General features: G+C 37.3%; 3 protein-coding genes across 3 annotated transcripts; 1 reads left to right on the top strand and 2 right to left on the bottom strand.

Annotated features, from left to right (window-relative positions):
* Positions 1 to 3,666: 3,666 nt before the first annotated feature.
* Positions 3,667 to 11,339, bottom strand: LOC125225916 (UDP-glucosyltransferase 2-like). Its single transcript, XM_048129767.1, has 8 exons — positions 11,139 to 11,339; positions 9,639 to 9,732; positions 9,122 to 9,320; positions 6,659 to 6,856; positions 5,276 to 5,498; positions 4,749 to 4,968; positions 4,338 to 4,557; positions 3,667 to 3,964 (listed from the first exon to the last, which is right to left on the bottom strand). Exons 1-8 carry the CDS (start codon positions 11,277 to 11,279, stop codon positions 3,715 to 3,717), a joined length of 1,545 nt encoding a protein of 514 aa, XP_047985724.1. The 5' UTR covers positions 11,280 to 11,339; the 3' UTR covers positions 3,667 to 3,714.
* Positions 11,340 to 11,517: 178 nt separating this feature from the next.
* Positions 11,518 to 46,620, bottom strand: LOC125233488. Its single transcript, XM_048139527.1, is given in 19 exon segments — positions 11,518 to 11,877; positions 12,181 to 12,301; positions 12,304 to 12,399; positions 12,733 to 12,952; positions 13,293 to 13,515; positions 13,819 to 14,013; positions 14,490 to 14,694; positions 15,057 to 15,141; positions 15,647 to 15,790; positions 19,329 to 19,338; positions 20,436 to 20,696; positions 22,990 to 23,209; positions 23,865 to 24,084; positions 28,686 to 28,908; positions 29,427 to 29,621; positions 30,397 to 30,586; positions 37,206 to 37,311; positions 45,629 to 45,784; positions 46,521 to 46,620. Coding segments are annotated over 18 exon segments (3,150 nt in total). The 5' UTR covers positions 46,521 to 46,620; the 3' UTR covers positions 11,518 to 11,597.
* A 2,886-nt stretch (positions 46,621 to 49,506) lies between these two features.
* Positions 49,507 to 77,277, top strand: LOC125227612 (UDP-glucosyltransferase 2-like). The gene is made up of 9 exons (XM_048131964.1): positions 49,507 to 49,571; positions 66,780 to 66,949; positions 67,175 to 67,262; positions 67,555 to 67,732; positions 70,892 to 71,086; positions 74,970 to 75,192; positions 75,600 to 75,819; positions 75,968 to 76,187; positions 76,728 to 77,277. The coding sequence occupies exons 2-9, from the start codon at positions 66,785 to 66,787 to the stop codon at positions 76,999 to 77,001; spliced, it is 1,563 nt and encodes a 520-aa protein (XP_047987921.1). The 5' UTR covers positions 49,507 to 49,571; positions 66,780 to 66,784; the 3' UTR covers positions 77,002 to 77,277.
* Positions 77,278 to 119,349: the final 42,072 nt, after the last annotated feature.

The following is a 119,349-nucleotide window of genomic DNA, read 5'->3' as shown; positions in this document are numbered from 1 at the left end:
ATTTCCGTGTGTCAGAGAATGATATTACACCATTTTTATAGTTGGAAAGATACACTAAAATCACATTTTATCTCATAGCAACCTATTCGTTCTCAATTTGAATAAACATTATGTGTACAATTACAAAGACTGACTTAAATTAATCTATTTTAGCCCAAAACACCATTTAAAACGTCAAATTTGGAAGAAAAATGAAAATACCCGCGTATTTACCCGCGGGTAGGTAAATATCGGGTATTTACCCGGTAAATACCCACCGTCGGGTATTTACCTGGGTAGTTACCCATCTCTACTCACAGGCCATGCCAAACAGATACCATTCAAATTAACCTGCGAGTCAGAAAAAATACTGTTTGATAGATTCATAATATTTAATAACATGATAGACAGGATTCATAAAAACGAAGGTATATAAAAAGAAGTCTGTGTGAAAATATACCTCTGCTTCCTAGTTTATTTAAATTTCCTCGATAGCTATGGTCACTGCGTGCAAAGGAATGCCATCGATTGTTATTCCCCACCTCGAAATTGCCAAACTCTGAAAACATGTTTTAACATAACTGTTTAGAAACATAGTCCTTATTGTAATTTTAACTAAGTCTTCGACGGTTTTTAGAAAATGATTATTACGCATTACAAATTCAATAATTATAATCCTGTTCTTTAAAGGTTCAAGTTTAAACTCCTCCTGAAACTAAAATTATGACACCAGTGGCCCATTTCTCGAAGCTGAGTTACAAGTTACAAGCGGAAGTCTCTTTCCTACCTGTCATATTAGATATTGACTACCACTTGTAAATTGTAACTTGTAGCTTCGAGAAATGGGCCCCAGTACAAGCGCTTTACTATTGGTCACTAGGCAGTTGGAAATATGAAAGTTTTTCAAAGACAAACCTGATGATGGTTTTGGCCTCTGTGGTGGGAATTCTCCGTGCAGACGATCAAAGGAACGGGTGTCTACGCCGCAATGGGAGACCTGTAGACATTACAATGATATGTACAATATCCGTGGGACATCATATACTTATATATCCAGACGCCCACAATCTTTTTGCTTTGACAAGTAGATAATGACCTTTGGCATAAAGATCACCTTTTGTGTGCTAAACTTTCTTTTGTCCAAAAACTTAAAATAAAGGAATACCTGATAGGTGCTGGCAAATGGTTCTGGAGATAATCGCCGACGTCTATAATTGTGCTCGGATACGGTTTGTGATGCTACTGCATTTGAGGAGTTGCGAGACGGTCGCGGTGCTGCAAATTATAATAAAATAACAGATTGAACTACTCTGCAGTTGCCAATAAGTGTACAAGTAAATCACGTGAATTTGTTTTTATGAGAGCTCTATGGGGCAATCATGGCTATCTTCGAGGAGTTCAGTAGTATTTATTTTTTCCAGGTTTAACCCTTCAAGCGCCTTGTTCCAGATCTGTCCCAGGCAATTTAAACTGTAATGAACAGATTGAAAGTTATTAATTCAGTAGCAAATTTTTGACAACGGCGTTCCAGGGGTTAATACGCTGGGTAGGGACAGGGACAAAGTAACAACTCCATATAATCTACCTAATCTCTAGTCTCTTTGGTATACTGGCGTGACTATATAAGAAAGAACTCACTGGTTAGCTTTTCCGGTAGTCTCCATTGTCGGGAGCTGAGAACATTAAAAGCTAGTCCCTCGTCGGTAAGCCAGCTCACCACCGCAACCAAGCCCTCGCCACCACCTTCCATTATTGCTGAGGCGGCAGAGGAATATGCTGAAAAAAGTAGGTACGTCTATTAATTAACATGAGATTATTTGTAAACTGAAATAGATACCATACACTAAAGAAAAAGCGATCAAGCCCACTGGTGGCGAAGCCGGGAATCGGGAATTTGATTTGTTCCCTACATCGATGAGATTATTTGCACTGATTGAACGTAAAACTAAAAAAACGAGGAGCATTTTCATTAAACTCGCGCGATGCCGATGGTATGGAAACTATTACCTTCATTTTCGACACAATTGTCATTTGTTGGGTTGCACACTATACTACACTCACTAGGTATCAGTGGCGGCTGGTGAAAATTTCTGCTGCAACACTGAGCAAAAATAAACCCATTTTAAGGTATTAGGTACTTTACTAGTACTCAATTTTAGGCAAGCCGGTGGGAATCGGTTTGTATGGACCAGCCGCGTCATTCGCTAAGGGCTCATATGCACACTGGGCGTAGTCCTCGTTACGGAGCGAAACATGTCGAGCGTTTTCCGACTATTTTCACGTGAGTGACCGGGTTTATACGTTTAATAAAACTTGAAAATTGAGCTAATTATGTGTCTGTTTGGGATACTTTACGGTCATCTTCATAAGCCGCAACGAGGAAGCGCACACTTCGGGCTTAGTACAGCCCTGCCACGCGTCGTGATGAAGAACGGGCCTGAAATTCATTATTAATTGAAACCAATTTTTTTATAGGGACTGTCTGACTTATAGACACGGACCTATCATTTCGCTAACGTTTAAAGACATCTGGAGTCTGCGTAAGAGAAGCAGAGAAGCTAACCCTCGAGTGCAAAAGAGGCTGAGTACAAATGAGAACACATTCTATAGGATATTCTTCCACAGATTGACTGAGTCTCGGCCAGTGTGTCCCAAGGTAAGCTCAAGAAGGCTTGTTTTGTGGGTACTATGAAAAGATGACTATTTTTGACATTCTATTTCTATGTTCTTGCTAAAATTAAGCAGTGTTGTGGATACTCAGAAAACGACAGATGTAATATTTGACATAGGTGCGTAGAAACATCCATAAGTTTAGGAACAAAATATTTGTGCTCGTCACGTTCGTTTGATAATTTATTTATTTCCGTATTATGTTCCGGGTGTCTCCAAGTTAATAGGCTAATGTTCTAAATATTACTTACATGTTACTTAAAAACTGTAAATAAATAAAACAATAACAATTTAGACTTTCAATCAATAAAATCTAGCCTTTCATGACAGTTTTCAATTATGAAATTTCTTTAGATTGTTTCTTCTTCGTGGCTATTGGAATAAAAAAGTTCTAGGTTTTAATACTGTATATTTGATGCAGAATCAAAAAATATAATACTCACTAGCATTGATTTATGTTGGATTGATGTCTTGGATTCAGTGCCATACTGATTTATGGTACCTATCTAAGTTTCTGTATCTATAAATTCTAGAGCACAAAATATATGCAGCAACAGCAAGGTACTTTGATAATAAAGAGCTGAACGTCGACGTTTCTCTCCGTCTGGTAACGTCCCTAATGTAATTTTAAGGTAAGTTTAGTATTAACCATGAATATCGATAATACCTACCTTTTTTTTTAATACTACGTCGGTGGCAAACAAGCGTACGGCCCGCCTGATGGAAAGCGGTCACCGTAACCTATAGACGCCTGCAACTCAAAGAGTGTCACATGCGCGTTGCCACCCCATTAGAAACTTGTACATTCCCTTTTGCTGTATTAAATACACAGTAAAAAGGTGTGTACAAGTTCCAAGGAGGGTTCGGGTTGCCGACGACTCAAAGGACAATAGACGGAATAAGTTAGTTCCGTAAGTCCTCCCGTCATCTGCACACCGCACCCTAGTTGAGTGTGTGTTGTTCTATGTTTATATGGTATTAAGTATTTCAGTGAAAATTAGAAAAAATAATACTTGGTCCAAATTAAACAGAATTTAATTATTCTTTTTCTTGTTTACAATTTGTTTAGCCCCAAAAATGTAGGTACTTGATTGCTTTTTTGGCACTGTACACAATAACTATGCTGATTAATATAATACAAGCTATAACGTCGAGGAACATTTTCTCCCAGGCGGGCATGAGCGAGGCGGGGGAGCGTAGATGCGGCGCGCCGCGCGTGCGCACCACGTGCTCCACCCAGTGCACCAGCTCCGCGCCCGGCGACACCGGCCGGTCGTGGTAGATCTTGGATATTTCCTCTGCACGTTTCTGGAATCTGAAGAAAACAAAAACACTACGTTCAGTTCTTATCCCAGCTTCTCCAGCTAGATTTATCGCGTCTACTTCACACTTTTACGAATGTGACAGAGCTGCAGAAACGGAACTGGTTATTTCCGACACGTAAACTGTATATTGCCATTTCCAGCAGTAAAAAAAGGAAAATAAAAAATTGTATGCGCGAAGGAAATGAAGAAAATTGTGCATTTTTCTACTGAAAAGTTGCTTTGTTTGACATGCAGCCGGCTATAGATTGGATAGATTGTGAATATGGGTAATTGGGTAATAATTCCCAGATCATAATTATGGACTCAAAGTCACGCTTGGACTCGCGAAAACGCAAATTGTGCTGAACCGTCAGGTTAACTTACGTATTATCCTTAACCATAGTATCAATTGCAACTTTCAGGTCCTTTGGCAAATTCATTGACAAGTTTACTCTGAGGGCGCTTCCTCTTTGTACCCCTCTGTTGATGTTGATAAATTGGTCGAAGTAAATGGGCACACCAATAACTGGAACGCCGAAATGCACGGACTCAATGGAAGATAGTAGACCACCGTGTGTGATGAAGAACAGAATGTTCGGGTGAGCTGAAAATAAAAATAGCCATATTTACAATTTATTAAAATTCCTCCTTAAGAGACATACAACTTTAAGCTGGCATGGCCATAGGTAGCACATTTGAGAGTAGCCAAATTTCATCCGTTCAAAAAAGTTTACGCCAAAGGTTAGTTCGCATCTATTCTATAGGTATGTCCTATCATTTCTTCTACTGTCTTACCTAGTATACTAGTTTGTGGTGCCCACTTTAAAATATGGACGTTCTTTGGAACATTTTGCAGATCTTCCTCATATTTCCATATGACCGTTTCTTTTAAAGTTCCAAACATGTCTAAAAGACCTTTCGTGACCTCCTTTGGTATGTCCTTGCTTTTCCATGTTGAACCCATGCTGAAGTAAATAAAGCCGTGTTTGGCGTTATCCAAAATTGTACGTATTTCCTGCAAAGTTCTTGATTGAGCACATCACACAATTAAAATATATTAAATAGATTTTTTTATCCCATAGCCCGGTTAATTTTTGAATCTATATCAACTTTCAAATAAAGGATTAAGTATTTGATAGGTAGTCCTTTATCCTTTATTGAGTTGTGTGTCTATAGACGACGGCTTTAATATGGCAGATACTGCCTCAGTATATTTTCCCATGTCATGGGAAATAACAAGAACAGCATCTATTCCATGTAATACAACTAAAATTAGCTAGTACCTACATTTCTTAAGCCATTATATTATTGATCTTACTTACTTGTGGAAGTGGTTTTGGCGGTGTTTCGATATGGTAACCCCCTATAAACTTAAAGTTTTGTGGTACACTTGGCATCAGACCATTTCCAGGGAACTCATTCGACAGCACCATGGATGCGTTATAAATTACGTCTTCGTATGTAGGGAGGAGCTTATTTCTTTTAGCAAAGAGTGGCTCAAAATACTGTTCGTAAAAAGTCCTTTCTTTGTGTGCTATGTTGGTCCTGAAATTATTAGAAAAATAGGTATAGACTGTTATACTATTTTATGCAACCGGCGTTTAAAAGAGGTCAAACATTGTGTGTAACTCAGGAGGTAACTATATTAAATATTCGTGTTTAATGTCCCCCTTTCCTTCCTTGTTGCACAATGTACTATTATGTAGGGTTTGCAAGATCTATGCATGACCCTGTAAATGACAAATAACAGTTCGGGAGTAGAAAAAAACATAATATAACCACAAAATTAAAATTTTGAAAAATCCCCCGACCGCGACATAGTGGACCGATTTTCATGAAACATGGCTAAGAACACTCCCGACTAACTCAGCTTTCAAACAAAAAAAATTAAATCGGAATCGGTTCATTCGTTCGGGAGCTACGATGCCACAGACAGACACACACACAGACAGACAAACAGACAGACAGACAGACAGACAGACAGACAGACACGTCAAACTTATAACACCCCTTCGTTTTTGCGTCGGGGGTTAAAAACACATCACACGACCTCCTTCGCAGCTAGGCCGCAATTGTCATGCTCATGTCAGTGTCAGGGTTAAAGTGCATGTCACAACATTTCATATAGTTTTGTAGCTTTAAGAAATTTAGGAATTGTGTTGTGATAATGGCAATTTGGACGTGTATTGTGTCGCTTTGTACTCCTCTGTGAATGTTAACATACCTAATGGTGGAAGTACTTAAATGGGTAGGCAATAACTTGTACTCCGAAGTGTTGTGTTATGTGAATGAGTGACTGTGGATGCTCCATTAAATCCATGTCCAACGCTGCGTGCTAGTACGCGTGAGTTTTTCGAAAATTATTCTCTAGGTACTTAAGTAATAAGGTGATGACGATGAACAGATGCGTGTATTTTGCTAAATATATCTTACATTTGCCCGTGTGGTGACGGGTTAACAATTTCACCACCCTTTTTCTTCCCGGGGGTGTCGTAGAAGGCGACTATGGGATATGGGTTAAATGTTAAATTGTGGCGTAGGCGAGAGGCTGGCAATTTGGTACTGCAGTGTCACAGTTTCATTTTCTTTCAACCCCTAATTTGCCAAGAGTGGCACTGAAATTTGAGTAGTTTTATGTGCTCTACCTACCCCTTCCTGGGATACTGGCGTGATTGTATGTATGTGTGTATGTATGTATATCTTACATTTTTATAAACATCCATTTGATCTGGGTCCAGAACTTAAGTAGCCGTGTTCCCCACGTGGGGAATGGTGGGATGTCAGGGGTCAAGTAGTCCATCGCGTAAGCAGGGTTGGTGGTCTCATCGACCAGCCGTAGGGCCGGCCAGTGTGGACCCATGGAGTAGGCCCAGATTACCGGACAACCGTACAGAGGGCCCAATCTGGAATTTCAAGATAATACTCGTATCATTAACATTAATCAATAAACTTTCCTTATATGAGTTATATCAGTGAGAGTGAGAACAGTGCCGCGTCGCATGGCACTTTCATGCAAGAATCCACGAGTGATAGGCCCTACCTATTACGAACGCCTACCCGCCGAATTAAGAACTGAAATCTCTGACGAAGCATTTGAACTTCAACTGAGGAACTTTTTATTGAAAAATCCATTATATTCGGTAGGAATTAAAATTGTAATAATTTACTTGACATTTTGAACTATTATTATTACCAATTGCTCATAATTTCATTTTAATATGACGATCATTATGAGATACCTAACTATTAGACTTTTAATTTGACTTGTGCTATATTATTTATTTAGTTTTTAATGACGGTGGTTTTGAAAACCACATTTACAAATTGTTAATTTAATAATTTCTATTGTTTTTGAGTATTATTGACGTTATATTATTGTATCTTTGCATGCCAAATTATTATAATTGACGATCATAATGTAAATTCATATAGGTTAACGTAGAATAATTTATACTGTAATTTACCATTATGAAATAAATAAACTAAACTAAACTAAACTATCACATTAACAGTTTAATTTTGTCATAGTGTTATTTTGGCGTAAAGTGGCGCAGGATAGGGCAGAGTGGCGATCTCTTGTGTCGGAGGCCAAAATCCTTTTTGGGTTGCTGAGCCAGTGAAGTAAGTAAGTTATTTTGATATACTAACTATAGCTAATATTAGCTCTAATACTAATTATATCAACTCCTAAGTTTTATAGCTGTAGAACTTTAAAATAAAAATATTGATTACAATGCAACTGGTTGATTCAATTGAATTTAAGCTAAACTGTCGCAACTGCAGGCGTAGGCGTTCAATGATCATGAATAATATAAAATATAATAAATAAATAAATAAATATTGTAGGACATTCTTACACAGATTGACTGAGCCTCACGGTAAGCTCAAGAAGGCTTGTGTTGTGGGTACTCAGACAACGATATATATAATATATATAAATACTTATATACATAGAAAACATCCATGACTCAGGAACAAATATCTGTGCTCATCACACAAATAAATGCCCTTACCGGGATTCGAACCCGGGACCGCGGCGCAGCAGGCAGGGTCACTACCGACTGCGCCAGACCGGTCGTCAAAATATGATAAGATAATATGGATCTTAGTCAAAACGTGTGGCTCTCACTCATCAACACTTTCTTCAACAGTTCAACAATCGCTTTTGTAGTACCGCAAGAAGAAAGAAAAATAGAGTTTTTAGAGTTAGGACTTGAAAAGTAAGAAACATGGCTCAACATGAGATCTTTTTAGGGTTCCGTAGTCAACTAGGAACCCTTATAGTTTCGCCATGTCTGTCTGTCCGTCCGTCCGTCCGTCCGTCCGTCCGCGGATAATCTCAGTAACCGTTAGCACTAGAAAGCTGAAATTTGGTACCAATATGTACATCAATCACGCCAACAAAGTGCAAAAATAAAAAATGGAAAAAAATGTTTTATTAGGGTACCCCCTACATGTAAAGTGGGGGCTGATATTTTTTTAAATTCCAACCCCAACGTGTGATATATTGTTGGATAGGTATTGAAAAATGAATAAGGGTTTACTAAGATCGTTTTTTGATGATATTAATATTTTCGGAAATAATCGCTCCTAAAGGAAAAAAAAGTGCGTCCCCCCCCTCTAACTTTTGAACCATATGTTTAAAAAATATGAAAAAAATCACAAAAGTAGAACTTTATAAAGACTTTCTAGGAAAATTGTTTTGAACTTGATGGGTTTAGTAGTTTTTGAGAAAAATACGAAAAACTACGGAACCCTACACTGAGCGTGGCCCGACACGCTCTTGGCCGGTTTTTTTTTCTGACCATCCTTTATGGTCTTGTCTTCACGACATTTTACATGAGAATGTTTTTAATACATTCCGTATTATAATGGTAAGGTAACACAGAGTTTTTAACCCCCGACGAAAATCGACGGGGTGTTATAAGTTTGACGTATCTGTCTGTCTGTTTGTGTGTGTGTCTGTCTGTGGCATCGTAGCTCCCGAACGGATGAACCGATTTAGGTTTAGTTTTTTTGTCTGAAAGCTGAGTTAGTCGGGAGTGTTCTTAGCCATGTTTCATGACAATCGGTCTACTATGTCGCGGTCGGGGGTTTTTTCAAAATTTTAATTTTGTGGTTAGGTTTTACTTCTAATGACAAAGTTCGTCGTATAATTAGGTACTTACGCTGCGTACAAGTCGGATTCAAAAAGTTCGATGATTACCGCATCAAAGTGCTCACTTGTGTCGTCTAAAAATTTCTTCACTTTCTCATTTTCGAATGTAGTATATGCGGTTATGAGACCCATTTTCTGTATGTATTCTATGTCAGCATGCTCAGCTGGTGGGTGGCGTATTAGGTGTCCTATGTTTAGTATATCGTCCTCTGAAATTATAAGACATAGGTTAGCTACTTCCGCGTGGTAATCGAAGAATTATTAATATTTTTATTTGCAGAGAAGCACACAGGTTGCCTTTACAATTATGTAATATGACCCGCAAAGTTTCAGATTATTTCTGATAAGTTGTTTATTATTAAGTAGTAAGAATAAAATTATCAGCAACATGTAAGTGAATGAATTGGCATTATTTTTTCTCGTCGTACTTTTACGTAATCAGTTACTGGATTTTGTAAACGACAGAAGCAAAGTTTACAAAAGATGACTAAGTATAGAAAACTTTTAAATACATATTATGGACTTACGGCTTATGAGATTCATATGCGTACTGCTGAGGTCTATGTGGCGAAAATTCTTTTCTGGGACATTTTTTGGTGGATAAACTGATATATAAGTTACCTACAAGCAAGAATTCATTCTTAATTCGATTTAAATTCTTTTCTATACAATATATTGTAGGGCCATTACAAAGAAAATGGATCCCATAACACCTGATGTTCATAAAACACACATATTTATTAAATTACCTAGTGACGGACCCAATCATGGACAGTTTAAGAAAAAAATTCGCCTGTTTTTGATATTTCACTGATAAATGTAAAAATTCTACGGCTAAGCGTGTTAAATCTTGAATGTCCTATCCTTCTTTTACATTTCAAGCGTATTGCAGAATAGATACTCCTAATATTGGTTTCTTCATAGTTAACAAATTAAAACTAGGTGTTTTTTTTCCAATTATGGACGGCAGTTCTCCAGTAATGGATCCCCCATTATGGACAGTGAAATAAGTTTAAAATTTTACTTTTAAAGCCAACTGATACGCAATGAGTCAATTTTATACACCATAAATACAATTAGTTTGAGTTATTTTAACATAGGATTGTTTCTTGTAAATTTTGGTTTTGTAAATTGTTCCTTGTCCATTATAGGAGGTACGCAGTTTTTCGGGTCTAGTAATGGACACTCGCAAAATAACGTCATTTCTTTATATCTTTGGAGGAACAAACTAGTATGTTTTATACCTTATCTCATGCTTAATGCAGTAAGTAAAACGCATTCAAGATTACACCGTCCGTTATTATTTTATTATTTTATACATGAACTCAACTCTCTTAGCAACATTACTAAGAATTCGTCTTGATATTTTTTTCAATAAACTGGTGAATTTTATCTTGTCGCCAAATCCTTCAGAAAAAACCGAATTAATTGAAACTTCAAAATGAAACAGCTCTACAACTCTAGTTTATGGTACATAGCCGTCAGTTTTTAGAAACTTATTTTAGATACTTATTTTTAAGGATTTGTGTTTTTTTGTCCATAATGGCATCACCGTCCATTATGGGGTATTTTCTTATTATGTTTGTTATTTTTATTAAATGTAATTTTGTAACCAGAATTTTAGATACAAAATTCATGCTAATTATTATGCCAGTTTTTTTACTGTTAACTGTATACAAGCATTAGTTATTATTATGCTTTTGGTCGCTCTAGTTACCAGCTGTCATGTCACCTTTATTTTTCTTGACAATAGAGTCCATTGAAAATTTTAGAGCAATTGAGTGGCTAGACGACAAGAGACGTTAGTAGTTTATAAGGAAGGTCAAATTATTTTGAGATGCACTTAAAAAGTCAGCAGTGATGTCACTCAACTAGGGACTTACAAGTTACAATGAAGATACAAATCATAAAAGCCAAATGTTTATTTAGCATATCTCGTAAAATCGTAAAAAGAGTAGGTAGTGTTCTTCAAATTTAGCAACAACACTATCTTTAACTGATTTAAAACTATTTTGGTAAACACTGACCTCATGTCCGGCGTTCGTCAGATGCCGAAGGTATCCTTCTCCTAAAATGTTGAGACTCCTCACCGGCATTTGCGCCAGCAACAATATTTTGTATGCATCTATACATGATAGTGTACACAATAATAATATTAATTTAAACATCACGATAAGGTTATTTTGTCAAACGCCGTCGTCGGCGGGCGAGACCGGAATGAAGAGATTGGGTACTAGATTGTCAATACTATGGTGGAAAATTCCCACCTGATATTGGCGCGACTATGTTTTAACACTTTGCAAATTAAAATATTTATAAAATAACTATAAGAACGTATATTTTAGTTTCACGCCAACGAACACCATCTTTTCTTTAAATTACGGAATGTGTCAAAAAAAAACCCGGTTTCTTAATAAAACAGTTTATAATATTTTGTAACAAAAGTTGAATACCTGAACATTTAAAATCATTCTGTATAAAACAAATTAATTACGCTTCTTTTTCATGTCAGTTTTGCGAAAAGTACGACTAAACACTCTTATAAATAAAATAAAAGCAGTGGCTGCACCGGCTACAACACTGATGACTATAGTAAAGAGATCTATGTAGGCCTTCTGGTACCAGGGCAGCATGAGCGCGGGGGAGCGCAGATGCGGCGCGCCGCGCGTGCGCACCACGTGCTCCACCCAGTGCACCAGCTCCGCGCCCGGCGACAGCGGCCGGTCGTGATAGATCTGGGATAACTCCTTGGCTTTTTCTTTGAACCTGGTGAGTAGACAAATTCATCATTAACTTATATGCCAGTAGGTTTTAGGTGAACACAAACATCGCATCGACAGGAAGCCGAAATAATCCAATAGGGCCAAGTTTGCCCTCTGGATTGCAAGGCCAGATGGCACTCGCTTTCGCGAAGCTAGACCAAATCCTGGAGTCAGTTGCAAAATTGAACCTTGGCTCTCAGAAGCCGTGTCATGACGCAAGTAGCAAGAATTCGATGTGGTCATCAGTGAGGTTCGCAAATATCGTTAAGTAGCTTAATTCATTCCTATTTTCTACATTTATACTTACGTCGAATTTGACAGCATTTTGTTTATAGCTATCTTCAGGTCATTGTGGAGATTGTAAGTGAGGTCTACTTTGATGGCGTATCCGTTGGCAATGGCTTTGTTTATATTGATGAACTGGTCAAAAAGACCGGGATCCCTATTGTGGGTACTCCAAAGTGGACGGTCTCGATGGAAGACAGGTGGCCTCCGTGCGTGATGAAGAACTGGCATTTGGGGTGAGCTGGAAATTAATTAACAGATAGTTATCTTTATTATACACGCGGTTAAGTTACATTTCCAAATTTTCCGTAAATTGCTGGAAAATTGAGAATATTCTGCTTATGATTAGGATGTTTTACGCAATATTCTCATTTCTCAACGGTCGATGTTTGACAGGCGTGTATAGGGTAAGAAATGTGCGAAGATCAATACCGAAAAATTTTAAAAGAGTCTGTGCAATTTTGAAAACTTCTTTTCGGTGCGGTTTCTATCCATAATTATAACTATGTTACCAACCTATGTCTAGCAACCGCCCGCAATTTTACTTTATAAAGCTGTAGCTTTACCTACTTACCCAAAATGCTAGGCTGTGGTGCCCATTTTAAAATATGAACATTTCTCGGCAAATTAAGAAGCTGGTCTTCATATTTCCAAATAACAGTTTCTTTCAGATCACCGAATACCTTTAGCAGGCCATTTACAATGTTGACTGGTATGTCTTTGCTTTGCCAGATGGAACCCATGCTGAAGTATATGAAACCGTGTTTTGCGTTGTCCAATATTTCTTGAATATTCTATAACACACAGATATTTTATTTTGGGATGTTTGGATCGATATTTCTCCTCATCTGCCTCAGGTGAATAGGTGTGCAATAACTTGCAGAAAATCTTGAAGAAAATCAACCCATCTACGATTAGTTCATCTTCAAACCTAACCAGAGCGTTGATAAAGAGCTCTGTTTCAGCTGCGACAACAATACTGTGAAGAATATTAATATTCGCAAATATCAATTGATTATCATGAAATTTTGTGCCAGGTCTATGATTGGTTCTGTTTTAAACACTACTATAGTAGGTACAGCTCTTTAACTCACTACTGCAACTAGACTGATTGCAATATAAATGATAACTTACTTCTGGTAGTGGTTTTGGAGGTGTCTCTACGTGGTATCCTCCAATAAACTGGAAGTTTTGAGGCGTGCTCGGCATCAGACCGTTTCCCCTGTAGTCGTTAGCTAATATCAGAGAAGCGTTGTATATTAGGTCATCATAGTTTGGAAGAGATAGCCCTCGGTTTTCGAATATTGGCTTCAATAATCTTTCGTAAGCAGCTTTTTCCTTTGGCATGGTCTCTGCCCTGAAAATTTTAAATTAGTTTCGAAATCTGTATTAAACAACGTTTAAGTTGCTAGTTACACTTTAGTTCTGGTGGTTGCTAGTGATCGAGATGTAAATAAGTGGGATCTGGAAGATGAGTAGAAGTGAAAACTATTAAAAAGCCATAAACTTCATTGGATAATGAAGTATGAAAGTGCATCTTTAGCACATTTGTGCTTTTCAAAACTTTTTGATTCAATGGTGATTAAAAAAGAAACAGTAGAGGTAGTAAAGGTTTAATGATTTTAGCAGAAAAAGAATGATTACCTATAACACAACTTACCATTTGATATAAATCCACTGTATTTGCAGCCAAAGCTTGTTGAGTCTCCCATAAAAGTCGAATGGAGGTACCTCCGGTGAGAGATAGTCCATGGCAAACGCTGGGTTCGTGGCCTCTGCGACCAGCTTTAGAGCCATCCAATGGGCACCCATTGAGTAACTCCAAATTAAAGGGCATTTGTATAACGCAGCCAATCTAAAAATGTTAATACCACTTATGCCGTTCTCATCCGACATAATTTTCGCAAGTTTCACAAACTATTTATTTACAAACCACTTTTTTTAATACTAACTAGCACTCCACCAGTGCGTGAGGCGCATTACCTATTGTAACCTATTGTTATTTACCGGTTATACGGGGTTAGGCAGAGTGTGGATACCAATGGAAATACTAGTTTACGTGGCGAGCAATATATTTTGAGTGACATATTTACAAACACAACGTACAAAACATAAATATTCAAACTGCTGTCACATAAGTAATGGTTTACTTTATGCCAGCATAATGCATACATATGCAACCTCCAATAATGAGTAGGACTATTAGGGTCTTCATGGATGTATTTCTCTTATACTCCAATGAAAAAGTATTTAGAGTGATAGAAAAAGATGCCGCATTTTGTGATTTAGATTTTTGCGGTTATAGCTCTGCCTGTATCCTGTGTAACTTACGCAGCATATAACTCAGTTTCGTATAGTTCACTGATGACCACATCGAAGTCTTCTTTAGGATCTAGTAAAAGTTTGAGAAAATGTTTGTTTTGGAATGTTTCATTTGCAATAATAAATGCTACGTCTTGTAAGTAGCGAATGTCGTTCATAAGCTGGGGGTTTTCCATTACCCAGGCTAATGTGAATGAAGCACCATCATCATTACCTGAAATATCCATACTAAATTAGTATGGATACTTTCCATCCATACTAAATTAGTATGGACACTTTCCCATTTATAATATTAGTATTACTAATATTATAAATGGGAAAGGGTGTGTGTCTGTTTGTTAGTCCGTCTTTCACGGCAAAACGGAGCGACAAATTGACGTGATATTTTAAGTGTAGATATTTGAAGTGATGGAGAGTGGCATAGGCTACTTTTTGTCTCTTTCTAACGCGAGCGACGCCACGGGCAAGAGCTAGTAGAATATAAGATACTTTTGTGAAAACTTTCATTTAGTGGTATAAATGGGATCAACTACTAACTAAAAGGGTTCTTTATTCTAAAATTTGGATTCATCTTACCACCAAGTGCTAGCGCGTTGTCGCTAACATCAATTTGACGATAGTTTTTCGTAGTTTCCTTTGGAAATGCAGTGACAAATGTGACCTGAAATGGGGACAGTTAATTTTACTGACATTTACATGAAGATTTGATACTGATTTATTCTACTGATTTCTGAATGTCTATATAGGTATAAATTAGGTACCTACCTAACTTATGTGTGAAAAGGTAAAAGATCCAATAGTAAAAAAACAAACAACGCCTGATTTTTTTTATACGATAGGTTTCATACTGCGATAATATTGCAGTGGTAATGTATCAGATATTACATGTATAAAAATATGACCCATATTAATTGACATAAACTTAAAAATCAGGCGGGAAATATGATTTCTATGTCTTACAAATATTTTTTAAACAATTTGCTCTGAAAAATAATGTGTATTTCTTCTGGCAAGCGGCAATGATACTTACTTTTAAAATTTAATAATTCAATGATTTAATGATTCAAGTAATTACCTAAACACTTTAAGCCAAATCTTTTTTTTATTATTAGTCAATCCATATTTCAAGATTTGTAAACCAAATAATCCATAATATACCTACTTACCTCATGTTTCGCCTCAACCAGATGCTTCACAATGGCCTCACCCAGCACACCCAAACTCCTAAACGGAGTCGGCGCTAACACCAATACTTTATACGCATCTGCGCTTAAAACTAAACTCACAAATATCAAAACTTTAAAAAACATCTTTTAATTTTTTTACGTGTTATGATATGAATTTAGGTAATTAGTATAGTTATTATAGATAAGGGCAACTTTTTTATAGTTATCAGCGTATATGGAACGGCAAGGCGTCTCTGCCATACGGCGGTTGCCTTGGTTACTGATTGTTGTTGCATCGTATTTGGATACAGATCGGAATTCGTAAAAAAATATGTGTACAAAATGTACGAGTAATAGGCAAACTATCTTTTGGGTACATATTTCATACTTTCAATACTGAAATATTGTCTACCTACTTGTATAAAGTGTCTGATTAGATAATAATATTGTACGTGGACCTTGTCGATTCTAATAATAGACTCGAGCGTGCATCCAAGGTCACAGCCAATTTTAATTCAAGTAAGCAAAAGATGATGCTTACATTTCGAACTTTTTTTTCTTAGTTGTCAATCATGGTTTTGGACATAAGGCGTTATATTTCATAAAATTACTGGAGAAAATAGATGTGCCTTAATCTCTGACTTAAACAGTTATTAAAATAATTTTTAAGAAAAAAAACCGCCTTCCTTTGGGGTTCTGGTGATAAATACTTTCAAATGTTGGATTATGTTATCATTGTTATCAATTCGTCTGTATATTTTTTAATGTTTGTTATTCGATATCTCCGTCATTTCTAAACCAATTTTGAAATTTGGATGATTCTGAAGTACTTACAGTTGAGCATGATTATCAGAACTCTAACTAGGGGCGGCTCACTCTTCATCAGCAGTTCCACTGCACCAAATGTCACTGTTCTGGACGTAAGTGCATGTAGTTCTTATAAAAATACCAAAGTCACTATTAGTGTGCCGTTCAGATTTGAGGAGTTCCGTTCTGACCATCATCTGCAGTTCCACTACACCAAATGTCACTGTTCTGGACGTAAGTGCATGCTGTTCTTATAAAAATACCAAAGTCACTATAAGTGTGCCGTTCAGATTTGAGGAGTTCCATTCTGACCATCATCAGGAGTTCCACTGCACCAAATGTCACTGTTCCGTACGTAAATGCATGCTGTTCCTTTAAAAACATAAAAATCACCATATGTATGCCTTTCAGATTTGAGGAGTTCCCTCGATGTCTCCAGGATCCCATCATCAGAACTGGGTTCTGAGAAAAATGGGACCAATCTGTATGCATATACATGCAATCAAAAAAAAATTCAAAATCGGTCCAGTAACGACGGAGATATTGAGGAACAAACATTAAAAAAAAAAACAGACGAATTGAGAACCCCTTCCCTTGAGATTTGGAAGGCGGTTAAAAAACAGGCCAAGTGCGAGTCGGACTTTCCCACCGAGGGTTCAGTATCCGTACAAACTTTCAATAATATTGTTTTCGGTTACTATGGAAACGTATTATATCGCGTATAAACAATTCATCCCGACATTTCGATCACTAACTGCACTAAAACTTTCAATAGTTAAAATAATCTCATGTTTCTCATATTATACCTAACCCTAAAGACTTAACTAGAAGTATAGGTATAGTGCCATCTCTCGGTGAAATCGCTAACTAATGTGCGCGACCTCTACAGTATGTTTTTTTTTTAATTTTCCTTCATAATTCTTATTTTTCCACTACAAAAAATTATAAAAATAGTTTTGACATGTACAATTTCAGACATGTACTCTTTCTAACGATACCCCCTACTTGACTTAGTATCTTGAAGTTTACAGAATTTCAATACATTATTTATAAAAAAACTAGTAACAATAGACTAGACTAGAAACTAGTAACAATAATATTGGGTTGGTAAGAAAGTAATGAGCGAATCATAACCAATATTGTAATTTTTATTTAATTTATTATTTTAATCATTTATCAAAAAAATAACGGCCTTCGTTATCTACTACTTGTCTCCATCGTTCTGGTAAAGAATGAATAGCATCGGCAAAGAAGTTCTTAGGTTTAGATTCAAAAAACTCAGCTATGTACTGTCGTAGATGGGCTTGATCATCGAACTTTTTTTCATTCAATGCATTGCTTAGCGATCTGAACAAGGCGTAATCCGTAGGTGCCAAGTCTGGAGAGTACGGTGGATGAGGTATCACTTTCCAACCTAGCTCCAATAGCTTTAGCCGAGTCACTTTTGCAATGTGTGGGCGAGCATTGTCGCGTAAGAAAAAAACTTTAGCATGCTGTGGACGATTCTGACAGATTTTTTGGTTTAAATTTTCAAGCTGATTACAGTATACTGATGCGGTAACAGTCATTCCACTTGGTAGGAGTTCCCAGTGAATAATACCAAGAATATCCCACCAAACGGACAGCATAACTTTTTTCGGGTGAGGCTCTGTTTTTGGTGCCTCAATTCCTTTTTCGTTTGGAGCTAGCCACTGACGTTTGCGTGTGTGATTTATATATAAGACCCATTTTCATCTCCAGTGATAAGATGGTCCAACCAGTTGAATATGCGGCGAAAAGACAGAAGTTGTATGCAGATATCGGCACGGCGGTTTAGTTGATCTCTATCAAGTTCGTGCGGTATCCAAACACTGTATTTGTAGTTTTTTCCCAACTCGTGTAAATGTGTTTCTATGGTGACATGAGAGCAGCCTAACTCGGTAGCAAGAGTACGACTCGTTAGCCTCAGATCTCCTTCAATTAAGGTTTTTAATTTGGCTACATCAATCTTCACCGGTCGACCAGACTTAGGTTGATCTGATAATGAAAAGTCGCCACTACGAAACCGCTGGAACCATCGTTTCGCCGTGGCCTCAGACACAACTTCAGGAGGAACACGCTGACATATATTACGCACTGCTTCGGCGGCTGAATGGCCAGACTGAAATTCATATAGTAAGCAATGCCTTACATGCACTTTTAATTCGTCCATTTTCTTCCTTATATTAGCTTGGCGACAGCTAGTGAATGACTGACGAGAAACTGTGCGACTCGCCCTTTATATACTTTCGACCATAGAAGATTCTAGAACTCTCTCAAAAATTTTATGTGGAATTCAATCGATCGCTCATTACTTTCTTACCAACCCAATACAAACAAAACAAATAATTCACATCTTCGCAATCTTGGTTTAGCTGAAGTTGGGAATGGCGGCTCCGTCATCTTTCGCTGCAGGTTTGAATTTGTGACGTGTTCCTCTTGAAGTTTACAGTTTGCCCTCCTTTCATTTTGTTCATTTTCTACAATTAATATTAATAAATGTATAAAAATAATATCTTCAATGTGTAGAGGTTAACAATGTTCATAACTATGCCAAATTTAAAATCGATAGCATAAGTAGTTCTCGAGATATTTATGAATGTACAGACAGACTGACAGACTCGGGCCATAAGGATTTCTTTTGTACCTTTTTGGTACGGAACTCTAAAAAAGCGGTAACCATTTATAAAGGCTAAATTTTCCATCATGACCACAAAACACAGACCGTGCCACAGAACTAGTAATTAATGTATTTCGTGGTCATGACTCATTGGTTTGAATTTGAATTCATTCAGTAATCCAATTTTGCTTCGCTCCAGTGATTGAGGTGATTGTTGAGGTAATCGCAACCACATACATTATATGAGCTACACACAGAGAACCTCCTATAGAGTAGCAGTCTTGTATATTTTGTTCGCGATACGAGTCACCAGTGTTTGGGATGCGAGGAGCGGGCGGTGAATGTGTTAAGCGCGCTGTGATTGGCCGTTTCAAGGACGGCGGGCAGTCGCGCCAGATGAAAAGGGACAGAAGTATGACTGTCCCTCTACTGACGCGTAAGTGGCCAATGTAAGTTGACCTATGCCGGCTCTGAATAAATTATAAATATGACTTATTTGTGGAATGTAATGCCGTCTGTTTTTAAATTTGAGCTTCTTGTTACCTTTCCACACTACAGGTGGACATCTTTAAGGCATCAAAATACCCTTTTCCAATTTTTTAGTGCGAAAAACACGCGCTGCTTTCGGGTCTGTTACTTGGTCGATACTGATCGGGCACGGCGAGCGCCCGCGCTTATATCAGTGCAAATACTAGGAAGGCTGGCGACCGCGAGTCGTCTTGTAATGGATGTCTATAGGGGTTGGTCTGTGGTGCAAATACTAGGAAGGCTGGCGACCGCGAGTCGTCTTGTAATGGATGTCTAGTGGAGCTACATTTATCCCGTATATTAGCTAAATCGTATTCAGTTTATTCAATTTCAATCAGAATTAGATGCATTTTATACTTGCAATTAATTACGTAAAATATTGCCAAGACGTACTTTTCTACAATTAGCATTCTTAGGACGAGAGGTAATTTTTGGAAAAAACCAAAAACTCGCATAACTCGAAAACTAGATTTTTTGCCCTGGTTGACTGGATTAAAAACATTACAGATAAGTCAAATAACCTATAGAACAATTCCTTTCTAGGACCAGGTCGAATAATGAGTCATTCTGTTCTTAGTTTATTAACACTAAATACTAATAAAATTAGTGGTTTGCCCATTGGTTGCCCATTGCCTGAAGGGCCAATCAATACACACTGAGATATATGTATATTGTATATCAATATGACATGAAAGCCTAGGTGGCAATGTTAATTTTAAATGAGAACACAGTAATTTGTTGAGCATTATATACCCTGCATTTATTTAACCAAAGTAATAACTATATTATACAAAATTGAGTGCAAAGTCATGGGACTATTTCTTCTTTTCCTTCTTTTTCAATGTCTGTTTTGATTTCATTGAAATACAAGAACGCAATATCATAACAGCTAATAAAATTAATACAGCGAGATCTAAGTACATCTTCTGGTACCAGGGCAGCATGAGCGCGGGGGAGCGCAGATGCGGCGCGCCGCGCGTGCGCACCACGTGCTCCACCCAGTGCACCAGCTCCGCGCCCGGCGACACCGGCCGATCGTGGTACATCTGCGATATTTCTTTTGCCTTTTGCTTGTACCTGAGACAGATGAAAAATTGTTTTAGAACAAGTCAAACATAAATACTAAGATGACTTTTATTTGGTATTTTGAAACAACAATCGATCAGTTTGTTAGTAACAATGAAGTGATGGTCTGTCTGGATTTTTTTTAACCCCCGACGCAAAAACGAAGGGGTGTTATAAGTTTGACGTGTCTGTCTGTCTGTCTGTCTGTTTGTCTGTCTGTCTGTCTGTGTGTGTGTCTGTCTGTGGCATCGTAGCTCTGAACGGATGAACCGATTTTGATTTAGTCATTTTACACAATTTAGATTTGTCTCAAAGCTGAGTTAGTTGGGAGTGTTCTTAACCATGTTTCATGAAAATCGGTCCACTAGGTCGCGGTCGGGGGTTTTTTCAAAATTTTAATTTTGTGGTTAGGTTATTACATCAAAATAATAGGTAAATATCACAGAACTTAATTTAGATAGAAGAAACAAATTCATATATTTGTATAGGGGCCGAGCGTGTCAAATTTTGTACTGAAGTTGATTCTTGCCTGTAATTTTAAATATGTCTCAGGCTCTTGATTGTTCATAACTTTTGTGTTGTTGCAATTGAATATCACGTAACGAGGCATTTTTTATGTTTTGGTTGACTTCAACTTACAAAAATTGACGCCCGAAAGCTGCAAGCTGCGAGTAAAGACGGACAACTCAGTGGATTTCACTGAGTTCATTTGACACGCTAAGTAGATACGTTTGCTTGATCTATGGTATATATGACATCTGTGGTAAATATGATTTGACGGAATATACGTCTAACTAAACAGTTGGTGGTATTTTGGCATCAAATGTTGCTTTCTTTTTTAACCCCCGACGCAAAAACGAAGTGGTGTTATAAGTTTGACGTGTCTGTCTGTGTGTTTGTCTGTCTGTCTGTCTCTGTTTGTGTGTGTGTCTGTCTGTGGTATCGTAGCTCCCGAACGGATGAACCGATTTAGATTAGTTTTTCAACATGACAAAACACGTGTTTCCGAGCTAGTGAGGGGAAAAATAAAATACTGAAAAAAGTGGTTCAACTGCCTACACAGCTGACCTTATTCGTTTTAACACTTACATATTATTATTGCACCCATCTAGCACATGTAAACCTTGACTATCTGCAAAGTTCCAGCTAAATCTCTGGGCAAATTTTTAAACAATCGTCTAATAAATAGTATCACATTTTGAGTATAGGTAAATTTGGATTGTCCTACCCAGTATCTGTTATAAATATGCATAGTCTGTCTTTCATCACACATCACACATAAACATCATAAACAGGAAAAACACTGCTATATTGTTACAGTTGACTGAAGGTATTAATGACATGTAATGTATTTGTACGATTTTTAACCCCCGACGCAAAAACGAAGGGGTGTTATAAGTTTGACGTGTCTGTCTGTCTGTCTGTGTGTGTCTGTCTGTGGCATCGTAGCTCCCGAACGGATGAACCGATTTTGATTTAGTTTTTTTTGTCTGAAAGCTGAGTTAGTCGGGAGTGTTCTTAGCCATGTTTCATGAAAATCGGTCTACTATGTCGCGGTCGGGGGTTTTTTTCAAACTTTTAATTTTGTGGTTAGGTTATTATCCAAATATTTCAAATTTCTAATAGCTAAGCCAGTGTCAATGTTAAATCAAACAGCTTACGACAGATTAGTTAGTTAGTTAGTTTTATTGGGCATTTTCCGCAAGTCGACATCCATTGTGCCTATTTTGCGTGAAATAGACGGGGTAGCACTACTCCAACCACCCTAGCTCCTCTACGAATCCTAGCAGTGTTTTCAGGTTGCTAAATACCTCTTTCAGTGTGTTTACGACAGATTCTCCAACATCTTCTGGATCGCCACATAGACATCATTAGCTTACCTCGGCCAATTGGATTTTGATGCCGAATCCCTTCCTTGAAACAGCCTGCATGTTGACGTATTGCTCTCCGAGTAATAGGATGCCACTTACAGACACTCTGTAGTGTATTGCCTCGGTGGTGGACAGTTGACTGCCGTGGGTTGTAAAGAACTTAAGTTTGGAAGGATACATAATTATTTTTCATGGAATCATTAAACAAGAAGGATTCGCCAACATTTCCTGGATAGCCACATAGATATCTTTAGCCATATCCTCAGCCAGTTGGATCTTGATGCCGAACCTCTTCTTTGAAACAGCCTGCATGTTGACGTATTGTTCTCCGAGTAATAGGATGCCACTTACAGACACTCTGTAGTGTATTGCCTCGGTGGTGGACAGTTGACTGCCGTGGGTTGTAAAGAACTTAAGTTTGGAAGGATACTTACGAAGGATTCGCCAACATTTCCTGGATAGCCACATAGATATCTTTAGCCATATCCTCGGCCAATTGGATTTTGATGCCGAATCCCTTCCTTGAAACAGCCTGCATGTTGACGTACTGGTCTCCAAGAACTGGGATACCGATCACTGGCACACCATAGTGTATGGCTTCAGTGGTAGACAGTTGACCGCCGTGGGTTATAAAGAATTTTAGGTTGGGGTGAGCTGAAACGAAAGTACATACTTATTGTGTACTGTAGGCACAGTAATGAACATTAACAACACTAAACCGTCTCTACAGTAAAATACATTCCTTGTTAATAATGTTTGCTACTGATCTTATTTTGAATGACCTTTATTTTCATTATCTAAAAAATGGTAAAAATGTTTATTGCCGTTTGTGTGGAAGTAAAAGATGAAAACGGTATATTTTAGTTTTGTTATACTTTTCCGACAAAGAATGTCAATCAGCGCCATCTAGTTTGTGATACAATTCCGTCAAGGTAACCCAGCAGCAGTGTAGTTGGAGAGAACTCAAGCTAAGGTGTTCCAACAAAAATGTGTAGATGGCACCGTGTTCGCAATAATAAACACTACAGTACAGTAGGAAGTTACATTAGACATCTTAGTTTGAGTACCTATATGTAGATAAATCTTCGTGGTTAAAATACAAGGAAAATACTACTGTCACAGTAATACCGTACACATCATCATAATCATAATACTTCACTTGGAATAAACCTACTAAGTATAACAGTATATAAACAGTTCAATTGTTTGGTCGTTTTTTGTTTGAAACTCAAAATCGCAAAATAATTATGAATTTAGTCGTAAGAATCGTATAGTTCACAATGTCCTTTATTCAATACAAAGTACTTACAAAAAATGCTCTGTTGTGGTGCCCACTTGACGAGATGAATGTTTGGCGGGACATTATCGAGGTCCTCCTCGAATTTCCATATGACCGTTTGTTTGAGTTTGGCAAACATTTGTAATAGGGAGTCCCTCATGGCTGTTGACATGTCCACGCTCTTCAGATTCGAGCCCATACTGAAGTATATGACACCGTGTTTGGCGTTGTCCATCAACTCTTGGAGATCCTGAAAAAATATTTTTTATTTTTGCGTGTCGAATTTTCTTCAATATTCGTTTGGGCTTTGTTATCATTTTCTAATATCTTGCGTACATTTAAATCAGTTGAAATATAATTTGTTTTTATATGTATAATTGGACAGTGTTATGGAATAAGCGATCAAGCGACAGTTAGTTGAAATCGAGAAAATGAGCTAGAAAGATTTGAAATTTGAATCAGTTGTTGTAAGTTCCTTTATAAAGTAAAAAAGTTAATTTTGACATTGAACCTATAAAAGTGTTCATAATTTAAATAGATAAAAAAAATAACACCATACCTATTCAAGTTTCGAAGTTATTAACGTTTTTCCGCTTGATTCTTTATTGAACTAATACTGGGATGAGGTTAATTTATTTCGCCGTAGCGTACTATGAGACATATTTTGTCGCTTGATTCTTTAATGCAAATTGTTAGAGGTAAAGTGAATACTGGAATAAAATAAAATTCCATATATTTGAGTAAATAGTGCTATTGTAAATAAATCAACAACAATGTTTTCCTCCACAATGATTAGGATCCGTCTAACAATTTAGTTTTGTTCTCCAATCAACTTTTTTTAATAAATGTCAAAAAAATCAGCATATATGGCAAAATTGGCATTGTAACTAATAATAATTCATTAGTACTAGCCAGGATTACACATATAAGATATTATGATATAACAAAACCTCTTGTTACTTAGTTCTCATTAAGCGAAATATCCTGCAATTTCAAATATGTAACAACGAATTAAACGACACTATTAGGGCGGTTAAATCGATATTGCGTTTATAAATCATCAAAACTTTAAACCAAAACGAATTAATAACATTTTTATGGCGTTTAACTCGATTTTGCGATTTAGAATATACGCTTATTATAATTTGTAAAAGTAAATTTGGCGTTCAATTCGTTTTTACGTAACGACTTAGTACACAGGGCCATACAAATTTTAACGTGTCGCTTGATTCTACCCCTTAAAATAAGGCTGTGAGCATGATTTTTCAACAAAGAAATAGTCAATACTATAGATTATCACATTTATATCCGAACTGCATTCATAACTTTTTTTTCGGATTTTGGCGCTTAGTTCGCTATTCCATAACACCGTCCAATTGATCGTCCGCATTATTTTTGTAATCAACATCTGGGTAAGGGATAAAACTCGAAAATATGTAGCTAAGGACCAATATATACATGTGTTTGTGTATGCTAATTGGATACGAACAAATCTTAAATAAAATATACTAATACAAGTATAAGGTTACTGTAGAAAACAAATATTAAAACGTCAAGGAATCCTTTTCTGACTAAAACTCCTATGGTTTACGTTAGGTGGTTTTATAAATGGTGCAAAATTGTTTAGACCTGGATTTGGCAAGACTCCACCTTAAATTGCAATTCTTAGGTAAAAGAATACTACTTTGTCCCACAGGATTGCAGCAGTAGCATCTCACTAGCTTCCATGGCAGCTTCCCATGCCGAGCTGAATTTTAAAGACAATCTACTGCATCACCATTCTACCTCTTTGTTCGAATCCCGGGGGACTGTAGGGGCATATTAATGTTTACTTGAATACAAACATATCCTTTTCCTTCAGCAACGTTCAATAGACACCTCAGGGAGCAGCAGACTTATCCTTGCCAAATTAAATAGCCTAAGTGCGATGATCTGCACGACTCCTCTGGGAACTGTGCTCGGAACATACAGGAAATAACCTGAATGCGATGGCATCCTTTCTACTTAATAATAAATAAATGAAACATGAAGTTGAACGATTTGATAATATGGAATTAATTTGAAATAATGTCGATTGACATCACAGTCAACTTGTAGTAAACAAGTCATTTTTCTTTTCTATCAGATTTATTAAATAGAAATTTAAAAAGTCGAAGAATAATTACTAAACAAAGAGTTTTTAGTAATGAAATACAATTAGCCTACCTAATTGGTTTGCGTTCCGTACTATACAATGAATAAATATGCAAACACATTCGCATACTCAATGGCTAATAAATAATGTAAAATTAATGTTAATTAAGAACAGGTACTTAGTCAAGTACTGAAGCGTAGTCAAATGGTCAGTTTAAGCCAAAGACATAAATGTAACTCCGTATAGACAGCTACAGTCTAAGAAAAAAACGTACCTCAGAACCATATGGAAATAGGTACGGTGGCCTAGATGGCGGTACGCCTTTGGGGAACGCTCGGCTAGATGGCGCTAATATGAATATTTGACATTTTAACACATATTATCAAGCTAAGAATATGGGCTAAATTGTCAAAACTGAGGTTTAAAAGTTTTAAGCTTGTGTCGAGAGATGGATTTACAAGCAAAGAAGGAACTTGTTTTTACTGAAGGCATTTTTAATATTGGCAAATAATTACATCACTTTTCAAATAATACATCAAAAAGTATGCTTTTCGAGGCACGTCTATTCCATGAAGACTCGCGAATACACATCTTGTACTGAACAAAAAATCTTAGCATTTCAATGCAGCGAAGCGATACGAGTGTTCGTTAACAGAATACGTATTCGCGTTCCAAATGCAATGTTTTCCAGTGTAACTAGCCAACATTACAATCGCTTATGCTTCGTAAGCGTTTCGTATCCTCTCCGCTAGCGCTCTTTTGGGTACATAGACAATTTTATTGCAAAAACGCTTACGAAAACATCGTAATCGTCGCTAGTTATCTTTATCGCTCTTCCGTCAAGCCAGGCTTTACGTCCACTTAGGCGGCATCGAGCCGCGTCGAATCGAGTCCTCATATATACATTTTAATGAGATTCGACGCGTTACTAGAACACAGTTTCATAAGAAATGCAGAAGGCGAAATAATGAGACTCTGCGAGCCTAGTGGACGCCAGGATTAATGGCGCGACAGAGACAGACTGCGTTTCGATCGTAGCGTCAACGATTGTCACTTTGGCTAGGCCACAGGAAGCATTCGGCGTAATGCAATTTCTTTCAAAAATATGTTGATTCGTCGCACGGAACTTTGCAGAGATATTTTTCACGTTATTAAATCAGGATATACACTCACATTGATTACAAGTTTTCAGATATTTCGGAAATTTATTAAACTGATGTGTACTGATTGGGAACTTTCGTGCTTTATAAGTACACCTAGCTTTTTGTTATCTCATCAGTAAGTACAATTTACTTGTGACTCGTGCTATATCCACACTTATGCAAACCTAAAGTGGTATTAAGTGTGTGTAGTTTCTAAGCAAACGTTCTACATTGTCACTTGCCATAAGAATACTTTGAAAAGTTATGCGTAAATATTAAGATACAAGCACATTTTGTCCTTATCCAGCCATTTTGTTAATCGTAGCGATTTTAGCACAAGACATACAAGGGCACAATACCAAAACCTTTTACATCAACCTTCCTGCCAAACAGCCATTTACAAAAAAAACTGCTACAACATGTGTATAGTCATTTATAATAGCCTGCCCGATCACTTAAAATTAGAAGATAATAATTTATTCAAAACTAGATTATCGAAATGGTTACTGGACAATTTTTGAAGCGTTAAGGAATATTTGACTCGTGAAGCTTAATTATAATTGTTAATAATTCCGATTTACTACTTTTAATTTATTTTGTTGTAAACCTTTGACATTTAAAATCATTTTAGTTTATTTAGAAATTTAGAACTTGCAGGACACCTAATTAATTTGTAATTTGTTTATTCAGTGTGCATGAGATAAATAATTTAATATTAAAATGTTAAAAAATTGCACGCCTGCATGCAGGTTGAATATGCATGGAAAACTTAGCCATAAGACGTACCTTGTTACCATATTCAAGCAAATAAAGATATTTCATTTCATTATGACAAGTGACAAAGCCTTTAACAAAGTGACAAAGTATGGAAATGAAGAGTATGATGGAAATGGAGAGTATGGAAGTGACAAAGTGACAAAGAGACTAAGTATGAGAATGACGGCTGATAGAGAGGAATGGAGGAAGATGATCTGCTGCTGCGCCGACCCCAAATAATGGGGAAAGGTCAAGGGAATGATGATAAGATTGATAAGTGACAAAGCCTTTGACTAGACTTCGACGCACATATCTACCTACCAGTGGCGGCTGGTGAAAATTTCTGCTAGGCAACACTGAGCAAAAAGAAACCTACCTTTACATTACGTACTTTACTAGTAATCAATTTTAGGCAAGGCGGTGGGAATCGGCTTGTATGGACCAGCCGCTGCTGCTACCTACCTACATTCTGCACAAAACCAAAAACAAATAGAAATAACTCTAAACAGTTAGGGCCAGTTGCACATTTGACAGACACATCATCGTCACGCAGCAGACGTCTATGGAACTTCCCATTCTATAAAATTTAACGAACGACAGACGGTTTGATGCAACCGACCTTTAATAATATAAGTACTAAAGGCACATCCACACGCTGCAAGAACTCGGATGCAAGCATTGAGGTATTGGATTGCACGCTGAATTGTATATGTAACCTCATAAGTCCGTAGTCGCATACGAGGTCCCTGATCTGAATATGAAGGGACGGGCTTACAAATGGGCCCTAATTTTATATTTTAAAATAGCAGCAGTTCTTACCTTTGGTAAAGGTGGCGCTTTGCCATCAATATGGTAACCTCCCACATACTTGGCACTCTCAGGCAAATTAAACGGAGTCCCGACAGACGGATGCGAGTTCAGCAGGAGAAAAGATCCATTATATACAGCTTCCTCGTACGAAGGCATATGTACTCCTCGTCGTGCTGCCATGTTTGGGAAGACGGAGTCGTATAAGGTTTTTTCTTTGGGGGTTATAAATATGCTGTAAACAAGGTAAAATGATATGAGTTACTCTTAAATATAGGAAAACGTCTTATGAATACTGCTTGTTTGCCTCCATATTTACATTTTGTATTTGCATTCATTTGTTAAATTTTTGTGTGTGTGAAGGAAACATACTTGGTACATAAAATATTCACATTTTCGCATTTTGACTATCATTAGACATTAAGTATTTTATGTTATTATTTTCCATAATATTTTAAGACGCACAGGAGCGAAAATGCTAAAAGGGAAAGGCTAATAAACTAGTGTTACCTATTAGCTAGATTTATCGAAAAAAAATTGTCCATTCAGAACAACTCAGCTAAAAGATATTGCGTAAAAATCTTTAAAACCAAGGTTCCGCTCTCGACTGTTTCCTCCTTCAAAGCTTAATCAATCGTAACGAAATTTGAGAATCTGAATAACAATTAAATAATCTGTGTTAGACCGTTTAGTTTTTTGGCTAATTGTTATCAATTTTGATTACCACCTTTTTTATGTACCTACTAAAATTACCTGATGGATACAATTTTCTTGACCATAGTCCAAAGTTCCCGTACTCTCTGCCAGAAGTCTAAAGGCGGTGTGTTGGACGAGAAAACGTCAGCGCTGTATGCGGGGTTCGTGACGCCGTCCACAAGCTTCAGCACCTGCCAGTGGGCTTCCGTGGAACCCAGCCAGATCAGCGGGCATTGGAATAGGGGAGCGATACTGCAATAACAGAAAAAATAGTGTCAGCCGAGGTAATTTTCCTGTACAAGGCGCCGCCGCGCCGGCCTAACCGAAATGACAATCGTTGACAAAGTCTATCGATACGCAGTCTACTGGTTCTGTCGCCCTGCTACAAAAGAGTGATCGCATAAATTAAATATAACAAGATCATACCATCCCATACATTAAAATGCGACCGCCTACGAAAGCGCTTACACTCCACCACACATAGATGGCGCCACAAAAAATGCCTTGTTGCCACCGATTATTTGTAGATTGGCATTAAGTGTCAATTCCGAGCCGTAAATCTATGTCAAACTTAACGCCATCTACAAGTATAATCGAAAGCTACAAGACATTTTTTTTTGTGGCGCCATCTATGTGTGGTGGAGTGTAAGCGCGGTCTTAGGCGGTCGCATTTTAATGTATGGGATGGTATGATCTTGTTATATATATTTAATCTATGGTGATAGGGAGAGCTACGTATGAGCTACGATACGTTTACCACGTTCAAAAAAAACCATAATGCACTTTATTTATTTGGATTATTTTGACTCAAAATCTAGAAAACTATGGAATAAAATAAAAAAGTCTAGTTTTCCTTTGCAAATTTTTACTGTAACTTTTGCGACTGAAAATATACAGGGAAAATGATTTTCCTATTCAACAATCCTTCCCGCGTGTTCAAATAATCCTAATAGAGTGAAAGGTTTTTCGACAAACTATACTATCTATATTTACAACTTTTACTTAACTTTAAAGATATTCTACTTACCCGGCAATTACATCAGAAAAGAACCACTCGATAATAACTGCATCGAACTTTTCCTTCGGATCACTGAGAAACTCTACAATCTTTGGTTCTTCAAAAAATAGTTTATGAAAGTTGAACACTATTTCGAAGAAAAACGTTGAGTCAGCCGGATTTCCCGAGTTGGCTATGTTCTGCAGATTGAAGGCCGCGACTGGAAAAGCCAAGGTTTTAAGTTTTAGCGATTTAAGTACTAAGCTTCTCTATGAGTCAATTGATTCAGGGACAGTAATTAATGATGATTGAAATACTTACTTCATCATACTTATAAATGTCCTTATAAGGATTCGAACCCAGGTACAGTAACTTTGGACTACTACTAGGCAGAACTTAGGTAACTGGCCGCTCGCGCCGAGTGAGCAGAATCAATTTTGGACACTTATTATTGTTTGGGCAGTAATTGACGATGTACCCTATATCGATTTAATTGCAGTATCTACTTATGTCTTTCCATTATAAGTCAAAGACGACATAGAATTACCTCAGGCTGAGCAAAATATAGAAAACTAAGAATGATTAGGTATGCTATAATAAGTACTTGTCGATTGCTGTAGGCTCAAATGGCGTGGATGATAGCTCAAGACCTAAAGAACATAAAGAGCTTTTTATCTACTACGCGTTTTCACATTATCCGATCCGACATCGGATGTAGGACCGTTATCCCATACATTTAAGCCGCCATCTTTGATTTTTGCCTTTGAAATCCTTCCGACATCCGATATCGGATCGGATAATGTGAAAACGCACTTAGGCTATGTTGTCCCATACGCCCTTTGACGATAGTCGATATTATGGTGGTGATGTGACATACGTACGACATGCCAATTAGTCATTCACAAAGACTGCAAATGTGCCTGACAAGCGCATTATCGTGATGTGAATAGTTATTTCACAAGTTTGTTGCGTAATATTAAACAAGTAGATTTAATATTTAATTCGATTAAAAAATGGAGAGATCTAGTTTTCTAGATTGTCCTCCTTTTAGGTTTATAATGAGAATGAGCATAGGGCATTGGATTTGTATGTATGTACTTATTATTACATAGTTATTACACAATTTGTAAGTACATAAACAGGAAAATAAAGCTGTCGTCACGGTACAAAATAATAGGTATTTACAGTAACCAACTACTTAACTAGATAATTATACCCATTAGTTACAGTATAAATAAAACAATATTGTGTACCTACTATTTATGATAAGATAACAGATATGTCATTACAAAATAATATGCAATTGACATTGTCATCATCCTTCTAACGTTATTCCGGCATTTGACACGGCTCATGGGAGCCTTGGGTGCGCTTTGGCAACTAAACCCCAAGACTTGGCGTAGGCACTAGTTATACGAAAGCGCAGCGCTGCCATCTGACCTTCCAACCCGAAGGGTCACTAGGTATTGGGATTAGTCCGGATTCCTCACGATATTTTCCTTCACCGAAAAGCGACTGGCAAATATCAAATGTAATTTTTTTTTTTAGACATTCTTACACAGATTGACTGAGGCCCACGGTAAGCTCAAGAAGGCTTGTGTTGTGGGTACTCAGACAACGATATATATAATATATAAATACTTATATGTTACATAGAAAACATCCATGACTCAGGAACAAATATCTGTGCTCATCACACAAATAAATGCCCTTACCGGGATTCGAACCCGGGACCGCGGCACAGCAGGTGTGTTTGTAATTTCTTGGTTTACTTCATTTAAACAAAAAAGTCACTCCCTCAGGCCTTGGCAGAATAACAGCGTTGCAATCCGTCTCGCCTGCGTTTTGCAACAATATGCTGAGTCAAAACCATTTCCCTACTGCACACATTGCTGGACACACAAGTGTAATTTTCTGTATGTGTGTATATAATTTTCTTAGGATGTTTTTGTGTATTTGTTTTTAGACATAGACATAGACATTTTATTAATAATATTATAAATATTACACGTTCATCAATAAATTATTTAACAGCAATTAAATTAAGATATTATACAATTTCAGTCCAAATACAATTTCGAATATTAAATTGAAAGATGCATTCATTGATTATATTACATAATACAGAGTGGGGCCTGTAACAAAGGCGAAAAATTGAACTGTAGGCTATTCTCCTTATACTGATCAACATTTGTTCGGCGACATTTAAAAATAACTTGTATTTTGATTTTTATCACCCTTGAAAGTTTTTTCTAAGAGGTAATGTATTGCGAATTCTGTTAAGTCTAAAGTGTGACAGACAACGTCAATGACAACAATAATGGCGTACATTGAAGCTAATATTTATTTTGTATGAAAAATTAAAAATTTAAAGACTTCATAATTTTTAAAAGTCCCTGAACAAATGTTGATCAGTATAAGGAGAATAGCCTACAGTTCAATTTTTCGCCTTTGTTACAGGCCCCACTCTGTATATGATATGTCATTTAGATTTGTTAATTTGATTTTATACATAATTAATTATTTTATTCTATTATAAGTTGTTTGGTTTGGTGGTTATTATCTGTTTCTTATTTTTTTGTATTTCACCATTTTGTTAACCCCCGACGCAAAAACGAAGGGGTGTTATAAGTTTGACGTGTGTCTGCCTGTCTGTTTGTCCGTCTGTCCGTCTGTCTGTCTGTCTGTCTGTCTGTCTGTCTGTCTGTCTGTCTGTTTGTCTATCTGTCTGTGTGTGTGTCTGTCTGTGGCATCGTAGCTCCCGAACGGATGAACCGATTTTGATTTAGTTTTTTTTGTCTGAAAGCTGAGTTATGTCCTGTGTATGTGCTGTACTGAATAATAGTTATTTGTTATACAAGGGGGCAAAGTTGTATTTTAACGCCGAGTGTGGAATTGAAAAACAAGCAAGTGAAAGGATTCTATAGTTGAACCACGAGCGAAGCGAGTGGTTCGAGAATAGAATCCTGAACTTGCGAGTTTTTTAACACACGAGAAGTAAAATACATTTGCACCCGAGTGTAACACAAAACTTTTCCCCTCACTATAGCGAGGAAACTACAACGCAAAAAATGCGTTTAACACTGCTTCCAGTAGTTCCACAGGTGGTAAATCATCTTTATAACTAGATTCACCCACTTTCATCAATTTTAAAGCAGTTAATTTGACTTTATTCAAGGTCAAATTACTTTACCCACTAGTGGATAAAATGCGTTTTTACCCGCTGGTATTAAAGGACAAAACACGTGTTTCCGAGCTAGTGAGGGGAAATAGTTATTTGTTATACAAGGGAGCAAAGTTGTATTTTAACCGAGTGTAGAATTGCAACACGAACTAGCGAATGGATTCTAGGGTTGAACTACGAGCGAGCGAATGGATTCTATGGTTGAACCACGAGCGAAGCGAGTGGTTCGAAAATAGAATCATGAGCGAAGCGAGTAGTTCAAAAATAGAATCCTTAGCGTAGAGAGTGTTGCAATACACACGAGTTAAAATAACTTTGCATCCCGTGTGTAACACATAACTTTTCACCTCACTAAAGCGAGGAAACACGCAATAAAAACAACTGGAACATAATTGCACAGAAATAAGTCAATTTGCGTTTATTACAATTTCCACGAAGCACCGACCGACACCACAAAAGTTTCAAATTAAGAATCAAGAAGAAAAATCTATTTGGGTGCGTTCCGTTTCACGCGTTTTGAGATTGCAATGTTACTTAAGGTGCGTTCTGAATAAGTACAATGGAAGAGTCAAAAATACAATTTCTTGTACGATTTCAAGTGTCTAATGGTAAAATTATGTTATAAAATTGTTTGAATTTTATGTTTTTAGTCGGATACAATTCAATATGAAATTATTTTTACGTTCGCATCACATGATTTGTTAAGACAATTTAAGCACAGGGACAAAATTGCCCTGTCTGGGAGATGCCTTTACAATAAATTATATTTAAAAAAGTAACTAATGACACGTTCGGATTTCAAATATTCTTTGCACTCTTGTGGATAAAATGCGATTTTGCTATCTGTTTTTAAAGAATAAAAAAGTCCTTTCCGAGTTAGTGAGGTGAAAATGTCTTTTTCTTTCTTTTATTCTTTTCAAATGCAATTTACATTATTTATTTATTTATTTATTTAAACTTTATTGCACAAATTATCAATAAAAAGTACAAATGGCGGACTTAACGCCTTAAGGCATTATTATTATGTGGCGAAATACCATGTAAGTTAAGAACATTGACTCTAGCCAGACGTTCCTCGTGCTGCTGGCCTAGCCGAAATGACAATCGTTTACGCCAGACACCGATCGTAACGCAGCCTGGCTCTGTTGCACCAATACGGAAGAGCGATAGAGATAGCTAGCTACGATAATGATATTTTGCGTACCCAGGCTTTCCTACTGGCAATGCAAGAATGCAATGCACACTGCCCGCAATTTATTGTTTAATATTGCACCAAGGCTTATTGGATTAAGTAGTACAGTATGTCCCAATTATGCAGTGACAATTATTTTTACTGCGGAATACTGTTGATACTTAATTATATTTTTATTAATTACGTTTATGTACTATCTAATAAGGTACAGCGGGGCAAATCTCGACTGGGGGGAAAATGTAACTAGTCCATTTTTTCCACGTTTTACAAATCTCGACTGGGGGGAAAATGTAACTAGCAGTGGCGGGGCGTGAAAATTTTCGTTGGTAAAGCCGGAGGGGTTTTTGGAATCTGTTTTGTATGGACTTCTACAGATACTAGATAATATTAGGGAACCCGTTGGGAATCGAGTTGTATCGACGCTCCGCCACTGGTAACTAGTCCATTTTTTCCACGTTTTACAATGTTTGCATTACTAAATAGAGTTTACACCGGTTATGTATGGTAGGCGTGTTCAGTGGATACATGTGGAGCTCAACATTATAGGGAAAAAATTGATTAGTTACAATTGCCCCCCAGTCGAGATTGGCCCCGCTGTACCTTACGTTTTCTGTAATCTTTCATATAATGACACTTAGCACATGTAAATATAAAATATAATATAAATGATTCTGGGTGAGAAAAATATTTCAAAATATCTTAAAAACGTATTTGTCGACTCTGAAGGTATACGGGTAACTACATTCTGTATGTTTGATTAAATTTTGAAAATTCAACCTCAGAAATGCGATAGCGAAACTAGACAGGTTCAGTTGGTATACTCGTAATGTTGTATTTTCACGTTTTAACAAGGTAACCCTGTCTAGTAAGGAAAATGGTTCTAACAAACATGGAGTGTTATTTTATATCACCCGACGCAAAACCGACGGGGTGTTATAAGTTTGACGTGTCTGTCTGTCTGTTTGTCTGTTTGTCTATCTGTCTGTCTGTCTGTCTGTCTGTGTGTGGGTCTGTGTGTGTGTCTGTCTGTGGCATCGTAGTTCCCGAACGGATGAATCGATTTAGATTTAGTTTTTTTTTGTTTCAAAGCTTAGTTAGTCGGGAGTGTTCTTAGCCATGTTTCATGAAAATCGGTCTACTAGGTATGTCGTGGTCGGGGGTTTTTTCAAAATTTTAATTTGGAGGTTATAACAAACATGGAGCATTATTTTTTAACCCTTGACGCAAAAATGACGGGGTGTTATAAGTTTGACGTGTCTGTCTGTCTGTCCGTGTGTGTGTCTGTGTGTGTGTCTGTCTGTGGCATCGTAGCTCCCGAACGGATGAATCGATTTAAATTTAGTTTTTTTTTGTTTCAAAGCTGAATTACTCGGGAGTGTTCTTATTCTTAGCCATGTTTCATCAAAATCGGTCCACTATGTCGCGTTCGGGGGTTTTTTCAAAATTTTAATTTTGTAGTTAGATTATGCTCAGTACATAACATACGTAGGTACAGATGAAAATTAAAGACATAAAATATCATAGCATATATAAAATATTTATAAAGGAACCCTATACCTAAACGTAAAATTACAAAGATTAAATGCAGAGATTTCAAAAGTTGGTTAAAAGCTGTTATAAATTAAATATCTATGTTAATGCCACGGACACGAAAGGCGTCGAGTTCTTTGAAATTAAATATTTAATAAAGTGTTCTTTCATTTGGAAATTTCATTACTTGCCCAGCAGTAGCCTACCTTGACTATTTTATTCTTCTAAATTATCTGAAATTTTCTCGAGGCTGAGGCGTAGGGTTAGAGCCGGCGTAGCTTTATTTGACGTCCATATGCGCATTGTAATATGCCTACTTGAAAAATAAATATTTCATTTTCATTTTCAGTAGATATCTTATTACACCACGGAACAAATGACTGAATATCAAATACGATACGACAAATTATTTATATCATAGGATTCATACGAGACAAGATAGCCATAAGTGTACGACAGATGTAGCTAAGAAGACTAGTTTATATATAATCTAACCATAAAATTAAAATTTTGAAAAAACCACCGATTTAGTGGACCCATTTTCATGAAACATGGCTAAGAAAACTCCCGACTAATTCAGCTTTCAAACAAAGCAAACTAAATCTAAATCAGTTCAACCGTTCGGGAGCTACGATGCCACAGACAGACACACACACAGACAGACAGACAGAGAGGCAGACAAACAGAAAGAAAGACAGACACGTCCAACTTATAACACCCCGTCGTCTTGCGTCAGGGGTTAAAAAACAAAAAAGAGCTGTTGTCGTGCAGTCTAAGGACATCAAGGAAAAATGGCGGACGAAAATAGGGTATTAACAAATTGTATTTTTTGGATCATAGTGTAAAAACTTATTTGCTATCAGCTGTTCGATCTCCGGATATTAAGGAGTGTCAGGACAATATTAAAAGAAAATAAATTGAAAAAGTTCTTACATCCAGCAGGATTTTCCTTAGCAATTGTCATGAAGAGGTTGGGAACGATAATCTCCTTTAGTTTTGGTGCTGGTTTCTCACTTGGAAAAGCAGTGATGTGTACAACCTGAAACAAAATTAAGCACATCGTAACACACAACCATAGGAACTTTTTGACAGAAGCAGTTTAAGTTTGTGCTATTTCAAATAAAAGTTTTCTTCTTCAACCAAGTATTTTACAGCCTAGTGCTAGGGTCCACTTTCCGAAATAATCTTCTTCATTTTGCCCGGTCTTCAGCATTTGTAAATTAAATCGCTCAAATAATGTGTAAATACTAAATACTTGGTTCCAAGTACCAAAGGTAAATGGGCGACGAACGCAGAATGGGACAAATTTAAGAACTTGCCAAGTACGAATAGGACGAACCAGTCAATACCGTAGGTATCAAACTGCTGGACACAGATCTCACATTTGTAAAAGTATTAGTTTTTCTAGTAACATAAATCAGTCTGGATTATGGATATAATTTTGGTAATAAATACAGTTATTTATTATGTGTATACTTCCTAACCTATGGCGCCCAAACTTGGTCATTGACAGAAGCCCAAAAGTCCCGACTCAAGATTTGTCAGCGAGCAATGGAGCACAGCATGCTTGGAGTCCGTAGAATCGATCGGATAAGGAACACGGAGCTGCGCTCCAAAGCAGGTATCGCAGATTTTGGTGTGAAGGCAGCCAAGCTCAAGTGGGATTGGGCAGGACACATTTGTCGGATGCATCCGAAGAGATGGGCCAAGGTAGCGACCGAATGGGCGCCACAAATTACCAGAGGTCGAGGTAAAGATGGCGGAAAGACCTGGACTCATTTTGTGGCGGTTGGCGAGAGCATGCACAAAGCCGTGACGAGTGGCGGAAAACAGGGGAGGCCTTTGCTCAGCAGTGGGACACATTATAGGCTATAAAAAAAAATAGTTCGATAGTTTACTTTTACTGTGATAACCTAACCACAAAATTAAAATTTTGAAAAACCCCCGACCGCGACCTAGTGGACCGATTTTCATGAAACATGGCTAAGAACACTCCCGACTAACACAGCTTTCAAATAAAAAAAACTAAATCGAAATCGGTTCATCCGTTCGGGAGCTACGATGCCACAGACAGACACACACACAGACAAACAGACAGACAGACAGACAGACAGACAGACAGACAGACAGACAGACAGACAGACAGACAGACAGACACGTCAAACTTATAACACCCCGTCGTTTTTGCGTCGGGGGTTAAAAACATCAGATATATGAAACAGATTTAATCTAGACAAGTCGGCAGTGTAGAACAGGTTAGATGCGCTCCGAACTATCTAATTAAAACTTCTCGCGGCCGAGAGGGGCTCATTCCGGTTGCGGTCGCGTAAAATGGGAACTTACCTCGGCTCCCGTTGTGTAAGTCGCAGCCTGGTTACAAAATTCTGGATTTTATTTTTACGCGACTAGAACTTAGGTGAGTCATAAATCAACCAAGTGGTCGATTTAAACACGCATCCAATCTGTTATGACAAAATTCTTCTTGATAAATTGGTCTTCTGAATTCAAAATAAAAAGCTAGATAAGCGGTAGCGGGTAAATCGGGTAATATTATGTATATAACAGCTAGTCAAAGGATCTTAAACTGGAAGATATTTAAGGTGTTTATTCGTTAGACATTTCTTTTCAATCACCTATTAGTATTTAGTAATTGAGGTAACCATCTAATGCTTGATACTCTAAGAGTTGTAAAGCTTTATTGACATCCGGCTTGTCATCTGATCTTTCGCTCATTATCACTTTAATAGCCGATTTGATACCTTGACATTCTGCAAATATTTTACAAAAACAACTACTGAATACACAATCTAGTAAAATACATATTTCTAGTTTTTAACCCCCGACGCAAAAACGACGGGGTGTTATAAGTTTGACGTGTCTGTCTGTCTGTCTGTCTGTCTGTCTGTCTGTCTGTCTGTCTGTCTGTCTGTCTGTCTGTCTGTCTGTCTGTCTGTCTGTCTGTCTGTCTGTCTGTCTGTCTGTTTGTCTGTGTGTGTGTCTGTCTGTGGCATCGTAGCTCTCGAACGGATGAACCGATTTTGATTTAGTTTTTTTTGTTTGAAAGCTGAATTAGTCGGGAGTGTTCTTAGCCATGTTTGATGGTAATCGGTCCACTATGTCGGAGGTTATTCAAAATTTTAATTAGTTTTTTTTTTAATAAAAAAAAATTACAATGGTATGTGGCTGATTCTTAGCGGCCCGAAATGTATTACAAAAACACCTAAATACTATTTTTTTCAGCCTTCTAGCTCAAAAAATAAAGATTTTACACCCGGGTTAGATTTTTTGAAAAAAAAATTATCCAAATCGGTCCAAAAAAATGTCTATATATACGAAAATATAAAATTCGTGTGGCACTATTGTGCCACCGAAAGCCCAAATCTGAAGTCCATTTTGGTCTATCTCTTATCGTTTCCGAGATTAAAGGTTTCTTGAAAGTACGAAATGTATAATTATACTAAACTTCTACTATTTGTTTGTGAACTCATTGCTATCACATTCCATCAGGCGCTCATGACTAAATTGTATGGAAGAGTCGAAATCCGACTCGCACTTGACCAATTATCGTAGAAAGTTGTGTTTCGACGTAAAACGATGAGGTGTTATAAGTTTGACGTGTCTATCTGTCTCTGTGTGTGTGTGTGTGTGTGTGTGTGTGTGTGTGTGTGTGTGTGTGTATATGTGTGTCTGTCTGTGGCATCGCATCGTGTCGTAGCTCCTGAACGGATCTACCGATTTTGATTTATTTTTTTGTTTATAAAAGGTGAATTAGTCGAGTGTTTTTTTATTTATATTAGCTGTAGGTGAGGGCCTTTCTTCCCGTGGGAGAAGGCGACTGTGGGATGTGGGTTAAATTGTGGCGTAGGCGAGAGGCTGGCAACCTGTCACTGCAATGTCACAGTTTCGTTTTCTTTCAACCCCTTATTTGCCAATAGTGGCACTGAAACCTGAGTAGTTTCATGTGCTCTGCCTACCCCTTCATGGGACACAGGCGTGATTGTATGTATATGTAGCTGTAGGTGATGGCCGCTGGTCCAAGATGGTCGCCGCCACAAAAAAAAATATTTATTTATTATGGATTACAGAGGCAAGCCTGATCGCGCGATAAATGATAAAACCAGCAGGGTTAGCACATGATTGCCGCGAGAGTATGTCACCGCGAGATAGACTACCGGTTCTTATGTCATTAATACAATTACGACAAAGACGTGTCATCTCATCTATCTCGCGGCGACATACTCTCGCGGCAATCATGTGCTAGGCCTAAAGGGGCGGCTCATTCTGCGATTCTATCGCCGCGCTGTATACATGTATGTATATGGCGGCGGCCGCGAGTTTCGCGGCCCGTTCACTGGTGACGACCTTCACGCGGCGCAATAGAATTCTATGTCGGCTGCTCGCGTGCGGTCTGTTTGTTAATGTAGGTAAGAATTTAGAATGGCGGCATTTTATGAACATCAAAGGAGTGAGCCTTCAGTATTTGTACTATTATATTCTGTGATATTCGTACTATTAGTAAGTGCGAAAAGGATGGCCTGGCGCGACCATGCTATCGGTGCTGATTTTTAACCGCCGCCTCAAATCTCAAAGGAAGGGGTTCTCAATTCGTCTGTATTTTATTTTTTATGTTTGTTCCTCGATATCTCCGTCGCTACTGGACCGATTTTGAATTTTTTTTTTTGATAGTATATGAATACAGATTGGTCCCATTTTTCTCAGAACCCAGTTCTGATGATGGGATCCTGGAGAAATCGAGAGAACTCCTCAAATCTGAAAGGCATACATATGGTGATTTTTGTGTTTTTAAAGGAATGGCATGCATTTATTTACTTACGGAACAGTGACATTTGGTGCAGTGGAACTGCTGATGATGGTCAGAACGGAACTCCTCAAATCTGAACGGCACGCTTATAGTGACTTTGGTATTTTTATAAGATCAGCATGCCCTTACGTCCAGAACAGTGACATTTGGTGCACTGGAACTTCTGATGATGGTCAGAACGGAACTCCTCAAATTTGAACGGCACGCTTATAGTGACTTTGGTATTTTTATAAGAACAGCATGCACTTACGTCCAGAACAGTGACATTTGGTGCAGTGGAACTCCTGATGTTGGTCAGAACGGAACTCCTCAGATCTGAACGGCACGCTTATAGTGACTTTAGTATTTTTATAAAAACAGCATGCACTTACCTCTAGAACATCTTGAACGTAAAAAGTGTAGGTAAGTAGGTACTTAACATACAATTCGGTACTTGAATTCCAAAACACAAGAAATATGACAAAAGAAAGAGCCCCTACAAAAAGAAAGAAATAAAAACCTTAAATTATAAATTTAAAAAACCCCCGACACAAAAAAAAGGTGAATTAAATTAAAAATTAAATAAAAAAAGGGTGAAAAAAACTAAAAGTGCGAGCTTTCAAAAAGTAATAAAATAACTAAATAAGTAGCTCTAGGAATACCTACCTTCCTTCTTACGAAATACCTACCTTCTTCTTCTTAGGAATATCTACCTACCTTCTACCTTCTTACGAAATACGTAAGATTAAAACCTAACTACGAAATTCTTGAACGTAAAAATTTTGGTACTTAAACATAAAATTACTTGAATTCTTAAACACAAGAAATATGACAAAATAAATTATTAATTATTATTCTCTTTATTGATTTCCATTATTAATTAATGGTAAAGTGTTGTCGCGTCGGGGGACCGCTCTTTGCCTGTCTAACTTGAAACTTAAAAACTAAATATTTACACAGCTAAACTAACTTAATAAATGTTTAACAAAAAATTCACTAGGTACATACATTAAACTAACTACCTGAACATGAACAATGTAACTGTACAACCAAAATGTCAAAGGAAGTATTAGAATTACAAGTAACGTATATGTTTACAACCAAACAAACTAGATAAGTGCTGAGCAAAAATTTCAACACCCAATCTTAAAATAAGACTCTAAAGACTGCATCGGAAACACAACCGTCAACGACGTCTGCCCTTACGCTAATATTGAGAGCGGTCCCCCGACGCGACAACACTTTACCATTAATTAATAATGGAAATCAATAAAGAGAATAATAATTAATAATTTATTTTGTCATATTTCTTGTGTTTAAGAATTCAAGTAATTTTATGTTTAAGTACCAAAATTTTTACGTTCAAGAATTTCGTAGTTAGGTTTTAATCTTACGTATTTCGTAAGAAGGTAGAAGGTAGGTAGATATTCCTAAGAAGAAGAAGGTAGGTATTTCGTAAGAAGGAAGGTAGGTATTCCTAGAGCTACTTATTTAGTTATTTTATTACTTTTTGAAAGCTCGCACTTTTAGTTTTTTTCACCCTTTTTTTATTTAATTTTTAATTTAATTCACCTTTTTTTTGTGTCGGGGGTTTTTTAAATTTAAACCTTCACGCGGCGCAATAGAATTCTATGTCGGCTGCTCGCGTGCGGTCTGTTTGTTAATGTAGGTAAGAATTTAGAATGGCGGCATTTTATGAACATCAAAGGAGTGAGCCTTCAGTATTTGTACTATTATATTCTGTGATATTCGTACTATTAGTAAGTGCGAAAAGGATGGCCTGGCGCGACCATGCTATCGGTGCTGATTTTTAACCGCCGCCTCAAATCTCAAAGGAAGGGGTTCTCAATTCGTCTGTATTTTATTTTTTATGTTTGTTCCTCGATATCTCCGTCGCTACTGGACCGATTTTGAATTTTTTTTTTGATAGTATATGAATACAGATTGGTCCCATTTTTCTCAGAACCCAGTTCTGATGATGGGATCCTGGAGAAATCGAGAGAACTCCTCAAATCTGAAAGGCATACATATGGTGATTTTTGTGTTTTTAAAGGAATGGCATGCATTTATTTACTTACGGAACAGTGACATTTGGTGCAGTGGAACTGCTGATGATGGTCAGAACGGAACTCCTCAAATCTGAACGGCACGCTTATAGTGACTTTGGTATTTTTATAAGATCAGCATGCCCTTACGTCCAGAACAGTGACATTTGGTGCACTGGAACTTCTGATGATGGTCAGAACGGAACTCCTCAAATTTGAACGGCACGCTTATAGTGACTTTGGTATTTTTATAAGAACAGCATGCACTTACGTCCAGAACAGTGACATTTGGTGCAGTGGAACTCCTGATGTTGGTCAGAACGGAACTCCTCAGATCTGAACGGCACGCTTATAGTGACTTTAGTATTTTTATAAAAACAGCATGCACTTACCTCTAGAACATCTTGAACGTAAAAAGTGTAGGTAAGTAGGTACTTAACATACAATTCGGTACTTGAATTCCAAAACACAAGAAATATGACAAAAGAAAGAGCCCCCTACAAAAAGAAAGAAATAAAAACCTTAAATTATAAATTTAAAAAACCCCGACACAAAAAAAAGGTGAATTAAATTAAAAATTAAATAAAAAAAGGGTGAAAAAAACTAAAAGTGCGAGCTTTCAAAAAGTAATAAAATAACTAAATAAGTAGCTCTAGGAATACCTACCTTCCTTCTTACGAAATACCTACCTTCTTCTTCTTAGGAATATCTACCTACCTTCTACCTTCTTACGAAATACGTAAGATTAAAACCTAACTACGAAATTCTTGAACGTAAAAATTTTGGTACTTAAACATAAAATTACTTGAATTCTTAAACACAAGAAATATGACAAAATAAATTATTAATTATTATTCTCTTTATTGATTTCCATTATTAATTAATGGTAAAGTGTTGTCGCGTCGGGGGACCGCTCTTTGCCTGTCTAACTTGAAACTTAAAAACTAAATATTTACACAGCTAAACTAACTTAATAAATGTTTAACAAAAAATTCACTAGGTACATACATTAAACTAACTACCTGAACATGAACAATGTAACTGTACAACCAAAATGTCAAAGGAAGTATTAGAATTACAAGTAACGTATATGTTTACAACCAAACAAACTAGATAAGTGCTGAGCAAAAATTTCAACACCCAATCTTAAAATAAGACTCTAAAGACTGCATCGGAAACACAACCGTCAACGACGTCTGCCCTTACGCTAATATTGAGAGCGGTCCCCCGACGCGACAACACTTTACCATTAATTAATAATGGAAATCAATAAAGAGAATAATAATTAATAATTTATTTTGTCATATTTCTTGTGTTTAAGAATTCAAGTAATTTTATGTTTAAGTACCAAAATTTTTACGTTCAAGAATTTCGTAGTTAGGTTTTAATCTTACGTATTTCGTAAGAAGGTAGAAGGTAGGTAGATATTCCTAAGAAGAAGAAGGTAGGTATTTCGTAAGAAGGAAGGTAGGTATTCCTAGAGCTACTTATTTAGTTATTTTATTACTTTTTGAAAGCTCGCACTTTTAGTTTTTTTCACCCTTTTTTTATTTAATTTTTAATTTAATTCACCTTTTTTTTGTGTCGGGGGTTTTTTAAATTTATAATTTAAGGTTTTATCTATACAACGTCAAACATAGCAGGGATTTTCTCTTTCGACCTGAAGCCGAGAGAGCTTCCAACCTATTCCTTTAAACTCGTTAAAGTCAACTTTAAAAATAGCTGTTGTTTTCAGCAGAATATTTGTTTTGGAATTATTCATCGTTTGAGAAAGTTTTGAGCGCGATTCAAACCATATTGAGGTCAAGCAAAGTTTTATTGAAATGTTTACAATTTCAAACAGGGGGGAATAAAACCGAATGCGGTTTTACTATCCTGTTTTATTGTTATGATACTTACTGGGGATGATTTTCGTATAAGGGTGGTAGCCCAGTCCCAGTACTTCAATTAGGGTAACTTAACGATTACCTGTAGACGATTTTAAAATGCATGTTTCTATGGCAATTTGAATAAAGAGTATTTTGATTATGGCTTTCAATTATTAAAACACCAGCCACCGTTCAAGGGTCCGCTTGCAGCAAATAAGACTATGTTGCTGTGCATCTTGAATGCCAGGAGGAACACCACGATAATCCGAAGGATCGGATGGCATCAGAACAAAAGTGCGTAGCTGAATGCACAAACGCTCGCTATTTCTATCGCTCTTGCGTATTGGCGCAACAGAGCCAGACTATATTTCTGCGGCGTTTCGGCGGCGTTTCGCTTCGCGGAAATGCCATTCGGCTACGGGGCCAGGGTGGCTAGCCGAATGGCACAATCGCTCACGAAACGCTCACGAAACGAAGCGCTAGTAGATATCTATCTCTATCGCGCTTGCGTATTGGCGCGACAGAGCCAGCGGCGTATCGCTTTCGTTTGGCGTCGGAGAAATGCCATTCGGCTACGGGGCCAGAAGTGCCAAGGTTTCGCTGTAACATCTGTAATATAACTATATTTTTATTATGGCTTACTTCGTGACCAGCTTTCAGCAAATGGTTGACTACTCCATGCCCCAGTATGCTGTGGCTCTTGGATGCCATGGGGAACACCACGAGAATCCGAAGTGCTTCGCATGATGCCAGGAGCAGAAGCGCCAAGGCGATACTTCGAAGTAACACTTGTAACATCTGAAATATGAAAGGAAATAAGAAATTTTATAAACTTGAATTAAATGATTAGTTATTGAGTCTCTTCTTCCCCTTATACCACTGTGTAATGTAAATCCGCCATTGTCTTATCAGTAAACTTCAGCGCGATTTCGTTTTCAAAATATTCTACCTAGTATATCTTTAAAGTTTAGTATCTCTTCAATTCCTGTTTTAATAAATACCTATCCATGTTATTGTTATTTGTTTTCAAGTGTGTTCGTTGACTTTCCTCATGGACCAATTACTTATGTAACAACCATATTCAGATACTGATAAGAGTAAACAACATGTTTTGATATTCAAGCATTAGTTTATGAGTAGTAACAGAATTCATTATTGCATAATATTTAGTAAATTGCATATATAATATATATCACAATAAAAGTAATATGCAAACATTTTATGACTAACTAGCTTTTGCCCACGGCATCGCTCGCATTAAATTTGAAAATTGGAGAATGCTCCATACGAACTTCAACCCCCCAATTTTAGAGAAGTAGGCGGTTTGAAAGAGACAAAAGTAGCCTATGTCACTCTCCATTCCTTTATCTTTCTCCACTTAAAAAATCACTTCAATTCGTCGCTCCGTTATGCCTTGAAAGACGGACAAACAAACAGACACACACACTTTCCCGTTTATAATATTAGTATGGATTTAAAAAAAAATGTTGTAATGGGAATCATTTCAAACTTTTGTATATCAATAAAAACTCACCTTGCACTAATGTCACAGGGAAACAGGCATCGCAAATGAAGTGCCCGTGCGCAATGACCGGCAGTAAATATTGGATGAGATCACGTGAAGCTGGGAGCTAGTGCAAGTATCAAGTGACAGCGATTTACTAACTTACTTTAGTCAAAGAGGACGTAGAACCAAGCGCGGATCCAGCTTCGTGCCCAGGGGGGGCCCCCATCACGTGGTAAAGGCCCAGGCCCCAGGGGGGGATCACGTGGTCTATTTGTATGGCCAACCTAGGATCATGGGGGTGGGGGTCATGACCCCCATGACCCCCCTGGATCCGCGCATGCGTAGAACCCCACTGTGCCTCACTTTAAAATATCATCACTCACACAATTCAAATCAAATCTCATGTAAGAATAATATACAATCAATATTACATTCAAGAAAAATTACATAATGTAGTGAACCTCGGTGTGCCTCGGTATCGCCTCGGTTGACAAAAAATTGCGAATTAGCATATTTTGTTGGGATCGTTGAAATGTACCTAAATTATTTATTTTCATCCCGCCTTCTACTTATTCAATCCATTTAAAAAACCCTTTGTTTATTTCCCCGAATTAATTAGACTCTTAAATATGGATTTGACGTGTGTAACTGTTGTGATATTGTGAGACCCTCCGCGCGCATGTGACTCAAGCCAGCCCCTTTTTGTAAAGAAACTCGATCGGGTATTTACCGTACAATCCGTACATACTGTCCCTCACTATTGCAGGCTTAAGGTAAAACATGGTTGAATGAAATTGCTCTGCAATTTGTGCATACTTTGTTTACCATTTACCTCTATGTTGCACAATGTTAATGCCCATTCGTAAAAATAAATTTAGGTTGACATAACAAATAATGATAACAGCTGTCCCAGTTAATCCGATTGCTTGATTTTTTTGTAGTCGCCTGGCAGGCCAGTATGGTCGCGCGATAAATGATAAAACATCTGCCCGTCCCTATTGCACTATTTGTAAGTGCGATAGGGACGGCCCGATGTTTTATCATTTATCGCGCAACCATGATTGCCCTGCTGGACAGCCATTCATCTGTGCAATATGTACATATATTATATAGATCCCATTTTTCTCCCTGGATAAAAAAACAACAGCACAATAGGACTCGCACAGTTTATACTTACGCCTTAATTTTATAGTCAATTTTAATTTTGACAGCTTCTGCATCAGTCACAAAAATTAAATAAGTTCGATTGTGCATTAAAATTAGCAAATAATCAAATATTAAAACTGTACTTGTATGACTCAAAATGCACAAATAATAAGCTTGTGTACCTAAATGGAAAATGTCTCTTAAGTAACTGAAAATACTATCTTTTATTCATAACCCTCTCTGGTTGCATTTAGATAAGTTACTCATGTGTCGATTTAGTCTCAAAGGAAGGACATGAACCTACTTAGGTTTAGTAGTAAGGTACAGCTGGACAATTTCGACTGGGGGGTATATGGCCCGCGTGTTCAGTGGATACATGTGAAACTCAACTTAAAAGTGTAATAATGGAAAAAATGAATCAGTTACAATTGCCCCCCAGTCTGGATTTGGCCCGCGGTACCTTACACTGCTGCATAAGTGCCTGGTACTTGAACAAGTTCTTAAAAAGATAAATTATAAGTAAGGTGACGATGACGTTTGGATTGCTAGTAGTATTACTGCTGCAGTCTTGATACGGACACTGTATTTGTGAATTAGTTTAATAGGATGAGTCATACCTTGTTCACATGTAGGTATGGACTAGTCCTCTTATTCATAAACGTTAAGTAATAGTTATTTGTTATACAAGGGGGCAAAGTTGTATTTTAACGCCGAGTGTGGAATTGAAAACGAGCAAGTGAAAGGATTCTATAGTTGAACCACGAGCGAAGCGAGTGGTTCGAGAATAGAATCCTGAACTTGCGAGTTTTTTAACACACGAGAAGTAAAATACATTTGCACCCGAGTGTAACACAAAACTTTTCCCCTCACTATAGCGAGGAAACTAAAAAGCAAAAAATGCGTTTATAACTGCTTCCAGTAGTTCCACAGGTGGTAAATCATCTTTATTACTAGATTCACCTACTTTTATCATTTTTAAAGCAGTTAATTTGACTTTATTCAAGGTCAAATTACTTTACCCACTAGTGGATAAAATGCGTTTTTACCCGCTGGTATTAAATTAAAGGACAAAACACGTGTTTCCGAGCTAGTGAGGGGAAAAGTAAATTAAGGCGCTAATGGGTCAATCCGCGGCAAGAGTAACAACAGTCACGATTTTATGGCATGTTCCATTTGTTCACCATGCAAGTTCAAGTGGTAATCTATCTCGAAATAAGTTTTACTTTCCCGATCGATATATCGTCACTACTTAAAAAAAACTTGTATCTTCGTCTGTCAATGAAAAGAAAATTGTAGTAAGTATGACTGTATGGAATGCATATAGACTTACTGCGTTTTAACTTTGAGGAGCAGCGTGAGATACGAGATTTTTTCAAAGTAGTGACGATATGCATAGATTCTTTCATTTGCAGCTTTAGTTCCAATAAACACTCAATGAAGTCGTGATTTACGTTACTTTTACGTGGATTCACCCTAATATTCATTGATTTATGGATAATTATTAGTCTGCAATCAATATTGACTTAATATGACACAAAAAAAGAACGTACCTACTTACTTACTTTTCTTCTTCTGTCTTAAAGCATAGTTCAAAGCGCTTTAGTTTTATTTGTTACCAGCGATTTGTAAATCGCGATATGAACCAACAAGATCTAAAAAAAATCTTCTAAAACACATAAAATGTTCAGTTTACATCAATTAGGGATCTGATAATTTTCCTGTTTACACCTCAACACCCAATCTATCAAACTCGATCGCTAGCTTCATGGAGTTAAAGTTGAATCTCCTAGAAAGCTAGTGAGATGACTACCAAATGAGTAACAAACGCGCAAGTAACTCAAATTGGGTTCAGTAACGCGAGAGGAGTTAAACTGTGTGGTGGATGGGAATGTGTGGTGAGGTGGGATAAAGATTTGGTTACATTACGTACAAGTAAGTGAAACACTTTATAATACGAGTTTATTTGGAAATAACCCAAATCTCTTCAACAAATTGTCCCATTTTCAGTCAAAATGATACTCACCGTATGGTGCCAATAATTAGGGTATACTCTTGGGTATACACGTTCGTTTTGCGTCACGTTCCTAAATTTGTCCGATTCTGCTTTCGTCAGCCATTCTTCAGTCGTTATCTTAGTCTGCTGTCATTATCGTTTTGACCATAATGAGTTGTTGGCCTTTTTCTTATTTCGACTTAATCGTTTTTCGTCATTTCGTATTTGGTCATATTCTAAGTTGGTCCCCACCTAAGACTACGAACGACCCAAGAGTATACCAGAAAAAGCTATTTCCATAAAGTTTCATTTTGTAATGACCCATATCGAGAAAGTGTATTTTAGCAGTTTTGTTATAATTAAGAGTTTAAAAAAAACCGCCGTGGCTTACTGGATAATGATGATGTTGATAGTTAGATCTGACTGAAGTCTGAAATGAGTAGGTAATCAGTAAGTCCATTCGTGATTCGATAGTTTATCACAAATATATAGATGAGATGAGTCAAGAACATAATATTTTCTTTTAATAATTTGTTACATTTTATATTACTTACAACAACACTGAAACGGCATAAAAGTTTGCTTCAGTTATCTTCACAGTTCGCAATATACGGCAGACAACAATATCAACCAAATCAATCAACGAACTAGGCTTGTGTCGTTCACGAACTATGAACTGTTAGGAATAAAATCCCATCAATGACCGAAATGAACTGAATCTTTCCGTGGTCTGAGAATCGGTCTTTGCTCATTTAGTTCAGTATAGGATCGGCGAGCGCGAGCGGTTTGGATCGAGAACGAGTGTGTGACTGCGCCGACCGAGAGCGAGAGCTACTTAGCAGAGCAACAAAAAAAGTCAAGTTTTCATATTAAACTTCGGTTACTTACAACCTTTCGGCCCGGAATGTTACTATCTGTGGACTATTTGTATAATTTTGACACTATTCGGTCCCATTCGTTCTGATCTTTCCGACCGCAGTGGTCGCTGGTCTGGCTGAACTAAATGAGCAAAAGACCTAAAAGAGCGAACTAGTTCATGGGAGCGATTGAACGAGATCGGAGCGCTCCGATCAACGAACGAAACGGCACAAGCCTACAACGAACCCACATCAAATCTGACTATAAGCAATCACTCGCATCAAAGTCCCATCAACTGTAATACGTCAACCCTCTGCAGCCACTGTCTACAGCAAGTTCGCGGAGCCTCTTAGCACTTCATTTGTCACATATATACTCCAATTGCTAATTCGAGTCCAAAAAAACTACTACGATGTTGCCACTGCAATAAAATGTTTGTAAAATAGTATAATCCTTTTTTATAAAAACACACGCCAAGATAATTTATTTATTATTTATTTCAATCCTTTGATTTATATATTTAATAGTCTTTTATTATTTACATAAATACTAGGACGCTCGATCTTCTTTCTTTTTTTCCGTGATTTTTAGTTGTAAAGTTGGTATTGCGCTTGTATCACTTCAGGTATCAATAACATTTGGTGCTATATTTTGCGGTATAGAACAAACTATTGATGATATAGATATTGTGACCAATTTTTTATACATATATTTTACAATTAGCTAATCAGCGAAATAATGTATATTGGGCTTTATGGTTGCCACGGCCGCTATTGTTTTGGAAGCGGCCATGACACCATGGTCTGTCAAACTGTATTTGAATTTACTATTATGCATGATACACAGATATACAGACTACATCTCTGATATATGATAGTCAGACGTTAATATGCAATTAGCGCTTTATTGACAACCGACACTTATGAACCTTTTAGATAAAACCGACACTTATGAACCTTTTAGATAAAAAATGGCACATGTAATGATCTATTGTTTTACCTTAAAGAGAGTATGTAAGTTTGAGTAATGTTCTTCAATTTATGGTTCCAAATCTCCTGAGGAGTCTCAGAGATACATTGGGCACTCGTTACTAAGGAAATACCTTTCGTGAGCCCCTGACTTCGCCACGCGCCATTCTGAGAGCCAGTTCAGGTGCTACCCTTCAGCAATAACATTCTAATATTGGTAATGGGTTGTTAGACTCCAATGACTAATTTAATAAACATTGGCGAAAATTGCACCTGACTGAGATAGGGCAGCTTTAGTGCATACATTTGTCTGGTTTAAGTTTTATTATTATTAGCAACGTGAATGAAGGTGATGTTGATTGTCACATATACACGTAATATAATGCGAATTACCAACATTTATCATTAGTGGCGACCGGTGGAACTAATTTGACGTATGAGAATTAAAACAAAAAAACTAAAACGAATTTTCTTCACAATTTTATCATCAAGTATTCTTGGATTTCTTACGTGCCAAATAAAGAATGTAGAAGGTTGGCGAAACCTGAAAAGTATTTTGACAGTGACATAAGTGACATTGACAGCTGTGACATTGACGTATCTGTCGTAGTTTTTTTGGACTCGAATTAGCAATTGGAGTATAGTCTGTAATACAGGGTTGACCGTGTTGTACAGTGTTTATTTAATTAATTTTAGAATAACCCTGTCGTTGTTGATAGACGATCAAGCAAATCTTGTCAAAACAATTGTTCGTCGATGATTCCGACAACGTCAAGGTTTAGAAAACACGCGATTTATGAAGACAATAATTGGCTGGTCCCGGTCCCTACATTTTTCAAATTGCCGCCTTTTTTAGTGACGAGGTTTGATTGACCGTATATAATTTCGCCGCTAGGGGCGCTAGTGTAGACAGAGGTATTTAGAAATGTAAAGCAAGTTCCCGGTGCTAAGAGCACTTCATTTGTCACATATATTGCCGGTTGCATCAAACCATCTGTCATCGTTAAATTTTATTGTATGGGAAGTTCCAGAGACGACTGCTGCGTGACGATGATGTGTCTGTCAAAGGTTGATGCAACTGGCCCATAGTATACAAGACAGGGCTGACAGTGTCGTACAGTACAGTGTTTATTTAATCAATTTTGGAACAACCCTACCATTGTTACAGAAAAAAGAAACTTGATACTCTCACTGAAAAATGTACCTAGTGTTACTTCCTGTACCTACACTGTTTAAACAATAAATATTTCTGATTTCTGATCTAATTTCGTCGAGAGGGGCTAGTGTAGATAGTGGTCTTTCGAAATGTAAAGCTAGTTGTCAAAGCCTCTTAGTAAGTTGAATTGTCATCACATAGTCACAGTATAATAAAGAGTACTATCGTACAGTATGGCCACTCCCGCTCCCCGCTGAAAGTGCCACCCACCCCCTCTCGGTTACCTCACAGTTACCGCCTGTCAAAAACGCGAACAGTCGACCTGTCATATTTCACTCATACAAGCATAGTACGCGTTCATCTACACGAGCTTATACTGTGTGCTAGGAACGCGCCTCTTTCATATATTTGATCGCCAGTGTCCGAGATGTGACATAGTCAACAAGACAGCATAAACATAGCTTTGTACAGATTTAATCCATTTTAGAACAACCCCGTCATCGTTGAATTTATATTCGGTCAAGACAATGTTTTTACTAAAAAGGCGCGAAATTCAAAAACCGTTATCGAATATTTTTTAAGTGTTTATGTCTCGTCGATGATTCCGCTAATATCAAGGTTTGAGAAAACACTTTTAGAAATCAATTTGTCACATGATTATAGTCAACAACACAGTTGACAGCATCGTACAGTGTTTATTTAATAAATTTTGGAACAACCCGGTCTTTGTAACATAATTAATTCCACCGCTAGGGGCGCTATTGTAGACAGTGGTCTTTAGAAATGTAAAGATAGTTTTCAAAGCCTCTTAGTAAGTTGAATTGTCACATATATATTGCACAATCAAATACAGCATTGTACAATCGTCGGAGCAATTAATGTTTACTTAATCAATTTTGGAACAACTCTGTCTTTGTAACATTTAATTCCACCGCTAGGAGCGCTAGTGTAGACGGGGATCTTTTGAAATTTAAATAAGTGTAGGGCCGTTTTCACACTATCCGATCCGATCCGATATCGGATGTCGGAAGGATTTCAATGGAAAAAATCCAAGATCCGATATCGGATCGGATAATGTGAAAACGCACGAAGAACTATATCAGATATTAAGAGAACATGAAAATATTACAAATTGAGGATCCATTGAAATATAGGTAGTATTTTTGCATACATTGTTTCTAAAGTACGGTAGCAATCCTACGGCGCAAATGGTTAAGGAAATCATGATTATCAATTCCTAATAGTATTTTCTAACACATATCTAAAAATCAGCCTTGGGAATTTAAGGAAAGTTAGTGTTTAAAAAGAAACCTTAATGCAAAAACATGGCCGACGGGCTGAACTAGGTAAACGAACTCTACAGGGTCTCTATTGTTCGCATAATTTTTTAAGTCCGATTTTTACTATCCATAACGTTTTACGTCATAATTTTTCTTAGTCATATTATCACTAGTCATAAAATTAAACGTCAGAAATTATAGTTCCGATTTTTGAAAGTCATAATTATTGTTAGTCATAAAATTTATTAGCCATAATAATCAAAGTCCATAGCTCCATAGTTGTACAAATCCATAATGTTGAAGGAAATAAACTTATTCGGAAAAATTGTTCTAAGGATTTTGTCACGAGTCATAATGATTAATAACCATGTGTTTCTTCACTAATATTAGCATTCAATGGGATCTCTATTGTTTCCCATAAAAAATGTTGCAATGTTTTTTCGTCTGCATTTTCGTAAGTTGTAATTTGGCTTACTAACTTCCGCAGTATTTATTAAATTTTCATGGCACCTATTAAACCAATTGGTCTCGCCAAGGAGCTGACGTCGACAACTTCTATATCCGCTTTTAAGGACAAAAGATAACTAGCAAAAGGAAAGTAACGAAACTAACTACACGAGGCAAAGGGTTGCTTTTTGAAACAATTTTGTTCCGCCAATAAGTCGACGGAGCCCCGCTACGCGGGCCTCCTATTTCCGCTCTAAGGTACAAAAGGAAACTAACGAACCTACACGAGGAAAAGGGTTATTTTTTAAAACAATTTAGTTCCACCAGTGAGTAGACGGAGCCTCGCTACTCGGGGCTCCTATTTGCGCTCTAAGAATTCAAAGGAAACTAACAACCTACCTGAGGAATAGGGTTACTTTTTGTTTTGAAGTTACCATTGTGTTTTGAACCATTAAACGTTATTCGTAACAAAAATTATGACTAGTGATGTTTATGACCACAAAATATATGAATAACAACTTCTGACACGAAATTATGAACAATAACTTTATGGGAAAGAAAGGGATCCCACTCTACATTATCCCAAAAGTTTCATCCTTGAGAAAATGAGGAAGGTCTGGCGGCTCTGGGCTCTTAGTCCACTACACTGTGTACCAACTTACATAATAAACATTTCTGGTTTTTCATTGTTTACATTATTTACCTATTTAAAAATGCAGCGTATGATCTGGGAGGTAGGTTATTTGAACATACTGTAAAAATGGGCGTCGAACATTAAAATTAATTCATAAATCTATTTTTTTATTTCTTTGTGGGAAACAGTAGGTACCTTAAATTGCTCCAGTTCTTTGAAAGAAAACGTATTAAGTGTAATAGTTTTTGTAATAAGCTTAGTTGAACTTAAATCAGTTACAAACATGCAAAAAGATACTTATAAATCTTCTCAATCGTGTAGTAACGGCATCAACTTACACGTTCCTCCCACGCACCACTAACTTATTTTATTACCAATCATTTTGAACTAGATACGGTGTAAGGGTCGAATCAAGGGTGAACCGGCACTTTTTGGGAGAGCTCGCTCCATCGTGAGCCATGTCTTCGCCTCGGCTACTCTGTGTCTATGAGTAAGCCATTTTATAACAAAAAACCAGCCAAGAGCGTGTCGGGCCACGCTCAGTGTAGGGTTCCGTAGTTTTCTGTATTTTTCTCAAAAACTACTGAACCTATCAAGTTCAAAACAATTTTCCTAGAAAGTATTTATAAAGTTCTACTTTTGTGATTTTTTTCATATTTTTTAAACATATGGTTCAAAAGTTAGAGGGGGGGACGCACTTTTTTTTCCTTTAGGAGCAATTATTTCCGAAAATATTAATATTATCAAAAACAATTTTAGTAAACCCTTATTCATTTTTAAATACCTATCCAACAATATATCACACGTTGGGGTTGGAATGAAAAAAAATATCAGCCCCCACTTTACATGTAGGGGGGGGTACCCTAATAAAACATTTTTTTCCATTTTTTATTTTTGCACTTTGTTGGCGTGATTGATGTACATATTGGTACCAAATTTCAGCTTTCTAGTGCTAACGGTTACTGAGATTATCCGCGGACGGACGGACGGACGGACGGACGGACGGACGGACGGACGGACGGACGGACGGACGGACGGACGGACGGACGGACGGACGGACGGACGGACGGACAGACAGACATGGCGAAACTATAAGGGTTCCTAGTTGACTACGGAACCCTAAAAAGGAGTAGGTATATACCCTTCAATCCCTTAACGCGCTACCTATTTATTAATGATAAGGAATAAATGATAGGATATAGTAATGTTTAAAATCTAGGCAATAAATAATCGTATGATGACGTATTTTGATCGAGGTATTTTTAACCCCCGACGCAAAAACGACGGGGTGTTATAAGTTTGACGTGTCTGTCTGTCTGTCTGTCTGTCTGTCTGTCTGTCTGTCTGTCTGTCTGTTTGTCTGTGTGTGTGTCTGTCTGTGGCACCGTAGCTCCCGAACGGGTGAACCGATTTCGATTTAGTTTTTTTTGTTTGAAAGCTGAGTTAGTCGGGAGTGTTCTTAGCCATGTTTCATGAAAATCGGTCCACTATGTCGCGGTCGGGGGTTTTTTCAAAATTTTAATTTTGTGGTTATAAGAAGGTTTTATTTATATACTGATTTACGTTATTTTCATATTTAATTGTAGAACCTTGTTTTCTTTAAAAATAGTTCTATTAAAAATAGTCGAGACAATCAAGATAATGCGTCAGTCTGAAAACAATCTTCGCCTACGTGATACCAAATTTCTGTAAATTATTTATATAAAACCGGCCAAGAGCGTGTCGGGCCACGCTCAGTGTAGGGTTCCGTAGTTTTCCGTATTTTTCTCAAAAACTACTGAACCTATCAAGTTCAAAATAATTTTCCTAGAAAGTCTTTATAAAGTTATACTTTTGTGATTTTTTTCATATTTTTTAAACATATGGTTCAAAAGTTAGAGGGGGGGGGGACGCACTTTTTTTTCCTTTAGGAGCGATTATTTCCGAAAATATTAATATTATCAAAAAACGATTTTAGTAAACCCTTATTCATTTTTAAATACCTATTCAACAATATATCACATGTTGGGGTTGGAATGAAAAAAAATATCAGCCCCCACTTTACATGTAGGGGGGGTACCCTAATAAAACATTTTTTTCCATTTTTTATTTTTGCACTTTGTTGGCGTGATTGATATACATATTGGTACCAAATTTCAGCCTTCTAGTGCTAACGGTTACTGAGATTATCCGCGGACGGACGGACGGACGGACGGACGGACGGACGGACGGACGGACGGACGGACGGACGGACGGACGGACGGACGGACGGACGGACGGACGGACAGACAGACATGGCGAAACTATAAGGGTTCCTAGTTGACTACGGAACCCTAAAAACTGAACTATTTTACTAAAATAAGCATCTTTTACAAAAGTGTTTCGAATCACAGCGATTTGTAAATACATAGACTGCGTTACAAGTTATTATAAATGGGAAAGTGTGTGTGTCTGTTTGTTTGTCCGTCTTTTACGGCAAAACGGAGCGACGTATTAACGTGATTTTTTAAGTGTATGTAGTTAAAGGGATGGAGAGTGACATAGGCTACTTTTTGACTCTTTCTAACGCGAACAAAGCCGCGTTAGAAAGAGTCAAATGAGCCTGTTTTAATATGTACAACTGTACAGGTCTACAGGTACGACTAAATAACAAGAACAAAACAAAAAGTTTTACTAGGCCACTTTTGTGCAACGTGTCCGATGTGAAACTATCTATCATGATTTCCTTTCCTTCCACACATGGCCTGGGTTACAATTTTAAAATGGTTATCGTTTGTTATACCTATTTGTGCGATACAAAACAAAACTGGATTTCGCCTAGTTTCAGAGTTATTACCAATAAAAAAATACAAATATAATAAAATAGCAATTTGTTTTTTGTTGTTGTCACACAGACAACCCAGGATAGGGTGTCCTGGCGCCTACGAACGAGGAGGGCCGACCCCACGTAATGGAACGAGGCAAAGAAGAAGCAATTTGTTTTTTACCATTTTTAACATTTTTTTAAAATTTTTTTTTTACAAACAATATTATTGCAAATTTTTTTAATCTGTATTTAAGTTAAGAATTCCCTCTGACTTAAAGGGTTAAGAATTTCACCACGCCCTTTCTTCCCGTGGGTGTCGTAGAAGTCGACTGTGGGATATGGGTTAAATTGTGGCGTAGGCGAGAGCCTGGCAACCTGTCACTGCAATGTCACAATTTGGATTTCTTTCAACTACTTTTTGCCAAGAGTGGCACTGAAACTTAGTAGTTCATGTGCTCTGCCTACCCCTTTATGGGATACAGGCGTATTTTTTTTTTCTTTCTGTTGGCCTCAGAAATGCGTGGATTTATCCGATCGATTTATCTCTCGGAATGCTCACGAGCACCGTGTATATTCCTTATACCGTATCTCCCATTTCTCGAATCCACATTGCAACGTAACTACAATCATTTGTCACCGCTATCTGACACTGCAACCAAATTATATGACACGTAATAAACTGCTTAGTATAAAATATGGTCGTCGAGTGTCATCGTTCCATTTTCACCATTTTAGGGTGACCATCCACTGGCTTTGAGTGCGAGTAAGGAAAGCAAGAGAAAATAAAGAACAGGCCCTGTAGCCGAATGGCTTTCTGCGACGCGAAATGTAGTCCGGCTCTGTCGCGCTAATACGCAAAAGAAATAGAGATAGATAGCTACGAAAGAGATATTATCGTGAGCGTTTCGTGAGCGTTTGTGCCACAGAACTTAATTTAGATAGAAGAAACAAATTCATATATTTGTATAGGGGCCGAGCGTGTCAAATTTTGTACTGAAGTTGATTCTTGTCTGTAATTTTAAATATGTCTCAGGCTCTTGATTGTTCATAATTTTTTTGTTGTTGCAATTGAATATCACCTAACGAGGCATTTTTTATGTTTTGGTTGACTTCAACTTACAAAAATTGACGCCCGAAAGCTGCAAGCTGCGAGTAAAGACGGACAACTCAGTGGATTTCACTGAGTTCATTTGACACGCTAAGTAGATACGTTTGCTTGATCTATGGTATATATGACATCTGTGGTTTGTACCTTCGGCTACGCACTCGATATTTCCATTGGGTACAGACTTAAACCTATTCATACTCTTAACTTTTCTTGCCTGGCCCTAAAAAGGCCCTGGTAAAAGATGGACGAAGGTGTGCTGGAAGCCATCTTTTCTTCTTCTTTCATTACAACCTTACTCATTTTATAAGATAATTGCTTGCAGAGCTGAATTCGCTCATCATCAGTTTCACAATTTACAACTTCGCTAGTTTTGCTACCTTATGGCCGATACAGACGTGTTGCAACCTAACTGCAAGTTGCAGTTGGGTCGATGTCCAGCGTAACATCGGCTCTAATTAGGAAATATTTGCACCGCTTTCTAGTAGATGCTGCTCTGTTGAGATCGCTGACAGGATTCCATAGCTTTCTTATGCTAAGCTACATCGCGCTGAGGCCTTCGAGCTCCGGTGGACGCTAACCTTTAGGTTTGGCATGTTGCCATAATTAGGAGACTTGGTGATGTCTCGAGTATTTATGACCTAGATAGGGTAAAAAGGTGGAGCCACTTATCACTGGCGATGAATGGTGACCTAGGTCATATTTGTGTTAAGCCTGTTTAAATAAATCGAAACGTCGGGATGAATTTTAAATTCATTATATGCGTAATATTGTCTTCGGTTACCGCGATAGTTACTCATTATATGCGATTTAATCCGTTTCCATAGTTTTATTTCAAGATAATATACATGTATGTTATATTTAACAGATATTCTTCGGAAACATGGTACTTTATTAGAATTAATCATATTACTCCGTCTATCTATCTATAATATTGCCTTTAAAGCGCCCGTCTCCTGACATAGGCCTCCTCTCCATTCCTCTACGCTTGTCGGTCCATTGCCATCCGCATCCAGTTCTCGCCAGCTAGTTGGCAGATGTCATCTCTCCATCTAATGGGCGGCTTGCCACGGCTGCGGGTGTTAGCGGGCTTCCACACCATAGTTCGTCTCGCCAAGCGACTATGTCCATCCTGGCAATGTGCCCAGCCCATCTCCAATTTCTGGGTCCAATTTCCTCCACTTACCTCCTTATTACTCCTTACCTGATATATATTACTGCTTAGTAGGGTGGTCCATATTTGTATGGAAGAAAAATAAATATGACTAATCCTTTCTCCACATGGTTCCTTTTGTTCTATTATGAATTAGTAGTTTATGTACCAAATTTTAACCATTTTGCTCATTATTTACAGGTCGCTCAAGATACATTTAAAATTGGATATCTCCTATAATAAAATAAAAACCGAAATAATTAAAACATTGCAAACTGCCCGGTTCATGTTTTATTTAGCTCTAATGAAATAGGGAAAAATATAATTAAACCATTAAAATACCTCCATGTAAGATTTTTTCTTTAGTCAAGTTGTGATGTGTAAGCATACCTAATTAGATTAAGTAGGCTAGATGCTTTATATATGGAAACTGTATTACTCATAATGATCAGCTTATTCTATCTGTATTCTAATCGACATTACATATTGATACCTTGGAGAGTCAACATGTGTTTCATTTATTAAACTCTACTACATCCCTACCGAATAGAACATGCACCAATAGCTTCGACCAATACATGGCGACCCTGCCAAAGCGTGTCAGCGTGTTGAGGAACTACGACCACTAAGGCTTCTCTGCAGCATTTCGTCGGTTTGCTATTTTCAAGATGGGGAAAACTGTGTCTAGAGTGGAGAAGGAAGAGGTCATCATAGCTCAGGCCGGTCAGGGCAATAGCGCCAGGACGAGTCAGGACATCAGCCACGCGGATGGGCAATCATACATAACGATGGCTATGGGAGTGATGATCACCGTTATCTTCGTCTATCTCGTCTGGAAAAGGATCCACAAGTGTCTGACGCAGAAGATCGAGCGCCAGGCGGCTGCTATGGTGATGCGCAGGCGTGCGTCCGTCTAAGGTGGCGGGCAGCGGCTGTCGTGGGGATTCCTGGAGCGCTGCGGATCGGCAAAGCAGTGTGAGTGTCCTACCACGAACTAAGTGACAAAGACTTTCATCGGACTACCGGAAAAATCATGTAAGTGTAGTGAAGTGACAAAGACTTTCATCGGCCTGCCGGGAAATCATGTAAGTGTAGTGAATTATTTTCCTATGGACTGTAGACCTTATCGTGTGGCGTTATATTAGCTTAAGGCTCGTTATAGTTATGCCAGATGTTTTAGAATTTTATAAGCGCATTAATTATTTTAAGGAATATTTGCTTAAGCTTGGGCCAGTTAGAAGAAGCGAGAAGTTAGGGCAGGAAAAATTTTCGGAAGCAAAGTCGGTTTATAACGAGTATAATGCCTATTTAGAGATTTATATTTCAAAGGTAGAAAAGGGGGAAGTGCCCCTCGACAATAAGGTACAACAGTATATTGCGGAAGTCGAAAGAGCATATGCTAAAATATTGCAACTGTTCGGGGAATCGCAACAATTAATTAATTCAAACATGGGTTCCAAATCGAATTTCGACTTGAAGACGGCAGTCTCTCTTTGCCCGTCATGGATGATACTGAAAAGGTTTCTTTGCAATTAATCGACGCCATAGAGTTGTATGGGACAATGATAGTCGAAGCTGACATCCCGGTGTTGATAAATTTCGTTTTGAAAACACGTTTGTCTTACAATGCAAAACTGCGGTTAACAGGTACCTATACCACAGTAGCGAGTTTAATTGCAGATATGAAACTTCATCTGCTAACTCGGAGGTCGGATACCGCTTTGCAGAAACAGTTGCAGACGGCTAGGCAGGCGGGAAAGAGTATAGAGCAGTTCGGTAGAGATTTAGAGGATATTTTTGTCAAGCTGACAATTTCACAAGCCAATGGTGATTCGAGTGCTTACAGTGTTCTAAAACCCCTTAATGAAAGGCAGGCTATTCACAGGTTTACCAGTGGTTTGCGAAATGACCGGTTAAGTACGGTAATATCGGCTCGCAATTACACGTCTCTTAAAGACGCAATACAGGGTGCTAAGGATGAAGAGATTGCGATGACACCAACACCCTCAGAGCAGGTGTTCGCGGTGCGCGGTAGGGGTGCAAGAGCCCAAATAGCTTCGGGTCGTGGAAATGTATATTTCAACAGTAGGGTAGGTGCAGCGAGACACCCGCAGTACGAGTACAGGAAAACCGAAGGACGCGCTTCCTACTTGCCCAGAGGCAGAGGCGGTGGCGCTTTCAGGGGTGGTTTACGCGGCCATGGATATCGTAAGAGCTACGGGCATAATGGTAACGGTTTCGGACCCCGTAAGCCCCATAATAAGCAGTACGTAAACACGGCTCGTGAGTGCAATGACACGAACGAGTCACCAGCCAGATCGTCTGATCTTCAGTTTTTTCGTAACTAACACCTTACCTTATATTATGGCCTTCGGTAACGTGAATTCAGTTCAGCTTCACGTAAATGGAAAGTCGTTGACATGGCTATTGGACACCGGAGCGTCATTGAGTGCAGTCAAATATGGTTCGATAAGACCAACAGCTCCGATGATTCACCCACACACAACAAACGTAAATGGGCTAGGCGGTGTAATTACATCTGTTGGTTACAGCTATCTCGATTTATTTTATGAGACAAATGAATCATTTAGTCACAAATTTCATGTTTTTGAAAATTTACCGGTTGACGCGGACGGGATCCTGGGTCAGGATTTCTTAAAAAAATATAGAGGCAATATAGATTTTGAAACGGACGTTTTGAAATTGAAAAACGGTAACCGCACATCCTTTATACCGGTACGCGTTTACTCTACACATAGCAGTAACGAACAATCATTCATTGAGTTACCTTCGCGAAGTGAAATTTTTGTAAAAGTTCCCATTAATGTCGCGGGAGATTTTGTTGTTTATGCCAGCGAAGTATGCGAGGGTATTTTCATAGCAAATTCTTTGTCTAGAAGTACGGATGGTAATTTGACTGTTAAACTATTGAACACGCGAGAGCAGGTTGTGAGGATTAAGTGTGTTACTCCCGAAATTAGGCGACTGGAGGAATTTGACGTTCTTAATTTTGATGAATGTCCAAATAACGCCGAAAGAGTGAAACTGTTGCTTTCTTTGTTAAAATTGAATTATTTAAATTCGGAAGAAAACGCCAGCATCTCAAGTATTTGCGCTAAGTTTGCCGATATTTTTCACCTACCAGGTGATAAGCTGAATACCATGAACCTTTACGAACAAAAAATCCATTTAAAGCCTAATGAATCTCCAGTTTACAGTAAGCCATACAGATTGCCTCACTCTCAAAAAGCGGAAATTAAAAAACAAATCGATCAAATGTTACGAGATGACATAATCGAAGAGTCCTATTCGGAATGGGCTAGTCCTTTGTTAATAGTACCTAAAAAAGCAGATTCCAGCGGGGAAAAGAAATGGAGGGTCGTAATTGACTACAGAAAAGTTAACGAGCGTATAGAGAATGACAAATTTCCATTACCGAATATTACCGAGATATTGGATTCACTGTCTGGTGCAATTTATTTCAGCACCTTGGACCTTAATCAAGGATACTATCAAGTAAAACTCGACCCTAAGAGTAGGCAATACACGGCATTTTTGGCTGATAAGCACTACCAAATGAAGCGCCTCCCAATGGGTCTAAAAACGAGTGCTAGTGCGTTTAGCAGAGCGATGACAGTTGCAATGACGGGTTTGAATTACTTACAATGTATCGTTTACCTTGACGATATTATCGTCATGGGACGAAATCTTCAGGAGCATAGCAAAAATTTAATAGACGTATTTTCGAGGCTGAGGAAAGTCAACTTTAAACTTAACCCACTAAAATGTACGTTTCTAAAAAAGGAAATTTTATATTTGGAATCAAACCAGATCCAAGCAAAATTTTAGCGATTAAAAATTATCCAACTCCAAAAAATGAAGATGAAGCTAGAAGGTTCGTAGCGTTTGCGAACTATTACAGAAAATTTATTCCGAAGTTTGCCGAAATAGCTCAGCCAATAAATAATTTATTTAAAAAAAACGTAGACTTTGTATGGACTAATGAATGTTCAGATGCATTTAATACCCTAAAAACAGCAATGAGTAACCCACCATTGCTACAATATCCTAACTTTTCAGAAGATAACGAGTTTAGAATACACACCGATGCGTCAGGGATAGCGATAGGCTGCGTTTTATCAAACGGAGATGGTTTACCTGTTGCTTACGCCAGTAGACCCCTGAACAAAGCGGAGAAAAATTATCCCACCATTGAGAAAGAGCTTTTAGCTATTTTGTGGGGAATAAAATATTTCAGACCTTATTTATTTGGACGACGTTTCAGAGTAATTACGGATCATAGGCCGTTAGTCTATTTATTTAACATGAAGGATCCCTCCAGCCGCCTAACCAAGTTCAAATTGTATTTACAGGAGTACGATTTTGTGGTTGAGTATTTGAAAGGTAAAGATAATGTGGCTGCAGACGCATTATCAAGGGTTGAGATAACTAGTGAACAGCTGAAAGACATGAGTGAAAGAGTTATGTTCGTAACAACACGTGGGCAAAAGAAGCGAATGGAAGAGAAAGAAAGGCAAAAAAATGCCGGCACTACGGATTTCCAAAACGGTTGGATTGATCACCCAAACGTGGCCGAAATTCTAAAAAAACCTAACAATTCAACACAATTAAGTTTTAATTCAGAAGAGTATCGCAAGTGTGCGAAAATGAATGATTGTATTTATAGCAGAAACAATACGTTTGTATATACACCCTCATTGTCACTTATTAGCGTTGCACCAGTATCCCTATCATGTATGAAACGAGCTTTCTTCATGAGGGAATTGGAAGCTTTCTGCAATATTATAAACATTAACGAAATATGCGTTATTAAAAACAAAGACAATGAAAAGATTATCAAAGAGCTAGCTCAACATATAAAAAATATAAGTAAGTGGTCCGGGCCACGACTATGTATTATAAAGGGTGCAAAAGAAGTAAAGAATAAAGATGACAGGCGAGTCATCATGAATGATTTTCATATCTTACCCACTAGCGGACACGCGGGTATGCGTAGGATGACGAATAATATAAAACGTCACTACTACTGGCCAAGCATGGAAAATGACATAAAAGCTTTTGTAAAAAAATGCGATAAATGCCAAAAGCAAAAATTCCATAAACACATAAAAGAACCGATGTCTATTACTACCACAGCCACATCGGCATGTGAAAAAGTGTATCTAGATCTAGTTGGCCCTTTAACTAAAGATAACAACGGGTATAGTTACATATTGACGATACAGTGCGAGCTCACTAAGTACGTATGGGCTTACCCATTACCCAATAAAGAGACCGAAACGGTCGCGCGAGCATTCGTTGAAGGTTTTATTTTACATTACGGCATCCCGCGCGAGATAGCAACAGACCGAGGTTCTGAATTTATTTCTTCAACTATGCGAAATACGTGTAAATTGTTAAAAATAAATCAGATACAATCCACGGCATATCACCATGAGAGTCTCGGTTCTTTGGAGAACTCTCATAAGGCCCTGGGAGCTTTCCTCAGAATCCAGACGGATAACCAGGCTCACGAATGGAGCAACTGGCTTCAATTCTGGTGCTTCAGTTATAACACGACTATGCATTCTGAAACTAAGTATACTCCCTTCGAATTAGTATTCGGAAAACTTTGTAATTTACCAACTAATATAACTAATAATAATATAGATCCTGTGTATAACTTCGATGATTATCCGATAGCTTTAAGGTATAGATTGCAAAAGGCTCAGGAAGACGCCAGAAATAATTTAATTATGTCAAAACAGTTAAGAAAAGAAAGATATGATAAAACATGTAATCCAATTAAGTATAAAATAGGCGATTTATTATTAGTGAAAAAAGAAGGACGTGAAAAAATGGACCCAGTGTATTTAGGTCCATACTCTGTTATTGAAGACATGGATGTTAATGTAAAAGTTTCTATAGGAAATAAACAAAATGTAATCCATAAAAATAGAACTATTCCTTATTTTATGTAACGAGTTATGCTAGTAATAAGTTAGTCATAATCATTGACTCATCGGTGCACCAGGTGTGCGTCACATTTCATTATATTATTGTTATCGTAACCTAAGAGAGTAATCACCTCACCATAATTATGAGCGTGTCGTATTATACAATAACACATAAAAGTGATTGACCTGTATTTTTATTGTAGGTTAATTTGAAAGTTTGTTAAACATGATTTTTTTTGTGTAATATTTTTTTTTTTTCCTTTTCTAAAAAAAAAAAAAAAAAAAAAAAAAAAAAAAAATAGGGGGAAGGTGTGATGTGTAAGCATACCTAATTAGATTAAGTAGGCTAGATGCTTTATATATGGAAACTGTATTACTCATAATGATCAGCTTATTCTATCTGTATTCTAATCGACATTACATATTGATACCTTGGAGAGTCAACATGTGTTTCATTTATTAAACTCTACTACATCCCTACCGAATAGAACATGCACCAATAGCTTCGACCAATACAAAGTTCATTTCATACATTTCAGTATGGCATTATTGCTTTATTTTGAGCGACCTCTAAATAAAGTCTGATTGTTCTCAAAATTGGTTGACATGATTTTAATAAGTTTTCGTGTAGAAATAACCATGTGGAGCTCAAACAATAAAAAAAAATTTTTTTTGGACCACCCTACTGCTTAGTTACAACGTGCTGTGAATTTTTCGACATTTTACTTAACGTTCCAATGAGTTCTGTTTATAGGTACTTACAATTTTTATTAATTGTGAAAAAATGTTTTTTTTTGTTTTCAGTTAAAATGCACGGTTTATTCATTAATCGAACCATCTTGCTGTTTATTCTAAGTTTCCTGACCGACATTTGCGCCAGTTACGAAATTCTTGTAATATTTCCGGAACCCACAAAAAGCCATGGAATTTTGGGAGACGGCTACGTACGAAATCTATTGGATGCCAATCACAAGGTAATTTGAATAATTTTAAATATCTGAAAAATGTTTTATTTTTAATACATTATTTATCTTATTGAAGACTTGAGACGTTTCAAGAACGTGCAATTTACTTGCGATTTTTGTTACAATACCAACTGAAGCAGTTATCAATGTTACTATATAAAATTGACTTTTTTTCTATATGTACATTGAATAGATACAACTGCAACACATATTCACAGATTTTGATATTTACAGGTTACGTACATTACTCCATTCCCCTGGAAGGAACCACCGAGCAATCTCACGCAAATAGATATTAGCTCTAATCTGGCAACGTCTGGCGGTGAGCTCTGTCCAATTATACCTTTATTACACATCAAAGAAAAAAATAAAAACACAAAATCTATAATAATTAACGAGCCTTAGTAAAGTTGTGTTCAAAATATAAGGTGATAAAGTCCCCACTGAATAACAGTTTACGGGACTATATCGGCCTTCCAGCCCTGCCAGTTAAACGATAAACGTGACAGTGCCCAATAACTGACCTGACGTTATCCGGCGAACAATACGTACGTAACAAGAATAATATATTGAACCACTTCATTAAAACTAAGAATACTCGTTTAAATTTCCAGAATATTTCCAGAACTTGACAGTAGAATATCCGAACAACTACGATTTCCTGCAAATGCTGTCGTATACGATGGGGCGCCTCGTGGTAACCCATCCTGCAGTGCAGGCCTTCCTAAGGAAGCCTGATGTTAGATTCGACGTGGTGGTCGCGGAGTGGATAGACTCGGAAATGTATTCTAGGTAAGTCCCATTTTTAGATGAAGACGTATGTCTACGCGATGGGTTTTAGGTCCGTTCTAGCACAGTATAATAAACAGTACTATCGTACAGTATGGCCACTTCCGCTTCCCGCTGAAAGTGCCGCCCACCCCCTCTCAGTTACCTCACAGTTACCGCCTGTCAAAAACGCGAACAGTCGACCTGTCATATTCCACTCATACAAGCGTAGTACGCGTTCACCTACACGAGCTTAGACTATGTGCTAAGAACGCGCCTCTTTCTTATTTTTGATCGCCAGTGTCCGAGGTGTGGCTCTAGCTACAGGATTTCGGTTCTATTATAACCAGTATCGGAAAAATTTGCGTCATTGCTCGCAATAATGTGGAAATATTCATTTAATTAATTTCTTACTTGACATATAATTTGATTCCTAGTCAATAAATACAAAAGTTGATGATGTTGTCGACAATTTACAGTTCATTTCACAACATTTCAAATCCATTTTGGTTGTAATAGAGAATTTACAGTCTTCTTCAAATACTGTCGAATACACTTTAAGTAAAATAAGAAATATATTAAATAATCTGGACAGTATACCCGGAGAAATAGGTAACCATTTGCAAACTAAAATGAAAGCCGTCCTTGACAGAAATCCCGATTTTGAGGTTATCGCCCACAACTTAGAACAGAAAATAAACTCTAAATTATACTGGAATAATAATATTCCTATAAAACTACTTAAGTATGCCATTAACATCAGTGGATTGCGAGCGGAGTTTTTCAGCACTTAAGTATCTTTTTGATGTAAAAAGAAATAAACTGACTGCTGAAAACTTGGAAAAAATAATCAATCAATCAATTATTTATTCATGATAGTTACAATAAAAATACACAAGTAAAAAAACAGAAACAGCAAATAAAATAAATTAAAACATACAAGTTACCACGAAATGGTCCCGACTCAGCATAAATGCTAACTCGATAAATACTGATTATTTTCTTTAATAAAACTTTTGTATTTATTGACTAGGAATCAAATTATATGTCAAGTAAGAAATAAATTAAATGAATAATTATTTGATTAATTTTGGAGACATGTACACATTATTGCGAGCAATGACGCAAATTTTTCCGATCTCTGAATTTATAACATAATTATGTTTATTTCTTTCTCCTTAGGTACTTGAAACAACTTTGTTGATGAGATGAGATTGCTGGCACCGCACATCAGATGCAGCTATTGCATCTGGACTTATCGACAAGCTTGGCAGGCTGCGTTATACATGCAGAGATAACCTAACCACAAAATTAAAATTTTGAAAAAACCCCCGACTGCGACATAGTGGACCGATTTTCATGAAACATGGCTAAGAACACACAAAAAAAACTAAATCTAAATCGGTTCATCCGTTCGGGAGCTACGATGCCACAGACAGACACACACACAGACAGACAAACAGACAGACAGACAGACAGACAGACAGACAGACAGACGGACAGACAGACAGACACGTCAAACTTATAACACCCCGTCGTTTTTGCGTCGGGGGTTAAAAACAGACTTCAAAAGACTCAAGATCAAGACCCAGGCTAGAGATTAAAAGAGGTGACCTTTGCCCAGGAAGACACTATAGCCCAATGAAAACAAGAATAATATATATTATGTATTTCATTTCTATAAATATGCGGTTAAACTTAGCATTATTCCGTAGGCGTCCAATCATCGTAACTTGCCAAGACGAATACAATTGTTATTGATCAAAAGAAAATGCAGTCTCCTATTTTTAACCCCCGACGCAAAAACGACGGGGTGTTATAAGTTTGACGTGTCTGTCTGTCTTTCTGTCTGTCTGTCGGTCTGTCTGTTTGTCTGTTTGTCAGTATGTGTGTGTGTCTGTCTGTGGCATCGTAGCTCCCGAACGGATGAACCGATTTAGGTTTAGTTTTTTTTTGTCTGAAAGAGTTAGTCGGAAGTGTTCTTAGCCATGTTTCATGAAAATCGGTCTACTATGTCGCGGTCGGGGGTTTTTTTTTAATTTTTAATTTTGTATTCATTATAATATAGGTTACGTACTTAAGTACACCTGCCAGAGTTGTGGTCATGTTTGTCGCTCCCGTATCCCGGCTCACACAGCCATGAAAAACTTTTTAACAAAAAATAAAACCGCCTTCAAAAATAAGCGCGTTACAAAACACGGAGAAACTAAAAAGCCAAAAATAATAAACCTTTCAATTCAGATTTCTTATCGTATTGCAATAAGCTAAACATCCAAATTATAAACAAATCAATTATTTTTGTAGTCGGTACCAGACCTGTTCGTCGCCTTGCTATTGCCTGTTTGCCCCACCCAACCATACACAGGCTGGTACCGACTCCAAAAATAATTGATTTGTTTATAATTTGGATGTTTAGCTTATTGCAATACGATAAGAAATCTGAATTGAAAGGTTTATTATTTTTGGCTTTTTAGTTTCTCCGTGTTTTGTAACGCGCTTATTTTTGAAGGCGGTTTTATTTTGTGTTAAAAAGTTTATTTATTTGTTGATTTTTAGTGGTTCCTAGTGATATTATATGTATCAGTCCGAATACATGTACAGTAGTGAAAGAATTATCCTTTAACTCCTAACCATTGAGGAGTTGACCTTCCATCATCAGCTCAGTTGATTTTTAGTGGTTCCTAGTGATATTATATGTATCAGTCCGAATACATGTACAGTAGTGAAAGAATTATCCTTTAACTCCTAACCATTGAGGAGTTGACCTTCCATCATCAGCTCAGCCACATAAAATTATTACCATCAGACGTAAATACTGGTGTACCTTTGAAAATAGACTAAAAACATTACATGTGCCTATAACATTTGAAGAGTTCCCTCGATTTCTCCAGGATCCCATCATCAGACCCTGACTTGGTGCCAATGGGACCATCTCGGGGTTATACCGGTTCGATCAAAAAAAAAATTTGAAAATCGGTCCACGATTCTCGGAGATATCGAGTAACATACATAAAAAAAAAAAAAAAAAAACATTCAGTCGAATTGAGAACCTCCTCCTTTTTTGAAGTCGGTTAAAAACGTTGTCGCCTTGACACAGCTTGGATACTCTTGTTTAGACTCAACGGCCAATGATGATGTTGACTTAAGTAAGGTAATAATGTAATTGGACTAATTGGTCAACAGTTTCGCAGGCTACTTCTCCGCTCCCCTGATCTGGTCAGTATCGACGCAGCTGTACTGGCAACCTATCCGACTGATGGACGAGGTTCCCAATCCGTCATACTCCGCCGACGTCAACTCTGGATACCTACCGCCTTTGACCTTCATACAGAGGCTGAAGGAACTCAATGTGCAGATTAGGAAGCTGTGGATATTACGGTGAGTGATACAAAATATTTGCGAAATTGTTATATTAGGTACCTAGTAATTTGTTAACTTACTCACTTATAGTAAATAAGTCACTGGTCAGCGACCCAAAAAGGATCTTGACCTCCGACAGATCAACAGATCTTTCAGATCGCCACTACTTTATGCTGAGTCACTTCACGCCAGTTGGGCACACCCCGAGTGCGGACAGGTCTTTTTGGGCTTCCTCGCAACAGCGATATATGGGACGCCCACGCGGACATTTTCCACCCGGGTGTCTCACATAATATTATTATGTACCTACTAGCTTATCACATCACGATCCTCTCCTGGCCCCGTAGCCGAATGGCATTTCTCCGACGCCAAACGAAAACGAAACGTAGTCCGGCTCTGTCGCGCCAATACGCAAGAGCGATAGGGATAGATATCTACTAGCGTTTCGTTTCGTGAGCGTTTGTGCCATTCGGCTACGCACCCAGGTGCCGTAACCGAATGGCATTTCTGCGACGCGAAACGAAAACGAAACGCCGCGAAAGGTAGTCTGGCTCTGTTACGCCAATATGCAAGAGTGATAAAGATAGATATTTACGAGCGTTTCGTTTCGTGAGCGTTTGTGCCATTCGCGGCTACGCACCCTGGTGACCGAGCTCTCCATTGTACCTCTTTGTATCGTATCACTTTCTTATTTTGTACTTACTTGCAGACCTATTACCCCATTAACTACGTGATTTTACTTGTAGAGAAAAGATTAACAATGTACCAGTTGAACGATTTTCCGGAAAATAGCCTTTATCTGGAACTTGTATATTGTTACTTACTTTTGGAGAGGCAGTCAGTTCTTTTGTGTCAACAAACTTTCGGAGTCCAGTTATATTAAATGAAAATTTAATGGACGGAATATTACTCTCAGTAACTACCACGTGCATAGTTCATTCCAGGTCAATTCTCCATACAAACGCTCTCGACTATTTCCTCCCTGGTTTTTGAGGCAATGATTTTTTCAACACAGATTATTATTATTTTTATCTGTGTCGGACCGTTTTGATTTTTTTGCTATTTTTATTTTAAAAGACGCTAGAGCCAATCAAAAATTTCTTAAAACGGCCTTTTTCAGTATGGCTCAAAAAAAGGTGTTATTCAGATTCTCAAATTTCGTTCCGTTTAAATAAGTTTTGAAGGAGGAAACAGTCGAGAGCGGAACCTCGATTCTAAAGATTTTTTCGCTATATCTTTTAACCGAGTTGTTCTTAATGGACATTTTTTTCGATAAATCTATTTAATAACACTAGTATTTTTAACTGAAATTCCCAAATTGAAAGGGGGACCTTTCCATTTTAGCATTTTCGCTCCCGTCTTGCAAAATGCATATACAATTTCATTGTTTAGCCATTTCATTAATATGTACAATATAAATGTAATTTATAATGAATTTTACGTAACCTTTGCAGCTGAAGACACAATTTACCCTAAAGATTTAAATCTGAAATTTCACAGCAAAATTGTATGGTCGTTGTTTTTGCGCCTGAGTCGGTCAAAATATTCATATTTTTTAACTCCCGACGCAAAAACGACGGAGTGTTATAACTTTCACGTGTCTGTCTGTCTGTTTGTCTGTCTGTCTGTTTGTCTGTCTGTGTGTGTGTGTGTGTCTGTCTGTGGCATCGCAGCTCCCTAACGGACAAACCGATTTCGATTTAGTTTTTTTTGTTTTAAAGCGGGAGTGTTCTTAGACATGCTTCATAAAAATCGGTCCACTTTAACGCGGTCGGGTTTTGTGGTTGTAATTGTAATTTTGTGGTTAGGTTATTTATTATTGTGAGATGAATGCAATCGGTCCAGCTAAATTTTCTAAATATTGTGCTGGTCAATCGAGACTTTAAGTTAAAAACATTGAGGTTTAGTTTATAGTTTGTTTTCGTATCGCCTCAGTGAATTGGCGTTTGACCAAGGTATTAAATCAAAATAAGTTTTGGCTACTTAATGTTAGTTTTAACGAAAAATAGTTTTAACTCAAAACTTTCAAAACATACACATTAGAAACTAGACGGACCCGTGTTTGTAGTTGTTGATTCAGTTATGAAGTCCCGCCAGTGTCGACCCTCGGCCATCTTTCAGCCACGGTCTAACTAGTTTTCGGATAAATACGTTAGAAATGTTAGAATTTCAACGGGTCTAGGACGGCCCTGAGTTCCTTTTGTTAGGTTGTTGTTGTGAATAACAATGTGGTTGGTAAGACCAGGCCTGTTAGTTAAATGTAATTGTATATACCTACATAAAATTAAATAGAGTTTAGCGAGTAAGCTTGGAATCTATTCGAAGCATCCCTGAGAATATTTTTTAAGATCCGCAAAAGAGGTGGTTTATAGTGTTTATTACTCGTAAGTTTTAAGACAATAACCGTGCACTGAGAGAAAATACAACCAGTTTTCATGTTTGTTCAACAAGTTTTTTGGTTAAAATAGCGCCTACGTGCTCTTTGGTTCAAACAACAAGCTAGTTGTCATTTGAATCGGCAATATATTTGAATCAACAAGTCGATTTTATAAAAACAACCTGACACATATTGTTTTAAACATACGTTTGGCTGACTCAAACGGATAAACCGCAACAAGTCGAACTTGTTAAATTCACAATGCAAATTTCTCTCAGTGTGAAAAACCTCTCAAACGGGATAAAAATAAATAAATAAATATTGGGGACAGGTACCGCTGGGAGGACAGTGTGGTGGCGGATCTGGGTCGGCTTCAAGTCAGTGACTGGCAAGAGGCTGCGCAGGATCGGGACAGGTGGCGATCTCTCGTTTCGGAGGCCAAGATTTACTTTGGATCACTGAGCCAAAATTTTTGGTTTTAGTTGGTTGGGGACACCTTACACAGATCAACTTAGCTCCAAACTAAGCATGGCTCGTACTATGGGTGCTAAGCGACGATATACATACTTAAATAGATAAATATATACTTATATACATAGGAAACATCCATGACTCAGGAACAAATATCTGATGAATTAATTTTTATTAAGCAGAAACGTCTGCTAACGATTCTAAACATTTTTATATTAAAGGAAAAAATGGAAAAATTTACGCTTCCGGCGGGACTTGAACCCGCATCCTTTTTGCAATCCGTGCAATGCTCTTACCAATTGAGCTACGGAAGCCACGCCGGACTTCGCAAATCTTTCCATGCCTTTCCTTTTGTACATACGTCTTGGGGTGACGTCTAGCGCCATCTACCGACAGACTATTACATCTTGTAACGGCACTGGAGTATCAAGTTACATTGAGAATTCACCAGTAACAATGTGCTAACCCATACTAAATTAATTTTTCCTTTAATATAAAAATATCTGATGCTCATCACACAAATAAATGCCCTTACCGGGATTCGAACCCAGGACCGCGGCTTAGCAGGCAGGGTCACTACCGACTGAGCCAGACCGGTCGTCTAATAATTGATTTCCATGCCGATGATTTTCATTACGGTACTTTTCAGCAACATTAAATAAAGTAAATAAACATCAATGTGCTTGGAAATTTCATTACAATCAGTTATGTTCAGGTCAGGCGGTTAAAGACGTAAAAAATGTTGATCGACAGACGTATCTAAATTTGATTGATAGTGACTATTTATGACCAGGGTACCTAGCCAACGCAACGTTTCAATCGCTTACACTTCGTAAGTGCATCGTTGCTACCTTTCCATATCATGCTTCTGTAGTAACGCGACAGACTGCGTTTCGATTGTCAGGTAACGTCAACGATTGTCAAATTGGTTAGGCCGTTTGAGTGCAATTTCGGCGCCTTAACATTTAACGACTTCGGCGCACAATTCCGGAACGATTTAATTTAATGGGAGCCATATCAATTAAAAGGTACTAAACGTTAAATATGTTTCAGACACAAAATCCATCCTCTAGAACTAGAAATCTACGACACCATCTTCAAATCCGCTGCCATGATGACGGGAAGAGATCTGCTGCCTTACACAGAAATACCGAACAACTACTCGATGATGTTGGTGAACACACATCCGTCTGTCGCGACGCCGTGGAGGCTGCCCCCGAGTGTGAAGGAGATAGCTGGTTACCACATCAAATTGCCGGTAGAGGATTTAGATGTGGTATGTAACTTATTGGTCGGTCTATATTGACTGTGCCTATTCAAGTATGTTGATGCTCCGTGGCATACTGCCGGCCTTGCCGAAATGACAATCGATGACGCTAGACGCCAATAGAAACACAGCACGCTTTGTCGCGTCTACGATAGCGATATAATTGTAAGCGTTTGTGCATTTCGCTATGTACCCTGGCTCTGTCTCATCTGAACAAAAAAGCGATAGAGATGTTTAAGATTCAAGATGACTATCACTTGCACCGCCGATAAAGGAGGGTTAATCCCAGGTTAACCCACCATTTTATATGGAATTTGACGCAAGAATTTCGCGAAATAAATCAAAAAATTTAACTGTTTTTATCAACCACTGTTTTATCAAGTTTATTTTTGATTCGTTTGCATTGTTATTTTCAGGATTTACAATCCATTATGGACGCGTCACCGCAAGGTGTTATTTACTTTAGCTTCGGGACGACGAACTCCGCAAAAAACATGGAAGGTGGAATACGCAAGGAAATTTTAGAATTGTTCAGAAGCTTAAACCAAACAGTTTTATGGAAATTAGATTTACGCTTGGAAAATCTTCCGAAAAACGTACATTTGCTCCAATGGGCTCCTCAGATTAGTATATTGAGTAAGTGATTCGTTTGGATTTATATAATTATTTTGTGTTTTTGAGCTTCGTAGAAAATCATTCGAGAATTTTCCTTCTCTACCAATCGATATTTGGTTGGCTGTTGAAAACCATTATAATATTAAGTGATGTTTATCTTAAATTTTAGACCACCCAAACACAAAAGTTTTCATCACCCATGGGGGTCTTCTGTCCCTCATAGAAGCGATACATTTCGGGGTGCCTATGATAACAATACCGCATGCTGGTGACCAATACAGTAATGCAGCAGCTGCTGTTAAGAAACAGATTGCTATCAAGCTGGAAAATGGCCCTGGGCTTGCGTCAGAATTGAGGGATGCGTTGAGAATGATGCTTACAGATTGGAAGTAAGTCCTTAGCATCTTGCCTTTAAAATATATATATTTGGCCAGTGTCACATATAGGGTTACTAGTTATAGTAGTTATGCCGGACATGACGGTTCGTCTGTTATAAACAGAGATCGGATTTTTGTGCGTCATCTCATACTAAAAGTCATTAAAATGATGTAAGTCACTAAGAATGTCGCAAATCCGTCCGATCTCTGGTTATAAATGTCGGAAACTTATTTCAGTATCTATCTCCTACCGCCATTCAACGCATGAGTTCTTTCTGTAGATGTTGGAGATATACAGCGGGGCAAATCTCGACTGGGGGGCAATTGTAACTAATCCATTTTTTCAAATATTACACTATGATGTTGAGTTCTACATATATTCACTGAACACGCCTACCATATATGACCGGTGGACACTCTATTGAAAAAATGGACCAGTTACATTTGTCCCCCAGTCGAGATTTGCTCCGCCGCTGTACTTTACCACTTTTGCCTAATAATGAGTAGTTTATGAGATAAGAGCACACTTATTACATTTTCTACCATTTCTAGGTACCGGGACAACATGAAGCGAGTGTCTCGCACGTATCACCACCGTCCCGTGTCTCCAGGCAAAGAGCTGGTGCACTGGGTGGAGCACGTGGTCATCACTCGCGGGGCCACATACCTTCGATCCCCTGCACTCCTGGTACCTTCGTATCAGAAAGCGTACTTGGATCTAGCGGCGTTAATCTTATTTGTAATTATTGTCATTGTTCTAATACTTTATTTCAGTATTCGATGGTGCTTAAGAAGAATACGGCAGAAATGTAACTGTAAGCATTAACATTGTTACTCAATTTAATTTTATTCCGTGCGTTCAGCAATTAAGTTACCTAAGATTGTCTCGTATTTCAAAAATATTTACAATAAAAATATGCAAATAAAAGACAGATTGAATCAATAAAGTCTATACCTAGGTATGTAGGGGAACCTACTTGTATGTAAAACGCGGTTCCGAAATGGGGAACCAAACAAGAACGATTTGCAAACTAAAATCTGTCCTAAAACCTCAAGCTAAGGCGTGTGACACACAAAACGTAGCTTTGGAATTAACTTTATATCCTTTATTACTATTATTTTACTACTGACTTTGTAATTATGTTCATCAGCTCTTAGAGAATTGGAAATCTGTCAAAATCAGAATTTATTATGGAAGTCTACGAGTCTAAGATAGGAATAAAATAAGTATTAGGTTTCAAAGTTTGGTTGTTACAAGAGCGCTAGAGTAAAGTGGAGATGAACAATGGATATTTAGCTTAAACAAGTTTGATTTGTGAAATACCTTACTAATTTTCACGAAAACTTTCTGTTATAATCTAAGCTGAAGTACTTTGTTCTTAACTACAAACATTTTTCCACAGCAAAAGAATTTTGACACAATATTTTCTCGACTTAAGAAATCCTAAACTGTCTTTATCTAGTATACAAGGAGAGTTTAATAGTGTCTTCGAGTCTTTAATATTCAACTCTACATGTTCCAAAGAAATAGCCTTATTTTTAAAATAAATTCACTTAAAATAAAATTACAACGTTATATCCGCTTGTGTGACAATCTTTTATCCGATCGATTTCAATCGCTTCTAAACGGTAACGTGCTTTTGCATTTCAAATTAGGAACAAACGTTTGTTCGTCGTTTTAGGACGCCCCTAGTTCTGGGTACGGCTACAAATAGAAATTTGTTTTACCTTAACATTAAATTGTATTAGCTGAAGTTAACTGGAGCAAAAAATTCGGGGAAACCGGTGTCTTTATGTAAACATTCCAAAGTTAACGATTTCGATATTTTTTCTAATACAAAACTAAACACAGTGGAATTAACAATGTCAAAGAAAACGTATAAAGCTTTTATTTAGCTTGTTTTACGACGTCCAGATTCAGTAATATTATTTATAAAAACTCTTAGAATTAGAATTAGTTAGAACATTTAAATAAAATTTTGTCAATATCGAAAAAGTAACGTTCGAAGAAGCTTACATACCTACTTAAAATAAAAACATAATCAAAGTTAGAGTCAATTCAAGATAAGTTTTAAGCAACGATTTTGAGAGGTCACCAATGCAAAATGTCATTTTAAACTTCAAGCTTCGATAAAATTATGATGTTTTGACTTGTAGAGGCGAAGCTTTAAAAATAGTTGCAAACTTAGTTTGACCTGACTCTACAAGCTACAAGTATTCCTGCATTTGTCAGATAGTGATTGACATAGTTATGAGTGATTGGCAGATGTGTCGACGAGACAGTTACGCCGTGTGATGTGACTACGAATATCAACCTGTCATACCGACGAAGACATATATGTACTAATGTACCTTAATACCGCTGCGCTGCAATAAGGTTTTCGAAAGGTCAGTAAATGGTGTCGACGGTATTATAAACAATCACGTAATAATGACAAACAACCTGACAACTTGGCCAATTGCATTTTCGCATTCCGTATACACAGCACGGCTAAAGTCAACGCGCGCTCCGCTGTTTGACTATTCCGGTCTTTGATTGAGTCGGCCGCCATTTTGAGTGAATGAATGACTTGTTGACATGCTTTTGTTCATTCAGTAGGCCGAGACCAAAGAGGGTTAGCGGTAGGTAGGGTTAAACGTATATCTATTCTTTATCTTGGGATGTTGGTGCCTCTGCCCATACTTACGTACTCGTATTATGCTTAGCGAAAGTAAGCACCAAAGCCAAGTGAATGCAGTGGAAATATGGTCGTTGAGAAGTGTAAGTAGAAACAATGTGATAAAGGAAACATTGAGAAAGGATGACTGGCAACATTGGGGAAAGAACCAAGAGCACCCGAAACATACGGTGGTCTATGAGGAATGTTACGAAAAGCGAAAGAAATAGTATGTCATGTTTTGCAATTAGGAATCCGTGGTGTCCTACCAATTTCTACGGGAAACAGGGTACGAAGCCAAATGCACAAACTCGTACAATAATACCGATCTCTATTGCTCTTCCATATTGGTGTTACAGAGCCCGACTGCGTTTTGATTGTCATTTCAGTTACGCCGTGGCTTGCGTGGGCGACGGTCGCGCGATGGTCGCACGACTGCGATGCGACGCATACGAAATCAAACCTTATCGATATGGAAGTATGAGACGCGACGGTCGCGCGACCGTCGCCCACGCAAGACACGGCGTTAGGCCGGCAGGCGTTTTTGTAGGTACTTAGATACATCTGTCTAAAACTCAATATTTACAATGTACTTAGGTAAAAGAGCGAGGTCAGGTAAAATACCTAACTTAATAGATTTATCTCTATATACGATATTGGCGACACCGAAAACCAACATTTGAAAAGTGTTACATCTCGTTGAGCTCACCCGCGTAACAGTCGATTGTCCTAGCCCCGTAGCCGAATGGCATTTCTACGACGCGAAACGAAAACGAAACGCCGCGAAAGGTAATTTGGCTCTGTCGCGCCAATACCCACGAGCGATAGAGATATGTAGATATCTACGAGCGTTTCGTTTCGTGAGCGTTTCGTGAGCGTTTGTGCATTTAGCTACGCACGCAGGTATTTTAACTTAAATTTATCTCTATTAGGATTCTACGATATTGGTGACAGCGTAAATAAACCAACGGTTGAAACGTGTTATATTTCACTGAGCTCACCTAATAGTTGATTGTCCTGAACATCCAACGCGGGTGACGCTGTCGTTACAGCGGATACAGCGTGAAATATTATTACATAAACTTATTCCTAGTCGAACCGGAACATGACTTCAATTTCCGTATCGGGATAGATTTGTACACGAAATTGGATCCGTATAAACTTGACGTTCTGTTTATTCTGAATATGCATAAGTATATGTACCAGTAATAGTCTTGTCTTAACCGGAGATAGCTTTGTTTTGTTGTGTATAGTCCATTTCAAATACGATGGCCCGATGGCACTCGAAACTTAGCAATAGGGCTCATAATGTTTGCCTTTTCTTATCTAATTAGGCCCACTTCAAATTGGCACGCGTCGGTGCAATCTTTTTGTCGGTGCAATCAGGTATCTTTTGTTATCACTAATCCTATTGTTAACGCTAATTGACCGTCTCAAGTGCAATCGGGCCTTCGTATTTGAAATGGACTATACAGAAATCGGAAGAAGCACTTGAATATACATATATATATAGTAGTAGTAGTAGTAAAACACTTTTCCCCTCACTAGCTCGGAAACACGTGTTTTGTCCTTTAATACCAGCGGGTAAAAACGCATTTTATCCACTAGTGGGTAAAGTAATTTGACCTTGAATAAAGTCAAAATAACTGCTTTAAAATTGATAAAAGTTGGTGAATCTCGTAATAAAGATGACTTACCACCTGTGGAACTACTGGAAGCAGTGATTAAACGCATTTTTTGCGTTGTGGTTTCCTCGCTATAGTGAGGGGAAAAGTTTTGTGTTACACTCGGGTGCAAATGTATTTTACTTCTCGTGTGTTAAAAAACTCGCAAGTTCAGGATTCTATTCTTGAACCACTCGCTTCGCTCGTGGTTCAACTATAGAATCCTTTCACTTGCTCGTTTTTCAATTCCACACTCGGCGTTAAAATACAACTTTGCCCCCTTGTATAACAAATAACTATTATTGTACCAGAAAATAATACAACACACAGGAAAAAGAGCTTATTATAAGTACAAAGGCGAACTACTACTACTACTAGCTTTTTCCCGCGGCTTCGCTCGCGTTAGAAAGAGACAAAGTAGCCTATGTCACTCTCCATCGCATCAGCTATCTCCACTTAAAAAATCACATCAATTCGTCGATCCGTTTAGACGTGAAAGACGGACAAACAAACAGACACACACACTTTCCCATTTATAATATTAGTATGGATAACAGTTAGTTTTCTTTATTGGACATTGGACGAATTTCAAACAAATTAGGTATCCCTAATATCTTACTTACTCCAATTTTGAACTCCACATAAGGTAAAATACCCCATAATGGACGGTGATGCCATTATGGACAAAAAAACACAAATCCTTAAAAATAAGTATCTAAAATACGTTTCTAAAAACTGACGGCTATGTACTATAAACTAGAGTTGTAGAGCTGTTTAATTTTGAAGTTTCAATTAATTCGGTTATTTCTGAAGGATTTGGAGACAAGATAAAATTCACCAGTTTACTGAAAAAAATATCAAGACGAATTCTTAGTAATGTTGCTAAGAGAGATGAGTTCATGTATAAAATAATAAAAAAATAACGCACGGTGTAATCTTGAATGCGTTTTACTTACTGCATTAAGCATGAGATAAGGTATAAAACATACTAGTTTGTTGCTCCAAAGATATAAAGAAATGATGTTATTTTGCAAGTGTCCATTACTGGACCCGAAAAACTGCCTACCTCCTATGATGGACAAGGAACAATTTACAAAACCAAAATTTACAAGAAACAATCCTATGTTAAAATAACCCAAACTAATTGTATTTATGGTGTATAAAATTGACTCATTGCGTATCAGTTGGCTTTAAAAGTAAAATTTTAAACTTATTTCACTGTCCATAATGGGGGATCCATTACTGGAGAACTGCCGTCCATAATTGGAGAAAAAACACCTAGTTTTAATTTGTTAACTATGAAGAAACCAATAGGAGTATCTGTTCTGCAATACGCTTGAAATGTAGAAGAAGGATAGGACATTCAAGATTTAACACGCTTGGCGGTAGAATTTTTACATTTATCAGTGAAATATCAAAAACTGGCGAATTTTTTTCTTAAACTGTCCATGATTGGGTTCGTCACCTTAAGTACTTGTTAATTTTCAACATCGCTTAGGCTTGCAAAATTAGTCCCATTGCACAATTTATACATATTCTCATCATTCCTTGGTACTTGGTACTTATTTTTAGTCCCGCGATCTACCTACACTTCAAATGGTGAAGAAGATTTTCGTCACATCAAAATTTTCTAGTCTCTATTCTTCCTCAAGAGTGTGTAATTGTTTATGGGCGATAGGCAAGTCGGTGCTAACAGGTTAGAAAAAACATAAACTTTGTACAAGAATAAATTTTTATAATGGGATGGGGATTGAGATGAAGGGACCGATTTTTGAATTTGGAACGCACGAATTCGCCGTTAGAAAGCCTGTGGATAACGATGAAATGCTATAATGACTACTCGTTTTCTATTCTGTTAGTAGAATTTAAATCTCTAATAGTGAGGATATCATTCACTAATTACTACAATCTTAGATTTTAAAGATTACTACTAGGTTTAAGAAACTATAATATTACTAATTTGAAATAAACAGTTTAAAGTTTTTTTTATTCAATGAAATTCACGAAATCTAATGGTCGACATTCAAAAATAGGCCCCCTGGTTTTTCATTGTCTGAAGGTTGATTGAAATCAAGTATGAATGACGGCGGAACAAAATATCAGATAGTTAGATTTTCGATTAGTATTGCTGGCGTTCCGAGAAGTTAGCACAATGGTCACGGAGCGAGCGTTGAGCGCAAAGAGCACTAATTAAATAGCAACGACATGACTGCTGGAGGCGACAGCTTGGAACCGGGAGCTGATGTTCATAATTTACTTTTATTTTTATGACAAAGCTCAGAACAATCAGAAAATTATTAAAATACCCGGCAATCTTCAAATCAAGAGTGAACAGGCATCTTCTAGGCGAGCTCGCTCCATCGCAGGCCACGTCTTTGCCTTTGGCTAATCTGTGGCCAAGAGTAAGCCCATTTATATTTAAAAAAAATACCGCTGACCTACGGACGTAGCACTACGTCGTAGCCGTTAACATGGATTTCCCGTATGTAACGAAAATGCATCGTAGAGGCAAAATGACAACGTGTCGGGAGCTATTTTAGCACTCATATTTTCGGAAATAATCGCTCCTTTTTTTTTCATGTTTTTTTTGACACAAGATGTAGGATACTGATTTTATAAATACTAAGTTTTGATTATTTTTAAAAATAACGTTATCTCAACTTGTTCGTGGATTAAAAGTATGTTCTGAAAGTAAATTACGCGATATTATTATACAGACAGCTCCTGTTACTCAAGTCAGTTGTGTGCAAGTTCAAGCAAGTACCCGTCGGAAATATGCTTACTTGAACTCTTCGCTTGATTCAGCTTTCAAATCGATCTACACTGGGACAGCTATATTAAGCCCGGGATACACTAGTGGCAACATATCGTGGCGGTACGTTTGTTGCTGGATTTAGCTTGATCTGGGTGGCTAGCCGAATGGCACAATCGCTCACGAAACGCTCACGAAACGAAGCGCTAGTAGATATCTATCTCTATCGCGCTTGCGTATTGGCGCGACAGAGCCAGCGGCGTATCGCTTTCGTTTGGCGTCGGAGAAATGCCATTCGGCTACGGGGCCTGGCGATTTAGCGATATCCCATGACACATACTGTCCACATGTGTCGTGGGATATTTTGCTTCTAGTCTATTCTTAGTTTTAGGTCCTCTGCAAAATGGTGTCGATGCTTTATGTATTGAATTATGGAATTTTCAATTGAAAACAAATATTGTACTTACCTACATAATATGTCATCGAAGATATTTAATAATATCTTGTGGGTGTGACAAGTAAAAGGAAACAGAACTGTTATAGGATCATACAAGTGTATTTGTGCCTTCGTGCTGAAAGTAGGTATTGTCCCCAAGTGAAGCTAATATTATATATAGAGACTTTCCTAAATAAATTATTTACTGTAAATGTGTACACAAGTGTAAGTTAATAGGACCAACAATCCTAATGTACACTTTAGTGGGGAACATGTATTGTTGTGTTAAGTAATTTAAGAAACCTATTCTTTATTCTAAGCTAAAAACCTGAGTACCCAATTGAGGCTTTTGAAATAGTCCGGAAAAAACACAGTTACCTATTTTCTCGTTACTTTCGTTCTCGCCCACACAAGGATTGTTTAACCCCGTTTTCCTTTCCTTTTTTACAGCGAATCCTAAAGAATAAAATTGTTATTTACGCCTTTTGTACTCGTACAGTCCAGTTCATAAATATGTGTACATTTTTTCACCTTAATTGGTTAAAATAAGGTGAAAAAATGTTCACATATTTGTGAACTCGATTGTACTTACTGGATGTAAATAGAAGCAGCGGGATACTCTAAGGAGCTACTGTTGGAAACTGTATGTTTATAGATTTACGCGATTTGCATATAGATTTAAAGGCGGGTGTAAAAAATGTTAGTGTGGATGTACAGTCAGTATATGAGTATTTAGAGTAATACACATTATATGCACATATTATGTATATCAAGGAAAGGCAACATTTATAAAAATAAGAGTTTTGAATGATTCACGATTATTTTATTAGACTTATATCAACCGGGATATAGATCGTGATTACCTCTTTGATTTTTGTCGGGCTCCCGATATTTCGACGCAGTTGCATGTATCAGGATCACGGGAAACCATTCGGAAAATTTCGTGATCATGATGCATGCAACTGCGTCGAAATATCGGGAGCCCGACAAAAATCAAAAAGGTAATCAATATCTATATCCCGGTCAATATAAGTCTAATTTATAAAAATAAACATACATTCAGTACTTTTCATATTACGTTAGTTACATCTTATGAGTCATCAGATTTTTTTCGTTTATAATAAACACCACAAAATTTTTGTTATGTTTTACAGTGATGATTTTACTACAATGATGAGATGACGGACGATAGGGAGGTATGGAGGCGGAAGACATGCTGCGCTGACCCTGAATGTGATAAGGGCAGGCTAATGATGATGATGATTTTAGTACAAAATACAACATCAATTCAAATTAAATTCTGTCAAGAAAATATCTTATTCTTAAAGGATAAGTAAAAATCAGCTAAAAAGATTGATTAATTTGAAACTACGTTTTACTCTAAAGTAAATTGCGAATAACTATATAATATTATTAATAGAGTTTATTAAGCGCTGGTGGCCTAGCGGTAAGAGCGTGCGACTTTCAATCCGGCGGTCGCGGGTTCGAATGCCGGCTCGTACCAATGAGTTTTCTGAACTTATGTGCGAAATGTCATTTGATTTTTCCCAGTCGCTTTTCGGTGAAGGAAAACATCGTGAGGAAACCGGACTAATTCCAATAAGGCCTAGTTACCCTTTGGGTTGGAAGGTTAGATGGCAGTCGCTTTAGTAAAACTAGTGCCTATGCCAAATCTTGGGATTAGTTGTCACAGCGGACCCCAGGCTCCCATGCCGGGATAACGCAAGGAGGATTAATAAAGTTTATAAAACATGATGAAATTGCTTATTTATTACAATAGCTTCAAAACTGAGGCACTAAATAAGTTTTCGATGCAAGGTCTACTCCTGTATGCAAAGCGTGTTCAAGTTTGCGGCCGAAAAATTACAAGCTTCAAAAGTTTTTTTTCATATTTTAGATATTAAAATGTTAAACAGTTTCTAAATTGGTATTTAGAATGATTTATTCACGCTTTTTAAAAAAGTGGTTTTATTTTTGTAGTAAGCTAAAGTGTTAATAGGTACCTAATTCAGGTCAGACTTGAGGTCAACTTTTATTATAAATGTTCATTTTTCAACCCCCGACGAAAAAATTACGGGTGTTATAAGTTTGACGTGTCTGTCTGTCTGTCCGTCTGTCTGTTTGTCTGTCTGTCTGTCTGTCAGTCTGTCTGTCTGTCTGTTTGTCTGTCTGTCTGTGTGTGTGTCTGTCTGGTGCATCGTAGCTACCGAACGGATGAACGGATTTAGATTTAGTTTTTTTTTGTCTGAAAGCTGGGTTAGTCCGGAGTGTTCTTAGCCATGTTTCATAAAAATCGGTTTACTATGTCGCAGTCGGGGGTTTTTCAAAATTTTAATTTTGTGGTTAGGTTATTTAATCGAATTTTAATATTTGGTTTATTCATTCCTTAGATGTGATCAGTAAATAAAAACAAAACTCAATTATAGAGATCATATACTTAATATTTGCACGAGTTACGTAAATAAGGTATTTTTCGCGAAATATTTATTAGGACTTATGATGAGACCATCATATTTAATAACCTAACCACAAAATTAAAATTTAGAAAAAACCCCCGACCGCGACGTAGTTAGCCGATTTTCATGAAACATGCCTAAGAACACACCCGACTAACTCAGCTTTCAGACATAAAAACACTAAATTTAAATCGGTTCATCCGTTCGGGAGCTACGATGCCACAGACAGACACACACACAGACAGACAGACAGACACGTCAAAATTATAATACCCCGTAGTTTTTGAGTCGGGGTTAAAAAAAAGTGAATGTTTTGTAACAAATATGTGCCAACAAATAAAAAAAAATTCAAAACTTTTCGGCATCAGTTTTGATGTACATATATACCTACATCTTGTACTCGATGTGACCTTGATCTGGTTCTGTCATAAAATAATTTACCACTGATCAATGTAAGAAATACTTACCTATCAATACTTGGAAGTTAAGATAGATACCACTCCGATGTTTAGATGTTAGTTCGCTTAATTAACTTACTTTGAAAGGCAATTAGGTAATCATGTCTAACGGAGTGTTATAATGTGGTAAACTTCGCATAATGGATATTAGACGTCTCGTTAAGGCTATAATGTGTAAGACGATGACAGGTCGTGTGTTTTCATTGGCGTGAGTAAAGGCGGGTTCATACTCGTACTTGACTGTCATGTTAAAAAAAAATCATTTATTCAGAAAAAATAACCTGGCTACATTTATTAAAGTGCCCGCCAAACTGTAAAAACAGTTTGTTGGCGGCTACATGCTCTCATATAACTAAGCCTATTTTAAGCTATAACAGGTTTATTACGTAAAATAAATAGTTTAGGTAGGTGTCCGATCCGACTAACATTTCCGTTCAAAATCAATCCTGTAGTGCAGACAACAACACTTCCTTTGCCTTTTTTTTATATGAATACTTTGTTAAACTTGTGTCTTTTATATTTAAATGATTGCGTGCAGTTTTTGGAGCTGCGTTAAAAAAATCGTCACTACTTTAAACAAATCTCGTATCTCACACTGCTATTCAAGTTAAAACGCAGTAAGTCTATTTGCATTCCATACATAATTTTGATGATAGATTACAATAGATAGATTTTTCTTTTCATTGACGATACAAGTTTTTTTTCTAAGTACCTAATCACGAAATGTTCACGCTCCCATATTGAATTTGTGAAACCTATTATCGTTCTGATGCCCAACGAACGACACAATACGACACGGAAGACAAATGCAGGCTTAACGCTCAACCGTACTGCGAGTCGAAGATATATGAATTTAAGAATATTCTGTATCTTTCCTTGTGTAAGCGTGGCTTATACGTCCGACTACTCCAGACATATGCACTATGCAAGTATGCACGTCTCCGGCTCTCGGAGTAATAAATCGTTCCTGTTGTGTGCCTCTTCTGTATGAGAATTTTTGTCGCCAAACACTCAAGTCTTGAGACAGTTGAGACTATGTAGCATAAATATAACATAGTCGTACACATATGAAGGTGCAATGCATTTGCTCCGAATCTGTACAAGAAATGCAATGCTTTTGCACTGTTTCCTAAGAAAGCAATGCTCAGAAACCAACCAACCCCGCAATCCTTTATACAGCATGTGTAAAATAAAATTCTGTTTACATTTCTGCCGTTGAGACGTTTGCGTCCTCGATACACGCGTCCCATGAGGGAAAGAAACAATCTCGCTGAATTTAAGGAGGATTCTGCTCTGAGATGTTGGAGACTTTTAAAAAATGGAGGACGTAAATTATTTTATAGAAAGTTATTGTTTGTTTTAGTTTTTTTTTACCATCATTATTATAAAGTTCAGGTTCTGAGTCGTTAAAAGGTTATGATTGAAATCTATTGCCGTTCAAGTAGAATTTTTTAAACACTGACTGAGTGTTACGCGCTGTCAATGTCAGTTAAAAGTCGCATTAGAAGTTTCACTTAAAAAAAAAAAACAATATTTGGAGTTATACGAAGTACTATTTATACCACTTTAATTTGTGCTTAATTTAACATTTTCATTATATTCCCCGCCATTACATGAATAAATGTACGAGTACATAATTATACACTTATAACTTAGATATAAACTTTAGATAAATGTAATCATTGCATAGAAGCCTACATAAGTTTCAGTTTAATCTTAAGCTACAAACGGTACAAGAAAACGTTCTGTAATAATATGCAAATCAAAATGAATGTAGTATAACATATACACATGCCATTAACAACTGTGTTCTTATAGAAATAGCGTAGGTAAAAGCTTAAGCGGCTGGAGCTTTTAAGTTCTTTTTCATTTGAATTTCTGAGAATGTTTAAGCAAACACTAAACTAGTGCCAGCTCAGCAATAATATGATCTAGGTTCTAATAAGGGGCGGGCATTAAAAGTTATTGCGGGTTTCCTGGGCTATGTATCGGGTAAGGAAACTTAGTCCGGGGAGAAATTATCTGATGATTGCTTTATAAACTTTAAAGGAAAGTTCACGCTAGCGTGTATTTTTTATCTTCTTATATTACCTACATATCTGGGCGTTATACCTCGTCTTTAGATAAAAAAACACTTATAAAAAAAAAACTTTATTTCTGGCCGGGATTCGAAGCTCTGACTGACACCTGCGATATGTTTGCGAACATTATAGACCGACCTCTTACGACTGAGCTACATGTACCTACCCAGCCGATGCGCGGTCAGCGAAATTAACGACCATATTTTCCGTTTACTAACGTGAAAGAAAAACGCATCGAATACTCGAAAATTCGCGTTTTCCGGGATCTAAGCCTAAGCTAGATCGATTTTTCACCCCCGAAAACCTCCACATAACAAATTTCAGCGAAATCGTTAGAGCGGTTTCCGAGACAGTCGGTAATTAAAGGTATAAGATACTATGTGATGACAACGCTCTATCTACTGTTTGAGTTGATTGTTAGTACCTAATTCTTATTGATAAAAATGAAGTGTAGTGTTGCTTTACACAATAAAAGTAGGAATCAAATGAAATAGAGTATTTACTGTGATATTAATAGAATTTCTGTTGCGCAATGATAGTTTTTTTTCAGTACAGATGCTGCTTTTTCTAACGCAGTAGTGCGAGCAAATCAAGCAATGATTCATTTCTTGTCTGGTCGAAACTCTTAGCTTAGATTTAGGTACTGAAAATCGTCGTACGATACACGTGCGAAAAGGACATTCACAACTCGTGTCGAAGTAAAACACTCCCTTCGTTCATGTATTAATTTATCGCTACTCGTATCGATTTTCCTCTTTTCCGCACTCGTATCTACAAGTATTTTGTTTGGGTTACAAAAAAAACACATTATTTACTCTACTACGTTTTATTTATGTCTCTTTAACATTACAAATTTGTAGACACTTATCTATACAAAAATCTTGACTTAAGAAGTACAGATCGCTGAAATTAATGTTGATAGTAATATTAATGACGACTACTTCAACAAGTGTCAATTGTGAAATGCCGCAAAATACTAGTTGCTCTATAGAAGACCATAATAATATGATCCCCGATCCTTTACAACCCAGCAGCTCGGTACGCACGTTACAATTTTTTTTAATCTTCTTTAGTGAGGACAACTGAGTACGACGGCATATTTAATTGTTTATAAAGTTTGAGGATACCTGAAAAAAATGAATACATTAGCCATTTTGAAAATCCCATAAATATTCACTGCTTTCGGTCACGCGTGTACGCTGCGACCATTTTGCGACCGTTTGTCGACCGTTTGGTGACCATTTGGCGACTGTTTTTTACATGGAATATTACCGTCTTAATCCATATTTTAACAACTTTATTGGTTTTCTAGGCATTATTTTTATTATTTCAGTATAGTATATGCACCGGAGCACTAAAACTTCACTAATCAATATACATAACACGCAAACACCGAGTAGTCAATAATATTATTACTGGTTAAACTAGTCTAGCAGCAACGCTGGCGGGGTATCGGAGGCCTACAACCGAGTGCCCGAAACCTTGCACAAAAAGCGAGCGTCGGAACACCCCAGGTGCCGTAGCCAAATGGCATTTCTGCGACGCGAAACGAAAACGAAACGTCGCGAAAGGTAGTCCTCTGTCGCGTCAATACGCAAGAGCGATAGAGATAGATATCTACGAGCGTTTCGTTTCGTGAGCGCTTGTGCCATTCGGCTACGTACCCATGCAGGGGGTTTAGTCCGTGGGAGTCGGACATACCCACTGGCTCTCCCGGGCCAGTAGCATCCATAGTGGATTCCCTCTGGGTAAAAAAAGTACCCTAGTCTAGCAGTAAAAAAGCGCAATCTTCAACCAGGTGCCGTGTGGTGCTGGTCAGAAAATAATAGCACCGGACCATCTCGTCCCTGGGTGTTGTCGTGTAAGGCGACTAAGGGAAAACTACGGGCGTAGCACACTTTATCGCATCGGTGCAGGGATGTGCACTTGGGACGGCTTGACGTTATATCTTTTATCATGCGACCGCGCTTGCCTGCTCGATAGCGGCAGACATGCACATGAGCAAGGCTCGCCTTTATCCTTCGCGGGTCCTTGCGGGTGCTACTAACATGACATGATAGGATGGCCAACATACATGTAATCATTATCATTCTCTTGCCCTTTTCCCATTATTTGGGGTCGTCGCATTCGTCAGTCACCTGAGGGCACACCAGCGACGCTCTCATCTATAAAATGCAGTCGCCCTAGCCGAAAACGGCTAGGAGGAGATGATGATGATGATGATGATTTGGGGTCGGCGCAGCAGATCGTCCTCCCCCATTCCTCTCTATCAGCCGTCATTTCCATACTAACACCTTTCACTCTCATATCATTGTTCACACATTCCATCCATCTTTTCTTAGGCCTTCCACAGCTTCCACTACCGTTGTCGCTATCCACCTTCATATTTACTACTCGTTTTATAACATTGTTTTCATGGCCAACATATGTACATGTGTTCATAAAAAATGTTCTGACCAACTTACCTCACGTAACTTCGTAATCGAATGTAACACGTGTTTCTACCATTATTCCTCGAAAATTAAGTTAATTTAAACTTTTACGCTCGCCAGCACGAACATCCAACGAATACGTTCCTAGTAGTAATAGTTTCATTAGCAGTTTTCTGACTTATCAGCTACGATTATCCATACTTTAATATTATAAACGGGAAAGTGTGTGTGTCTGTTTGTTTGTCCGTCTTTCACGGCAAAACAGAGCGACGACTTGACGTGATTTCGTAGGTGGAGATAGTTGAAGGGATAGAGAGTGACATAGGCTACTTTTTGTCTCTTCCTAACCCCCACTTTCCTAAAATGGGGGGGTGGAAGTTTGTATGGAGTATTCCGCAATTTTTGAATTTAACGCGAGCGAAGCCGCGGGCAAAAGCTAGTAAGAAATAATTACAGAAAAACTTACTTCGAATTAATGAGCAGTTCAGTACGTTAGATTTGGTATGAAAACCATGAAATTAATATCAGCAGATACCTTGTTCATTCGGCATTCGCGAATTTCAGGTTTTGAAGCAGCATTAGTAATAAAATCACAGAAAATTATTTACACTTCATACAGATTTACAAGTTGAAAACTAAGGCTATTCCTGACATGGCTCATATTGGACTAAGTATTTGCTGTAACTTGCAAGTAATGTAGGTACATATCTACTAGGGTAGGTACAGACTTAGGTATAGACCTTTATCCATACTAATATTATAAATGGGAAAGTGTGTGTGTCTGTTTGTTTGTCCGTCTTTCACGGTAAAATGGAGCGACGAATTGACGTGATTTTTTAAGTGGAGTTAGTTGAAGGGATGGAGAGTGACATGAGTAAGTAATTTAGTTATTGTAAACTGTGTACATAAAGGTGTTCAATATTTAAAAAAAAATGTTTCATAGGCTACTTTTTATCTCTTTCTAACCCCCCACTTCCATAAAATGGAGGTAGGAAGTTTGTATGGAGCGAAGCCGCAGGCAAAAGCTAGTATAGAATAAATGTTTACCGTCGCGGTACTGTGATAGTTAATTCTACCGTGACAAATTAAGGATCTTGGAAACTATTTCAAATTTATAACAAGGTTAGAGAAACTTCAAGAATTTAATGGTCTTCCATTGAATTGGAACATTGTTGAGAAATAATGCAATAAGCTGATTTAGTGTTAGAATGTCGAGGGAAAATAATTATTGCAATCAGTACGTGTTTTCAACTAAATACAATTCTGTTAGTTGCTTTCTTTGAAATAGTGTTATATTGCCTTACCTTGCCAGTCTGTCGGTGTTTTACAGGTTGCGATTCGGAGAGTGTGCTCAATAGCTACACGAGCTTATTCCACCGTCCCCATTATACCATCGGACTCTTAGACGCACGGCCGGTTTCCATCCTTACTTGGTAGATATTCCGCGAATTCGCACGAAGGGCTTTGCTTCTTCTTTTCTTATGCGCACTGCCAAGGAGTGGAATTCCTTGCCGGCGGCTATATTTCCGAGCTCATATAACCCGGCAACCTTCAAATCAAGAGTGAACAGGCATCATCTGGGCGAGCTCACTCCATCGTAGGCCATGTCTTTGCCTTTGGCTAGTCTGTGGCCAAGAGTAAGCCCATTAATTAAAAAAACCTGTCCTTTAGTAGGTAACTGTAATTTCTCATGTGTCTGTGCTGTACCTACTAGTATAAGTGATTTGCGGTGAGGGCTTAATTCTGCGGCGATTTTTTTATACAAATCATATTCAAATACGTTTTAATGATATTTGTTTTGAGCGTGTTTCTTTACTGCGTTTGATGGTGTGCCATGACGACTTAGCAAAACACTACGAAGAATATAAGGCTAATATAAACGCGACAGTTTACGATCTCGCGACTCATGTGGGAAGTGTTATCTAGATAAAAAAAATTAAAAATAATGTTGCGTTCAAAAGGCCTAGTAAAAGAAAGTTGTAAATAAGTTTTTTTGCAAAACACAAGCTTTTATCGCCGACTGTACCCTTCTTCATATTTTGCTCTCCGAGACGTTTTCTTACTCGATAGGGATACGACGTTTCATAACAGAGTGCCTATGACCACCTTTCTGCTCCATCATCAGATCAGCTCCATGGTACCAAAATATTGCATTGTCAGTCGATTTACATATGTGTGCAATATTTCAGCTCAATCGGGAAGTGGGTCAAATTTAGCTTCTACGTTTTGACCCAAACTAACATACTAACAAGGCAAGTTAAATAAAAGCTTGTAAAATCGAGCCCGACATCGGCACCCTTCCGAAAGTGCACGGTTACCGCATGGTGGTAATAACCCCAAACGGTAATAAGGCGCCGCACTGTGTTTCAAGTTAACAACTTTGCACCGCGCTGATGTGGCCAGGCCATTATGTTTATACTGCCAGTACTTAAATGTAAAATTTACACTTCTATTTTTAGACTTTACAAGTCTATTTTCAGGTAGGTATACAAACGTTGCTTTGTTGCTGCAAATGTGAAACATTTCATTGAAATCGTCACAAGTTCATTAACGGGCGACGCGCGACGCTATGACTGACATGCGTTTAATTACAATATGGTAAACATAATTTAATTTTAACTTTTCAAATTGTTCATTTCCAAAGAGAAGTGCTATTATTGTTTTGGGCTCTGTAATTAAATGAAAAGCTTAGGTTTTGACACGTAAAATTTTCGTGGGACATATTCAAATACCTAATTAATGAATCTACGGTTGTACTCCCGTTATTATATCGCTATTGCTGCGACATGTTTCGGGCTAACAGTCCATGGAGTTTAGCCGCCGCGTAAATTCCTATATCCTTAGGTTTTTATTTGTTGGTGCGTTCGAGTCACAGATCGCCTCTTCTACTAGACCGAGTATTCAAGCTAACTCAAAGTCTCCACTTATATGTTCTCCAGCAGAGACTACATTAGCATGATGATATTGTTGTTTCAAAGTTTACAACCAGAACTCTTATAATTTTGGAATATTTGAACAAAATCTGTTTCAGGGTTGAACTTAGACTGTTAAAACAGTAACTACATACTACGTAACGCACTAACAGTATTAATATGTACGTATAATGTTGTAAGATCTCACTAAATTGCGCTGCTCAAATCGTGATATTTTACCAGTAAAATTCTACATATCTGGTGACCACGCGCTTTATAATGATGTATCTGTGTAGTTTGTGGTTCAAGCTGTTTATTTGTTTGAATTCAATTTGATCTCTGCCATCGAGATCCGTGTTGTTGGTGGATCAGGAATAACGCCATCCCGGAAAACAATTAGCGCCCCGGTTTGCTTGAATACGTCTCCTCGATCCCTCTCGTTGGTTTAGGGAAATTGATCGATTTCTGGTCATTGGATCGTGATCAGTTCCGATGCAATGCAAATAGTTGAACTTAGCACCTAGCAATTATTTGAAAATTGATTAAATTCTGAAAAATATTTTTAAACACTTTGTTAAAAGCTGAAAACCAAAAATCTAAAGATGCACGTTACCTACCTAATAAAAATATTGTGATTATGATTAATCTGATCGATTTTTTACAAATAGGTATAAATAGGAATGTTCACAATGCGTATGACTGGTTCTACCCCGATTTGTTTAGGCTACCTGTTCTATGTTAAATGTAGCCAAATTATTATAGGTACATATACGTTCCAACGACCGCGGCTAGCATCAATGTTTGACATGTATTTGTGACAAACAGCGCAATGAAAAAGACCACTTGTACCTATTTGTGACAATCAACGCCACTTTTTCATGCAATTTTCCAACACCCTTGCCTAATGTTGCATACTAAATAATACCTACAAAACTTCCTCTATTAACTTAAGAACCTAGAAATGAATCGTTGTCGTTGAACATCTTCGAAATGAATAAGACGAAACTCAAAAGACAAAGTGGGAGAACAAAGTTTACTGACAACTTCGTGCACGAGTTACTCTCCAATGAAGATGGATGGGCCACGATTGCAAAGTAATCTACGAAAGTATTTCTATAAGTTAAAGTATGTATTGATTCACGAGGTTTGAATTATATAGGGAAGTGGAATTGATTGGGTGAATTAACAATCTTACTCTTACTTACTTAAGGACTATTGTAGGCAAAGAGACTAATTTAATAATAATTGATTATACGCGCCGAAAAGTGTATCTATATAATTTTTCGTTCTCCTATACTTACTAGGTAAGTTGCGACAGAGTCGATTTTTGGAAACTTATTAACTAACAGCAGGTTCGCAATAGTGCTTGCTAGCCCGAGACTTTAACTAAAAAACCTGCGCTGTTGCGAGCTTGGTAATAGTTGATAAGTTCCCAAAAATCGACGTTGACACACTCTCCTCTATCACAATTTTCCTTGGTCTCCCCTAACTACTATTTTCCTTGGCGTTCTTGCTATCTATTATTTAGTAACGTATTCTGCACTCATTAGAACTTATAAAACATGAGTGGCATCTGTCACCGCGAATAGCAGGGTCTGTGTACAATAGCTACAAGTTATAGCTCACTTGAGTACCAGAATGAATCGAAGTTCCGACATGTCAACCGCAAAAATACTGCCTAAACTATTAAGAATTTTGAAAATGTATTAAATTACTTTCATGAGTAAGGCTCCAACTCACGGCCTTTTGTTCAAGTGTTAACACGATAGTCATTTTTCCACTCCAACTCACGGCCTTTTGTTCAAGTGTTAACACGATAGTCATTTTTCCACTTCATTTATTTCAAGCACCATCTTTGCTTGTTAAAAATTAAAACGTAAGTAAGAAAGCTGGGCACCGTTAATCGTCGATAATCGTTAATCCGTCTTAAAAAGTTAACTTCGTGAAGTTAAAATGCTACATTCCAAATGTTAAAGTTAATCGATAATCCGTTAACACGTCATAAAAATAGGACTCCACTGCACACTGTAGGTATTATGTATTTCTATTTACTAAGTACATACATACATACATACAATCACGCCTATATCCCATGAAGGGGTTGAAACTATCAAGTTTAGTGTCTTGGCAAATAAGGGGTTGAAAGAAATAAACTGTGACTAGTGACAGGTTGAGCCTCTCGCCTACGCCACAATTTAACCCATATCCCATACCTATTACTATCCTATTTACTAAGTATCCAAAAAACCATTAAAACCTGTGACGCCAATCGGTAAAAAACCGAAATGTAATAATTTCGGTCTCTTCGGGCGTGTACCGCCGTTGGTTGGCTAAATCCTAGGTTTTAATTAAATCTTCCGTTCAGACGCCGGAGGCATGTCGTTAACGCCGGCACGATAAACTCCAGGATACTGAACAAACAGAGAGCGTGCAGCGTTTATAGACAATTTACTGGGTGTCTTTGACAACTTGCCCAACACAGTCAATTTACCGAAAATTACGCATTGGTAGTAAAAGTAGTCGTAAGTAAGCTACCACTAACGATAAATAAATAAATAAATATTGGGGACACCTTACACAGATCAACTTAGCCCCAAACTAAGTAAAGCTTGTACTATGGGTGCTAAGCGACGATATTATATATATTATACATACATAGAAAGCATCCATGACTCAGGAACAAATATCTGTGCTCATCACACAAATAAATGCCCTTACCGGGATTCGAACCCAGGACCGCGGCTTAGCAGGCAGGGTCACTACCGACTGAGCCAGACCGGTCGTCAAGAATAGCAAATAATTTGATATCTCTTCCAATCATCATCATTCTCTTGCCCTTATCCCAGTGACATGGGTTTGGCGCAGCATGTCTTTCTCTTCCATACATCTCTATCACTCGTCATCTCATCATTAACTTGTTTTAGTTCCATATCAATACAATGACGCATTGAAATTTCTACCAATCATTAAGTCACATTATATTGGCTCCGTGACCTGTGCTGTAGAGTGTAGACCTTCGCAAAAAGAAAAGACTTCGCAAAAGTAAAAAAATAATGAGTTCTTCATGTCATTCTTGCAACACAATGGTCTTAAGCACACGAGCATTTGTGACATTTTTTTAATAGTCAATTGTCAATATTTTCAATAACTTAATTCACATCAAAAATGTCCGCCGCCAAATATATACAAATTAAGTCTATTTACACATGTTATTTACAAAAAGTGTGAAAAATAAACCATTTTCGCTCACTGACATAACGGAAGGGACTGAAAAATATGTACAAAAAACAAAAGATGCGCGCTGGCAGCGGCATCCATACCGGCTAAGCTGCCAGCACGCGCGCAGCACTGAGGTTGGAAGTTCCGTCGCCTACACTCTTATTTTTTTAATGCTACTTTGATTAATTAATCTGTCATACATGTAAAGGCCTATAATTATTAAATGGGTAAAAGAAGTACTGTTCCATGTAAATGCTATGTAAAACAAGTCGGTAACGCTGGTATATGCGTAATTTCTTGTTTGCGTACAGTTTGAAAACGTAAACACGCTTTATTATTCATTCCAAATGAGCGTCGTTAATTCAGAACTGTGAACAGACGTACAATTTCACATTTATCTCGTATTAGATAAGAGGGGTAACTTCTAAAATGGGGTAATTTTGAAACGTGTAAACATTTATTGTTGCAACAGTAAGCAATATGCCTTGGATAGGGTTGAAGTACCTTTAAAATGTTTTCAAAGTAAGTATTATGATGTATTTTAATCCATACTAAGATTATAAATGAGAAAGACAAGTGTGTGCGTCTGATTATTTGTCCACCTTTCACAGAAAAATAGAGCGACGAATTGTCGTGATTTTTTAAGTGGAGGTAGTTGAAGTGATGGAGAGTGACATAGGCTACTTTTTGTCTATTTCTAACGCGAGTGAAGCCGCGGGCAAAGCTAGTATCTACATATTTGATTGACGTATACGTATGTAATTAAATTCAAGTGATTTCCAAAGGTACCCCTATTTATAAGTTACCTACCCTAATGGTGCATACATGTGAACTTACTTACAGTCGCCATCAGATACACGAAACCACCTGACTTTCTCAAAAATAGGTGGACACACACTTTAGGGCCTTACCTTATCACACTTGCGATTTGCAAGCGAGTTATAAGCGAAGCGAACGCGCAGCGAGTTCGCTGCGAGTGAGTTACGATATTAAATAATTGCAACAGTGTTTGAATCTTCTGACGGTGCCATTATTGTTGCTTGTCCATCTGCCAACAAACTGTCATACAGTTTGGCGAAAATACTATAATTAGAATAATACTGTGTAACCTTTTATGAGGAAATAAATTGAAAAAAAAAAAACAAATTCGTAGATAATAAACGACAACAAATATCGACAAACTAAAGTGGGTAGAAATGAATTTCGCTGTCGAATATGCAGCATGAAGTCTCAACTCTAGATGCGGCGAACTTGCTGCGTACTTGCGGCGAACTCGCTGCGAACTCGCGGCGAACTCGCTGCGCTTTCGCTTCGCTTTCAATTCGCTCGCAAATCGCAAGTGTGATAAGGCCCTTACGCCTTTGTAATACAGACATGTTCGGATATTTGAGAGTAACTTGGTCCATCGGATATGTACTTACAAGTGTTATTTAACTGTAGGCTACATGTCTTCTATTTATGTAGGTATTTTGTTGGCGAAATCCAATTTTTAAACAACTAGTTTTATTGCCGACTGTTTGTTTATTTGCCCAATAAAACTGTTACAGTAAATACGGGGATGATTTTAACGAACCCAAAACCGATTTGGTAACGTTGTTTTATTACAGAGACGTTCCGATTATTTGATCAGAAGAACACACCATGTTGTTGATGATACTATAGTGTGTTATATCAAAAGTTGGTATATGTATTTGTAGATCTGATAAACTAAAAGCACTTCGTCGATCTGGTTTTTATTACATACTTCAAAGTATTAAAATATGTAAGATTTTGTCATGAATTCATTACTGGTATAATTTGGCTTTAATTGCAGACCTTACCTACATTTTTTAAAGAAATGAGCTGTTGCATTGTTTTATCACAGATTTAATGATCATCATCTCCTGTTCTCATCATCACAAAAAGCCCTCAATGAGGTCTATGTATCTATGCAAAACTTCATTTCAATCGTAAATCAGAAAGTGGATCAAGTTTTACTTTCGAGTTGTGACCAAAGATAGAGCACTATGTATGTAGAAGTTTCCTTGATTGGACCATTGGTCTAAATTTCTTAAGTCCATTGATGGCGACTCTGGTCCAAAATCGGCAACAGCCTATGAAAAACTTTTCACTGTTTTTCTCTTTTATTATACTTTTACTTATGCTTTTACTTTTACTGTGGATAAGGTAATTCATAAATACATGTCAAGAATTAAAACTTATCAAACTAGTTTTGTTTTTGGACATATAATATATAAATTATAGAGCAGCGAAGTTAAGTGATCCAATGATCGCAACCTTCCCCTAGGTACACGGCAAGTTACAGGTTGTAAATATTTTTCCGTCGCATTTTCATTCTTGATTAGTTGTAAAACTTATTTCTATTATTTTCTTTCGTCTTTTTATATGTATTATTTATTATCTTCCTCATAGTCTCAATTTTTCCCTTTCTAAAGTAACGTAGGTACCTATCGGTTACAAGATAGACCTATGTCCGTATATTTAAATTCTCCCTTTCCTCAGCCCTCAAGTAGACCTCAATAAAACGCCCGATTTACTTTTTACGGGCGCACCCTACTAACGTCGAGGCAGAACGAATGGTTTTTCGTCGGTCAGTGTGCTTTTTGTAGCCACGAAGAAATGTTCAGGGTCCATTTACCACCCGTTCTGTCATAAATGCCGTAGAAAACATACATGGAACATGAAGTACAGGGTTTTGGGGTAAAGTCGATCTTCGTTTTAGGTTCAAGGTTCATAGTTTCTCTCAGAATATCATTAGTTTTTGTTAATAAGGTTCTTAGCCCCATCAAGAGATGGTTGCTCATAAATTCTTATCGTTAGATCAACCGGTATATTGCAAATGCGTCTGTTGGGTTAAATGTGCGTTTTATGACTATCAACTAATCGTTATCTTATATTAAACCTAGTAAGCTGTTATTGCCGCACATGAATTAATGTAACTTATCTTTAAAAAAAGTATCAAATGACTGTATAGATAAATAAATAAATAAATATTGGGGACACCTTACACAGATCAACTTAGCCCCAATAAGCAAAGCTTGTACTATGGGTGCTAAGCGACGATATACATAGGTACTTAAATAGATGAATACATACTTATATCTTATATACATAGAAAACATCCATGACTCAGGAAAAAATATCTGTGCTCATCACACAAATAAATGCCCTTACCGGGATTCGAACCCAGGGCCGCGGCTATTATTAAACTTTACTATTACCTTTAAAACGATCTGCCTCACATCCCTCTATAGTAAGTAATTATGTACCCTGTAATGTAAGTGACATAATGTAATAATGTGATGTTAGGCCTCCTCTATAACTTGCATATTGTGTTGATAAGGCCACGATCGTGCCTTAATTGCCAATATCTGGATCGCCCTTGCGTATGTTCGCTTATAGGCAAAGAGACTGCTCCAAAAATAACACGGAAATAAAAACAAGGACTTAGTAGTAGAGTCTGTAGGTCTGAAGTAAAAGTTCATAAGCACATTCTACGCTGGTTTTCTTTGTGGCTACCTGTACTTAATACACTCATAAACTAAGAATTGTAACAATACGTAAAAAAAAAACATACAAGTAGGTGGGCCATTTTTTTTCAAAGTGGTCCACGCCACTTTCTTTTTGATTTGGATTTTTTTAATGTGGTTTCCACTCAGAATAGCGAGCTCTTTCAATTATAGGAAAAAAGTGTCCCAAGGTTTTTTCCTATTCCGTTACTATTTATTCATACATTTTGTATGGAGGTAACTGAATGGAAGGTTTGAAAGATGTAAGGAAATCTTGGGATATTTTTTCTCCTATCTGGATCGAAAGACATCGCGATTCTGTGTATGAATCGCGTAAAAATACCCATGTTAGAAAAAAAGGGGTGGCCAACTTAAAAAAAATGGCCCAGATGTTCCACCATTCTTCTTTATTTATTCCATCACGATAACATCACCGAAATGTAGGTATGGAGTTATGGACTCATGCGCGTATTAGTGTCACTTTCAAAACATTCCTTTTCAACATAAAAATCTTTGATTATAGCGTGTAAAAAGATATAATTTATTCATATAGTAATTGCTAACACGCCAAAACCAAATAACTCTCTTAATATTATATGTCATGTATAAGTACGTATCAAAATTATACTGCAGGATCATGTTTTTGTAGAAAAGGAAAAGTCGGACTTGTAAGTAAGTAAGTAAGTAAATATTCTTTATTGCACCACAAGGATAACAGATTACAAATAGCAGACATTAAACATAGGTAGCAACAGGCGGTCTTATCGCTGTAAGCGATCTCTACCAGACAACCTTAGGGTAGCAGGGACTTGTGTAGTTTAGTTCATAAAATCTATTCTTGAAACTAGATAACAATATTGACCATTTATTACGTCTCATTTATGACACTAGCTCTTGGCGTATACTGAGGATCCTTTATGACACTCCAGGGTGGCTAGCCGAATGGCACAATCGCTCACGAAACGCTCACGAAACGAAGCGCTAGTAGATATCTATCTCTATCGCGCTTGCGTATTGGCGCGACAGAGCCAGCGGCGTATCGCTTTCGTTTGGCGTCGGAGAAATGCCATTCGGCTACGGGGCCAGGCCATTATCACGTATTATTAATTGACATTGGTTGCGGCATGCATTATGTGCAATGATGCAATAACCGATGGTCTCGGCGACTTGGAGGCTATATACTGAGGCTATATAACCAAATTTATGTTACGCATACTAAAACTGACCATTCGGAAAGGTGCCTTACTGCCTTTTTTATGTGAGACCAAACAGAGACTTTTCGTTCATCGCGACATCTATAGTATCAGTACTGATAATTAACGCTATATTTGACACGTAATTGACGCCTGTTTGACGCTATATGTCACTACAAATAACTCGAATTTACTGATGCGTGGAGTTACAACTCTTTCCTTATTATTCCTCTATGCAGGAAAGTGCACTTTTTTCCCTCTAGCAGCTTGAGTAGATATTAGTTTGATTTGGAGGAGTGTTAGTTTGAGGAGTGGAATTCCTTGCCGGCGGCTATATTTCCGAGCTCATATAACCCGGCAACCTTCAAATCAAGAATGAACAGGCATCTTCTGGGCGAGCTCACTCCATCGTAGGCCACGTCTTTGCCTTTGGCTAGTCTGTGGTCAAGAGTAAGCCCATTTATAAAAAAAAAAAAAAAAATAATAAAGCGCGGATAGTCCGACGGTTCCTCTCTCTGCGGCCCTAACCACCGGCAGCTTGGGCCCTGCCCCGCTGCTGGCGGCACCCTAGGTTAAGTTTTTTATAATGTGTTTATATGTTTTTTATGTTGTTTTGTATGTGTTTTTGTATTTTACTTTTATATTCATATTATAAACAGCTTAACCTAAGAAGCAAAATAAATAAAGGATAAATAATAATTATTGTGCTTTTCGTAACGATTTCGATAAAGTCTACATCCGGTGTACAATTATCAATGACTTTTCAAAATCAGATACCAGCAAATTGCAATACCATAGCCAGAGCGTAGATTAATAGTGTAATTGGACTAAATTTGCATGAGCTTATCGTTGGGAATATTAATAACGTTAATGACCAATTAGTGGTACATTGAACGAACTAACTGCGTTTAATAGTGTTCCCGAATCACCAAAATGTGTATTGTGGTTTGTTATTTACCATAACGACATTATTAGACAAGTTACATTTTCACTTTGAAATGTTCATCAAAACTACAGCGCGGAATAAAAGTAGAGGTTAAAACGCAACTTTGTAGTGTCATACTTTTTTCTTACACAAATATTGATTTTAAAGAGACAACACTACGATGATGTCATGTGTTTCACTCAGGGGCCAAATTTATTTCACCTTTTTTTTTTTTTGTATGAATAGGTAGACGTTTGACCACGATCACACCTGATGGTAAGTAATGATGCGGTCTACGGTGGATCACGCTTACCTATGAGATACCTATTTACTCTTGCTCTAAAGAGACCTGGATTGTACTCATGTGGGAACACAGACTCAATCAGGGCAGTCCACTCCTTGGCGGTTCGCAAAATAAATGTTGAAGCGAAACGCTTAGTGCGTATTTTTGGAATACTAACCGTGAAGCGATGCCGCATTGCCGATTGTCTGGTGGTCCTAAGGTGAAATGGGGACGGAGGAACAAGGTTGTATACAGTTCCTCAGCGCACTCTCCGAAATGCCTTGCCTTAAAACCCTCGCTACGATCAAGATTGCAATTCTCGAACTTCTTCAAGGTACGCGGTTCAACGCGGACTAATGACAATTACCACGAGCGACTAAACAACTTTGCCCCCAATGTATTGATTTAAATTAACATGATATTCACTCACTGTTTCGTTTTCTTTCAACCCCTTATATGCCAAGAGTGGCACTGAAACTTGAGTAGTTTCATGTGCTCTGCCTACCCCTTCATGGGATACAGGCGTGATTGTATGTATGTATGTATGTATTAAATTAAAACGGAACTTAAGCGCGTATTTGATGGAGTTAGGACCAAACCACTGGATTGAACTGCAGAATTCTTCAAAGTCCTTTCAACTGAACGTCTTTACTATAGCACGAAGTACGTGAGCGATTGAAATCAGGAAACATCGTAATTTCAATCAAAATTAAGGGCAAGGGGCACATACCATCAGATGTAGTGAGTGTTGTTTGTAGGCAAAGTGGCAACCCTAGCGTAAAAGTGACTATAATGACAATCAAGTGCGGGTAGTCCGAAAAACTCGTACAGCTAGAAGATGTTGATACAACTCCCAGCCAGTCTACCCGTGACCACGGACGTAATGTCACGTCCGAAACGTCGGGTTTAAATATAGACGTAAGTTTTACGCGATTACAGTTCCGTTTCAGTTTAATAATATAACTTTGCCCCCTTGTAAAATAAATAACTGTTCTTCCCTAGTTGGTGGAATGGCATAAGTTTCTCGTTTGAGCGTGTTCTCGTTCAAATCAATTAATCTGTTTAATTATTTACGACAAAGTAATTCCACTTACAATGTAGGCGACGGGGGAAACTTCTGTTCAGAAAGTAATGTCTTATAAGAGATTAATCAACTTTCTTATAACTCGTGAGTAACTTAGATTTAGTTTACATTGTTTACAATCAATAAAACTGTGTTAATGCTGTTATTAGTTATGAGAACTTTTATTTGATTAGTTAGTGAGTAAAGTTTGTAGGTATTTGTACAAGTACGTACTTCGACAGCTTAGGATCGACAAGTTTATTAATCAATATAATATAATAATGAAGAAAATAATTACAATCAAGACTTATACTATATATACTAATAACTAAATAAATTAATAATTACAAAAGACAATTAGAACGAAACTACATACTAACTAAATCCACTCTGAGTCCCTCCCGCTGCAAAGGAGCCCATCACGCTCGTCGCGTTGCCACTTTGAACCGCGATGGACAACCTGGAGAAAATTGCATCTTGTTTAGCGGTTTCAGTGTTTATTGACAGGTTCTCGTGTGTTGAAAAACTCGCCAAGCTCAGGATTTTATTCTCGATCCACTCGCACTCGCTTCGCTCGTGGTTCAACTATAGAATACTTTCGCTTGCTCGTTTTTCAATTCCACACTCGGCGTTAAAATACAACTTTGCACCCTTGTATAACAAAAAACTATTATTTGAATGCTACAGTAACAAACAATTGACAAATACTTATAATATGCTATTAAAATACGATATAACTTTATCTGTTATTCCAATATACTTATCAGAGAGATGCACCAAGAAACCACTACGCACTGGATTATATAAAACAGTTTCTTAAAGAACTACATATATACCCTGTTTTTATTGAATTCCGTTAACTTTAAGGGAATGTTCTTTAGATCAAATACAATTAATTTCTCTAAGAAACTAGCGTCTTAACTCTTACGGTTATCGAGCTATTAAAAAAATAAAGATAATTACTGAACACGTGTGCCTTTACCAATTCCTAATGTTATTTGTTTTGACATGTGCCGTCAATCACTTGACTGTTACTTGAATGTTATTCTTAAACTCTCATACTAATAAATTCATTTATTATGTATGAAAATGATGAATTTTTTTTTTGCGAATTTAACTAACAGTTATATACAGGGTGGTTCTTGATAATGAACCTAGCTACGGTGGCAACCTTGATATAAAATGACGCGGGTTGCGGTACGGATGTACTTAAATCGAACCATGCATACGGTCGTCTTACTCGTCATGTTACTTGATTCTAAGTAATAGTAATACGTTAATCTAACTTTCGTGTTAATTGATAACGGTAATGTATTTTATTAAAAAAAAAAGTTTCAGAAGGATCTTTTTATATAACTATATTTCCCTCTCTTTAGGTGCCTATTGAACCAAATGTATTGAAAATCAAATATCTGATGAGTATCAATACGAAAAACGTTTCTAAAATAAATGTGCACAGACTTTTTCAAAGCTCGTGCTATTGACAGCTAAATAGGTAGACCACAATACCTGGATACTTAGATACCTTACCACTCCCCGGTTTTAAATTTTATTTAACTTAGCAAAGAGACTGAAAACTCATTTCAAAGTGAATAAAGTTATTTGCTAAGGTGAAAACTCCGTATTCCATTCGAGTTCTATAAAACATCCTTATATTTTTCTTAGTCGAAACAAAAACCTTTTAGAGCGACTTTCTCTAGATTAAATGCCTGAAATACTAAAACATTTTGCCTATTTCTTTGCATAATTTTCTCATTGCATTTGACATTCTAAGCTCTTTATTTTTCATCGTATAAAGTACTTTATTTTTACTTTGACTTCAAACAGCCTTTTGATTTTTGGAGTAAGTATTTATCTAATTTTAGGTACTTAGATATTTACAAGTTGATGGAGGTTTTGTGAAAATGCTATTTTCCATATTGCGTATTTGAAACAAAACGAATGGAAATAAGAAGTACCTACTTATGTACTTATTCATATCAAATAATTATCATAATTATCCTGTTACAGAGCATAGCACAAAAACTACCTTATAAATTACCTTAAAAAGGAATAACATTGAGATCAAAAATTTTACTAGAATCAGTTTAGGGCTTCCATTTTTAGAGAAGTAAAATAACTGCAGCATTTATACCTAATATATATTTTTTTGTGAGAATGATAATCTACATAAGTAAGTACTTACATTATACATATAAAATCCACATACCTACATAATTATAGCAATAGGTACATAATATGTCGAGTTCGTTCAAGACAGGTTAGCAACAATTTTGATAACCTTGCCAGTACAAATGTTATTTCAAACGTCAACTAAAATTAAATTACGATGTTTATTCTCCCTTGCCTATCAATATCGCAATCCCTTGCCACATATCTTGGCCTGGCTCTAATACCGTGTTATTGGTACAGTCACCGGCATAAGTGATGATTTCTCTACTTTGTCGCTTTTAATCGTTTGACAATTTCGCGTGACATTTCAAACACGACGTTAAAGTGTCAAGTTACAGAAACCATCACTTATTTATGCTGGTGACTGTACTTGCCGGCCTAACCGAAATGACAATTGTTGACGCTAGACCAACGCTAGACGCTGAACCAATCCAAACTCAGTCTGGCTCTGTCGCGCCGATACGGTAGAGCGATTGAGATAGCTAAGTAAACGATAGGCATAGAATAGGAATAGGCCCCGTAGCCGAATGGCCTTTCTGCGATGCGAAACGCCGCAGGAATGTAGTCTAGTCTAGTCTGGCTCTGTCGCGCCGATACGGAAGAGCGATTGAAATAGCTACGATAACGGTAATATCGTAAGTGTTTGTTCATTTGGCTACATACCCTGGAAACAGTACACAATTGAGGATTTTGTTTATTTACATTTAACTGGGGTATACGTATCCACAAGGGATACTTCGTATGGTAATATTTTGTTTGTAAACCAAGTAGGTAATTTACATTGTGAACTAATTACTGTGAAAGAAACCCGTACATTGCTTTTGCTAATAAAGTAACTTGATAGTTTAGATCACAGAATAAAAATACAAAGAAAGTTTGTTAATGTCAAAACTAGTGTAAATTCACAAATAAAATGTAAATACACTTTTAAGTCAACTGCCTGTCAAATATTTGGAGAGTATAATTTTGAGAGATAATCTTTGGAGAATTGTGTCAGTTATTTTAAAGAGATATTCTGTCAAGTTATTATTTTTGAGTTTTAACTTTATTAAAAGAGCCAATTTAAAACTAAATTTTTTATCCATTTAAAAGCTAATTACCTTTTAAAACAGCAAAGGGAGGGTAATGGGCTTTCAACCTGCATTTCAATATCACAATTTCACTTTCCTTTTAAGCCTTTAATTAATTGACAAGAGTAGCATTGAAACTTGAGATATTTCAGTTCGGGAATACAGGCATTACCCCCTCCCCTTACACTTATACGTATATACGTACCTGCCCAGCTTTTTTATGCTTCAAATTTTATCAATCTACATGTATAAAGCATCCGTCACGTTTTCGCAAGTACGCCAGTGTGAGAGTGACAGATGTCTTATCCACGATGATAAGTGATAAAATTGCAAGCATGATAGCCGCTAGTTCACAATAGGCTAGTTTCCTATACTTAAAATAAAAATATTGCAGTGCACGAAATAAAGCACCACATAATTAGAAGAAAAATATGGACAGTAGTTATTTTTAAACATAATTTTTATTTAAATAATAAGTCAAAAAGAAAGATATAAAGTAAATGAATTGACCGTGACGTCACTCCTCAGTATTTCATAGTAAATCCATATTAGAAAATCGTTTTGACAGTTTATAAAAAGAAGCTGATTTGGAAACTAGCCTATTATGGCTTTTTAAAGTTAGTGAGTGAACCTTCTGTATTTACTCGTTTTACCGCTGCACGCTGTGGTTTCATAAAGCGGCCAGCAACGGAAAAATGAAGCTGGTATTATTAATAAAGAGAAAACTTCAGGTTAAACTGCGGTTTAGACAGATTAAAGAATTACTATTTCTGAGAAAAATAAAGTATTTAGTTTAAAGCTTATCCAAGAAAAGCTGTGTGCTAGTAAAATATGAAAACATAAGTGAAAATTCTCATTAAGTTGGACAGAAAGAAAAATATAGTTTTCACCACACCAACTGGTAATTGTTCTCAGATAGCAAAATTGCATTTTATCTACAAGAGTGCAAAGTAATTTCATACAAATTTTATCAAGCTGGCTGGTAGAATTTAATGATGATTTTGAATCATAAAATATTGAATAAATTGATGGATTTGATTTAGTTTCATGTTTTATAGTCAGTATTTTGTTCGTGTTGGTGTGGTGAAAAATTTGTGTTTCACTTGGTGGCAAAGTTTGTTTACGTTTCGTGCCTTGAAATCCTCGCAACGTTCAAGATTCAACTTTTTGAACCACTTCCTACGCTTGTGGTTCAATATTGGAATCTTTCGCTTGCTCGGGTATCAATATTGGCACGTGCGGTTAAACAACAACTTTGCCCCCTTGTAAAACAAATAACTATTTCCATTGGATTTGCAGGTGTATGTAGTAGCCATAGCCAAAGCACACCACAGGTTAATAATTTTATTGTCCTTTGAAGTAACGTAAAATCGATATTGTTCTTATTTTAAGTGCATCAATGTTCAATGTCCGAACTTACTTCCATAATGTTATTTTAAAAACAAAAGTCTGATTATTGAAAAATCTTAAGCTACATATTATTTTGCATTTCAAAGTTCCGATTCAGTAAGTATTATTTACGTTTGCTTCCTTAACTACTTTGCTTATCTAATCACTAAAGAATAATTTTATTCTCTTCAATAATATTTTTCAAAGCCTGAAGCCTGGATTTTACTAACCAGTGAACTGCAATGCAATTAGGTGTCCGATAATTACTTTATTGGCGAAACCGGGATTCCGGTCACGCGCTGAGGAACGGCGAAATTACTCGCGGGAATCCTGGGAATTCCCGCCGAAGGTCCCGGGGCAGCAGCGAAAGGAGCAGAAGCGCGGTATTAGTTGGTTACGCAGAACAGAGAATATTATATTCGTTCCGTAGTTAGTAATACGATTTCCATGTATCTAGGATTATTAAACTGCAATAATTTACAGGAGTAAATAGGTCACAGTAAAAGTAACTTCTACCTCTACCCCTTTATGGGATACAGGCGTGATTGTGTGTGTGTGTAAGTAACTTCTACCTACTATATTTTTGCGAATTGGGAGTTTCGAATTCGTTAGAACTGTATATTAAACTTCTGTGATTCGCCCTTCGTGATTACACTATACTTTACATGTAGTAGCACGCGAATGTGCTGCCATCGTACACAATTTTAGAGTAACATTTTTAACAAAAAAATATCTCGCCTAAATTGGGGGTATTTCATACACGTTTTGTGTGGCGGCCATCGTGCACGTACTTTTCCTTTGTTAGTGAAATAATTGTGTTTTTACTCATACGGCTGGTTGTATACTAAGAGATTGGAAAGAATCAAATTTCTTTATTTAAGTAAAAATGATGACTATGATCAATACATTAGCATTCCGGGTAGCTTAGATGATGATCTAGATTGGTGGATATATAATATAGAAACATGTAGTAATCCGATCAAGACAGGAAATTATCAATTAGAGATATTTTCTGATGCGTCGCTAACAGGCTGGGGAGCAAGTTGCTCAGATATGACAGCCAGTGGTCAGTGGTCCAGTCATGAGCTTGGGCAACACATTAATTGTCTAGAGTTAACTGCCGCGTTTTTTGGTTTAAAAATATTTGCTAAAGATTACAAAAATTGTGAGATTTTGCTAAGGATAGACAATACCACTGCGATTTCATATATCAATCACATGGGTGGTGTTTGATTCCCACATCTGAGTGAATTAAGCCGACAGATATGGCAATGGTGCGAGGAACGCGATATACATATATTTGCTTCGTACGTTCGTTCAGAAAACAACGATATAGCAGATGCAGAATCACGCCGGAAACATGCAGACATTGAGTGGGAGCTAGCCGACAGTGCCTTTCGAAAAATTTGTAATTTTTTAAACAAAAGTCCAGAGATTGACCTCTTTGCGAGTCGAATAAACAAAAAATGTACTAGATTTGTTTCGTGGCATCGTGATCCTGACGCGTACAATATCGACGCGTTTACCATATCTTGGTCGTCGTATTTCTTTTACGCCTTTCCACCATTTTGTCTAATACTTAGGATGTTGCAAAAGATAATAACAGATAAAGCGGAGGGCATTGTTGTTGTGCCACTATGGCCTACACAACCCTGGTTTCCTCTTTTTGAGAGATTATTGATTTCTGAACGAATAGAACTCCCACCTAAACCAAATTTATTGTCCTCCCCTTACAGTGTCGAACACAAGCTGCACAGGAGCCTTACCCTGGTTGCCGGAGTGTTGTCCGGGCGGCGTTCATGAGGCAAGGCACTCCTGCAGAAGCGGCAGACATCATGCTAGCGTCACTTACAGAAACCACACTTAAGCAATATAATTGTTATTTAAAGAAATGGTATATATTTTGTAAGGAAAAATGTTATGATATTTTTGATGTCGGCGTAGCAGAAGTATTAGATTATTTCACATTACTTTTTAATCAAGGTTGTCAATTTGGATCAATTAATACTGCGAAAGCAGTTTTGTCATTAATATTGAATAATAATGTTATAAATAATCCAACTGTGAAACGTTTTATGACGGGAGTATACAAACTGCGGTCTCCAAATCCACGATATGATTTTACTTGGGACCCTTCAATCGTTCTTAATCATTTAAGTTGTTGGTATCCAAATGAAAGCCTTTCTTACGAGCATCTTTCTAGGAAGTTAATAACTATTTTGGCATTAGTTACGGCACACCGTGTGCAAACCTTATCGTTAATCAAGCTAAGTAATATTCATAAATGTAATAAGAAATATATTATTAACATTACAGATAAGATTAAGACATCCGCAGTTAATCGCATTCAGCCAAAACTGATTCTGCCTTATTTCGATGAAAATCAGTCAATTTGTCCTGCAAGGACTTTAGAACGTTATTTGGTTGTCTCATCTACCAATCGCCCAAGCGATTGTGATTTTCTTTTTACAAGTTTTAAAAAACCATTTAGAAAAGTGTGTTCACAAACCTTGAGTCGATGGATCAAAACCACTTTGCTCGAGAGTGGTATTGATACATCGATCTTCAAATCGCATAGTACGAGACACGCAAGTACGTCAGCAGCCAACCGGCTCGGGGTTAATATAGAACTGATTAAGAAGACCGCCGGTTGGTCAGATTATTCCTTGACGTTCGCTAGGTTCTATAATAGAGATGTTCTGGCGGACTCGTCCGAAGTATTTGCTCGTACAATATTACATGGTAATAATAATTGAAGTGTCTGTTGATTACAGTTAAACTGACGTAAACGTTTGTTTTATTTATATTTTTCAAACATACATGTTTCATTTAATCTGCTATTTCGTGTAACTCTAAACATCTACATGTAAAGTATAGTGTAATCACGAAGGGCGAATCACAGAAGTTTAATAGATAATCAAACGAACTTACCTGTAAGTGATGTTCGATGACTATTAAACGATGTGATTCGCCCGAGTGATTACAACCCTCCCTGACCCGAACTGGTCAAGCTCCAGATTCTACCCAATTGGTCACGAAATAGCACACGTATTTGATGGCCTTTTTTATAAGAAACGTGTATGATATTTTTTTGTTAAAAATGTTACTCTAAAATTGTGTACGATGGCAGCACATTCGCGTGCTACTACATGTAAAGTATAGTGTAATCACTCGGGCGAATCACATCGTTTAATAGTCATCGAACATCACTTACAGGTAAGTTCGTTTGATTATCTATTAAACCAGCATTTTTTTCGCGATTACGAGGTTGATTCTTTCGTGAAAGTTTTTATTCAGTAGGTACAGTTTGTCAACGCTTGTAAGTCGGGGTAGGTTATAGGTACCTAACTAACACTTTAATCGTTTGCGCTCCGTAACGAATGAAATACAAAATGTTTTTGTCCCACAAAGATGTTTCGAGTGATATGATAGAGATAGACCGCCGACCGGTCTGGCTCGGTCGGTAGTGACCCTGCCTGCTGAGCCGCGGTCCTGGGTTCGAATCCCGGTAAAGGCATTTATTTGTGTGATGAGCACAGATATTTGTTCCTGTGTCATGGATGTTTTCTATGTATATACGTATGTATTTATCTATTTAAGTATGTATATCGTCGCTTAGCACTCACAGTACAAGCTTTGCTTAGTTTGGGCCTAAGTTGATCTGTGTAAGGTGTCCCCAATATTTATTTATTTATTTATTTACTATAGACGATTACGCTACTTAAATGGGTAGCATGTGTTGTAATGTAACAAACATGTGGCTGGCCCTTTATTTGTCACAAGGTTTATTTAATAGGTTTTCAACCAGTGGGCGTTAGCACATTAACCCATTGCGTTGGTGCGTCCCTATTACACTTAAAAATAGTGCGGAAAGGACGAACTGATGTGACGCTTTATCCGTGTCCGTGCTTGACATTCAGGTGAACCTGCATACCGTGTCTACTGTGGTTGTATCTACTGTGGTAGGTACGTCGTACAAGCAGCACTTATTACAGCCTCATTGTGATCTTTATTTCGCGCTACGGCGGGCAACTTGACTGCCAGGAACGCTAGGCGGCCGGGTAATGACCTTTTTGTTACGAATTAATGCCCTGAAAGTGCTGTAGTGGATATAATTGAGGTGTGCCCTTGAGACAAGGAAAGGGCTATAATTATATTTCATGGAAACTGACAGACTTTGGTCGTGTTAAGGTCGACCAAGCTTGCCGGCCTGGGCAAGCTGACAATGGCTTTGCGCTACGACAATGAAATGCTTTGTGTTTCTGTATCACTCTTTTTAATTAGCGCGACACTCTCAATAAAATTGCATTTCATTGGACACTGAGTGCCTTAAAAAATTGAAATAAATATCATACACGAAAGAAAAAACAACAAGGCCCACTGGTGGTCGAGCTGTGAATCGAATCCGGGACTTCAGCTTACGCGGCTAACTAGGGCTTGCAATATCGGACGATTTTCAATTCCGGAACTGGTTTTCGAGATTGGACTTCAATTCCGGAATTCCGGAACTAGTTCCGGAATTGAACAATTTTTTTGGCTTTGTTTTCTGGTGGGTTTTTGATGAAATATTAGAATTTTAAATTGAAATGTATTATTAATCGGCGTTTAAGACAATAACTCCGTACCTAAAAGGCATATAACACTGCAATTTTCATTTTAGTAATTTTACAGGAGAGGCCATTTTGTGTCAAAATCGGTCTTGCAAGGTATTTCGAACAACAGCAAACGATACAAACGAGGTTTTAGTGCCAGTTTTCTGATAGTAGTTAACATTAAAGTAAATATTATGTGAGTGTGCAAAGGAAAACGTCCCACTTTGTCGATTGCTATAAAGCTGCTTTGTCAGTTTATTCATATAAAGATACAAGTAAATCTCGCCTTAATGGTAACCGACAAAGTGGGACGTTTAACTAAACACACTCACATATTTAACATTAAGTATTATTTAATAGTATTTGACACATCATTTAGTAATAAAAACTACACATTTTAGACAAAAAACCAAATAAAACTACCCCAAATACAGTGTTTTCCTACTGAACTTTTTTTATATTTGAGGATTTACAGCAATATGGACAAGGACAAAATTGTTGTTTTATCAATTAAACTAATAAAAACAAGGATTTTAAATGCATATGCATCGATTGATCATCGATCATCGCAATAATGTAAAAGTAATAATTTACAAGAGTGGCATAACGTATCAATTGTTCACATAAATGTAATAAATTAAGTATTGAATTACCTGTATCAGACTCGAGTAGGGGAAAAAGATATCCATCATTTGTTTTCGAGGCGCAAAAAATCGGAGTTCCTGATTTATACCTAGTGTACACCTTGAATTTTTGTTAAAAATAAAACATTCTTTTCATATCCACCATTTTCCATACATTTGCTCCTCAAATCTTTTGATTTTGTAGTAGGCGGTCATAGAGTTTAGTAAAATATGCACACGCCTTTCTGAAAAGTGTATAAGTAACTACGACTTTTGAATGAATGTAATATCAAAACACTACGATTTGCATCTGAAATTAAGACTTTTTGTCTTAAAATATTCCGTGCTATGAGAAAAGAAGTACATACTTAATATTTTAAGTTTTTGCCGCTTCGATACTAATTAATTTTGATTGTTACTGAAATTTAAGTTCGCAAAACCAGAAAGTGACGATGGTGTAATATTAGTGGGTTAAAATTAGACGCTCTCGCTCTAACTAGCCCTTTTGGCCATAAAATATGTACCATCTGAGTCCGAACAGTGTCTAACTTATGAATTTACATATTTCTTATACATTCTGTGGTAGTTTGGTAAAATAACCAGGCTGATATTGCACGTTTTCATCTAAAAATATATATTTTTTCAATTCCGGAATTTTCGATATTATGTGTTTCAATTCCGGAACTGTAATATCGGAAAAATTGTCCGAAATTCCGGAATTTCGAGATTCCGGAATTCCGGAATGCAAGCCCTACGGCTAACGTCATTACCGAAATTTCTCTAGTGTAACATGTTATCTCTGATGAGGCTAGGCGCCTTTTGACCAACTCTAAGGGCGAGCAATTGTACTTTCACCTCCTATAATGAATCTTTAGAGAATTACGGTATAGCTAGAGAGATAGTGCTGCCATCTATTCTTATGTTCTTTAGTTGTACTGAGTGCCTTTATTTAGAATATTATAGAAAAGCTTGTGTTCCAAAGTAGGTTAGGTTAGGTTATCCTTTGGGATATTATTTACTTATTAACTTTTCCAGAAAGTAAAAAGTGTTTGTTGAAATTCGAAACTACAGAATAAATTAGTTTATAATGTACCTTCCATGTTGGAATGTTTAGTATTCCCGAAGGAAATGTCTGGGTCTGAGTTTAAAAACTAAGGATAACATTATTATACGGATAGAGCGAATAGAGAGATAGAGAGATAACCCAAAATAATTCAATTTTATGAAATTAATACAGCACCGGCCATTACATAGGTGTCATAACTTTCTTATCTTATTTGTATGTGTTGTCGCAAAAACGACGGGGTGTTATAAGTTTGACGTGTCTGTCTGTCTGTGTGTGTCTGTCTGTGGCATCGTAGCTCCCGAAAGGATGAACCGATTTAGATTTAGTTTTTTTTGTCTGAAAATTGAGTTAATTGGGAGTGTTCTTAGCCATGTTTCATGAAAATCGGTCCATTATGTCGCGGTCGGGGTTTTTATCAAAATTTTAATTTTGTAGTTATAATGCCTGTACTTTAGGTAGTCTAGTACCTAAGTGGGCATTTGTGCTAGCGAGGAAAAAAAATGCACGTAACGGTTTAAAAAAAAAAAAAATTGCGTCGTATTTTTTTATTGCAGCTATTTCACTAACATTCTGTCTCATTTTGTAATTCACTGTAAACTATTAATCGAAAAATGTAATAATTCTATGAAGGTAAATACCAAGATTCCTGTTTTCAGGGCTTGAATCGATCCAACGTACTCCATTTCTACGATAGACCGCTCGCTCGATTCAAACCTACGTCGCGTAAAATATATAAAAAAATCTAAATATGTAACAATAGCTTTTGCACGCGGCTTAGCTCGCGTCAAATTCAAAATGGCAGAATGCTTCATACAAACTTCCACCCCCTTTTATAGCAAAAGGGGGATTAGAGAGAGATAAAAACTTACTCTCCATCCCTTCAACTATCTCCACTTAAAAAATCACGTCAATTCGTCGCTCAGTTTTGTCGTGAAAGATGGACAAACAGTCACAACAACACAAATGCTCTTTATTGCACACCTCAATACAGGAAACAATATAATAAGTATACAGAACAACTCATCATCCCATTTATAATACTATATTATTAGTAAGTGAGTATCTACCTATTTTTTATTAGTAATCTTTTTATTTACATGAACATATTTACATAATTATATAAGAAACTATGACTAAACTTAAAAGCTGCCTAATGTCTAAAATAGGCCATTGAGGTATTGTACCAAGGATACTGGCGACATTTCCTTGCTGTATCGCAATGCTGATATGTTGTGCGAGGAAGTCGCCAGCGCTTCGGTCACCAGTTACCTCAACCGGATGCTTATATGGAAATCAAAATCAAAATAGACAGTCCCTTACACCTCGTGTGCCGCAGTATCTTGCACATTTTGAACAAATTGCGGGTAGGTACCTAGTCTAACCTTAAACAGTATCGGGCGGGCGAACCATTAAACCTGACAAAGCGCCTATTCAGCCGATATAGATCTTAGTCTCCTTCGGTTTAGATAGACAAGTGCTTCTCGTAATAGTTTCCGTCCTCAAGTGAAATAGTAGATTGCACAACAAGGGCATAAAGTAACCCATTTTGGTTGGATTTATTGGTTCCAGAAAGTGTAATATGGGTGGAGGATGAACAAAATGGGCAATAATGCCTGAGCTCCCTGCTTTACAATTCTCTTTCGTGGAAAACAAGAAGTATGAAAATATTTACCAAACAGATAAATATCAAAATTTTTACTGGATTTAAGACAAATAAATGAATAGCTACCTAAGTATGTCTACTCTAAGCAGACCTAATCGGTCCCGATTAAAGTCGCCGTCAACAGAACTTGCGAACAATGTAAACAAACCTTGTATTCATAATTTTTAAGAAAAAAAAACCGCCTTCATGTTGGATTATGTTATCAATTCGTCTGTATATTTTTAATGTTTGTTATTCGATATCTCCGTCATTTCTGAACCAATTTTGAAATTTGGATGATTCTGAAGTACTTACAGATGAGAATGATTATCAGAACGGAACTCTAACCAGGGGCGGCTCACTCTTCATCAGCAGTTCCACTGCACCAAATGTCACTGTTCTGGACATAAGTGCATGCTGTTCTTATAAAAATACCAAAGTCAGTATAAGTGTGCCGTTCAGATTTGAGGAGTTCCGTTCTGACCATCATGAGCAGTTCCACTGCACCAAATGTCACTGTTCTGGACGTAAGTGCATGCTGTTCTTATAAAAATACCAAAGTCACTATAAGTGTGCCGTTCAGATTTGAGGAGTTCCATTCTGACCATCATCAGGAGTTCCACTGCACCAAATGTCACTGTTCCGTACGTAAATGTATGCTGTTCCTTTAAAAACACAAAAAATCACCCTATGTATGCCTTTCAGATTTGAGGAGTTCCCTCGATTTCTCCAGGATCCTATCATCAGAACTGGGTTCTGAGAAAAATGGGACCAATATTGAATAAAAAAAATAATTTCAAAATCGGTCCAGTAACGACGGAGATATCGAGGAACAAACATTAAAAAAAAAATACAGACGAATTGAGAACCCCTTCCCTTGAGATTTGGAAGGCGGTTAAATATGCCTTTAATTTCCATTCTGACTAATCAAATACTGGCTTAAATATGTGTTATTCAGTCAAATCATATCACCCCATGATCCTAGACCATTAAAACAATAAAAGAGTGTTGGAATATGTGTATTTCATTGTTCGTAATTTCTATTGACGGCGACTTTAGGCCATATTGGGAGGAAAGCGCGGCAAAGCGAACGCAACTGCAGTATCAGTTGGTATGGCAGGTTGCGGACTTATTTCTGAGTTTATAATAGTTTTAATGGATTTACTTGTTCATTAAATTATTATCAAAAATCTACTTTAATATTTAATATATATTATTAAACTATAATGCGCTTACACTCGGATTAGCAATTATTTTGCGAGAAATATTTTAATAACTTCGGATCCGCAAAAAACTGCTCTTAAGTGTTAAAATGTTTCAATTTTCAGCGAGTTATTTCAGGAACAAGTTACCTCCGCGCGGCTTACGTTTACTGGCTTGATAACGAGCCAAGCCACTCTTCTTTACAGCCTCGTGCTCTCAACTTAATACCGAATTACTCAAAACACAGGGTTTAATGAAAGAGGGAGGAATAGATATAGAAGCTTCTTGAACATCCTGCTGGTTTCGTTATATCTTATTTATGTGGCTCATAAATCTCATAATAATGTAAGTACCGAATTTTTACTCAGTTATTCTATTCTAACCAAATATTTTTCTGAATGTAAATTGAATCAAAGACAATAGAATATTATATACATTATTGAACCTAAGTGTCGCAGTATATAAATGTACTAAGAAGCGTAATGTTATGTAGACTCCATCAGGCGTCTAGATACATTACTGCAATTCAATCGTATAATACAATTAGTGTGTTAGTGTGTACAAGTTTCTAATGGTTCGGCAACGCGCACGTGACAACCCTTGACTTGCAGGCCGGTTACGGTGACCGCTTTCCATCAGGCGGACCGTATGCCTGTTTGTCACCGACGAGTTATAAAAAAAAAAACTATTATTTACATTTTTTCATGACCATACATGGCGATATTATTAGATAGTATTCGCCTCTTAACACTTTCGCTACCAAGAACCCGACTGTCGGGTACACCGCTCGTAGAAGCGTAGCCGATTACATGGGTTTCCCCGTATGTAGCGAAAATGTCGTAGCGCCGCGTAGAGCCCGGTTTCGAAAGTGTTAATATCCTAATTTGATCGATCTAATTTAATAAAGTAAAACGAATGCTGAAGTATTGTATTAATAAATCAACTCGGGCTGTCTTTCGACATATTCGACATAAATTCAGCATTTTTGTCAAACTACTTCTGAGCCTGAGTCTTGAGTTATTGAAGTACCTGCCTACCTACCCATTCGTTCCTTAAATAAATTGGAATTTTCCAAGAGATTTAAGTAGATAAAAACTGAAGAGCTAAAATGTTGGAAGATAACGATCATCAAACTAACATTTATCTTCTTGCTATGACTTGAAGTAGACTTGGTGCCTAATTTGTAGCTCTTTGGCACGAAAATTGCTTTTGATATAATTTGCGCAACGCCGAGGAGTCAGCGTTTGGGTACTTTGTGCTCGCTCAGTTTTGCATGATCATGTTATACAGTCAGCAGATAGAAGAGGATGAAACAACACGTCAAAAAGTATCTGACAAATGTACCTAACCACTTTTTCAGGGCTAAGATGTACGGCT

Source organism: Leguminivora glycinivorella, chromosome 1 (assembly GCF_023078275.1).
Source record: "Leguminivora glycinivorella isolate SPB_JAAS2020 chromosome 1, LegGlyc_1.1, whole genome shotgun sequence".
NCBI classification, from domain to species: Eukaryota; Metazoa; Arthropoda; class Insecta; order Lepidoptera; family Tortricidae; genus Leguminivora; species Leguminivora glycinivorella.
The sequence above is the reverse complement of the archived record's forward strand: the minus strand, read 5'-3'. Positions and strand labels throughout refer to the sequence as shown.

Excerpts from the sequence above, each read along its gene's own strand:
- LOC125225916 (XM_048129767.1), bottom strand. The coding sequence starts at position 11,279 with ATGTTTAAATTAATATTATTATTGTGTACACTATCATGTATAGATGCA. Across the intron at positions 6,857-9,121 it reads GAATCCGACTTGTACGCAGC|ATTGGGCCCTCTGTACGGTT; the intron begins GTAAGTACCTAA and ends TTGAAATTCCAG. Across the intron at positions 5,499-6,658 it reads AAATGGATGTTTATAAAAAT|GACCAACATAGCACACAAAG; the intron begins GTAAGATATACA and ends TAATAATTTCAG.
- LOC125227612 (XM_048131964.1), top strand. The coding sequence starts at position 66,785 with ATGCACGGTTTATTCATTAATCGAACCATCTTGCTGTTTATTCTAAGT. Across the intron at positions 71,087-74,969 it reads AGGAAGCTGTGGATATTACG|ACACAAAATCCATCCTCTAG; the intron begins GTGAGTGATACA and ends AATATGTTTCAG. Across the intron at positions 76,188-76,727 it reads ATGATGCTTACAGATTGGAA|GTACCGGGACAACATGAAGC; the intron begins GTAAGTCCTTAG and ends TACCATTTCTAG.